This window comes from Cibotium barometz, chromosome 24 (genome assembly GCF_041138505.1).
Source record: "Cibotium barometz isolate CiBa-2024 chromosome 24, ASM4113850v1, whole genome shotgun sequence".
In the NCBI taxonomy this organism is placed as follows: domain Eukaryota; kingdom Viridiplantae; phylum Streptophyta; class Polypodiopsida; order Cyatheales; family Cibotiaceae; genus Cibotium; species Cibotium barometz.
In genome coordinates this window covers 10,250,292-10,394,470 of record NC_141069.1, presented here as the reverse complement: position 1 = coordinate 10,394,470, position 144,179 = coordinate 10,250,292, and the positions used below count along the sequence as shown (strand labels likewise).

The window sequence follows — 144,179 nt, the reverse complement described above, 5'->3', positions numbered from 1 at the left end:
ATGTTTATAAAACCGTTTCTCTCATATCATTACTCAAAACATTTTCTTTGAAATTATCCCTCAAAGTCTTTCAAGCCATTGCTCAAATATTAGAAGGGAATGGGACATCCTCGAACTCTATACATTTTGGAGAGAAAGCACATCAATAAATTGATCCCCCATCCTATTCTCATGTATGGACCAGAAAACATTTAGGATCACATCCCATTACGATCTTCTCGTTATTAATCCAATTTTATTAAACACTCTTCCTGAAGTTAGTAAATCAAGTACAGCATGCACTAGTAGATTTTGCTTGTGGTTGTGTGAATGTACAACATGATGACATGGAGAAGTTATGTGCTTGTTGTTAGTCACGCTAGTCAAAAGTTATGTGCATGAACTGGATCAAAGGAGCTTAAACAAGGAGGAAGTAGCATCATGCTCATTAGGAAGTTGAACTCTACATGTACCTCAAATACAACTTTTGCATTATTTCCTGTAATTGGCTTGATCCAACTACTCCAATCGCTAACTGCCGATTCGTGATCTGAGCGCACGATTTTCTACAACAATCCCCGACTGCATCTATTGCCAATTTTTGCTTTTAAATCAGCCGATTCCACTTCTGCAATCATCTGTGTGATGATTGTCGTCATCATCGATTTGCCGATTGTTGATCGTCCTATTGCAATCCCAATCGTCCCGATTGCACCTACCGAATGTTCTTTTTTCATATTTTTTTTTTTTTGGGTAGAATGGGATTTTTGGGCTTATTTGCATTTTGTAAATCTTTAATCATGCTCATAAATCGTAGTTACAAGGGCAAGACACTGGTCTTTTAAAAGGCTAAGACCCCCTTCATAATTTCTACATTATCATTTAAAAGGGATGGGCATACATTCAAGACAAAGAGGACCAAGGTTTACATCGACATGAAGGTGAATGAAGAAGAAGAAGCTAATGTGAAGACCAAGTGAAGACGGACTCTGCTGAGGCCAACACTTTTGAAGATGAGTAGACCTTATAGATCAACAAAGGCCAGCCCCTACTTGTTGGCTTTCCCTCTTTTCTAAGTCTAACTCCTACAAACATCCAGCCATTTAAAAGTACAACTAAACCATCAAAAATACAACCCATTTAAAAGTACAACTAAACCATCAAAAATACAATCCCATTTTTGAAAATACTAAAATATCTCAAAAAAACACTATTTTTTAAACCAAAAAGAGTACGAGCTCCTAAAAAGCTCAAAAAAACTATTAAAAAGTGCAAGTTTTACACTTCAATACTTTGAAAGATGATAGAGTTGCTCATAAAATCACACATTTTTTGAGAAAAAAATACTCAATTTGTAATAAAATAATAATGTCCACAAAATTGGTTACAATGAGAGGTCTTATGCCTCTCGTGTTAAATCTTTGACTTTCTCCAGAAGAATTTTTTTGGTTTGTTCTCGTAGATGATCCGACTTTTTCAAGGTAAAACCATAAAGAAGAACTTCCACATCCTCCATGCTTAGGCTATCCACGCGACATTGACTATGATTTGCTTTCTTTCCCTTTTTATTTACTCAAATCATCTCTGGATAATATTTTCCTGATAATGCATCATCTCCATTGACTTTGTACCAGTGGACCTCAATTGAGCTTACTTTTCTATTTTCCTCAAGGACTTTAAGTACCTTTGCCAACCAAAAAGGACATCCGCTTTCATCATCTGTTGCTAACACTGCAATCATTGCACCTACAGTGAGCTCCTCAATATTTCCTTCCCACATTTCCTTCTCTCGCAGCCGTCGTTGACTAGTCCTTCTAGCACCAACATATACTTCGCGAGTGTCCCATGCACCAATGTTTGCAATTCTTCAGGCAATTCTGTTTGTTGATTTGGCATTTGAATATTATCATCACAGTCTTCAAGTTCTTGTACCCTCCAAAGAAAGGGCTCCAGATTCATCAGTGATCTTGAATTGCTTTGAACTTCCTCAATCAAGATTTCTTGCTCATGAAAAAATGTATTTCACCATCCAAGTGAGCAAGCTGGAAAATACACATGTGCTGATTGTATGGTCTCTTTAATTTCTATCAAACATTGCTGATAATTGATGGCTCGCATTTCTTTTTGAGCTTTTGCTGCTTCAATGCTTGATGCCAAAAGCATTTTTGCTGCCTGAAGAATTTGTCGTTCTGGGACATTGAGTAAAAACTTCAAACCATCCTGAGGATGCCATGCCTTTGAGTTAGAGTACTTCTTACACCACAAACATGTTTCAGCTTCTTTTTCTTTTATTTTGAATTGATGTTGGAAACTATAGTCATTAAGCTGAGCGAATGCAGGGCTTGCAAAATCTCCACCTGTTGCAAATTCTCTAAAATCATAGGTGCCTTTCAAAACATGAATTTCTGGCGCAGGATCATAAGCTTCTTTAGAAGGTCAAATGCACACCTCTAGAAGGTCAAATGCACTTTTCTTAGCAAGTTTGACTGAAAACCTGCTAAACATCTGATCAATTTGATCATGAGTGTGACCCACCAACAAAAATCCAAGTTTGACCTTTTTGAAAACTTTCTGCTGCACCAACATACTCAAATAAGCAAGCATTATTTGATTTTTGTTTTCTCTTGCTGTATTATCTAGCTGCACATAAAGTGTGCCAGGTAATTCTCCTTGCCATTCACTTACTATTTTCTGAATTATGGTGATGGTCAAGTTAGGATCGTTGTGTAAATTTGGAAAGTTTATAAAAACTTTCGACGTCATGATGCCGTTAAAGATGAGGGCTCCAACAACGTGTAGTTGTATGAAATTCTCTTCCTTCAAATTCTTTGGAGCACGCATAAAATGGGGGTATCAACATCTTCTTTTGATCCATTCCATCTATAACTAATCCCAAATACATATCTTTCTGCTCAAGGCACTTCTTTCGATGCTTTGCTAGCTTTTGACGCTCTGTACTTTGTTGTTCTCGATGAGCTTTAAGTGCTTGTAGAATAGGACCTGAAAACTCAAAACAATGTTAAGCTAGTTTAAATTATACCACTTGGAATTCTCATTCATAAATTAAAACGTACAAAAAACACAAATCAAACATACCTTTTTCTTCAAATGTCTTTGCAACATCTCTTTTGGCTTTGAGCTCTGCACAAATTTGACAAACCCCCATTCTAGTTTTCTCGGGAATTTTCACATTAGCAAAATATTATCTCCAAACTCTAAGAAATGAAGTTAATGAAAGAAATGACATGTTCCTTCCTTTCAATGTTTCCACATAGAGGTTGTTAACTTCTCCCTTTGTAAAATTATCAGGCAAATGGGTGAATTTTGAATTTGGCATGCGCTCACCATTGTAAGTGACAAATCATTCCATCCAACTCTTGAGAAAACACATCTGAGGAGTGTCACGTGTACTAAATGAATACCGTGAATCTTCTTCCACCCGTTGCAACCGCTTTAAGATCTTTTGCATCCGCTAATTGTTTAAACAAAACACTTGAAGAAAACACTTTCGACACACAATCGTGCCGAAAACTGTATATTTTATCTTCTCTCCAGACCTTAATAAAAAACCATGTAATGCTGTATTCTGTTGAGCATGTTTTAAAGCAAAGAAGTTTTCACTTTGAATACAAAATTATTGCTATCGTTATTAGAAAGCAAAATATAACTACTTTTACCACATAACTTCAATGTCATGATTAAATTAATCTTCATTGATTAAAAAAACAAGTCTAATTACGAGACAATTCCTATAAATGCTTCAATAGTGACAACATTTGACCAACTTTTTGAACCAATCATCAGCAATGGCTAAAGTAAAACGTTGTGCAGTCACAAACGATTCCATGTTCTCTACTTTGCTCATGAACAAAATATTGAACTGGTTCTACAGACACATCATCAGAAATGAAAATATTTGCCTCTTGAATGGTCTCCAAAGTTTCTGCCTCTTCTAATCTCTTCTGCTCTGCCCTTGCGTGACTCAAATGTTGCTCAAACTCTTGAGTAATGCTCTTTATAGGAGCACGAGGTGCTCGAGACTTGTTAAAATAAAAATAAGTAAACATTAAATGTATTCTAGAATACACATTGACTAGATTACAAAAATCAAAATCAATTTTTTGAAATATTTGATCTAAATTTTTACAAAACCTTCAAAACACTCAAATAAAAAAAAACTATTCAAATATGTAGTTTACTTACCGCATTTTTGGAAAGATAAATGAAACGCTCTAAGGAGCTTTGCGGACTAGTGATGGGATGAAACATTTGAACCTCATTCCAATCCTTGTAATTAAGTTTTTCAATCATGATTCTTTGCACAAGAAAGTCTTTTGTCTATTTCAAAAAAACACAAAATTAAAAAACAACTTTAGATGAAATAAAATAAGTAGATTTAAAAAGAAGAATTAGCAACGTACTGTTCTAATTCATTTGCCATTTCATCGAGTGTCAAAGAACCTCCTTTCACTCGTGCCAAGATGGGTATGATAATATTTTTCTCGCGTATTCCTTGCATTGCTCGCCAATTTGTGATACGCATTTCTTCACGAATTGGCTTCAAAGTGTCCTCATTCCCTGTTCCTTTGCCCTTTTGACTTCCAGGTGGAAGCTTTACTTTTTGCCCTTTGATTTTACCTTTCTCTCCCAAAGCTTGAAAATGTCTTCTTGTAGATCCCATATCTCTCCATCACGAAAGGCCAACCGAAAGAAATTGTCATGACTTCGAACATTTGTTTTTCCAGAGCATTCTACTTATTTTTTCTGAATCCAAGTGTCCTCAAGCAGTTTTTTTTACAACAATACACCACATGCCTCTCTCAATGCATTGCGGTGCAAAAACTTGTCTTTTCTTCTCAAGGGAGCGGTTGTCTCCACATGAATAGGCTGAACTAATGATGGAGAAACTGGAACATCGGTATCAGAATTTGATAAATTAGCAAATAGTGGGCTTGTAACATCATCATCACTGATAGATTGGCTCAGACTTTTAGGAGTGAGTACGGATACACGCACTTGAAAAGAGCAAAACGAGCTTGAGAGAGAATTTTGTTGCCCTGCCATGACTAGGAACTTCAAACCTCTAAGTTTCTCTAAAAAACAATGGTTTAAGCTACAAAGTGGAGTGTAATCTCAAATCCAAATAACTTACTTTTAATGGTTGGATTCAAAAATAATATTATTAATTTAAATATTAAAAATTATTAATTATTGTAAAAAATGGGACTTAAAAGATAAGAGGAAGTCCTTTTTAGACACACATTCCAAGGGTCTCTCCGCTAAGAGAGCCACAAGAGCATTTTTTTGAATTTGGAGCATTTTTCTTGAGTTTAATTCTGTAAGGTATGCATTTTCTTGATTACTTTGTTATTTGCTACAATTTTGAATTTTTCTTTCATTGTCATTTGGTTCAAAGTTTGCTACAAGGAAATTATGGCTAGGAAGAAAAACAAAAACATTATCTAAGGAGGTAAGTGATTTCAAAAATAGACTTTTTTTTAAAAGATATTTTTTTAAAGAATTGTTTGTCTTTTAAATACACAGAAATACCAAAAAGAAGATTTCATATGTAAATTAAGAAAAAAAGAGATTAAAAAAATAATATTTTATAAAATAAAGATTTAATCAATAATTTTTAAAAATTATAATGACTTCATTTTTTTAAAAGCTAATTCTTGTGTTGTATTCTGGAATACAACACAAAAATCGATAAGTTGCCATGTTTCTTGTGTATTAAGTAGTTTGTATTCTAGAATACAAAGCTTGAAGTCACATTTTTAAAAATTTAACACTTATGCACTTTGAGGTTGTATTCCAGAATCCATTGCTTGTACAAGTTGTATTTTGGAATACAACTTCTCTCAACACTTGAGTTGTATTCCATAATATGAAGCTTTAACAAGCTGTATTCAAAAATACAATTTTTCTCTATACTTGAGATTGTATTCCAGAATACACAGCTTCAACAAGCTATATTCTAGATTACAACTTCTCTCTGTGCACTTGAGTTGTATTCCAGAATACACAGCTTCAGCAAGCTATATACTAGAATACAACTTCTCTCTACACTTGAGTTGTATTCTAGAATACAGAGCTTTAATAAGCTATATTCTGGAATACAACTTCTTTCTACACTTGAATTGTATTCTAGAATACACAGCTTCATCAAGTTGTATTCTGGAGTACAACTTCTCTCTACACTTGAGTTGTATTCCAGAATGCATGGCTTCGGCAAGTTGTGTTCTACAATAATCCAAACTCAATGTAAACCATTAGAATAGACCTTCATGCAAAAAGGATTTGCTTTTTATCTAATTTTAGAAGACATGCAAAGAAAGCAAAAGCTCACGAGTTCGTGCGCACGCGACTAAAAAATAGCAAACTATAGTTTTAACATAAAAAACGGAGGAGGAATGACCCAGGATTATTTGGAGCAGGTGTCCTGCAATTTTACCCCCCTTTTGAATCCAACGGAGCAGTCAGAATCTCCATCAGAGCAACGTAGCAGAAGATAGATTTTGGGAGTAAATTTTTCTCAAATTGTGTTCAAGAAAGAGGTTTTGTAAGTACTTTGGTGATAAAAAGGGTCCTAATTGTTTTGGGTTTGATCTATTCATCTCTTAGTGCTTTCTCCTCTCTTTTATATCTCTGTATTGTGTTTTGAAGCTTCTCGTGAGTTGTATTCTGGAATACACAGCTCTAGAAAGTCATTTGTTGAAATTCAATTACAAAACACATCTTTGGAGGAAAACAACCTGTTGTATTCTAGAATACATCTCTCTCTCCCTCTTTATCTCTAGTGTACTGAGGAGCTCTCTCTCTTACATTCCTATCTCATGTTTTCTTACACATCTAGGTCCGTTCTTGCATGGACGTTAACACTCTCTCGCTCTCTCTCTTTCTCTCTATGTCTATTTGTTCTCTTTCACTTTTTGTCTTTCTCGTTTGTTTGCTCTACATACACGTTTGCTAATCTTAAATGTTGTTTCACTTAACAAATCATATTTTTTCATGAGAAATATGATTTTGTCTCTCTTTGTTTATCTTAGCAATGAGATAATGATTTTTTATTGTCTTGTTTAGGATTAAGATGGCCTCACCAATACGTGATGCTCGAACTTCTAAGAAGCAAAAGAAAAGTAATCAAGCAACTGCATCGTTTATGATGCTAGTGCTCTCTCCGGTCTTGCTTGACTTCTTTGTGACAAGGCCAACTTGCTCACAAAGCTTGATTTTGAAAGCTTTATCAACTTTATGACCTTGATGAATATGATTTTGAAAGCTTCATCAACTTGCTCACAAAGCTTGATTTTGAAAGCTTCATCAACTTTATGACCTTGATGAATATGATTGATCCACTCATTTTTGCGAAAAAATCTTATCTTTTGTAAGAAAGACATGGATAGTCATATCTCGGAATCAATGTTGTGATCAAGGGCAAGTAGCTTTGCATCATCATCACTTAACCCAGCATAGACCCATGCTAGGACTGTCTTATAGCTCTCTACATGAGGATACTCACCACATAACTCTTTTTTAGCAATGAGAGAGTGAGTTCCCCCCAAGACAAAGTATTTGTATATATTGATTTTTGATCTCTCAAAACTCTCTTTGTTAACACAAGAAGACTTATCCACAAGAACAAGAAGGGGTAAAACATTTGTTGTTGGTTTCTCCATCTCATTACTTTAAGATTACTCACATGTCCAGGGACAATGGTTCGAACTTCTAGTGGTCTCTTATTTGAAGCAGGATCCAATAGAGGACGTTCTATGTTAGACACTAGTAAAATTAAGGGTCTCTCATCAACCATATGAAACCTTTTGGCTTTATTTCTTATGGTATTAAGACCAAAAGATTCTGAAGGATCGGACTTTGGAGCTCCAGGTCCAGAAAGCAAAGTATCACTCACATCTTGAGACTTTGACCCAGAAGTCTCTTCAAGAACTTCAACATCTTCCTCTGAGTCATCTATGTCTGCACCTTCATTCTCTTCATAATCAGAATCATCAGTGGAGTGGTTGGTATTGTACAAATTGTCATGATGCTCTTGAAATGCTTTAGAAAAAAGACTACATAAAAAAAAAGAAAAATCATTCTAAGTAGAAGAGGATTTGAAGACTTGATAGAGTGAACTTAAAAGTAAGAACCAAAGCGTAACTTATGCAAAAGTAAGAACACTATAACCATCTCTCTGTATACTAGAATACATGGTAAACTCATTAAACCAAACATAAAAAGTAAGCAAAACTTCCTACTTGCTAAAATTCATTCAAACTAAATAAGACAAACTTCTTGTATACTAGAACGCATTCTAGCATATGCTAGAGCAGACAAACTTCTTGTATACTAGAATACATGCAAACTAGACTTGACTAGACCTCTAAGTATTTCAAGATATGAGCTAGAAAGACAAGAATTAAATAGACTAAAAAACAAAGAATAGTTCTCAACGTATTCTAGAATACACAAAGACAAGAAGTTTTATGAACTACGCTACGCGTACACTAGAATACATACAAACTAGACTAGACAAACTTCATGTATATTAGAATACATGCAAACTAGAGTTGACTAGACCTCTACATATTCCAATATATGAGCTGGAAAGACATGACTCAAACAAACTTGAAAAAGAATAACAGTTCTCTACATATTCCAAAATACACAAAGAAAAGAAATTTTTTTAACACTAATGAAAAAAAGGTCAAGAGAAAGACATCCATACCCGTTTGCGTGTAATCATTGCATCTTTAAACTCTTGTTGGGTAGAAACAGGATTCATCTCTTCAAGTTGAAAATCTGCAGAGAAAACTCTAACTGCAAGAAACTTCCCTTTGTTGTTGTCTACCAGATGATGAATGATCCCACGAGATATACTTTCTTTGACTTCAACAATGCGACTATAAGTTAAATACTTTGTATTTTCAGAGTAGTCTCCTTTTTCTTCAGCAATAGAAAGGAAAGGTGTGTTTGGCTCAACGATTGTCTTATGCTTACCTACCATGCCAAAGTGAATTGTCTAAGCAAATCCTTCTCGTGCTTTACCTCTTGCACTACTCCAAAGAGTTGTAGCTTCGATGCTTGAAGACTTTTTCTGCTGATGTTGAGTTAAAGGTGTGCTTCCTTGAGATGATGGAGGAAGTCCATGAGTAGCTAAAACCATTCTGCTTGATGGAGGAAGTCCATGAGTAGCTAAAACCATTCTGCTTGATGGTGGTTGATCTTGTAACTCTAGAAATTGGTGAGCTGCTCAAAGTTATCTTCTTGGCTCACTTGGACACCTATCAGGGTTTGGAAGAGTCACAATCACTCGATGTGCCTGAAAGTGAGGACTAATTGGAGCAGGTAGAGATCAGGAAGGTGTCAAGACTCCTGAACGTCCTAAGCCACCCACAGGGACTCGAAGTAACATTGCCAACATAACAAGAGCATGTTCATAAATATTTTGCTGAGGGAGGGTGTTAAAATATTATAGAGAACAGGAGTCAAGAGAAAGATTAGAGCAATAATACGAGAGGATAAATTCTATTGGTTCTGACATGTAAACCCTTATCTTGGTCAGTACTCTAATTGAACATAATACCATGCTAATTGTTTAAAAATTTACTAAAACTTGATAATTCTTATATAGTTTCGAGGAACTAATAGAGCAAACTTTGACACTACTCGAGAGACATGAACAATCCAATAGAACTAGTTAATTAAGAGGATAGGAGAAGAGTAAAATGCTATCTAAAAAAAACATCACAACTTAGAATCAACAGATGACTGAATACATACATGAAGTGCTCTCTAATAATATAGTGTCTCTCACCAGAAATAGAAGCATCTATATCTCAAACAAACTCAATATAATAATATATGGTCTTGATTAGGCCTTATTCAGAATTATTTTACAATAAGTTTTTTTTCAAAATGAAAAACTATTGCTCAAAGTTTTTACTTGAAGATTTCTATTAATGCAACTTTTTTTGGGGGGTTTTTTTTAGGGATTTTCCAAAGAAATTAACCCTTGTCTTTTTTGAAGATGAAGAAGTAGAGGGGATTCCTTTTCTTATCGTGGGTGTTCTATTTATATCTGGTTTATATTGTTCACCTTGGTCCAATGCTATAGAGCGACAACTACCATTTTTTGAATTGATGATTCGAGTTAGCCACATTTTTTGAATTGATGATTCGAGTTAGCCACATGTAGTCATTTGAATAAAGATCCTTAAAAATTTGAGTTAAGAAAAAAAGAAAAAACTTTAAGGGCCTTGTTCTTTACATAACTACCAAGAAGAAAGATAAAAACATTGCTCACCTTCACATCATTCATTTCATTTAAAAAAATTATGCTTTATAAATTTAATTGCATTAACAATTACTCTCCACCCACATGTGTGAGCATCAGTCTGGATAGGGACCTGCTAAGACGAAAGGTTTAATATCATAAGTTAACTAAAAATTATTAAAATAAAGGCCTACAAGTTTGTTGAAATATTTCATTGATCTATACAAATCTTCTGCTAATGTCATACACTCTATTATTGTGTTTATATGCTTTGTAGATCTATATATTGTGAATTAAAAATGAGCAAACATTAGTCATATAGAAAGACATTATGAAAGATACCATAGTTTCTCCATGGTGTGATGGAAAAGGGGTTGTACTTGCTCTCGGGCTTCAATTATTGCATGGTGAGGTATCTCAAAATAAATACTTATAGTTTTGCATCTCCGTGAAGACTAAGAATTGAATTCATGAAATATGATGCTTTTCATTAAATATCAATTGCTATTAAGCTCTAGTGTCTCCTAAAATAAAAGATAATGAATAAGGAACATTTTCATTAGGAAATACTTTTTCATAGAGAAAGAGAGAGAGAGAGAGAGAGAGGAATCACCTTTTATAGTAGGGGAATAAGCAATCTTTGACAATGTTTAAGGGGACATAATTGAACCAATGTATTAATTCATCTTCTATTTTGTTTGCATCTCTGATATAAGCTGAGAACGTGGGATATCCACTATCTAAACTTGTCTTTGATGTCATCTCTTTGTCATAAAGGAACCATCTCTTTTCTAAAGCTTGAGGGAAATAATGTTCAGGAGATTGGAACCTCTAGGCATCCATTCTTGCAGTTAGTAAAAACCTCCAAACTACCAAAAGGCTCAAAATGCAATAAACTATTTATGTCGTCCAAATAAACCTAATAGACAAAGAGATTGGAACCTCTAGTAGGTATCCATCCTTACAGTTAGTAAAAACCTCCAAAATACTGAAAAGTCTCAAAAAGAGGTAAACTATTTATGTCATCAAAATGAACCCAATAGACAAAGAGTCAGGATACAAGGAAGCAAAGTGGTTACATAAATATGTTGATGTATTCCTAGAAGAGTTGACTAAGATGCCTCCATTTAAGAAGTAGAAAATGAGAGAAAATTAAATCTTGGAGCCTAAGCCAAGCGTGCATACAAAATGCCAATTTCATAGATGTGATTTTATTATATCTTAAAACCAAAACTTACAGTATTCTATTAGGTTTCTCCGTCATGAGCAATAGATGGTGAGAACTTATCCATCTAGAGTCCTTGGGTTAACTTTAGAGGGTGACATAATACCCTGGAGCACCTTCTTTCCTTAGCTCGTTGTGCAGATCAAGTCACCTTGCCCTTACACTTTGAGAGCCTGTACTTTATGACCATATTGCTGATTAGAGATATAGATGGTACTCAAGGCAGTGGGGATCATGTGCCATGCAGCCATAATGAAAGGTTGGCGATCTTTATTTGGCTCGATGTTGTGAGAGGGATAGTTCTCTATGGTCCTCTTTAGTGAGACCTTAGAGTTCATAGGTTGATGTATAGAACTCTTAGGAGTTATAATAGGATCTTGACTGCTAGATTAGCCTCTGGTTGAGTTTATTATTGCATGTCCATTTATATGTATCATTGCTTAATGAGAGCAAGGGCAAGTTTCTTGGTGGCCTCATTTGTTATACTTAAATAAAACTTTTGAAATAAAATATATTGCCTTGTCTTTTGTTTGTAAGAATTATTGAAAAACATAGCACTCCAAGCTGGCTATGGAGGCTATGATCTACGGAGTTCATGAAAAACCCTAAGCTAAGGTGGATGATGCCTAAGTGCACTCATAATAATGAGAAGATAAACTAATTAAGCATAAGACTCAAGTTCAGTTAAGTTACAAGATTGATACTTGTACTCATAGAAAGACTTGAGATCTTGCTTGTTTTAATTGCTTGAAAGTGACCCCTTTTATTTGAGGTATTTTTAGGATGCCTTATGCCATGTAGAAGCCTTAGTTAGAAGGTCTTGGCTCAATTTTATGTAGGTGAGAAGAATGAGCTTCGGGTACGGCCTAATAGAGGGAAAATCGACGTAAATCGTGCGAATTTGGTAGACTCCTTAGCTGTAGGGATATGCCTTGAAGTGGGAAATCTTCTACTGAAATGTCTTGGGTAATGGTTAAGAAAGTTGAGAGAACCAACTCTTTAAATCTCATCCTCTCTCTTGGGTGGAAGATAAGGTTGGGGTTAAGTGCGTGATTAGTGACTAATGAGAAGATTAATGCAATGTGAGTTGAGAAGTGAAGTAGACTTGCAATTAAAACCTTAAATGATGCAATGATGAGGGAATCAAGTAATGGCAAGCTCCGAGTTTGTGAATGGAGTTGAGATTAGTGAGTTTAATGATGGGATTAGTGATAATGTGATTGGGATTTGGCTAATGAGAGCTAAGAGCTAGACTATGGAGGAATTTGGAGAAGCTCAAAAGGAGAAAGGCAGAGCTCTAATACCATGTTGAAAAACACAACACCCCAAGCTATGGCTATGGAAGCTATGATCTAAAAGGAGTCAATGCAAAACCCTAAGGTAAGGTGTATGATGCCTAAGTCCATTCATAATGATGAGAAGATGAACTAATTAAGCTTTAGACTCAAGTTCAACTAGGTTACAAGATTGAGACTTGTACTCATAGAAAGACTTTAGATCATACTTGATTTGATTGCCTGAAAGTGACCTCTTTTATATGAGGTGGGAGATGGGTACATCTTGCCTGAAAGTGACCTCTTTTATATGAGGTGGGAGATGGGTGCATCTTGCTTTGTTAGTTCATGTGGGATAATTCAGTTTGCTCATGTGGCAGCTTGCCCTTACACTCACTCCCTACCTTCCTTGTGCTCCATGACACCATATTACTCAACAACAAGAATCTTGTCTTTTTTAGTAATATAGTAGTAAGGGGCCACTAGGCTTGGTCGCCTCTAGTGGCCTTGTTATACTTAAATAAAAAATTTAGAATAAAACGTACATTTCCTTGTCTTTATTTATTAGAATCTTACCTTTTTTTAGTAATATTGTGTAAAGCTGAATTTGCAATATGGCCTAAAACATGTCTTCTTTCCTCGAACGACAAACAATCAGGATATTGAAATCTTTCCCTTGCAATGTAAAAAAAATCTTGAGGAAATAAAATAAATATTTTTCTTGTAATATTATCGTTGGTGGCAATTGCAAAATGTTATACCTAAAATTAAGCCATTAAATAAGGGGGAGTGATGACATGTAACCCGGGTGTTGTGAGAAATGTGGTGCCAAAGAGCACAAGGAAAATATGGAGTGAGTGTGAGAAGCCACATCACCTAGTAAGAATTATCCCACATGCAAGAGAAAGAACCATTGTACTTTTCACCCCTCTTGTCTCTACAAAAAGTATGATGTAATAAGCCTTTGAGGCCATATGATGCACTCAAGCTGAAATTTGTAGCCAAAGTAGCTATAATGCCAAAGTAGCATAAAGGCCAAAGTAGCCTAGCACAAGGGGGGAGAGAGAAAGAGTGAAAGCCTAAAAATTGTACTCAATCTAGCATCAAGGGGGGGTGTTGAAATGAGTGATGCTAGAGTGCTAACTCACCTAGCCAATTTATCCCACATGAGCTATCATGGATTGGTTGTACTCTCCTCATATAAAAGGGGCCATTTTCAAGCAATGAAAACAAGCACAACATCTCAAGTCTTTTTATGAGTACAAGTTTCTATCTTGTAACCTAACTAAAGTTGAGTCTAAACTTAGCACACACTTATTACAATAAGTCTCTTTCATTTTTATCCACCTTAGATTAGAAATATCATTAGAGTACATTAGTGTAGGATTAGTTTATCATTAAGTAGATGTTATGTCTTTAGGAGAGCTTGATCCATGATTCTCAACAATCTCCTTTAGTGAGGTTGGTCGTTCAAGATGTGTTGGCTCCAGGGCTTTTCCCTTGAGTTCCTTTTTAGAGATAGATGGTTGTGCTTGGGGAACTTCTTTAGGAATAGCTGTTGATTCTTGAGAGGTTTTGGCATTGGACTTTGTTTGTGAGGATGGAGTTGAAGAGATAGATGCTTTATCAGAGTCGGTAATGGATGCAGATGGTAGGTCATGTAGAGGGACTTCTGAGGAAGAGACTTGTAGATTTTTGCATGCAACATCATAGAAATCCATTAGAGTTGGATCCTCTTCCGTGCAGTATGGTATTATCAACTTTGTGTCATTGAATTTCAAGATGACCTTATCGCTAGCAAAGCACAGTGGTGCTTGGGCAGCAATAGTCCATTTATGCCCCAAGATCAAATCTACTTCCAGCACATACTCAACCACAAAAAACTTGCAAGTAAGTGGGTTAGTTTCAATATACATTGTATGTTCAAAGTAACCCAAACTTGGCATGTTCAAGTCTTGTGTAAATGGAATTCTATCAAGATGAGCCGTGAGTATTGGTTGACCTAACAAATCCCATAACTCGAGGGTCATGAGATTGTGCTCTCGTTTGTGGATAAGGCTATGCTTGGATTGTGGTGATTTTATTGGAAAGTTCTAATCTAACCATAATTCTTGGGATATTCTGAGTAAGATAGGTTGGAAGTTCCAACTCCTCCATGGTCTCTCCCTCCCATAGTAGCAATGTCACAATGCCTACAGGAGTGTTCAAGATTACTATTTGCATGGATTCATCAATTGAATACAACGAGTCACATACCCAAGTTCCACCAAGGATGACATCATACTCAAGGGAATATGGGGTAACATGGAATCTAAATTCCACATTTCCACCGATTGTTTGAGTAGCATAGTTAAAGAAACCTGGAACTTCAATGTTTTTTCCATTGGCACCTCTTACAAGATCATTGTATTTAGGGATGATTTTAGGTTGTTCCAATGACACCCAAGTGTCTATTGTCATTATGTTATGACTAGTTCGAGAGCTAATCAATGCGCGTTTGCGTTTGCGTTTATTATCATTGCCCAAAGGAAAATCTAACCATACCATGATAGAATCTTCAAGGGGGACCATGGATGTTTTAGTTCTTGTTTCAGCTTCAGATCCCATTTCGGTTTCATATTCCCATTCACTTTCATTCTCTTTTTGACTCTCAGCTTTTTCAATAGTACCCACTGTGTACAATGGCACACTCTTTGACAACTTTAAGTGAGGTCTGTTTGGAAACTTACGAATCCTTATAGTCCTATTCTATGTAGCTCTTGATGTCTTGGTATAACTCATGTTTAGCCTTTAAAGGTGCAAGGGCTGAAGCTATGCTACCTTCACCACAAGAGAAGATCACTCCTCCAAATTAGGATTTGAGCTTTCATTTCATAAGGGATTCATCAAATTCTTGACATGCTTTTTCAACTGCATCATTGGAGCAATCTGCCTCTAATGAATCTTCTCTAAAAAGGATCTTCCGTGGCCTCCCAACATACTTGCCATTTCATACATGTGTGTTTTACTTTGGTTGATGTGTGGCCTCATCATCAATATCAATGACCACAATGGTTGGTGTCTTGTGGTGTGCACTTTCTTTGTCACCAGTGAGAGGGGTAGACACCTTATACATGGGTGTTCCTTTAGTTGCCTAATTAGTTGTTCAGACCACTTGGGCTAGGCTTGTAGACAACAACTCTTTTAGTTTCTCCAAGCTTGGTCCTCTCTCTATGTGCTTGCCTTGAGAGTAAGAGACTGCCTTAGTGCTTTGCAAAATTGCATTTGCCATATCGATAGTACATGCATTGTAAAGAGAAAGCTTGCATCTATATCCTTCCCCTGCAAGCTAACTTCCATGCTTGCTTTCTTTCAAGTTTGTTCTTGGGGTATTTGGACCATCATTACTTCTCTCTATTGTTGTCATGCTGAACCCCAATGTGCTATGTGCACCTCCCACCAGCTCAACCAAGAGTCCATTTCTGATATATTTCTATCCATCACATGACCATTGCACCACCATTGACATCTCAATCAAGCCTCCCCACTGATACAGCTTCACTGGTAGGAGTCATGCGCGCCACTTCTCGCATATTACACACACATACTTTTTTGTGTGGGAAACCATGCTTTGATCTGTTATGGTTTACCCAAACCCCCCTTGAAACACATCCAATAAGATATTACCTCGTAAACCGCAACTGTCGAGAATCTTTCCAATTTTCAAGCTTGTAATCCTTGAGGTATCCAAGCTCTACAACTCCTTGAGAAGCAATTCCACTGCAGCATTGTCACACCACCACGTTGCACTACATGTACTCATCCCTCCTCTCACCTCACTTTACTCACACACACTCACTAGCATGCATTAGAGAGAGAGATTAGCAAGAGCAAGACTCTATTGCACAATGGGAGAGTCTTTGTATTATGAGAGATATTCACTTGTATACATGGCCATAAGTGTTCACACCCACTTAAACTGTGGTCGATCGGGCACTTTAGGCTCATAAGAGACCTAATGCTATTAAAATGACTCATCTCATAATATATCCATGAAGTACATCACTTGTGAATTCATCCTAACTTACTACGACATGCTCTTGAAGTGGAAATCACCATAAGTATTCCATAGGACCATTACGGGTGCCCGTCCAAGTTGTAGATTTGGAAATCATTGCTTCATATCTTGAATGTATGACCTTTTGGTGTATCTACCTTGACTTCTTAATATAAGATAATGGTAGTAGCTCTTGTTAACCCTAGGAATGGGTTAACATTCTCCCCTTCATGATGCCGATCGTGTCCCCGTGATCGCATTGTGACGTTCAATGGTCATTGTTCCTCTAGAAGGAATAAGAAAGGCTAGTTAGTAAATAAAAAGGTTAGAGATTAGTGGGAATTCGTAACTGGTGGGGGTGGTGGGACTTTTGAAAATGATTGCATTTTTATATTTTTATGAGATTTAAGAAAAAATTATGCTCACTTTGTTTCTTTGGCTATCATAAGCAGAGTTACATGGGATTTGTCTTAATTGAAAAACTAAGAGATGTTAATAATGCGGGAGAAGAGACCGAAGAATCTAGAGAAACGTAGACATAATCATCAGAACGAGATTGTGTTTCTCAATTCCTCATCTAATTCATTGAAGCGACATTCATCATTTAAAGAGATTGGCCTTCGATGATGTCCCTTTTTGTGGCAGGATTCTTGTCAAATGTTGTTGAGTAGGACCTGCTCCTGTATGCTTCTTCCCATGTGCTTTTTATGCTTTTATGTATATTTAGGTGCTCTATGAAGAAGATAAACATGAACTACATCAAAGGAGTCAATTAGACTCTTATTGAGCTGCTACTTGTTGAAGTAGCCACTTATTGACGAGGCATTAAAGAAGTACATCTACTTGTGAGGCTAATTTAGATATCTTCACTAAGGATTAGAGATCAACATGTTGTGAAGATTCTAGCTTCATTTGGAGAGGTTTGCAATTTGAAGGGAAATTCTATGTGATGGGTTGTACCATTTAACCAGGCGTTCACCCACCATGACTCCCCCATACAAAGATATACATGGAAGGTTGTTCGATGATGAGGCTCTGGTGCATATGTCCTCTAGTGCATGAGTTGTACTCATAGAGCAGCTGCTACATTAACTTAGTAAGCTATAAGCTTAACAAAAATGTATTGGCTAGTGAAGAGAGTTTCTTGTGATTTTTTTACCATTTTGAGGTAGGCAATACTATGACTCCCTTTTTTGGGTTACCACCTTACGAGCAATAGGTTCTTGTGTCTACTCTCCTTTTTGAGAGCATAGGTTCTTATGTCTGTAGTGTAGCTTCTGCACTCATGCTTCTCATCCAGAGGGATGAGAAGAGCATTGTGAGTTTGTCTTTAATGCGCTCATAAGTCTCCATGCAGACGTGGGTATTGATTCTTGAATTTGTGGCTCAATTGTTGTCGAGGTGGTAGGTAAGGCTTCTGGTTGGTTGCCATTGGGGTTGACTGAACACACAAACTCTTGTGTAGGTGATGTATGCACGAGATGGGTTGAGTGGTTTGCTTTGTGTTGCTTGGTTCTCCATTCTTGTCAAACTTTAGGTGAAGTTGTTAGAGTTGAAGTTAGTGGTGAGGCTGTCTTCACTTTGTTTGATTTTGGCAACCATATGAAGGTATTACCATCATAATACCCTTGTTCTTTAAGCACGTGCACATGCATCCATCTTTGATGAACATTATGACTTGGTGTGGCTGATGCTTCTGGTGCTGAGGTTTCTTTCTTTGTGCAAGCTTAGGGGACTTTTTGATGCGTTTGGGAATCCAAGCTTTGGTATTACCTTGGTATTACCCTTGAGCTTGTAGTAACCTTTTTGGTACCCCCACTTGTTGAATTGTTGTTCTTTGAGGAACTCGCATAGGCTTTTGTGGACGATATTACGGAGTACTTTTATTCTTTGAGGAACTCGCATAGGCTTTTGTGGACGATATTATGGAGTACTTTTATTCTTCCTTGGCCCACTGAGTTTTGCATTGAGGAAGAGGCTTCGATTGTTGAGGCACCCAGATTGGATTGGCAACTTCGTAGTAGCCTTGAGCTACAAGTAGTTGCTTTTCCACCCACATTTTGATACCATTAAGATACCTTGATTTTGGTTGTCTTGGTGGGGTGTCTTTTGGATGAAGTGGAAGGTTTTGGGCCTATCTTCACATTGGTTTGTGCTGAGGTTATGGGTTTGAGACTCATGGGCATTGTTGACGATGAGACTCGAGTCTCTTATGGAGTGCTGTCGATGATGAGGCTTTTGAGCATGCAGTCATCTCCTTTGGTGAGGTTGGTCGATGAAGAGGCGTTGGCTTCAGGGCTTTTCCTTTAAGTTCCTTTTTAGAGATAGATAGTTGCGCTTGGGGAATTTTTTCAAGAATAGTTGATGATTGCGAGGTTTTGGTATTGGACTTTGTTGGTGAGGATGGGGTTGATGGAGTAGATGCTTTATCAGAGTCGGTCATAGATGTAGATGGTAGGTCATGGTGTAGAGGGGCTTCCCCCTGAAAGAGGCTTGTAACTTTTTGCATTCAACATCATAGACATCCATTAGGGTTGGATCCTCTTCTTGGTAGTATGGTATTATCAACTTTGTGTCGTTGACCATCATGATGATCCTATCACTAGCAAAGCACAATGGCGCTTGGGCAGCAATAGTCCATTTATACCCCAAGATGAAATCTTCTTCTAACACATACTCAACTACAAAAAACTTGCAAGTAAGGGGGTTAGTTTCAATATACATTCTATGTTCAAAGTACCCCAAACATGGCATGTTCAAGTCTTGTGTAAATGGAATTCTTTCAAGATGAGCCATGTGTGTCGGTTGACCTAACAAATTCCATAACTCAAGGGTCATGAGATTGTGCTCTCGTTGTGGGATAAAGTTGTGCTTAGATTGTATTGTAAAGTTCTAATCTAACCATAATTCTTGGGATATTTTGAGTAAGATAGGTTAGAATTTCCAGCTCCTCCAAGGGCCCTCCCTCCCGTAAATAGCAATTGCACAATGCCTACAGGAGTGTTCAAGGTGAGTATTTGCATGGATTCATATATTGAATACAACTTAAGGGGATCTGGGGTAACATGGAATCTAAATTCCACATTTCCACCAATTGAGTAGCATAGCTAAAGTAACTTGGAACTTTAATGTTTTGGCCATCAGCACCTCTTGCAAGGCCATTGTCTTTAGGGATGATTTTAGGTTGTCCCAATGAAACCCAAGTGTCTATTGTTCATGATGTTAGGACTAGATCGAGGGCTAATCAATGCATGTTTGCACGTAACATCATTTCTCGTAGGAAAAGCTAACCATACCATGATAGAATCTTCAAGAGGAACCATGGATATTCACTTTTATCCTCTGCTTAGCTTTTAGCTTCTTCAATAGCACACTTGGTCCTTTGACAACCTTAAGTGAGGTCTGTTTGGAAACTTGCAAATCCTTACAGTCCTGTTCTATGTAGCTCTTGATGTCTTGGTACAACTCATGTTTAGCCTTTAAAGGTGCAAGGGCTGAAGCTATGCTAGCTTCACCCCATGAGAGAAGAGTACTCCTCCAAATGAAGATCTGAGAGACTGCTTTAATTTTGTCAGGGATTCATCGAATTCCTCACGTGTTTTTTAACTGCATCATTCGTGCAATCTGCCTCTAATGACTCTTCTATAGAGAGTACACCTTCCTCTGGGAAGGGGAAGTGATACTCCTTTGATTCTTGTATTTTGGTTGCTTTTTTAGGTTTGATATTATGAGGTTCAATCACAACCCAAGTTCCTGTATGACACTCAACAATGCTAAGCAAGCTCTCCTGAGCTTGCTTTTTGCGTTCTGCATATGTCATGTGATTATGATTTTCAGTTTGGGAGGACTAGGTGGGTTCTAGTTTCGTCTATGAGGTGCACTAAGTGACAAATCAGAACTTGTTCCATTCTCACTAAATGATGTACTAGAACTTGTATCATCTTTTGACTTTCCTTAGATCGTTAGGTTTTCATTATGTTTGCCCATGTGATGAGAATGAACTTTCTTTTTGAATTTTTGTTCTCTGTCTGACGGGTAGGTTTTGTGATTTGAGTGGTAGCCTTTGAGGTGGATGCTTCTGCATCATGTGTAGCTTTTGGCTCTATTGGGGTTAGGTCTTCTACAGGCTCCTTTCCTCTATTCTTTATTTCAACTTTGGTGTTGATAGTTTGTTGTTCCTTATTTTTCTTGGGTTTAGAAGGTTTTGTTTCCTCTTTTGGTTTCTGCTTTAAAACATGCTCTTCTGCCCAATTCGAAGTGTTTTCTTTTGCATTCTTTTTTACTATTTCTCATGTCATGGCTTGTAAGCGTATAAGCACATTCAAGGGTGCTGTGAATAATTTCTCATTTTGCATACTCGGGGTGTTAAGAGTTGTATTCTATGTGAGACAGATTGTATTCTGTGAGACAGACTGCATTGAAGTAACTCGCCTTGGGCAATCTTGGAATATGTGATCGATGCCACATCGTTCACATATGGGTTGCAAAGTGTTAGTGACTATGGGAATGGAAGTATTCCAAACTATCCATTTTGCCACTTTGTGTGGTCCACGATAATAGAAGCACTGAAGTGTGCATTGAACTGTTTCTTGAGCAGTTTCAACCCTTTGAACTGTGATTGGTTGGGGCACGGGAAATTCAGGTTTTAATGTAATTGTAGGTGCATTGGGACATTGCAGTATGTCATGACCAATGGTTTTGTAATATATGTAATATAGAGCAATCAGCGCATTGTATGCACAATGGGGGTTGGGATGAACATAGCGATGTGGCAATAAACACAAGGCATTTGTCCCATCACTTTGAGAGGCATTAAGGATGTTTGGTTTTGAGGAGGGTCATTCTTGCTTGGAGATTGTGGTTCAAAGCGTTTAAGCAAGGCTACGCAGAATTCAAGGAATGACAATTCTGAAGTCAATATTTCTTTAGCCATTCCTTCAATTGGTTTAGATGAGGAACATCTCGTATCGTGTTCAACCTCCATCATGTTGTCATCTGAACGTATTGCTTCTTTACAACATTGATCGAATGTTTCTGGATTGGATACAATGATAAGGTTGTGTAAGCCGTTATTCTTTATGCCTATCATGAAACATCTCTTCAATAATTGAGCGCATCATTTAGTTTCTCCCATGGCTCACATTGTAAGTCTGAGATTTTTAGCCAAAGGATAAAACCTCTAATGGTTTCATTTTGTTTCCGCTAAATGGAATAGACTTCTTTCGCTGCACTCCACCAATCACCCTGTCTTGAAAAGCCATGGATAAAGATTATTTTCAAGGTCTTGAAGTTTGTCTTGATTGTCGACATCAATGTAATAAACCATCAACTAGTCTTTCCCACTAAGCAAAGGTTTAACGCATGTACCTTGGTGGGGCAGTTTGGATTTCCAAAGGCTTCGCATCTTTGTTCAAATATTTGTATGAATTGAATAGAATCAGTCCATCGTATTTGCCCATGATTTTGGAAATCTGTACGGCCGTGTTTTTATATGTCACTGAGGCCGTGTGTGGGTGCTAATGTGGTTAGGGACTCACTTAGTCCTTTGGCAACCCCCCTTCCTAGACTAGTCAATACGTCCAAGGTGTGGGCATCTAGGAGTTGCAAAGGATTGGTACCTAGTATGTCTAAAGGCTTAGGACTTGTGATAGTGCTAGGCAAGGGGCCAAATCCTGATGTGACAGGGGGTGTAAAACTCGATGACATGCTTGTTGTAGGCATGGCAAATGGTATTGGGAGATACATTTGGGGCATGGATCTCAATGGCTCGAAGATATCAACCATTGGGTTTAGTCTGGGTGTGAGCCCACGTAATCCCTCTATCATTGCCATATCTTGACATTGTTAATAGCTCCTTATAGGTTTTCTTACAGCCCGTTACCACCTCAGGAGATATGTCATACCCTTCGCTAGGTCAAAAGGGTGTCCATTTGCCCTAATTAGCTTAGGCGCTATACGCACGTGAATGACCCTAGATATATTTTTTCAAAAAAAGTGTATGCCAGTAGCATCCTACATGGAAGAGGAGGTCTCAAAACCTATTTTCCATCATTGTCTCAAGATGATATTTTTTTCAGAAAGATTTTTCCTATTTTGCAGCCCATTTTTTAATGTGTTCTAAAAGGAATTTGAAAAAACTCTATATGAGAGACTTGTAGTATTATTGGAGTACTACAACTTTGTCTCTCTGAGTTTTTCATGATTTTGTCGTTTAGATGCTCAAAAAGTAGCCCGAATATGGTTCACCATTGTTTTTGGGCTGTTTTGGGTGATTTTTAGTGCTTTAAGGACCGTTTTGCCTCAATTTTTGGGTTGAATTTTGAGGCTACTGGTCGAGAAGCCAAAATAATTGATTTTTTCCTCGGGCGCTCAAAATCAATTTCCAAGAGCTGGATGACGACTTTTCAATGAGCACTAGAGTGAGTTCACATCGGACTCCCGGTCTAAGAGATACAGGCCTCCAAATAGGGCTATTTTTTTTCCCCGATAGACCCCCCTTTCACGACGTGAACCAATAAGGTGCGGTTCACGACGTGAAGTGGACCTCAAGGATTTTATTAAATTTGATTTTTTTTTGGCATGAAACGCTTAAGGCGTGAGACCTTAACGCGTGAAACATTCGATTTTATTTATTTATTGGGCGAGTTTGTTTCACGTCGTGAAACAGACACAGTTCACGGCATGAACTGGGTGGTTCACGATTTTTTTTTTTGGTTAAGCCTATTTTACGTCGTGAAACAGGTATGGTTCACGGCGTGAACTGGGTGGTTCACAGAGATTTTTTTTGGGGCGAGCCTGAAACAGGTATGGTTCACAGTGTGAACTAGGTGTTTCACGGAGTGTTTTTTTTTGTCATACTTGTTTCATGTCATGAAATAGGTACGTACAGTTCATAGCATGAACTTGGTGGTTCACGGAGATTTTTTTTAAAAGACGTAAGATACTTTTTTTTTGGAGTCGGGGGAAATTCAAATTTCCTTGTTTGGGGAGTTTTTTTTAATTTTAAATTGGGGAGATATAGGCATTTTCCCAAAAAGGCAAGTGGGAATCAAAAAAGTCAACCCTTTTATAACACCCCTTACACTCTTCATAAATGACCACCAAAATGGACAATTTGACAACTCATTGGCATCTTTTCATTCAATGCTTATTAGCCTTAATGAGATAGAAAAAAGTTCTTAGGAATTAATTAAAGATTAATCCTTCCACTAATCTTTTTTTCCTTTTGAACTAACTAAGAGCTCTAGTTATCCTAATTAATTTTCAACATTGAGCACATCATTGGATAGAGGATGGAATTGCTAAGCTATGTGATACTAATGTTTAAATTAATCTATAATCGGAGATTAATTAAATGCTTAATTTTAGTCTTCTCTTTATGTAAAATTAAGCAAAAGAGAGGAAAATTCATCCAATTGATGAAAAAATTGATGCAATTAGGTGTTTTGATGCATCTAGATGCTTTCAAAACACTCAAAAACAATAATTTCGACCTCTTACATGATCAATTTTGACTCCAAAAAATACATTTTCTAATCTTTTTGCCTCTTGAATTGGATTAATCACCCTTAATAACAAAAACCAATCAATTAAGGAAGATTAGTTGATTTCAAGGATTTTTAAGAGTTTTTGGAAAAAAATTTACAAGATTAAGCTACTCCTAATGCAAAAGAGAGGAAAATTCATCCAATTGATGAAAAAATTGATGCAATTAGGTGTTTTGATGCATCTAGATACTTTTAAAACACTCAAAAACAATAATTTCGACCTCTTACATGATCAATTTTGACTCCAAAAAATATATTTTCTAATCTTTTTGCCTCTTGAATTGGATTAATCACCTTTAATAACAAAAACCAATCAATTAAGGAAGATTAGTTGATTTCAAGGATTTTTAAGAGTTTTTGGAAAAAAAATTACAAGATTAAGCTACTCCTAATGCTTTCTAACACTCATGCATACCAATCAAACAAAAAACATATAAATCAAACAAAAATTAATGATTTTAGCTCTATGTTTAACTCTAAAGAGAGCTAAAAATCACCAAAATTTGCATTCTATTGCATTTTTTAATGCAATGGAAGAAAATTAAGCCTAATACACTCTATGTGCAAGCCTTAGGAACATTAAAAACCACATTAACAACAATAAAAACAATGATTTAAGCTAAAAATTAAGCAAAAGGGCATTCTTTATAAAACAAAAAAGAGAGCTGTTCTACACCAAATCACATACAAGTCACCATCAAAACCACCTCTTTTTCATGGGAAACCATTAATCAAGACAATGGCCAATGGTAATGCGTAAATTTGAGAAAAACGAAGGAAAAAGCCAAGTGATGATTCCCCAGCAACGGCACCAAAAATGTTATGGTTCACCCAAACCCCCCTTGAAACACATCTAACAAGAGATTACTTGGTGAAACGCAACTGTCGTGTGAGGATCTTTCCAATGGGCCGAGCTCGTAACCCTTGAGGTCTCTAAGCTCTACAACTCCTTGAGAAGTAATTCCACTGCGCCTCTCACGACTGTTATCACACCACCGCGTTGCACTACGTGTACCATTAGGAAAAAAGGGAGCTCATTTTGGGGCCCTGTAAGAAATTCACTATTTTTTGATTTATTTCTCTCCTAAAAGATCTCAAAAATAATAAAATATGGAAACGTGGCTCAGAACTATCAGTAAGGACTACTAAACTGTCAGTTCAGAAAAGAATAAGATAATCTTTTGTCTAACTAACACGATTTTGCATTAAATATCTCCTTAATTTTTTTTTGTTTCTCGAAGATTCCGCATCTCTTTTGACGACGTGTGCAGGCCTCTCATAAAGAATCCATCACTGAACTTAATGATTGTATGGATACCGCCACACTTCCACAATTCATGTTACAAAAAGACTATGAGATTGACAAGCCAACTTTGCAACCTCAGAAGCACAAAAAATGGCCGATACTAGTGAGTTACAATCTCAGAAGAAGCGATTATACCATCTTCACATCGACTTAGAAGAACAATATGCTCCAGCACAAAAAAGACGAAAGGATACGGTGCTGAATGCTCAACAACGGGAAAATATGAGAAGAGAAGGGCTCCAACATATTGACTTATGGTGTGATGGAAGTATATATCCAAAATGTCTAGTAAAAAACGCTACACCTCCATTTGTTAATCCAACCACACTACTGAGGTTTGCGGGCGATGGACAAAATGGACTTCTTGGTTATATTTCAGCACAGTCTGCATTTGCAGAAACATATAAAACAATGTACCTACAAGAAAAGGGGGCCAGGATTCAAGAGATAGCTATTCGTGCAAAATTGGAGCAGCAGTTTTGCAGAATGAAATTGAGGAGCATTCAAAGAGTAAAAAAGAGTTGACAAGATCAAGAAGGAAGAGAACCGTGCTTGGAGACAGACAACGAAGCAGGAAGATTAAAAACATTGCAAATTTGAAGGCTGGTACTGGTGGATGCAAGCGAAGAATTCAAGAAGCAAGGTTAGTTTGTAATTTTTTATTTTTTATACTCAAAAATGCTCTCAAATGACTATATCTATTTTGTCCATTAACGCAAAACAGGATTGGAAATGTTGAATAATGTAGGCATATTGTGTTGTTACTATAGGAAACTATTGGAGCCTGCAAAAGAAAATATGGATCCCAACCTTCTTCCAGTTAAACAAATGAAAGGATTGCTTTCTTGTGGTGTAGCAAAAGGTTTGATTGAAGAAAAAAAATACAAAACAATCAAACGCAATGTTGTAGAGGAATTTTCTTTTATTCTTTTGGATTTATCTCATCCCAACACTTGGATTAATCCAATTGGCCCATTGGAACCTTAATTGGATCATAATCCAAAAATTTCTAAAAATGTAAACCCTTAGGCTAAGGTCCCTTATACGTATTTTCAATTAATTCCTAATGCACCTTGGAAAGTTCATTTGGAACTTCTATTACAGGGGAATCCATTTTAGACACTAGGAAGATTTTTATATCCAAAGATATCTCAATTTCGGAATATCTCTCTCTAGATATTTTCTCTCTCTAGGCCAAAACAGGATAAAACAAGATCTTTCTTCTATTTCAGAGGTAGGAATAATTTCAAGAGCAGAAGGGGAGGTTCTTACACCTTTACACATCAAAAGCTGGAGGGAGGAATCTTACAGTGATAGTATTTTTTTCCACTCATGTGCTCTCAAGTAAAGCTTAGATAGCGATCTAGACAGACTCTAGATGGAGGATGTACTAAGTGTAGAGGATGTGGATACAAGCATTGTGATAACTATGTCCACATATATAGTGATGCAGGTGGTGTGGTAGTAGGTGTGTATGCAACACGTATAGTTACGTGTATGCAACACATATAGTTATTTGGCATAGACATGGCCACACCGCCCTCAAAATACTACCAACAAACCACTTCCCACTAATAATGAATGCATGCCATTGGGTTAGGGGCTTCCACCCCTAAACCCCTAGGACCCCCAACCAGGGCAAGGCACCACTGCGAGTGTCCCGAATGCTCAAACCCTTGACCATCACCTAACCATCAATGGTCATAATAATGACCCCATCGATGTCTATGCTAAGGTTCTTACCAAAGACACGTGCATCAATGGATTCTCCTCATAATGGGGGCCTTTGCAAATGTGCACCAAACATAGACGTGAGATACATGCTAAGAGGCAAGGGCATTACGTGTATACTAGAACACCCCTCAATGAATGTTTTCCCAAAGAAAAATCAACACTAAGCTGATGAAGATGCCAATTGAGCTGGTCCTTCCTAAGAGCCTTAGTGAAGATGTCAACATGGTTTTGGTCCGTAAAGAATAGTTCTCTAGCTCCACTATCTCATCCTTAAAGAATAGTTTTGGTCCGTAAAGAATAGTTCTCTAGCTCCACTATCTCATCCTTAATCAGCTCTTGTACATAATGATATTGAATCTTAATCTGCTTCATTCGAGCATGAAACACAGGATTCTTGGCAATAACCATGCAACTCTAGTTGTCACATTGCAAGGCTATAGTCCCACTGATCTGAACTCCCATGTCCAATAAAACTCTCCTCAACCACACTGCTTCACAAGCAGCAAAACAAGCAGCAAAACAAGCTACCTTGTACTCAATTCTTTTAGAAGAAAGTGCCATTGTAAGGATACTTCTTGCTGGTCTAAGAGAGAGCAGTGGAACCAAGCAAAAAACAATATCCAAAAACTGATTTGTCGGAATCACAATCTCCTACCCAATCTAAATCACAATAACCCAAAAGAGTGTCACCTATACTATAAGTGATGCCGAACAATACCTCTGATGTACCTAAGTACTTGCCTCCCTTGCTTCTAATGACTCTCTAGTGGCTTGTTAGAAAACCTGCTCAAAACACCAACTGTGAAGCTATCAAGTCTAGCGCGAAAGTGAGAAAAATTAAACTCCCTACCAACAGCTTCCTGCACCTCCTGATTTCTACTAATGTTGAAGAATCTTCTGTAGAAAGCTTCATGTTCACCTCCATAGGTATTCAAATAGTTTTTTAGTTGATCATCCCAAATGCGAATCTCCCAAGCATACTTTTGCTATGATATGAAGATCTTTCTTGACTCCTGCCAGACCTCAATCCCCCTTTAAAAAAATGCATAAGACCCAAGTTTGTTATCTCAAACTCATGGCTCAACATATCCATTATCTATTGGATCTCAAAACCTAGTGTGGCTGAGCTACATATATCTCCTCCTTGAGATGTCTATTTGAAAATTCTAATTTGACATCCATGTGAAAAACCAGCCACTTTTTATGAGCAGCTAAGGCAAGTACTATCCTAGTAGTTATCATGAAAGCTATGGGAGCAAAGGTTTTAGCAAAGGTGAAACCCCCCACTTTTGAAGATCCATGTGTAACCAACCTAGCTTTGTAGTTTTCAAGTGAGCCATCTGCATTATACTTAGCTTTCCAAACCCATTTGGTACCAGTTACCTTTCTGTTTGGTACCAGTTACCTTTCTGTTTGGTGGTCAGTCAACTCAAACTACATTGCAGCTTTCCACTTTGGATGTGCTAAGGCTTCATCTAAGGTGGTTGGATTCTTCATTGTTAACTGATGGTCCATCCGCTAAAGATTCTGGCATCTTAGGTATTGGGTTACAAAAGAGCTGTTGTGCCCAATTTGGAAGTGCATTCCATGTGGTGTAACAGTAGGTGGTGTGTGAGAGTCTCTGTCCTCTAAAAACTCCTTCCCCTTAAGAGGAAATCTGGCTAGTGGGTTGGGCTCATGGTGGATTATTTCTCTGGCTGATGATAGAGTGGATGAACCTACTCCATAAACACCACATTTTGGCTGGTGATTATCTTATTCACCTCTGGATCATAGAGTTCATAAGCCTTTGATAATTCAATGATTGTGTCCAAGAAAGATACACTTCTTGCTTTTGGCACCAAGCTTCTTCTTGTGCATCTGATATATACACATAACATTCACAGCCAAATATTCTAAAATGAGACACTGAATGTTTCTTACCAGAGTAGGACTCTTGCAAAGTGGTGTGATACCCTTGAGTGCCTTTATGTAGTAGCTTTGATTAAGGATGTAAATTGTCGTTCTCACTGCTTTAGCCTAGAAAGTGTCTAGTAACCTTTTCACTTTTACCATGCATCGAGCCATCTCCACAATAATTCGATTTTGCGACATTCTACAACACCGTTTTGCTGAGGTGTGTAAGAACTAGTGAGTTGGTGGTTCATGCCATTCTCCTTGTAGTAGCTATCAAATTCCATTGAAAGGAATTCTCCTCCTCGATATGTACAAAATTTTCACCTTCTTTCCTGCCTCATTCAAGCTTATGCCGCTGTTTAAACTTACCAAAAGCTTCATCCTTAAACTTACCCCAAAGGAAATAAACCCACATCTTTCTATTTTTATCGTCAAACTAATAGCATAAAGTAAGAAGATCTTCCCAATGTAGTAGTAGACATCTTACCATAGAGATTAGCATGTACTAGCTCTACAGGAGTCTTTGCCCTATTGCTACTCTCCTATGGAAATTTCTTTTTGTGGAAATGCCTTGCGTTGTTGCTTGCCCATCATGCAAGCCTCACATGGTTCCTACAATTCTGAAATGGCAAGTAAATTAGCTACCATTCCTTTTTTCTACGTCTCCTTCAGCACCCAACAACAACACTGATGGGTTCTTGTACAGGCTTCCAGGAACTATACTAGCCCTTCTTACTGGTCATGTGTCAAGATGCTCCACTATCCAAAATCTATGAATCATTAACTAGAGCATGAGTAGATAAGTATAACTCTTCAATGGTGACCCAAAGTTCAAGCTCAATCTCAACATTGTTAACTGACTCCTTTCCCTTCCATGAAGACTTCAAGGTGCCATTCTTTTCATTAGCCTGCTTCTTTCTACAGCCTTTGATAGTATGACCCTTCTTGTCATAGTAATAGCATATCCCTTGAAACTTCTTCTTATGTGGCTAAAGATTCGGTGCCTTTACCTTTAGCATTGACCCAAAGTTCAATCTCAACATTGTTAACTGACTCCTTTCCCTTCCATGAAGACTTCAAGGTGCCATTCTTTTCATTAGCCTGCTTCTTTCTACAGCCTTTGATAGTATGACCCTTCTTGTCATAGTAATAGCATATCCCTTGAAACTTCTTCTTATGTGGCTAAAGATTCGGTGCCTTTACCTTTAGCATTGGCCTAAAATGTAGCATCACTACCACCATCGTGGGTCTTCAACCGCATCTCCTCCTCAAGCAACATAGCACTAAATTCTTCAAATGATAGGGGTGGTACTCTAACTTGAGTGTTTGGTGCCATAACCAAGCCATCATACTTTTGTAGAAGAATTTGGATGCACCTCTAGGCGAGTTCCTACTGGTCTTTATAATCCCCATGGCAGCCATTTGATCCCATAGATTTTTAATCTGCTTGATAAATGCTTCAACTTTAGCAAACTTCTTAGCAAGTTAGGTTCTAAATTCTGAGTCTCGTACTCAAAGAAGCAGCTGGAGGACTCGAGAGTAAGAATAGAGGAGTTGAACCTTCTCTTGCTCCAGAAACAAATTGAAGAGAAAGAAGAGCTATCCAACCAGGCGCCCCCCTAAGGCTCCCTTTGCTACTACATTAGGTAATCCTCCTTCCAATACCCCTCTGGTCAACTTGCCCCTAGACATGGTGCTTGCATTGGAAATAGATTACTCAGCCAGGTGCCTAGTAGGTCTCCTTTTTGGCCCTCATCCCCTTATTGAATTTTTAAGGAGCTGGGTAAGGGATAACTGGGTTAGAATTGGAATTGATGTTGAGATCATCGAAGCCCTCCCCAATGGGTCCTACATTTTCCACTTCAAGGACTTTGAAATGGCTCTCAGGGTAATGGGCTCTGGCTAATGGATGTATAGGAACCTCCCCTTTTGCTTTTTTAGATGGACTAAAGAATTCAACCCTAATGGCCCTAAGCCTTCTGCCTGCCCAGTTTGGGTGGAACTTCCCAATCTCCTCTTTTACCTCTACCCATGGATTAAGAAGATGGTATTCCCTCTAGAAAAAACCCTTGGCCTTAGACCCAAGAACTATAATCCAGCCTGGCATACCCAAATCCTTGTTGAAGTTGACCTGGATAAACCTCTAATTGAAGAAATCAAAATCAACTGTGGGGAATACACCCTTCATCAGAAGGTCCTCTACAAAAGCACCTTATGATGCTTGCTTCCACTATGAGGAATACACCCTTCATTAGAAGTTCCTCTACAAGCACCTTCCCAATGCTTGCTTCCACTAGGAACTTCCCCATCAAGAGCCCAAATCTTGGACCTCCTAGTCTCCCTCCTTGATAATAGCAGAAGCCAACACTTTGGCAGCATTGCACTTTAATATGGTTAAGTCTAGAGAGAATAGATTTAGAAGTGGTGTGGATAGATTCTCAAAGGTGTTGAGCTGCAATCTTGGCATAGTAACTTAGATTTCTTTGAACTAAGTGACCTTGGGAACTTGGGGGTCTTCACCTAGCAGAATTATGTTGTGGGGGAACTAGCCAGAAAGACCAGACTGGACAGAGGTTATGTTAGCAGAAGTCTATGCAACACATTTGTGAGGACTGAATGTAGAACTAACTTTTCCACATGCCTATCTAATCACTACCCCATTACCTTACTACTGGACAACTATGATAAAAAGGTCCTTAATCACTGCTTTGTTCAACTTGCCCATAGTTTAGGAAGAGGTTTAAAAATTTGGGAAGACTTCTTTGGAAGGGGTCTCTCTCACCCTAGCCAGGGCCTAGAGCCTTGCCACCAAATCTACCTAGTTGTTATGGCGGCTTACCCTAACCCTCCTTGAAACACATCCAAAAAGAGATTACCTGGTGAACCGCGACTATCGTTAGGATCTTTCCAATGGTCGAGCTCATAACCCTTGAGGTCTCCAAGCTCTACAACTCCTTGAGAAGCAATTCCACCGCGCCTCCCACGAGCGTTGTCACACCGCCGGCATTGCACACGGGTCCTCGTCCCTCCTCTCACCTCACTTCACTCACACACACTCACTAGCATGCATTAGGTAGAGAGATTAGCAAGAGCAAGACTCAATTGCACAATGGGAGAGTATGTTGTATTATGAGAGAAATTCACTTATATACATGGCTATAAGTGTTCACACTCACTTAAACTATGGTCGACCGGGCACTTTAGGCTCATAAGAGGCCTAATTTCTATTACAATGACTACTGTCATAATATATCCATGAAGTACATCACTTAGGACTTCATCCGATCTTGCTGCCACATGCTCTTGAAGCGGAAATCGCCATAAATACTCCATCACACCATTACGGGCACCCATCCAAGTTGTAGCTTTGGACACTATGGCTTCATTTCTTGAATGTATGACCCTTTGGTGTATCTACCGTGACTCCTTGATGTAAAATAATGGCGGTAGCTCTTGTTAACCCTAGAATTGGGTTAACATTTTTCCCTTCCCGATGGCGATCGTGTCTGTGTGATCGCATTGAAGACCTTTGTGTGGGGAGAATGAACAAGTGTGTCGATGGCTTTGATGTTGAGTGACATTCAATGGTCTTTGTTCCTCCAAAAGAAATAAGAAAAGCTAGTTAATAAATGAATAGGTTAGTGGTTTATTGGGAAGTCCTAACGGGGTGGGAGGTGGGGTTTTTTGCCAATGATTGCATTTTTATATGTATGTGAGCATGTTTTTTTTTTGGAATGTCTGCTCACTTTGTTTTTGGAAATCATAAGCAATGTTACATTTGATTTATGTTAGTGGGGATGCTAAGAGATGTTAATAATGGGAGAGAAGATAGTCAAGGATCCGAAGGAACGTAGACTGGCGATTCTCAGTTTCTCATTTGATTCATTGAAGCGACATTTATCATTTGAAGAAATTGGCCTTCGATGATGTCCCTTTGTGTGGCAGGATTCTTGTCAAATGTTGTTGAGTAGGACCTGTTCCTACTTTCTTCTGTCCATGTGCTTTTTATTTTTTATGTATATTTAAGTGCTCTTATGAAGTAGAGTTACATGAAGTACAATAATTGAGTCATATAGACTCTTATTGAACTGCTCTATGTTGAAGTAGCCACTTGTTGGTGAGGATTGAAATAATTACGTCGACTTGCGAGGCTAATATGGATATCTTCACTAAGGATTGAAGATCATTGATTTGTGAAGATGGTGGCATTGTTTGGAGAGGTTTGTAATTTGAAGGAAAATTCCAAGCGATGGGTGGTACCATTGACCAGGCTTTCGCCCACCATGGCTCCCCCATCGAGGGATGTACTTGGAAGTTGTCGATAGTGAGGCTTTGGTGTAAATGTTCTCCACAGTATATGATGGATGGAGTAGCTACTACATTAATTTAGCCAAAAGAATAGTAAGCAATAAGCTTAACAAATATATAATGGCTAATGAAGATCGTTGGAAATGTGGTAATGCGTGATATGGCTCAATCCGGTATGAGGCTTAAATCGTGATGAAAGTGCAGGTTCTTAAGCCGTGAGACTGTATTTCTTGAGAAACGAACTCGTGAGATTGCAGGTCTTGACCCCATGAAGTTGCAGGTTTTTACCTTGATGGGTTTTTTAAAATTATTATATTTTTATATTTTTAATTTTATATTGATTTTATGGGACAACTAGGTCCTAACTTGCGAGCAACAAGTTCTTGTGCACTCATTTCTCACTTCCAAAGGGGTGAGAAGAGCATTGTTATTTTGTTCTTGATGCGCTCATAAGTCTCCGTTTGTAGACGTGGGTATTGATTCTTGAATTTGTTGCTCAAATGTTGTCGAGGCAGTAGGGAAGACTGCTGATTGGTTGCTTGAACAGACAAGCTCTTGTGTTGGTGCTGAATGCATGAAAGTGGCTGAGTGATTTTCTTGATGTTGCTTGGGCCTCCATTCTTGTTGAACTTTAGGTGAATTTGTTGGGATTGAAGTTGGTGGTGAGGCTTTCTTCACATTGTTCGATTTTGACAACCATATGATGGAATTACCATTATAGTATCCTTGTTGTTGAATCACATGCATAGGTACCCATCTTTGATGTACATTGTAAACTGGCCGATGTGCTTCGTGCTGAGGCTTTCTTCTTTGTGCAAGCTTAGGAGAGTTTGTGATACGCTTGGAGACCCAAGCTTCGGTATTTCTTTGGTAGTACCCTTGTACGTGCAGCAGTAGTGTTTTTGGTACCCACACTTGATGACTTGGTGGAGTTTTTTGAGGAACTCGCATAGGCTTTGGTGAACTGTGTTGGGGAGTACTTTTCTTTTTCCTTGGCCTCTCAGTGTTACATTGGGGAAGTGTCTTTGACTGTCCAGGCACCCAAATTTGATTGGCACCTTCATAGTAGCCTTGAGCTACAAGTAGCTGCTTTTCTACCCACATTTTGACACTATTAAGATACCTTGATTGTGGTTGTCATGGTGGAGTTTTGTTTTGGGTTGATGTGGAAGGTTTTGGGCCCCCCTTGACTTTGGTTGACACTGAGGCTGCAAGTTTGAGACTCATGGGCATTGTTGATGATGATGAGGCTAGATTCTCTTGTGGAGTGGCTATCGATGACGAGGCCTTTGAGCATGTGGTTGTCTCCTTTGGTGAGGTTTGTCAGTGAAGATGCATAGGCTCCGGGGTCTTTCCTTTGAGTTCCTTGTTAGAGATAGATGGTTTGGTTATGGGAACTTCTTCATCAGGAATAGCTGTTGATGCAAGGTATTGGCATCGAAATTCGTAGGTGAGGATAGGGTTGAAGGAGTAGATGCTTTATCAAAGTCGGTCATTGATGCAAATGGTAGGTCATTGTGTAGGGAGGCTTTTGTGGAAGAGGCCTATATCCTTTTGTGTTCAGCATCATAGATATCCATTAAAGGTGGATCCTCTTCCTCGTAGTACGGTATTGTCAAATTTTTATTGTTGACCATCATGATGACTCTATTGCTAGCAAAGCACAGTGGTGCTTGGGCAACAAAAGTCCATTTATGCCCCAAGATCAAATCTGCTTCCAACACATAACCACAAAAAAAATTACAACTGAGGGGGTTAGTTTTAATATACATTGTATGTTCAAAGTATCCCAAACATGGCATGTTCAAGTCTTGTGTAAAGGTAATCCTTTCAGGATGTGCCGTGAGAGTTGGTTGACCTAACAAATCCCATAGCTCGAGGGTCATGAGATTGTGTTCTCATGTTGGATAAAGCTATGCTTGAACTATGGTGATTTTATTTGAAATTTCCAATCCCACCAAAATCCTAGGAATCTTTTCAGTAAGATATATTGGAAGTTCCAGCTCTTGCAAGGTCTCTTCCTCCCATAATAGCAATTTTACATTGCTTGAAGGAGTATTCAAGGTGACTGTTTGCATGGATTCATCTATAGAATACAACGATTTACCTATCCAAGTTTCGCTAAGGACGACATCATACTCAAGGGAATCTAAGGTAACATGGAATGTAAATTCCGTATTGCCATTAATTGTTTTAGTGTATCTAAAGTAACCTGGAACTTCAATGTTTTGTCTATTGGTTCCTTTTGCTGCAAGACTATTGCTTGTAGGGATGAGTTTAGATTGTCCCAATGACACAAGTGTCTATTGTCACAATGTTATGACTAGCTCGAGGGCTAATTAATGTGCGTTTACGCTTAATATCATTGCCTATAGGGAAATCCAACCATACCATGATAGAATCTTCTAAAGGAACCATGGGTGTTTCGATTATTGTTTCATCTTCAGATCTCGTTTCTATTTCATACTCCCATTCACTTTCATTCTCATTTTGGCTTTCAACTTTTTCAAGAGTACCCACCAATGCGTACACTGGCACACTTGGCCCTCTGACAAATCTTAATGAGGTCTGTTTGGAAACTAGCGAATCCTCACAGTCCTGTTTTATGGAGTTCTTTATGTCTTGGTATAACTCAGGTTGAGCCCCCTGAAAGGTGCAAGTGCTGTCATGATGCTGGCTTTATCACATGAGAGAAGAGCATTCCTCTAAATGAGGTTTTGAGAGACTGTTTTAATCTTGTAAGGGAATTATCGAATTTCTCACATGCTTTCTCAATCATATAGTTCGTACAATATGTTCCAAATAACTTTTCTATAGAGAGTATGTCTTCCTCTTGAAAGGGGAAGCGGTACTCCTCTAGACTTTGTATTTTGGTTGCTGTTTTAGGATTGGCATTATGAGGCTCAATCACAATCGGTGACCCTGTAAGACATTCAACCAAGCTAAGCATGCTATCCTACGTTCCACATATGTCATGCGATCATTATTATCCATTTGGGGTGGTTGGGTGGGTTCTAGTTTCTTGATTGGCCTATTATGTGGTGCACTGAGCGAAGAGTAAGAACTTGTTTCATCCTCACTTAGAGATATACTAGAACTTGTTTCATTTTTTGAATTTCTTTGGATTGTCAGTTTTTCATTATGTTTACCCATGCGACGAGATCAAATTTTCTTTTGGGCTTTTGTATCTTGTGTCACACAAATGGGTTTGATGTGGATGCTTCTACATCGTTGTGTATCTTTTGGCTCTTTTGGATTTATGTCCCCTTTTGGGTTTATGTCCTACAGGCTCCTTTTCCCTGTCTTTTAATTCGACCTTGGTTTCGAAAGTTTGTTGTCCTTTGTTTTTCTTGGTTTTAAAAGGTTTTTCTTTTTCTTTTGGGTTCTGCTTTAAGGCATGTTCTTCTACCCATGTTAAGGTATTGTATTTTGCATTCTTTTTTTACTGTTTCTCATGCCTTGGCTTGTAAGCGTGTAAGTACATTCAAGGGTACCGTGGCCAATTGCTTGTTTTGTACACTTAAGATGTTAAGAGTTGTATTTTGTGAGATGAGTTGCATTGACGCAACTCGTCTTGGGAAATCTTGGAACATGTGATCAATGCCACATCGTTCACACATGGGTCGCAAGGTGTTAGTGACTATGGGCATGGAAGTATTCCAAACTGTGAAGTCTGCCATCTTATGAGGTCCATGCAACAATAGAAACACTGAAGTGTTCGATTAACTGCTTCTTCCTGAACCGTTTCTACCCTTTGAATTGTTTCTGTTTGGTACACGAGAGATGGAGAATGAGGATTGGGATGGTCGTAGTGATTACACTCGACACAAGGCATTTCATTCCTCACTTTTAGAGGCATTAAGGATGTCTGGTTTTGAAGGTTTTCATTCCCTCTTAAAGATGTTGGCTAAGGTTTTAAGCAAGGCTGCATAAAATTCTAGGAATGTCAATTCCGAGATCGATCTTTCTTTTGCCATTGCTTCACTTAGTTTAGATGAGGAACACCTCGTAGCATGATCATCTTCTAGCATGTTGTCATCTAAACGTATTTCTTCTTTACAACATTGATCGAATGTTTTCGAATTGGATACAATGATCAAGTTGTGTAAGCTGTTATTCTTCAAGCCCATCATGAAACATCTCTTCAATTGAACATCGTTTAATTTTTCCCATGACTCATGTGAGTCCAAGAGTTTTATCCTAAGGATAAAATCTCTAATGGATTCATTTGGTTGACATTCAATTGAATGGAGTTTTATTACTGCACTCCACTGATAACCTTGTCTGGGAAAAGCCATGTATAAAGGCTGATTTCAAGGTTTTGAAGTTGGTCATGATCGCCGGCATCAATGTGATAAACCATCGATTAGCTTTTTCCTCTAAGCATAAGTTTGACGCATGTACCTTAGTGGGGCAGTTGGGATTTTCAAAGGCTTCACATCTTTGTTCATCAAACATTTGAATGAATTCAACAGGGTCTATTGTTCCGTCGTATTTGCCCATAATTTTAGAAATTTATACGGCGGTATTTCTGTATGAATCACTGAGGACGTATGTGAGTGCTCTTGTTGGAAGAGACTCACTGAGTCCTTGGGCCACCCCCCTTCCTAGACTAGTCAGTATGTCCAAGGTGTGGGCATCCACGAAAGGGTTGGTACTTATAGGATTTGCGAAAATGTTAGGTAAGGAACCAAAGCCCGGTGGGATCGAAGTGATAGGGGGTATAAAACCTGATGACACACTTATTATAGGCATGGCCAATGGTATTGGGAGGTGAATTTGTGGCATAGATCTCAATGATTCGAAGATGTCAGCCATTGAGTTCAGTCCTTGTGGGATCCCTGGCAATCCCTCTATCGCGTGGCCATGTTAGAGTGCCTAAATGCTCCTTATATTTATTTATTTATTTATTTGCTTTTTATATTCGAGTCGAATTTTGAGGCTGCTAGTCGAAGGCCAAAATGGTCGACTTTTGACTTCGGACGGCCGAGTCCAAAGTCGAAGAGCTTGATGCCAGCTTTCTGATGAGCCCTAGAGCGCCTTCATCGGATATACGGTTTAGGAGATACGGGCCTCTAAACAGGGGTGTTTTCTAGAGTCTTTTTTTTTTGTCGACGGACTTCAAGGGTTTTATAAATTTTGATTTTTTTGCATGAACTCTAGTTCCATGAAATTGTAGAAAATGGTTCACGCCATGAACCGAACTTCACAGATTTTTTTATTTATTTTTTGCACGTGGTTCCCGAAAACTTAAACCTTTTGGGCGTGAAAAAATGGTTCACACCATAAACTTTTGGGCGTGAAAATGGTTCACGTCATGAACTTTTTTTTTTGCATGCACGTGGTTCCCGAAAATGTGAATCTTTTGGACATGAAAAAATGGTTCGCACTGTGAACTTTTGGGCGTGAAAAATGGTTCACGTTATGAACCTTTTTTTTTGCGCGCGCGGTTCCCGAAAACGTGAACCTTTTTGGGAGTGAAAAAATGATTCATGTTGTGATTTTTTTTTTAAAGTCTAGTGGGAAATACGAATTTTCCTTTTTGGGAGGAGAAATATTTTTTGAATTTAAAATGAAAGGGATATGAGCATTTTCCAAAAAGGTAAGTGAGAATCAAAAAAGTCAACCTTTTAATGACACCCCTTACACCCTTCACATAAATGATCCCCAAAATGGATAAATTGATAACTCATGAGCATCTACTCATTAGCTTTAATGAGTTATGTAAAAAAGTGATTAAGAATTAATCCAAGATTAATCCTTTTCTTAATCTTTCTCTCTTTTACACTAATCAAGGGCTCTAATTAACCACTAATCTCTAATCAATTCACACAATTGAGCACATCATTAGATAGAGCAAGGAAATGCTAATCTTTGTGCATCAACAATTGTATAAATTAATCTAAAATAGGAGATTAATTAGACTCTTAATTATGGTCTCCTCTTTTAAGGCAAAATTAAGCAGAGAGTCAAATTTCTCCAATTGATGAAAAATTTGATGTGATTAGGTGTTTTGATGCATCTAGATGTTCTCAAAACACTCAAAAATGCCGATTTCCACTACTCATATGATCAATTTAGACCCCAATTAACATATTTTCTAAATTTTTTAAACCTCTTGAGCAAGATTAATCACCCTTAATGACAAAAACCAGTCCGTTAAGGAACATTAGTCAAATTCAAGGATTTTTTTCTGGTTTTAAGAAATTTTTTAAAAAATTAAGCTACTCCTAATGCTTGTAACACTCTAATCCAAACAATTTCAACAACAAGCACATAATTAAACTAAAATTAATGATCTTAGTTCTATGTTTAACACTAAAGAGAGCTAATATTTACTAAAATTTGCATTCTATTGCATTGTTTGATGTAATAGATACAAAATAAGCCTAATAAAACTATGTGCAAGCCTTAAGAACATGAAAAACCACAAAAATAACAAATTAATCTAAAAATTAAGCAAAAATCATTCTTTTCAAAAACAAAAAAGAGAGCTATTCTACACCAAATCTCACACAAATCACCATCAAATCCACATCTTTTTCATCGAAAACTATTAATCACGATAATGGGTAATGGGTTATGCTTAGATTAGAGGCAAAACAATGAAAAAAGCCAAGGGATGGCTCCCCGGCGTAGCGACGCCAAAAATGTTATGGCTCACCCTAACTCTCCTTGAAACACATCCAAAAATGTTATGGCTCACCCTAACCCTCCTTGAAACATATCTAAAAAGAGATTAACTGGTAAACCACAACTCTCGTGAGAATCTTTCCAATGGCCGAGCTCGTAACCCTTGAGATCTCCAAGCTCTACAACTCCTTGAGAAGAAATTCCACCGCGCCTCCCGTGAGCGTTGTCACACCGTCATGTTGCACTACGGGTCCTCTGCCTTCCTCTCACCTCACTTTACTCATACACACTCACCACTAGCATGCATTAGAGAGAGATTAGCAAGAGCAAGACTCAATTGCACAATGGAAGAGTATTATGAGAGAAATTCACTTATATACATGGCCATAAGTGTTCACACTCACTTAAACTGTGGCCGACCGGGCACTTTATGCTCATAAGAGGCCTAATTGCTATTACAATGACTACTCTCATAATATATCCATGCAGTACATCACTTAGGACTTCATCCTATCTTGCTGCCACACGCCCTTGAAACGGGAATCGCCATAAATACTTTGTCATACCATTACGGGCGCCCGTCCAAGTTGTAGCTTTGGACATTATGGCTTCATTTCTTGAATGTATGACCCTTTGGTGTATCTGTCATGACCCCTTGATGTAAGATAATGGCGGTAGCTCTTGTTAACCCTAGAATTGAGTTAACACCAGTCCTTTCTGATTTGCATCAGGAAGGAAATGACCAGAATCAGAAAGTTAAGGAAAGATTAGCTCTTCTGGAAGTTAAAGAACATGGAGGAACTGGCCAATAAGAAAGACCCCTTAGTGCAGGATGAGGTGTGTAGAACTAGAGAACAGATCAAAAAGGAGGAAGAGATCTCCCTACAATATGCCAATCTTTTCTTTAGAGACTGGTAGGCAGGCAAAAGTGACCTTCCCATCCCTGAAATGTTCAAAATGTTGAAGCTAAAACAAAGTAAGGATAAACTTCCCTTCCTCAAAGATAATAATGGAATTAGCTGTGGTTCTGAGGAAGACAATAGAAAGGTGGTCTTCCAACACTTCAACAATATATTCAATAAGGGGAGTGAGCTCACAAAGGATCAAATACAATGCATAGCTGTGATAGGAGAAGCCAGAAAACCCACCATCCTAGAAGGCATCTCAAAAACTATGGAATACAATCTGTCCAAAGGAAGAAATCAATAGGGAAATATACAACCTCAAGGGGAAAAAAAGCCTAGGGGTGGATGGCTTGCCCTCAGAATTCTTCAAAACCTTCAAAGAAACCTTGGTGGGACCCCTACTAGATGTTTGGCAGGAGGCTTTGTCATATGGAGCTGTCCCCCTCTCAATCAATGAAGGATGGATCAAACTTATTCACGAGAAGGGTGGGAAAGATAACCTGGGTAACTGGAGACCCATCACTATGCTCACAAGTGCTTATAAAATCTATGCAAAATCCCTTGCTATAAGGCTCTCCTGCCACATGAAAAGCTGGATTAGACAGGAACAAAAGGGCTTCATAAAGGGTCGATACATCCTGGATGCTATTATTACTCTCTGGGAGGGCATGGAATTTGCTAAAAGAAACTAATCAGGATTATATCTTTTTCAAAATAGATTTTGACAAAGCCTGTGATAGACTAAGCTAGCATTATGTTTTGGAGTCTCTCAGACACATGGGGGCAAGCAAGCACTTTATCCAGATGGTGGGGGCCCTTTTTGGTAATGCCACAACAAGGGTTAATGTGAATGGGGTGCTCTCTGAGGCCCTCCCTCTAACCAAGTCCATTAGGCAGGGTTGCCCCTCTGGCTCCCCTGCTTTATGCCATTGATGCTAATGGACTGAACTGGCTGATTAAACACAGGATGGAGAAAGGGGAGATGCAGGGAATTTCCCTCCCCAGTGGCAAACAACTCTGTACACAAATGTTTGCAGATGACACAAATGCAATGGTAGCCAACAATGAGCAGAGTATGAGATTCTTTTGCATATGCCTAGACATATACTCTAGAGCATCAGGATCAGTGATAAACCATCAAAAAATTGGGATCAGAACTCTGATTGAGAAGCCTCTAGAGTCGTTGATTCATGCATGATGCAAAACATTGGAAGATGGGGTGATATTTAGACTATTGGGTATCCCAATAGGCTTCAAAGTCACTATGAAACATAGGTGGCAATGGGTTCTAAACAAAGTAGAAGGCAAACTCACTAGGTGGCAAAGAAAACTTAACCTAGCAGGTAGGAAAATGATCATCAACCACTTTATCATTCCCTCTATTATCTATTTTCTAAGCTGTTGGAGACCCCCAGATGATGACCTAAGCAAATTCACAAGGTTGTGCAAGAACTTTCTGTGGGGGGGGAGGGGGGGACCCATGGGTAAAGTCAATACCAAAGGTCAAATGGGACTGGTGCTATTTGGACACTGGGAAAGGGGGACTTGGTCTCCTAGATGTATCTAACCGGGCTGACAGAATGGCTGCTAAGTGGGTGCTGAGGAGCATCCTAAAGCCTTCAGAAGCTAGGCCTAGCTGATCAATAGTAGGAACACTGATTAGTTCAAGCTAAAAAAATTCCCCAAGTGGAAGAACCTGATGTCTCTCACAATATTGGTGAGCAAATATCATATCAAACCTGTGGGAATCCCTCTAGTCATCTCTTTATGTGGACAGCATGGAACTCTGTCAAAGGAGACCTAATCCTTTCTGACAAGCCTAGCCATACTTGGGGGATCCATGGTAGAGACTCTATCTGGTGGCCTGTGCTGCCCAACCCCCCAGTGGAGGAGGACAAGGTTGATTCTACTCTCAAACTACACAAATTAGGCATTAAAAGCTAGTGGGATGTATGGGACAATGCTTGCAACACCTGGCTTTCCAAAGCTGACTTGATTAGCATGTACAATGTATCAAATGTAGAGCTTGAGCTCATTGGTGCCAGAATCAGTCTATGGTGCCACTCTGACTATTGGTTACTATCTGTCAGAGACTTGCCTCTACCCAAAGCCTTCCAGTGGAGCTCTCAATCCTACTTCATGCCCATCCATGTTAAGAAAAGATCCCTCTTGTACACTGCACACTCAACAGAAGGTGGAGTCTCTTGTGGGATAGAAAACATTGGTATTTCCTCTTCGGCAAACTGTGGAACAAATATGTTGAGCCAAAGAAGGCATGTCTAGCCTAGCTAATTATATACAGAGCCATTTGGACCCAGCAGAAAGCACACAGATGTAACATAGGGGATGGCAAATGCCACAGATGCCAAGAGATGGAGGATGATTTACACATCTTCATCCGCTGTCCTCTAGCCAAAAGATAGTTTGACTCTCTAGTGCATTAGGACATGGAATGGCCTGTCTTTGGGATGGAAAAATCTGATTTTGGGAGAGTATAAGATATTCTATAGAATTGTGGTTTGTGCTGAAGTCTGAAATGTTGTGGGTACTATGGTTAAGCAGGTTGGACTTTGTCTTTAACAATTCTCCTACTCAGCACATATGACTGAAAGATCAACTGATACATGCAGGTGAAAGGTTCATCCAGAGAAGACTAAGGGATTTGGATGCCAAGATATATCAACTGCACAAGAAGGCAAAGAAAGGAAGACTCACAGTGTGATCATGGCATTGAGGACCTCATAATGTTGAGAGAGATAGTGGTTACCAAGGACACTTGTTTTGGTGAAAGCTCTCTATCTATCTTATGTAACTCTTTTCTAAGTTCTTAAAATAAAAAGGCCCATTTCCTTGGAAAAAAAATGACCGTTGTCCAAGCGCGCGCACAGTGCACACTAGTTACAAGCAGTCATGCTCTCGTTTAGCCACTGGAGTACCTCTATTGCCCAAGTATCGAGCAAGTATCTTCTAGCGAGAGCGACAGAAAAGTCGAGCGGAGGCCGTTGCGATGAAGGGGAGACCGCGTCCAACGCAAGGGCCGGATCCGGCCTGCCAGAGGGATGAGCAGGCCAAGATGACCAACCTCTAGTGTCTTCTCTTGAACAGGTTCTGCGAAACCATCCAGCGGCAGTAAGAATTCTCTCTAAAATAATTTCTACGTGTAAGTAGCGGTGTTCAAGGACAGATCCGACGAATTAATCTTGTATTTCTTTATGCCCGCGAGCAGAACGCCAGATCAAACGCTGACGTTTACACAGCTTGCAACTACCGGAAGTTGGCTGTGACACATCTGTTGGACTCACAGTAGCCGGATGATTCGGCTCCCAAATCTGTTCTGCTTTACTTATTTTCTAATCTAGTTTGTAGAGAAAGATTAGATGAGTTCCACGAGCTGGCTGGCATTGGAGGAGGGAAGCACGGGCTCTCAGTAGAAGTGGGGATTATAGAAGAGCCGACCGTCCAGAAAAGTGAAGAAGGCGCCTGTGAGGAGGGGGGCAGGCAGAAGGACTAGGAGAGCGCGGAAGGGGGCATGTTGGGCAATAGGGGATCCTGGGAGATGGCCTTGAGGTGGTCGCCTCTAGGGCGGTTCACGGGTGCCCACTGCATTTTTGTTACCGGATATATTACAAAGCTCTAAAAACAATTTGTTGAAACAAACTTGAGATTACAACACTAAACTCAATTATATAATTCGGTCCCTTTGCATTTCTTGTTGCTTTTATTATGAAAGAAGGCAGTCTTTAACAGGCACCACATTTTTCAAAGGCCTGGCTCGGTAAGGATGCTTACATTTCTCCTACTAGGCATGTGCCTCTACATATGTGCTAAGGTGGCTGATAATTTTGTTTGCCTTCTTTAATTGATTTTCTATGTGGCTTATATTTTGAAGGTGTTTGAGAGGGTCAAGGAGCTATAATAGAGGAGAGCAAGGGTCTTGGAGCGGACTTTTCTGGAGGAGCTTCATGGGGACTTTTCTGGTCTTTGCAGATGTGGTGCCTACATTGCAACCGTGGAAGTCTCTGAGTTGGATCTTGACATTACTTACTTGCATGCCTAGATGAAGGTTCCCACTAGAACATTTTCTAGCTAGAGCAATTAAAGAATACAAGTTTGAGATCTAGTTTCTTCAAGGCAGGGTTTTTGATTTGTGAAGGGTGATTACATAGTTCTCAATTACAACAATACTGTAGAATTGACACTATAATATGACCTTCCTAATCAATGTGGATTACACAGGTGCGCCCATAGATATTGCCACTATATTGAATTTACAAGCCTCACAAGTGACTAAGATGTTGGTGAGACCTCTAGTTTATTAGTGAAAAAGTATTTGCCACTAAAGTGTCTCAATACATAAGATATAAGCGAGATTTTGGCCACCACATGGAATCTAGTGTTTTTCAGCCATGTTATATCTCATGGACAGTCCTCTTAGCGTTCTAATTGAGGATGGTTTACATGGATCCTTTTCTCACTCCACTTTAAGAACTCGACTCGATGAAATTTTAATTAAGATTCTCTCTCTCTCTCTCTCTCTCTCTCGGGTAAGTGCGGCGTTGGGTGTTGGCTGTTGGCTGTTCGGTGTTCTATGTAAATGCACAGCTAAGAAACAAAAGCACTGTATGCATTTTGAAACACACTCTAAAAGGTTGGGCATTTACTTTGCATAGACTGCAACCTTAGTATTCGTCATACTTCTTGAATATTTTGAGTGCAATATTCCATCTTGTATTGCAATCTTACAATAGATGTTATCTACTGTACTTTTAAAATACGTGCATCAATCCATGAGCACTTGCAAACAGGAGGGACATGCATCGTAAAGTCGATAATACACTCATAACATCATTGTCAAAAGTCTTGGACTTTTGTATTGCCAAAAATTGAACTCAAAATATAACATGCCATTGTACGTTTGTAACTCCAACTTGCAAGCTATATAAGATTGCAACAAGAAGAGCATGCATGCATCCCATCTACAACTCAATACACTCGTGCCATGGTTAACAATTCTTTGACTTAATGCACCACTCAATATAATATGGTAGCATACCTTTACAACAACAACTATCAAACTGTACCAACAATGAATTTCCAAGGAAAAGCAAACCAAATTGGTTTTTGCCAAGAACAACCTCAAGGCCAACCCAACTAGTGTTGCAAGCTAGACATCCTCACACATTTCCACGGAGAGATATGGTTTGGTGTGCAATTTATCACCAAAATCATACAAGTGTGGAATGTTCGTTGCTAGGACCTAGACGACAACAATTTGTGCTCATTGCAAGCACTACAAGAACCACAACAAAACTTATTGTTGGTACCAACAACCTAGCAAGGTGAACTTCGGCACCACAACAGATGATCCCCATGCCAAGGCAACACTTAGCCGTATGAGCCCCACCGGCTACCAGCACAAGATCCAGTGTCTTAACAACCAAAACCCCTTACCAAGAGGTATGTATAGACCACCCCAGTTGCCATACCCACCTCCAGTACTACCACCTCAATCCATCCCTCCAAGAACTACACCATAGACTATGCCTCCTTGTTCGAAGTCGCATAGTGCAGAAAAGAGCAAGAGGCCTCAACAATATGCTATGTAGGCCACCAATGCAATGCTTCCAATGCAAAACCCACATTGTTTGCAAAGTGTCTCCATACAAGAATCCAGTACCAAGTTTGCGTAGTGCTCCAAGCACTATAAATCTCGTACCTAACCCCAATGACATTCCTTACACTGGCACATGTTACAAGTGGATTAGAACATGCTTATAAGGATTGTCCCATTGAGTGACAATCACTCCAATGGCAAAAGCACCACCCACTACTTCTATGAGCATCAACTAGGTGAGTGCAAGGAGAACTTATTCATACAATCCCACTTAATGCCATCACAAGGCAAGCCAAGACGAGGACAGTAGCCAAGGAAACATCCAAGGTTGCTAATAAGCAGAAAGCTCAAGCTTCATCCCCAAAGCAAGCTGGAGGCACAAGCCCCCAAAGGCCATAGTAACCCCTGAAAAGGCTAGTGGATCGCTAACACATCCATCAACCTCCGACACAATATTCAATATTTATGGTGAAGCCTTGGTTGCTTGTTATACCAAAACACATTTCAACTGTTAGTGTACAAAAATATCAGAGGGGAAAGGTGGTGCTAAACAAATTTAGGTGGAAGCTCCTACGGAGTCGTGTTTTGTTAAAAAAAAAAACAGAATTCGGTTCCAAAGTCGTACAATATGCAGAAATAACTGGAGGACTACCCACATGTTTACAAGTCACCAACTTACACTCTTCGAGCCTGACAAGAGACTACTACCCTCACAAACATCCAATGAAAGTGTATTCACATCAAATAAGGTTTACAGAAGGTTGTTCGACTGAGAAGACAAAAAGATGGAAGCTTCATTGATAGATCCCCATGCTACCTTACTTGAATTTAAAATGTAGAAGGTAGGAGGTGGACACCTTCACAGAGAGCCTAGATTTGTAGTCCCCTACACAATAGAGGAAATGTCACAGCCATCACCTCACACCCTAAGAATTTGCAATTTTGAGGAGAAAGCTATGGCCACCCAATCAGGCTGAGTTGACGACCACTGAAGCTGGTTGATCTCGGCACCTGCTGTATAGGCAAGTATAGGATCGAGGCCACCGTCAACCGGTTGTTGGCTCATTGATGAAAGGTCCCAAATCAAAGCCTGCAAATCATCTCCTGCAGTGCATATGTGACACGAACTGTGAGGTGCCCAAGCAATAGCATTAACACTTGCTTGATGTCGCTGAAGCTCTGCTACCGGTATGGTAGGATACCTAATATCCAATACTACCACCTTGGAGCTGTCCATGAGAATGGTGGCCATATACCGGGGATCCTGCTTGTTCCAGCCCAATCTCAGAAGGGGTGTGTCTGGTTGAGGACTCTCGTAGATAATGGTAGAATGCTCTTTGTCCCGCAGATCGAACACTCGTACAGAGCCATCTGCAGACACTGATGCAAAGACTCCCACTCCACCCCAAGCAATGTCATAAACCTCCTTGTCATGTGCGATTAGCTGCGTATCCACTGCCTCCTTTTCTATATCCCAAATGGTGCAAGTCGTATCAATGCTGGAGGTTCCTATCCTCTTTGGCTCCGCTTCGTTCCAATCAAATGATGTAAGGGGGGCACAATATTCACTGTTCCTATTGTTATTCATTACGCTCTTGAGCTCCACTTTATCATCATGCACCTGCCATATTCTGAGGAAGTCCCCAGTTGTGGCTAATAAATCTGGCTTCTGGCACTCCTTATCAGGAACAAACATGATCTTTGTTGGAGGGTAAGGATGCTCAAAAGATAGCTGGGGATCTGACTTGAAATCCCCCGTCTTCTCATCAAGCTGCACGATCTCGACTTTGTTATTGAGATCCTCAAGGAAGCTTCCTATCCCCAACCGGAACCTCTTGTCCTTCCTGACACTCCAATTCATTCCATAAATCTGCCATGAAGCTTCATAAGTATAGATTTCAGACCTTTTCTGTGGCTCCTGAGAGTATGCATCCTGATCATTTGCCATGTCAACAAATCCCTAGAATGCTGGAACAACAAAGGTGTTAGTGATCAGATTGCCACTACAAATTTGCACCATATGCGAGCATAAAATAGAACATAAATATTATAATTAAGATCAGTTCTGTGAACCTACTGAATCTCTACGTATAGACAGCCCACACTAATACATACCCCATCCACTCTTATTCCCATGAACATTTCAGCTACAACCTAGACTCTTGACTCTTGCCTGATATTGAGACCCTACCCAGCCTTGTATACTGAAGCCCATCACCTCAATTCATCTCTCAACGAGGCTGCCCATTGGTACTTATCCAGACACAATAAAGACCACCTAAACGCTCCACTCCGCAATATGCATGGTTTGATGATAAGTGCAAGACACTGCAAAGTCGTGTCCAACAAGGACATCCTCGTGCTTGTCAAGAGGCGTGTGCTATGTTGACAAACAAAGCTTTTTCTAGCACATCCTTATGTACATGGAAGCATACACATACTTCAGAAAGAATCTCAGGAATGGGATTTACACTGAGAACAGTGACCACATCAAAAGCTGGCAACAGCGTTTTCAAGCTCACTGTCAACCCATCCAAACCAGGGCACTTCTTTTTATTCCCTTGTGTGTCCGAGAGCAATGTATGGTGTACCCTTTTCGGGCCTGGGCTGTGAACCTTCCTCAGCTAGAGCGGAGAGACTACTAGTTATAATGTCCCACCTCATCCCTGCAAATAGGGAACAAGAGAGTTCACACATCTCTCACAAAATCACACACATGTATCTTAGCCTAGTTGGCTGCTCATATAATGCACATCAATGCTTGACTGTGCACACTCAATGGTCTATCCCATGGGAGAGACAACTGAGAGAAAACAAAGATAGCATGACTCAACTTCGCTTCCTCTATGCAATCTGCTGACTGTGACACCGCAGTGCACACTTCTGGGCTATGGACCTCCCTTGGTTAGAGTTTCATACCTCAACATAGGTAAACAGCTGCCACACCAAGTTCAATCAGGAATGCTGTGTGGCCAACAGACCAAGATGAGTGGATGATAGAAAGTGTATCTTAGGCATGGAATATTGTGACAATGTGAACGCTACATACACATGATCAATCAAATATCAAAAGCCGAACCTAACTAATGATCATGATTTGGGCAATAAACTATAACCAGGAGTGCGGATCTCAGACCACTTAGCCATTAACTCCTTTAAAACAACCACAAAATTTACCACGCTTAAACATGTCCATAAGCCAATCAACACGGTAATAGAACGTGCCAAGGTAAACCAAGGCCATCAACACCATACTTGGGGCTGAACATAGACCAAAACACACACACACACACCCCCCCTCCTTCTCCCTTGGATAATTTACATTACCAAGGAGACTTAGTACAAGCTTGTGGGTGGTCCACGATCAACGAGTTTCCAATTACAATGTGCAAATGAAAACAATTGAAGGCAGAATCAAAACCAATAATGATGCTGATGAATATGAGCCAAGATATCCCAAATCTGCCTACGGGGGCACCCTTGCACCAAGCCTACAATCTGGGAAATAGCTTCCGATCCTGCTCCAGGCAGTCAGAGAGCCGCTCAACCAAGCAAGAATAGTTTTCAAGCAGCTACACACTGGCCGCAGCTTTCAGTCAGCAATGCACACTCTAGACATTAGCCTCAAGAACTTACAAATAATAAATTGGGCCTACGGGTAATACTTACCACATACAAAACCCTGTTTGAGGCTTAAGATTTGTACCACAGGGTTCCCAGGCGCCCCTAGCCCTGTAGAAACTCACAAGCATTGAATCCATGCACTGTTCACGCGTGCAAGTCGTGTGTCAAACAAACATGCTTAATGCATAACACACCATTGCATTGATCCAAGCTCTCATCTTCCAAGCTTGTACTCCGATACGATAAATTTAGAACCAAGGGGTGAACTTGTGACCCTTGCACCAAGCCTACAAATAGCTTCCGGTCTTGCTGAAGACCTCCGGGCAGTGAGAGAACAGTTTGACCAACAAGAAGTGTTTTCAAGCAGCTACAAACTGGCCGCACAGCTCTCAGGCAGCTTTCAAGCAGCACTGCACCAAGCTTACAAATAGCTTCCGATCTTGCTGAAGACCTCCGGGCAGTCAGAGAGCAGGTTGACCAAGCAAGAAGTGTTTTCAAGAAGCTACAAACTGACAGCACAGCTCCCGGGCAGCTTTCAGGCAGCACTGCACACACTGTGGACTAACATTAGCCTTAAAACCTTACCAATAATAAATTAGGTCTAGGGGTAATACTTACCACATACAAAAACCCATAAGACACACGCGTTAAGCCTCAAACAGGGTCATGCACATGCACCCACGGGGTTCCTAGGCATCCCTAGCTCCATAGACACTCACAAGTATTGAATCCATGCACTGTCCAGGCCAGAAAAACAACTTCACGCATGCAAAGCATGCGTCAAACAAACATTCTTAATGCATAATGCACCATTGTATTGACCCAAGCTCCCATCTTCCAAGCTTGTACTCTGATAATTTAGAAGCAAGGGGTGAAGCTGGTGACCCCTTGGCTTCTACACAATCGTCCTTAACTGAATCCTTCTTGTTTTTCAATAAATGTCTCTACCCCCACTTAGGAGCAAGTCTTCTCTTGTCCCAACTTAGGAACAAGTCGCATACCTGCAAAAAGACAAACCACTCTTGATCTCATCACAAACCGTGAAGATGAAACTCACGGGTGCCCGGGGGACTAGGGCCTTTGACACACTTGTTGATACCATCAATGCATATTAAAACATTTAAACATGGCCACAACCTTAACACATATCCATCATCACTTTGCATAAAACATAAAAGCTATACAAAACATCCACAAATGTTGAAAATGGAGCTTGCACATGTGACACTGCATAGAGGCCGGAATGGGCAGACACACCCCCCCCCCCCCCTCCCTCTTGGAGTATTTTATTACCCAAGGAGAATAATATCATGTACAAGCTTTGAGGGCCTTACTCTCCTCACAGGAGACGCCGGATTATCCATATACAAATGCTAAAACACAGCCCAACATGAGGCAACCAAGCTGAAACACAGGCTGTAGAAATGCCGAGCTAACAATATAATCCATATACCTCCGTGTGGGTACTGATTCTTTCCCAAAAACCACGGGTCTTCATACAATAGAGCTGGTATAGCAAGTACAACTCTCCATTCAGCTGGTACAACAAGTACAATGGTTGGTACAATAGGTGGTACAGCTCGTACAATGGCTGGTACAGTGGATACAAATGCTGATACAGTAGGTACAATGGTTGGTACAACAAGTATAGTGGCAAGTATGACAAGAACAAATGCTGGTACAACAAGTACAATGGCTGGTACAGCCAGTACAATGGCTGATATAACAGGTCCAGCAAGTACAAGGATTGGTACAAACAAGTATGGTGGCTAGAAATCATAATAAAATGATTAAATACCCTTGCCTTCAATATTTCTTCACGATGGAGGCCTCCAAAACAGCCCCCAACAGCCGGTATTCTTCATGGGCAGTCTTCAAGAAAGAGAGAAAGAGAGTAGCCTTCATTAGGGCAGCCTGTAACGGTGGTAGAGGCTAGTCTGCAACAAGAGAGCCTTCTCCAAATGAAGAGAGAGGACTCCAATTTATAGATTTGGGCCTCCCATGAGCTAAATGTTGGGTAGGAGGGAAGCTAGCCTACACACACACACACACAACCTCAAGCACAGAGAAACGTGAGAGTGCTGGAAAAGATGTACTCAATAATGATATAAAATGAAAGTACAAGTGAGTACTAAAAAAGGCCTAGGGCAAAGTGTCCAACACACGTAAGTGTGTTCACACGGGGAAAAAACCTATGTCCAATCACAGGGAAAAAGCGCCCATGAGTAAGCTCGGTTCACGCCTGAACTAGCCGAGAGTGGACATGACCAACAAACCCCCCTCAAGTGAATGGTGTGAACGGGTAGCAGCAGGGTGATAAAGCTGTGAATGCTGCCCTGCACTATGCTCCACAATAAGAGTAAACTGCAGTGCCAATGGAAAAGGCAAGCACTATATGACGGGGAAAAGGAGAATCCTCAATGTCATAGCACTAATGCTAGCGCATAGTAGTACAAAAATGCATCACCAGAAATGCATGGCAAAGATCATGTGGATATCAACTGCATCAAACCAAGAGGCATCGCATAATACCCCCCCTGAAGGCAAGTACCAAATGCCAAGCTGAACTGCGTGTAATCCATATCAATGCTCTATAACTGCACCAGTCATAAGAAGAGGTAGCAGATATACGCATGTGTAAAGGCAACAGGATCCAGAAGTCATGCCTGTGAGACATGCAATGTAAGTTGCAAAAGTGAAACTCATCAATGGAGGATCCGATGAGGAAAAATCAGCAATGGAAAAAGCTGAAAATGGGGAGAGAAAGTGGGGGCTCGAGGCGGGCATCAGCCAATGCTATGAGAAGGTAGGTAAACTCTCAGCGATGCCATGATCAGTGGCATGTATGGCAAATGTAAAGATGCATAATCCCACAATGAAGAATATACATGTGACATGTCAAAACCATGAGAGCAAGCCAACACTGGCCAAGTGAGTAAAAGGCACTCCCAGTAAACATCACATGTGAGAAAGTGACAATGTCAACACTGTAGAAACAATCCCGCTGCAAGGGAAAACAGCATAAAAGGCATCTCCAGTAGACATCACATAAGAGAAAGCGTCTAGCATAGACCAACATAAGGGTCAACAAGCATAAGTGACCATGAGGCATCACCAACTGCATGTGGGCAAGTAGAATCCCCCCCTGAAATGCATCTACCAGACAATGCATACCATGGAGTACAGACTATAGAGCATAGTCATCAAAAGCAATGGCATCAGAAGACATCTCTGCAGGCAATGAAGATGTAAGTGTCAAGGCTGACACATGTGTAGCCAAATTGGCCTGATCTGCACCTGTGGAAGAAGATGCCAACTTCTTCTTTTTTTCACTCTCAATACGCTTCCTGCATTCCTCTATGGTGTGCCCTGTTTTCCTGCAATAGTTACAGCACTTTTTCTTTTCAGGTTTGTCCTCTGTCTTGGGAGGATTCGATGGGCTAGGTTTAGGCCCAGATCTATTCCCACGAAAAGGAGCTGTTGGAATTAGGGTTGCAGGAAAGCACACAAAGCTTGGAGAAGAAGAAGCAAGAATGCACACAACACAAAAGTGTATTAGATTGTGTCAATGTACAAAAGATAAGTTAGCCCTAGAAGGATGGGCGTATATACAAGCCGGGGGAAAAAACCTCCTAAAGAAGGAAAAATTGCCCCGGCGGTCCTAAGTGTGTTCACACACATCACTGCCTATATATATATATGGCAAGGAAAGCACACAAAGCTTGGAGAAGAAGAAGCAAGAATGCACACAACACAAAAGTGTATTAGATTGTGTCAATGTACAAAAGATAAGTTAGCCCTAGAAGGATGGGCGTATATACAAGCCGGGGGAAAAAACCTCCTAAAGAGGAAAAAAGTGCCCCGGCGGTCCTAAGTGTGTTCACACACATCATTGCCTATATATATATGGCAACAAATCCCCCCTGGGAGTGATGGTGTGAACGAGAGCTGGCACTCATGTATAGGGGAGTGCCATGCCCGAAGTAGATCAGTCCACAAAGGGGAGCAAGCCCAAAGCTTTGCGGAAAGCTTCGAACTTCTCACGAGGAAGCGCCTTTGTGAAAAGATCGGCGAGGTTGTCCTGTGTTGGCACATAGACCAAGCTGATCTTTCCTGCTGAGAGTCTCTCCCTGACATAGTGATAATGCACCTCAATGTGCTTTGTGCGAGCATGAAAAACTGGGTTTCTCGCAACTGCCAATGCGCTCTGACTCTCAGTGAAGATAGAGGTGGCAGACTCCTGTCCAACACCCAAGTCAGCCATAAGCCGTCTGAGCCACACACACTCAACCGTAGCTGTGAAAGCTGCCCTGTACTCAGCTTCACAACTAGAAGTGGCCACAGTAGGTTGCTTCTTGCTCAACCAAGATATGCATGAGCTACCGAGCATGAAACAAAAACCACTTGTGGACACTCTTGTGTCATAGCAACCAGCCCAATCTGAGTCCGAAAAAGCATGTAAATCTGGCGGCAACGATCCCCCCTTGGGATAAAACAACCCAAGATGTATGGTGCCACTCAAGTAGCGAAAGATGCGTTTAACTGCCTTCCAATGCTGAGACCCTGGGCTATGCATAAACCTACTGACCTGTGAGACTGCAAACTGAATGTCCGGCCTCGTAATGCATACATAAATGAGGCAACCAACAGCTGTCTGATAGAGTGTGACATCAAAGTGATCTCCAGTATCATGAAGACTCAACTTCAAACTTGTCTCCATTGGAGTAGCAATAGGCTCGCAGTCTTCAAGGCCAAATCTCCGCAACAATGTCTCAATATACTTTGTCTGACACAAAGCAATACCTCCATCACACTGCTTAAATTATATCCCCAAATAATGATGCAAATGCCGCAAATCTGACATCTCAAAAGAGGCATTCAAATCAGCCTTAAAATCATCAATATGACTCTCATTTGGTCCTGTGAGCAGCATGTCATCGACATAGAGAGCAATGATTAGATGTACACCATCCACACGTTTAACATACAAAGTGCTTTCTGTTGGACTATTCTGAAACCCATGTGCAGTCAAATATGCATGTATCTTTTCATACCAAGCTCGTGGAGCTTGCTTTAAACCATATAAAGCCTTTTTCAACCTGCACACTTTGTTTTCCTGCCCTCTTTGAACAAAACCATGAGGCTGCAATACATACACCTCCTCATGCAAATCTCCATTCAAGAACGCAGTCTTTATGTCCAACTGATGTACATTCCAACCATTATGAACTGCCAATGCACAAATGCTACGAATGGTAGTCATACGACAAGTGGGAGCAAAGGTCTCATCAAAATCAATGCCCTTTTCTTGAGCATAACCCTTTGCAACAAGTCTAGCCTTATAGCGATCAACACTGCCATCTGGCTTTCGTTTTAATTTAAAAACCCACTTACATCCAATGGCCTTTTTACCAATAGGCAAATCACACAAAGACCATGTACCATTCTTCATTATAGCATCATATTCACTTTGCATTGCAGCCAACCAATTTTCTGAACTTTGTGCCTCATCAAATGAAAGAGGTTCTTCCTCTTCACAAATACTAGACACAGCCACAGCATAACAATCTGATGCATAAGCATGCTAAAAACCTGAACGAGTACGACTAGACATAGGTGCATCAATTTTACTATCACGCAAGGTTTGCACCAGCCATTTAGGCATACCTCTAGCCTGCTCATTTTCAGCCCTATCCTCATGAATTACATCCTGTAAATCTGCATCAGAGATAGGCTGATCTATGATGTCGTTTGAAATCTGCATAGGCTGAATATTTGCCTCATTAGGACTTACATTTGAATTCCCACCAGTAAATAGAGGCAATAACGTATCAAATACATCCCGTGAGCTCACACCTGTCTCTTTGGTACATGATAACAAAGGCTGCACAGCATCTTCCACAAAAACAACATCTCGACTAATCAAGATACGCTTTGACTGTGGATGATACAATCTGTAACCCTTGCTCTCAGCACTATAACCAACAAAAATGCATTTGACAGCCTTACCATCCAATTTTCTGCGTTGTTGCACAGGCACTAAAGCATAGACCAAGCAACCAAAGACACGCAAGTGACCAATAGAAGGCTTCCTGCCATGCTAAGCTTCGTATGGAGTAATAGACTGCAAGGCCTTAGTGGGACACCTGTTGAGTACATATGCAGCACACATGACAGCCTCAAGCCAAAACGCATGTGGCAAAGCTTGGCTCTTGACCATACATCGTGCCATCTCCGTAAGTGACCTGTTTTTCCTCTCAGCAACACCATTTTGCTGAGGGGTATACGACACTGTACATTGGTGTTTTATTCCACGACTAGCCAGAAATGCATCAAACTCTTCAGACATGTACTCCCCCCCTCGATCAGAACGGAGGGTGCCCACAGTACAATTGGATACATTTTCAACATAAGAAAAAACTGTTTGAAGCACAAAAACACTTCGGACTTTGCCTTCAATGGATATACCCATGCATGCCTTGAGTAATCATCAATGAAAGTCACGAAGTACAAGTGTTTACCAAATGACGGAGTTTGCATAGGCCCACATACATCACTATGTACAAGTTGCAATTTGCGAGTGGCCCGCACAGAACCATCCTTTGGAAACGCAAAACGCTGCATTTTGCCCAAAATACAGCCTTCACAAACATGTTTCAATGGTGCCTCAAGAGAGGGCAATGAAGCAACCATATCAAATTTCTGCAAACGCAGCAAACTAGCAAAGTTCAGATGACCAAAACGAGCATGCCATAGTTTTGCATCTGAAATTGTCTTTTCATCAGAAACTGCATTTACTGAATCTTCCACACACTTGTCATAAGAATTAAGCCTATACAGCCCACGAAACAAGGTGCCAGATACAATAATCGTATCACCAGAAGTCAAATCATGAACAATACATCTGTCATCCACAAATTTGACTACAAGTCCAAGTCTAGCAAGCGCAGAGACAGACAATAGATTCTTATTTATCCCTGGCACATACAAAGCATCTGAAAGTGTGAAAGCGCTGCCATTTGCAGCAGTAAGCATAATTTTACCAATGCCCTTCACTGGGTAAGAAGCATTATTGGCACATGTGACAGTATTCCCATTAGGGATAGCCTCAAGAGAAGTGAACATATCACGATGCGAGGTAATGTGCTTTGTAGCACCACTGTCAAAATACCATACATGAGAGTCAACAGAAACTGCCAAACATGCATCATGTACAGATGGGTCATACTGGCAATACACGCTAAACGCCCATTCTGTATCCTGCACAACATTTGCAGAATCTGCATTTGTAGAAGCATCCGCTATTGTGGCTGCATTTGACTCTTTCTTCTTTGCCTCTTTAGCCTTTAGCTTAGGGCAATTCTTAATGACATGATCATTTGCCTTACAATAGTTGCACCTGGTCTTTTTCTTGCCTTTATCAAGAGCCTTCTCAGACTTATTGTTGCTACCTGTGGAAGGAGAAGAAGTTGCAGACCTACTAATAGGAGAAGAAACAGTGGAAGGGACTGCCTTACCACTTCTTCTCTGCTGTTGGGCAGCAATAAATGCTTGATCAACTGCACGCTGCCTGGCCCTGTTTTGCCTGGACTGCGCTTCTTGCAAGAGCTTGTTGACTAAAGTATCATACTTGACAGTATCAGGTCTGTCCTCATTAAGAAGTCTCCACGTGGAAGCAAAAGTCTGATATGTCTCAGGTAAAGCATCGACAACAGTCCGCACAAGAGAATGATCAGGAATAATCTCACCTGCAGAAATCAACTGTTCTTTGAGATCTTTAATCTCAGCAAGAAAAACATTCATGTCATCATCTTCTTGCATAATCTTCAATTCTAGCTCTTTACGCAGGTAAGCGATTTTTGCCTCGTTACGACCTGCATACAAACCAGCTAGAATATCCCAAGCCTGTTTTGCTGTTTTAGCTGAACGAATATGTGGGGTGATGTTACGTTTGACAGAAAGTGCAATCAAGGCATGAGCCTGCGCATCTTTACCATCCCAACGAGCTTGTTCAGCAGTGGGTAAAACAGCAGCAACAGTAGAGCTGCTAGAACCTGCAACATCCTCAACAAATCCTACATCCACAGAACCTGGACGTACATCCATACCCTGCATAATGTTCCACACTCCTTTTGCAACCAAAACATGCTGCATCATGTATGCCCAAAGTGGGTAGTTGTTGTCTCCATCCAATTTGTCATCAGCAGATAACATGCGAAATACATCATTGTTGTTATCAGCCATGGCCACCACTGACTGAAACTGATGCAAAAGCTACCTATAATGAAGCAAAGACTGAACAGAAAACAACTCGTGCTATGTAGCACGGTCCACAATAGAGTACGTATGCCTGTTTTGCAGAGAACTTGAAATGCAAAAACGGAGCCCGAAACGACCTCAGATGCGATTTCTGAGAACGCTAAGCCCTGCGGGCTTATTTACAGAGTATAGGGACCTGGAAGCGCTCGTGAAAGCTCACCTCAATCGGAGAATGTGAGTCAGAGGGTGCTGGCGGCGTAGCCCTGGGAGCCGATGCCTGCTCTGATACCAGGAGTAGCCATTGCTGACTCAACAGACATCATGTTGTTCCTGTTGGAACGAGATTGCTCTTCACTGAGCAAGAGAGTCACAAGGTTGTCAAAAGTGACCACATTAGGTGCATTGCCAGCACCCAACCGCAAAGTGGTGCCAAATGTCTGATAAGAGTCAGACAAGTTGCGCAAAACTGTCGGAACAAGATAGCTATCTGTCAAAACCTCATCAATGTTAATGAGCTGCTCTCGTAGGTCCTTCACATGCGTAAGATACTGATCGATAGAGTCACCTTCAAGCATGCGGTCAGTTTCAAGCTTGCCCCAAAGGTGAGCCTCATTGCGACCTGAATACAATGCCGCCAAGGTATCCCAAGCACCCTTTGCAGTGGTGCAAGATCGAATGTGCGGAATGATATGCCTGCGGCACGAGAGAGCAATCAATGCATGAGCCTGAGCATCCCTAGCATCCCATGTACGCTGCTGCTAAGTAGGAGGAAGACGAGGAGGTGGACCTGCAGGAGGATGAGCGGAAACCACTGGAGCAGGTGCAAGAGGACGCTCCTCGGTGCCATCCACATACAACCATACATTTTTGGCAACCAAAACATGACGCATCATATAAGCCCACATAGGGTAGTTGTCCCCATTGAGCTTGTCCTCTTGAGATAGCATTCCAAAGAGGTCATTATTACTGTTGGCCATGATAGGACAGCAAATCTGTCACAAGTCACCACGAGTATGCAATGTCCAGCAAAACCGTAAGAATGCAATAGATAAGTAGCAGGATAACCAATGGACTGAAAGGGAACTCCTTCACTACGAGAAATACATATGCATGTCCCAAATCTGCAAGTGTACTACACGATGACGCAAATCTGTCAGAGTGTCCACAATGGGCATACATATATTGCACCAAACCACAAATGTATACATGTGCCGTGAAAAACACAATCAGCTGACACTTGTAAGAGCTGCAAGTGCTCAAATCCTGGCAGATCAAATGTAAATTGGTCGAATGCTCCAAAAATGGGCTCAATGTAGAAAAGCCCTAATTTTTAGGCAGCCAATTAGACCACATCTCAACCGGATGTGCACCTGTAAATCTGCTAATGCGATTGTCACCTGTACCAAGTGCTGCAATGCCCAAAAATTGGGGGAAATGCTCCAATGCCAACCAAATGTGCCTGTAATACCCAAAAAATTGGGAGAAATGCTCCAATGCCAACCAAATGTGCCTGTAATACCGAAAAATTTGGGAGAAATACTCCAATGCCAACCAAATGTGCCTGCAATACCCAAAAAATTAGGGGAAATGATCCAATGCCAACCAAATGTGCCTGCAATACCCAAAATTGCCTGCAAATAGTGTCAATTTCTTCAAAATCGAGTCAATTTATACAAAATAGTGCCAATTTATACAAAATAGTGTCAATTTATACAAAATAGTGCCAATTTCTGCAAAATCTCCAAATCTCTAGTGCAATTATGCACCAAATCTGCTGATATCAATGCCAATGTGTGCCAATGTTGCAATTGCAAGCTCAATGGTGAAAAGCCCCAAATTTCAACATGTAGAATGTGCAATTTCAGGTCAGAAATTTGCAGATCCCACTAACCTTATCTGAAGGTAAACCTTGCATTTGGGCAGATCTGAAGGTGAAGGTGAAGTCGGCGTAGATATGACGGGTGCAGATCTGACAGGCTTCGTACGGTGGCGGTACAAGGTGGCAAAGTGCAGGCGGCTGCAGATATGGGTTGGATCAGCACCGTGAAGGCGGCGGCGCCAGGCAGACGGCGGCAGCAACGGCGAGCAGGCGTCGGATGCGACGGCGGTGCAGGGGCGACGGGCGGTGACGGCGATGCAGGGGCGACGGGCGGCGTACGATGCAGGGGCCAGAGGGTATACCCAAATAAAAGGCATTGACTATGATGAGACTTTCGCACCTACTTCTCGTATGGCCACAATTAGATGTGTTGTTGCATTGGCTGCCCATCATGGATGGAAAGTGCATCAATTGGACATAAAATCCGCTTTTCTCAATGGGGATTCGCAAGAAGAAGTGTATGTAAATCAGCCCATTGGTTTTGTGATGCATGGTCATGAATACAAAGTATGCAAGCTATGGTCTCAAACAAGCTCCTCGAGCTTGGTATGAGAAGATACATACTTATTTGACCACGCACGGATTTCGCAATAGTCCAACAGAGAGCACCCTCTATGTGAAAGAAGATTATGGCACTTTGATTATGCTCATTCTTTATGTGGATGACATGTTGCTAACTCGGAATGATATGGATAAAATTTCAGCATTCAAAGCTGAATTGCAAACGTCATTTGAGATGACAGATTTGGGATTGTTGCATTATTATTTGGGCATACAATTTGTGCTGACAGATGTTGGGATTTATGTACCCCAATCAAAGTACATTCAAAAGTTGTTGCACAAATTTGGATTCCAAGATTGTAAGCCCATTTCTACTCCGATGGAGCCAGAACTGAAATTGAGCATGTATGATGTTGGAGAGCCTTTTAATATAAGTGTTTACAGCCAAGCAATGGTCTGTGCCACATATATTTATGCAACACACGCCCAGATATTCAGTTTGGGGTTTCCCAGTGTAGCAAATTTATGCACAACCCAGGTACAAAGCATTGGCAAGCAGTGAAGCGAATCTCCGCTATCTTCAGGGCTCCCTGGATCTTGCATTGGTATATCCCGGGAAGAGGGGGGGGAGGGGGGGAAGGGCTTGCAGTTACATGCTTACAGTGATTCGAAATGGGCTAGTGACTATGATACATGGCAATCCACCAGTGGGAATTGTTTCTTTTTGGGACATTCATGCATATCATGGACTGAGCAAAAACCAACCCGCTGTCGCCACATCTACTTGTGAGATTGAGTACAGGGCAGCCTTTACAGCCACAGTAAATTGTGCATGGCTAAGGAGATTGATGACTGATCTTCGTGAGTGTTAGCCGACATCCACCACCATACTCACCGACAGTCAAAGTGCTATAGCCGTGGCACGAAACCCAGTGTTTCATGCACGTACTCAGCACACAGAGATTCATTATCAATATGTCAGGGAGGGGATTCATGCAGGGGAGATCTCATTATCTTACTGCTCTACATAGGACAATGTAATTGTTGCCTCGAGAAAAGTTCAAAGCTTTCCGCAAAGCTTTAGGCTTACTCTCCTACAGAGAGTGATCTGCTACCGACCTTGTACAAGTTCACATTGCCACTACAGGGAGGATTTATTGGCATATATGCTATGAGTTATGCCACATATGCTATGAGTACTGCCACATGTGAACATGGGCTAACCAAGGGAACTTTTCTCCCTTTGGGTTTTTCTTCTTGGATATCAAGTGTGAAAGGACACCACATTTATTGTATTTTGATATTGTGGAGTCAACCCCCAAGCTCCACACACATTGTATCCTATCTTCTTTGTGTGAGCATCAATCACCATCACTCTTGAGAGTGCTTGCTGTGTTCATTCTATGTGTCTGTGTTTCTGTGCAGCCCTAACCCTAAGAAAAAAGCTGTCCTATGTGTGTTGATTACATAGAATGTCCACGTGGCACCCTCATACAACAAGTGCAGGTGACATCCCCTCCTGCTTATCTTGTTGATGAGGCTATCATTGCTTCCGGACAAGCTATCAACAATGTTGGATCTTTCTTGTAGAACTTTTCATCAGCGCTTGGGAGGGTTCTCTGCACCAGTGTCACATGCACACCCTATGGGTTGCACAAGTAACATGGCATCCATAACCATTTAGCAGGCAGTAATCCATTTATTCAGGCATTCAAGCATTTATCACAGCATGTATGGGACTGTTTCAGCTCCTATATCAGTACATAAAGCATTTAATAGCATATAGAGCATTTACTACATCAGGTCGGGGCCTATTATAACCAGCCGACAACAGTATCAGCAGCTGACAGCATTAATATGGCATTTATTGCAGTCGTAAGGTCTCATACACCTTGCCGACAGCAGCATACCTGCCCGACCAGCATCACTAGAGCATATATAAGCAGGGAATCATACATTCAGTTGATCATCTCCATTATCTCATCACCTTTTGTGGTCTTCAGCCCCAAGACCCTAGGTGAGTGAGGAGTTCAACATTCAGACAGCATTCAGCATCTCATATCTCAGGCCTCTTCTCAGCATTTCCTATCTAGGGAGCAAGGAGAGACCACAGTTCAGCATACAGCAGATCAGCATCTTCATTCAGCAACATACAATTTCTAAGGGTAGACCTCAGCATTGGAGAAAGGATCAATCATTCGTCATCAGCATTCAGCATACCTCTCTCATCCCGACAAGGATATTCATTAGGACAGCATCATAGATCTGTTTAGATCTCATTGTAAACACATCCATTTAATATAGCTGCATTGACACCATTGTCTATTTCTTAAGTATCATTAAGTGAAGTTTAGTATTAGCCTAAGGTTGTTTTACTACGATCAATCCTCGGACTAGTGGTAAGCACTGTACACTTTCTCCATTAGCCTCTCCCTCCCTTACTTCATCCTGCATCGGGTTGGCTACCGTCTTCACCCGTATGCATTGATCTCCGGAAGGAGTACACTTCTACATCTTTCTTTTACCTTACCTACTGTCTAGGGAGGAGTGGGCAGCCCCCGGGTACCTACTTGTAGCCTTTCCGTTGTAGATTCAAGAGGAGGATTCCATGGCTTCTACACCGACTGTCATCTCTTCATCTATTCCCCAACTTCCCAAGGAATACATCCTAGATGGGACCAACTACCTGTATTGGTCTTTGTTACCAGGGCCGACGCCGAGCCAACTTCGACCTCTTCTCAGGCTAAGATTGATACTTGGCTTGATAAGGATGCTCGGGGACATGCGCTCATCATCTTCAACATTAAACCATTTGTTGCTCGTCAATTTGATGACAATGATAATGAGACCACAAAAGAATTGTGGGATGCCATTCAAAGGAGGTATCATAGAGACAACTCTACTCAAAAGATTGCCTTGGAGAATCAGCTTGCCAACCTGAAGATCTCCGATACTGCCAACATCATGGATTCCATCACGGAGTCTGTTACCATCCAGAAGCAGTTGGTCTCTTTGAAGAGCAAGGCTACCAATAAAGACTTTGTTCATCGGATCCTCGCCACGCATCCAAGAGTTGGAATGTCAACAGAATGAAGTCAATGACAAGAACCCACAAATAAGATGCGCCTACTCCTTGACCAAGCCTCGGAGAAAGGTCAATTGTTGCCAGTAACTCCTCGGGCACCTCCTCAAACTCTTACTCTCTTTTTGTCTACAATAACCCTCTCATTGCTTCAATATGATATAAACCTGTCTGAAGACCTAAGCCTAGGAGAACTAACACTCATTCAACAAAATACTTAACGTGATGTTGATCCCACTATCATCATGGAAATTTTTTGGGGGACGTATTACTAACTGATCCTTAGGATATTTACTTTTATCCCTTGTACCCAATTGTGCTCAACCTTCATAGTTGGTGTCAGGTGCTCCAGAACTCCAAAATCCTGGACAAGAGCATCAATAAATTAGATCTGTTTATTCTTGATGATATTCCTGACACATCGGCCAACTACAAGGTTGTAGCCCAAAGTTATCAATGGATCATAAGCCATGGGTGGCTCTCTAGAGGTATACAATACTCACCACCACTTAAACCTATGTCAATCATCTTTGTATCATCCTTTTGGTATTCAAAAACTATATCATAATATCTACAAGCATCTAGAAGCAGTGTTAACCAATGGATAAATCCTAAGGATATAACTGAGCTCCAAGATTTTATGAAGATTGCCCAAAACTTTCTCATCTTTCTGTGATACTATTTCACTTCTTCCCTCTACTCCTTATCTGCATACTGTTGTTGGCATGCTTCAGGAAAAAAGCCAGGGTGCTTCCGAGACCCTTCTTTAGGTCAAGGGCAAAGACAAATGGCAATCTAAGGGTGTTCCACCAGCACCAAAGTTGACTCTAAACCTGCTAACAATCCTGCTCATAAGGATCTTACTTGCCATTATTGTGGTCACAAAGGTCACATTCAGCCTAACTGTCGCAAGAAGAAAGTTCTGAAAGGAAGCCCATCAAACCTCTCCATCTACTAACCAATCCCAAAGATCCTCTTCCACCAAGGAGACTCTCTTCATTGGCATTGAGGAGCTTCCCGCAGACTCACATGTTCCTGCCACCTCACGTCTTACAGATTGGGTTGTTGACAAAAGGTGCACTACTCACATGGCTCATGACAGGTCCATTCTGCATGATATTCCGCCAAGCTCTTCGAAGGTGTCCATTGGCAATGCTTCCAACCTTGAGGCCTCTTGTGTGGGTAACATGCAACTTAACTATTCTCCTGGACAGCCTTCTACCATTGGAGATGTGCTTTATGTTCCCAAGATCTCTAGCAATCTGCTCTCAGTGTTTCGGATTGCAGAGAAAGGCTACGACATGTGCTTTGACAGTTCAGTTCTTGAACTCATTGACACCAACACCTTGCAGATTGTTGCCATAGGTGTACAGGAAGGCAGTCTTTACAGGTTGAAGGACTTTGGTGGCTCTTTGAATGAGTCATGATCTCATTCTACAACTTCTTCAAAGCTATCATGCCTTGGTAGCTCAGGTGGATACAATGTTGTGGCATGCTCGCTATAGGCACTTGAACTATGCTTCTCTTCAGCAGCTGTCTTCTCAATAGATGGTCGAGGGTCTTCCGTAGCCCAAACCCTCCCACTCCACTTGTGTGGCTTGTTTGCATCACAAGCAACACAGACAGCCTTTCCCTCACAATGCTACTCATCGAGCTTCTCACATCTAGAGCTTATACATGTCGACTTGTGCAATCCCAAACAGACTACTACCCAAGGTGGTGCCATGTACTTCATGCTTATTATTGATGATTTCTCATGTAAAGTTTGGGTGTCTTGGAGGAAAAATCTCAGGCTTTCTCTTGCTTTCAAGAGTGAGTGGCTCCGGTCAAGAATGCAACTACATAGAAGGTTCAACAAGTTTGCTCGGACAAAGGAGAAGAATTCATCTCCAAAGCCTTCCAAAACTTTTGTTCCTAGAAAGGTATTGGCCATCAGTTCTCCACACCTGTTACTCCATAGTAGAATGGTGTGGTTGAACGCAAAAACAGGACTGTTCAAGAGATGGCCCATACCATGCTTGCTTCTTCCGATCTTCCTCCCTCTTTTTGGGGAGAAGCTATAACCATTGTTGTCTACATCATCAACCGTTCTTCCACAAAGGCGGCTACTAATCTGACACAGGAGGAAGCTTTTACACAACAGCCCTTCAGTTTCACATCTCAGGGTTTTCGATTGTGACGCCTATGCTCATAACCTTGATTCTACCAGGTCCAAATTTGATCCCAAATTCAAGAAGTGCAAATTCCTTAGTTATAGCTCTCAATCCAAAGCTTAGAGATTATGGGATCCGTAGAAGAAGTTCTTAGTGATTTCCCACAATGTTCACTTTGTTAAACCCTCCTTGGATGATTCCCGGTCTCACCCCGAGCTTACCACATCCTCCTACTTCTTCCTCTTCTTCCACGTCACCCCCACTCCCCTCAGCTTCTCCACCCCCAAGCTTCTCCACCCCAAGTTTCTCCGCCCTCAACTTCTCCTGCTTCTGAGTGACATAGGATTCCCCCTAAGCTTCCCCCATGGCTGAAAGCCACTGTTCGTGATTCTCATCTCTCAGATGTTGATCTACATCAACTTTCTGACTCGCAGCACCTTTGACACGGGCACGGAGATTACAACAACTTCATCATTCCTGTAACCTCACCTTGATGAGTAAAGTGGTCCAGTCATATGAGCCTATTACAGCTAAAGAGACTCTTGCTCTTCCCTGAGTGGCAAGCCACCATGGAGGCCGAGATTGATTCCATTGAAAGCAATGGTACATAGGAGCTTGCGGACCAACCTTTGCATAGGAAGGTCATTGGGGTCAAGTGGGTCTTTAAGACCAAGTTTCATACCATTGGTTCTCTAGACAAACACAAAGCCAAATTCGTTGCAAAGAGGTATTCTCAGATTGAGGGTATTGATTATGAGGAAACTTTTTCCCTAAAGCAAGATACACCACTATCCAGACAGTTCTTGCTCTGCCTGATCATCCTCACTGGCCGGTTTCTCATATGGATGTCAAGTCTACCTTTCTCAATGGCGACTTGCATATGCAGGTCTATCAGAATCCTGATGGAGTTTTCTTGAGCCAGCACAAATATCTACAGCAGCTCCTAGAGACATTTGGGATGACAGTCTCTTCCTCTTTCCTGTCCGATGGATCCTAACTCGAAGCTTTCCCAAGAAGATTCGACTCCCATCTTTGAGGACAGTACACATTACCGAAGGCTTGCGGGTTCTCTTATTCCCTTGACTTCTACCACGCCATTATTTCTTACAGTGTCAATGTTCTCAATCAGTTCTCTTCCACTCCTCGACATTCTCATTGGCAGGTTGCTCTCAGAGTTCATCAATACTTATGTGGTACCTTAGAATGTGGTCTCTCTTTCAAAGGAGGCACTTAGCTTGTTGGATACTCTGATGCTACTTGGGCACGTGACCAGGATACCAGGCGGTCCACTTCTGGTTATTGCTTCACTTTAAGTTCTGACCTCATTTCCTAGCAATCCAAGAAGCAGGATACAGTCTCAATTTCTTCTACTGGGGCTATGTACCAAGCCCATTTGGATACTTGTTGTGTGCTGTTATGGTTGATGCAGATACTGAGTAATCTTGATGTTCTTTCAGACTCCTCTATTCGCATTCTTACACACGGCCAAAGTGCCTTGGCATCATTTTCACAAGAAACATTTCGTCGTTTCGACACATTTCGTTTTGTTTCGTCTTTATGGACAAAACCAAGAGGTTTCGAATTCACACTAGTAAAACTCACACTGGGGAAAAGTGAGAATTTAAGAAAAAGTAGGAAATTTCAACAATTGGGTATGAAATTAGATGCAATTGAGGTTGAAAGGGATTCATAATGTCAAATCCCCAAAGGATCTCCTCGTAGAACGCTCCAGGTACGAGACTCGAAACCTGCAAACAAACAAACAAACAAGAAGGGGGTGCAGGCCTGACTCACCTCCCAACCACAACAGCCGTGGGCAAGCCCACAAACTTGGCTGTCCCCACCGAGCCACGAGCTGAGCCAACTAGATGGACGTACCGACCAATCTCTACCTCGCGACGTCACATACCGCCACGAAGTTACCCTCGCGGGCCTAGAGACTGCTGTCGGCCTCGGCTGCATGAAGCAGGTGCACGTCTGCACTAGATCCAGGCTCCAGACCATAGAGCTCTCACAAGTCACGCGAGACTCTATAGGACTAATGACTAACCTTGGCCACCCTTTTATAGGCTCTTGGCCGGTCATCAGGCGTCCACACTTGGGCACCCGCCCGTCCATACTTGGGTGCCCGCCCGTTAGTCTATCCCTAACTCAGCTCGCCAATCAGCCTGCCTAGCTCCAAGCTTCCCCAAACCTCGAAGCTAGTCTTGCGTGCATGTAGCACTCGGTAGATACACATTGTGCACATGACATACTCCCCTTCCTCTAAGAGCTCACTCCTGAGCTCACTAAAAAGCCAAGGTAATCTCTCTAAAGAGTAGTCAATGTCTCCCATGTAGAGTCCTCCTTTACACGATCCTTCCACTTGATCTTGTATTCCGTGATAAGCGTATTACCCAATCTTCTTTCACAAATTCCAAGAATCTTTTCAGGTTCGTGTGGAACAAATGCCATGTCCTCGACATCTATAATTTCTTGAGGAGTAACTAACTGGTCTGTTCCACCCAGTACTTCCTTAAATCTACTGACATGAAATACAGGATGAACTTTAACATGAGAAGGCAAATCCAATTCATATGCAATTGAACCAATCCGTCGTGTAATACGAAATGGTCCACAATATCTAGGGGATAATTTCGGAGATCGACTTGTTCGTAAAGTCTCGGAATCTTTCGGAACTCGCAAATACACCATCGTTCCTTCAGAGAACTCTCTGGGTAAACGATATCTATTAGAATAAAATCTGTCTCGATCTTATATATATATATATATATATATATATATATATATATATATATATATATATATATATATTCTGGTTTCTTTATAAAAAAACACCTTTAACACTAAGTGGGATTTTAAATACTTTTTTTTTTAAGGTTTAATTCATAAAATTAAAAAAACAAAAGCTAGATTCGACGCTTGAATGCTTTCATTGTTTTTTTTCCACCCACCTGGATTCGGCGCTGCTTGACGCCTGCGTGGCCTGAAATTTTTGCCGCCTGCACCTTGCTTTACTGCCTGCGAAAAACTGTAACCGCCTGCGCATAGATGTTGCCGCATGCGCATGGCTGCCTTCCTGCGTAGGCCTGGTCGCCTGCTTGCCTAGGCTTGGCCACCCACCTTTCTAGGCTTAGGCGCCTGCCTATACGCATGCGCCCACAACAGTCGGCAGCACCAACCTGTACCCGGCCAGCAGCACCCGGCCAGCATCCGACTGCGCATACACAGCCAGCGAACTTCTCTCTCTTCCTCTCTCTCTCTCTTACCAACAAAAGCAACCATGCTTTTTTCTTTTTTCTCTCTCAACAGTTCATACGCCTGCAAAACACATCTAACCTTCTTCATGTTAAACAAATCGACCCTTCCTAGACCACCATCTCCATCATCACGGGTTTCTTTGATGAAAAAAGCACATACTAATCTGAAAAAACAGCAATATGCATAAAAAAAACAGCAAGCTTCTTAAACACATACCTATCTTCGACCTCATTTTCTCTACCTACCGACTTGCTCGTTCACGAGGCATGCTCTGATACCACTCTCAAATCCCCAAAGGATCTCCTTGTGGAACGCTCCAGGTACGAGACTCAAAACCTGCAAACAAACAAACAAACAAGAAGGGGTTCCAGGCCTGACTCACCTCCGAACCACGACAACCGTGGGCAAGCCCACAAACTTGGCTGTCCCCACCGAGCCACGAGCTGAGCTAACTAGATGGACGTACCGACCAATCTCTACCTCGCGACGTTCCATACCACCACGAAGTTACCCTCGCGGGCCTCAAGACTGTTGCTGGCCTCGGCTGCATGAAGCAGGTGCACGTCTGCACTAGATCCAGGCTCCAGACCATAGAGCTCTCACAAGTCACGCGAGACTCTATATGACTAATGACTAACCTTGGCCACCCTTTTATAGACTCTTGGCCGGTCATCCGGCGTCCACACTTGGACGCCTGCCCGTCCATACTTGGGTGCCCACCCGTTAGTCTATCCCTAACTCAGCTCGCCAATCAGCATGCCTAGCTCCAAGCTTCCCCAAACCTCGAAGCTAGTCTTGCGTGCGTGTAGCACACGGTAGATACACACTGTGCACATGACACACAAATTGAGGAAAAGAGAGAAATTGAAGAGATTGTAGAAAATTTCAACAATTGGGTGTGAAATTACATGCGATTGAGGTTGAAAGGGATTCATAAATTAAGAGAAAGTGAGAAATTGGAGAGATTGTAGGAAATTTCAACAAATGGATGTGAACTTAGGTGAAATTGACAAAGAAGTCAAATTTGGGTAAAAAGATGTTTGCACCATTGAGATTGAAAGTATGAAATTGGGGGAAAGTGAGAAATAGAAGAGCTAGTGGGATACTTGTGAGGAATGCAATTGGGTGTGAAATTAGGTGAAATTGACCAAGAAGTCAAATTTGGGGATTGTTACACATAGTCACAAGAAAATTTTCATATATTTCATCGTTTTCTCTTTACGGGTTTTTTTAAGAAAATTAAGATGAAGAGGAGAAGAAAGTGAAGACGACGAGAAAGAAGAGGAGAAGAATAAGGTTCCCTTCTTAAATCAAATTTGGGCGAAATGACGTTTCAATTGGAAGTGTTTCGTTTCATTTCGAAATGTTTCATCGGTTTCGTCCGTTTCATGTTTCATAGGAGCAAAACGGGTTTTCATGTGACTATGCTTGGCGTTGGCTCAAACTTCATGCCCAAACACATTGAGGTCCATTTTCACTTTGTTTGTGAGCTAGTCGCTGACGGCATTATTTCTCTAGAGTATTGTCCCTCTCAGGACAACCTAGTTGTTCTCTTCACTAAAGCTCTTCCTCGAGATTCTATTGATCAACTCCTGACCCGTATGGGAGTCGGTCCACCGTGCAGGGGAGCTGAGAGAAGGTGTTGGATTGTGTTCATCTCCAACATTTATCCCATTTATGCAGCATATTTATATGATGTATTTTACTCATTCGTGGGTGTTTTTCCCCACTTTTTTTGGCACTTTTTCCCAGTCGTAGGTATTTTTCACCAATCGTGGGTTTCTTCTACTAGCTGACTTGGCTGTTTGTGTTGTATATAAGAACAGGCTTTTGCCATTTAATTCATTCATCATTTTGCTCTAGTGTTGGATCATTGTTGGCTACTCCTAGTCTCTCCTCTGCTTCTACTTGCTGCCTTCAACCATTATCTCATATTCATCTAAGGCATGATCTGTGGGCTGTAAAATGGGCTGAATCTCAGCCAAAGCGGGCTGATTTGCAGCTATTGGGGGCTGAATTTCAGCACCCTATTGAGCACTAGAATGCTCCACGTGTGATGTCCCATATTGTACAAGGGACGAATGGTATCAAAGAGATCCTATGAGCATACAACCTGTTGTTTTTGCATGAAAGCACGGGCTGAACTAAGTTTTCCACAAAAACCACAGCTCTACTAACCAAAATCCGCTGAGAAGCAAGATGGTAAAGACGGTACCCTTTACTCTTTGCACGATAGCCCACAAAATATATTTCACTGCCTTGTCATCAAGCTTGGTACAGTGTTACTCAGGCACAAGAGCATAAGCCAAGCAACCGAAGACACACATATCATCCGCAGATGGCTTTCATGCCAAGCTTCACAAGGAGTGATAGTCTTTAAGGCTTTAGTTGGACACATGTTAAGTACATACATTGCACACATAACAACTTCCATCCAAAACCTGTGAGGCAAACTTTGCCCTTGACCATACATCGTGACATCTCCATGAGAGACCTATTCTCCCTCTCCAATACACCATTTTGTTGTGGTGTATAAGGCACGGTACATCAGTGTTGAATGCCCCTTTCTGGCAAGTATGTATTAAACTCTTTCGACATGTACTCCCCCCCTCTATATGTATAAAGGGTCTGCACTTTGCAACCTAACACATTTTCAGACATGTGCTGAAAGTGCCTAAAGCACATAAACACCTCTGATTGTGCCTTCATAGCATAGACCCAGTTGAATCTAGAAAGGTCATCAATGAACATGACAGAGTAGAGGCATCCTCCAATAGATGGTATTCGCATCGGAATACAGCCCTCACTGAACAATCTTTGGGGAATGATACACAATGCATTTTGCCCGATATGCAACCCTTGGCAAAGCTGAACAAAGTTTAGGTGACCAAGCCGAGCACGCCATAGTTCAACATCAGTCATCTTGGATGTGGCAGCAATTGCAAGTGCATCATGTGAAGCTCTGTCATATACATCAAGCCTGTAGAGACCATGACAAAGTGTCGGATGCAACCAATGATATCTCCATCACTGCAATCATGTACAGTGCATCTGCCATCAACAAAACGGACAACTACGCCGGACCCAACGATGCCCGAGACTGACAAAAGATTCTTCTTGATCCCTGGCACATACAATACATTTGAGAGCGTGGTTGTCCCACCATTGGCGGCAGTGAGCACGATCTTCCCAACTCCTTTGACATCATAAGAGGAGTTGTTACCACATGTAACAATACCCCCCTTGGCTGCATCCCGCAATGAGGCAAATAAATGGTGTCGTGACGTAATGTGCTTGCTAGCACCACTGTCAAAGTACCATACATGAGAATCTGCCCCACCAATAAGCATGCATCATATAAAGAAGGATCATAACTACATTGAACCTAGAATGCCCAATCGTCCTTGAGCAGATATAGTTGTTTCCTTCTTTTAAACACTAGGTGTTGACCCATCGGCCACAAACATACCTGAGTCCTTCTCTTTTTCTTTTTCAAACCTCTTCCTACATTCATTAATGTAGTGACCTAGTTTCCGACGGTAATTACATTTGTCCTTCTTCTTGGGCTTCTCATTGTCACTCTTATTAGCATCTTTGCCAGAAGAGGCAGCCAGTCCACTTTTTGGCTTGTAGCCACTGGCACTAGATGCTTTGCCTTTGCCTTTGTCTTTGCCATCGGCAACAAAAGCCTCATCACCAACCCTCGTACCAGACCTGTTCGTCATAGATCGTTCCTCTTGCAAAAGCAAAGAAACAAGCTAATGAGACGAAAAAGCATTTGCATTGCCTTTCATGAGCAATCAGAGAGTAGTAGCAAATCCCTGATACGGGTCAGGTAATGCATTGAGAATAGAAGTGACAAGAGAGCTGTCCGGAATGATCTCATCAATGTTAGCAAGCTACTTTGGAAGGTCTTTAACCTTCGTCAAGTACTCATCCATTGAGTCACCCTCATCCATATGCAACATATCCGACTGCTTCTTTAAATAGGCCACTCGTGCCTCATTGCACACTTGATAGAGTGCAGCAAGTGCATCCCAAGCCAACTTAGCATTGACACGAACGGATATGAGGACTAATGCTCCTCTTCATTGAGAGAGCAATGAGCGCATCTACTTCTGCATCCCTGGCATCCCAACGTACATTAGGGGGTGCAAATACCTGTATAATAGAGGATCCAGATGTAGCTGTGCTTTGGCGTCCTGCGTGAGCACCTGACTGCTGCACAACTGACGACAGAGGACGCACCTCATCACCAGAAATCATACCCCATAGGCCCTTCGCAACCAGCAGGTGCTTCATCATATATGCCCACAATGGGTAATTTGTTCCATAAAATTTATCCTCAGCTCTAAGCATTCCAAACACGTCATCAACAGCCATAATAACCTGCAAAAGACTTTCTGTCCCACACCAAATGCACCTGACCAATACACTGCAAGTACAATGCTACTTAATGCACCCTGATGGCTGCAAGTAGCTCATTGATCTGATATACCTGCAAATGTGTGAAAATGGTAAGCGTAGGGATAGCGCTTACTGATCAAATGTCGAAAATCAAGGCGCCTGAAGCCGATTTTGTGAAAAGCCCCAAAAAATATGCACCAATTGCAATCCAATTTGCTGATTTTTGCCAAAAATCAGAAAATCCCCAAAACGTGTTTGATGCTCAATGGCCAAATTCAATGCAGAAAGCCTCAGACTTGAAAAGCCCCAAATTTATTTGATGCAGGTGCTCCATTTTTTCAGCAGGAGTTGCCAAAGCCCCAAATTTTCTTGACTGCAGATGCTCCAAGTTTTAGCAAAACAATTCAGATCAAAAAATCCCCAATTTTTGATGCCATAAACTGGCATGGAGGGTAGTCAGTAGATAGTCGAGCTGTTTGCTGATAGCGAGGAGGTGGTTGCTGTCAGAGGTCTACGAAGCTGACGGAGACTTGGCAGGTACAGCAGTAGAGCTGCAAGGCGGCACAAAGGCTGGGCTGCAGGAGTTGGGCACCAAGTGAAATAACATAGTAGAATGTATACGAAGCAGCAAATAGACAGCACGACAGCAAGCAAAAAGATGTACAGAAGGCTGAGGCGGCAGCATGACTGTGTGAGAAGAAAAACAAAACAAGTTGTAGCTGATTTTAAAAATCAAGAGAGAGCTTGATGTTAGAACTTGAAGAAACCCTCGAGAGCAGAAAGTAACCTGCTCTGATACCAAATGTTGGAGCACCTGTGGATTAGGGTTAGGGTTTGCAACAGCAAAGCACACACACAAGCACACAACACAATTTTGATTGAATGGTGGGGAAAGGTGCACAAGTACAAAGATAAAATACCCCTCATAAGTGGATAACCAGGCTACATTTGTATGGTTTCTGCATTTTTTATCTCCCTACTCTACAGCACCAGCAGCCTTGCTGTGCATTTTTTATGCCTCTTCTACCTTCATAAATAGCTGCGTTTTTTGCTACATAAACTGCCCTTTTTTCTTTGCTACATGAGCTGGGTTTTTTTCCCTTCATCTACTGCAGCCCACCATGCCTACACTTGGCTGCAACCAACACAAGCAAGCGAAGGCTATTAACCCAAGCAAGAAGAGAAGTTGCAGATAAGCAAAACGCAAGATCTGCATCTACAATGGCCAATCAGCAAAACACAATCATCTACATCATCATCACGTGTGATGATTCTCTGGTGAGAACTTAAATAGATCAAAAGTTCTTTCCACGTTTATCTTCCTTCAAAGCGGAGGCACAAGCTGCACAAACACGTGCTTCAACCAATGTTGTGGAGACAACCACATGTGCTACATCTTATTGGTTTGGAAACGACGACACAAAAGGATTTTCATCAGCATCGAGGGGAGACTCTTCTTCCTCAACTTCTAGTCCTTTTCTATTTGAGTGAAGGGTTCTCTACCCCGGATGTCCCCCGAAATCTGAATATTTTGTAGCCATGGGTTCTTTGCCCAGATTGTCTCCCAAACTCTATTTAATATGTTGTAAAGCCTTAATGCTATAAAAGGCAAAGATGTATTCTTGTGGAGTCGCATCTTGGGGGGGGGGGGGGGGGGGGGGGGGGGGGGGACTAAGCAATAATCTCAACTTTGGTCATAAGTTGATTGAGGGAATATCATGACATGGGAGGTGTGCATGGCTAGGTCCCCTCAACCCAATGATGTGATGGAGTATGAAGTTGGTTGCTTCTTTTACGTGCAGGTCTCACCATCTTCACTCTAACTATTCCAACTATTTGTTCATAACAAAGTGCACATGCACACATGTTTGCATGTTTGAAATTGTTTTTATGTGAACTATTTTCGTGTGACTGCCTACTATGAATGTCTAGTTAACAGGCCTCGGACACCTACCCGTGAACCATGCAAGTGCCTAGTATTCTAACGTGTTTTGTGGCATGTGAACACGTGATAACTGCACTCTAAACCTTAATTTTAATCTATTAAATGCTTTGTAAGGTTTATAACCTTTGCATGTTCACATGCATTAAAATTTCAGTGGACAATTTATTAGAGTGCCTGGGGCCTAACTTGGTGGGCACCCCTCCTGGCCATAGTGTGTGGGCTGAGCACCCCATAAGTGAGGGGTGGCCACCCATGTGGCAAGAGTTGGTGTAGACAACCAAAAAATTCATGCACGATTCATTCTCCCTCTCTACAACGCTTCATCGTCACTTTCCTGCACTCCATCTCTCCATCGTTTTTGCTCATAGAGGAGGCTCCACCCGTACATTTGCAAAAACAAGCACATAGTTGTGATCCTCATCAAAAGAGCACCCCACTACACCCCTCCTTATCAGTTTTTCGGCTACTTCACCTGGGCGCTATGTACAGGTGCCACGTCCTCAGCAGGCGTCTGAGTTGCTGCCGTAGTTCCAATGAAATGCCTTTCATTCAGTTTGAATGAAACGAAACGTTTCATACAAATGAAACGTGTTTCAATCAAGTCTACCTGGAACCATAGTGGTTGAGTACTTTAGGTACGGTGCGGTATGGTACTGTATGGTACGAGTACGTAAAGTATGCATCAAGATAAGTACTTTAAGTACGTTCACGTTTTTTAGTATGTATGTACGACGTACATAAAATAAGAAATATCTAGCATCCATACAAAAATAGCATGAAAGACAATGGTGATACTGAAATGAAAACTAATCGATTAACTACTAAGCAATGACCACTGACTAAAATAGTTAAAAAACGGGTCAAATAAGTGTTGTACATTGAACCTCATATTTGGTACGAAGACCTTATCCGTACGAGGTACGGTACATATGGAGTGGTACGGAAAGTACTGAAGGTACACATCAGATGAGTACAGGTACGGAATGCAACTATGCCTGGAGCTGTACAAAGTACGATTTAAGCGTTTTTAATCCAGAGAGCTTGTTTTTCGAAAAACGCCTACCTATGCCTATGAAAAGGTTCGAAGGAGATCCTGTGTTGCAAAAATCAGCCCCTTCCAACTCCTCCCGCACTTCTCAGGTTCCATGCCCGCCATCTCTCAGGTTGGTTGTGCGGATTTGTGCCTTTTTTCTTCAATTTTGCCAAAATAAAAAATGATTTTGAAATTTGGGGGTTTTCATGCCAGGATGCCAATCTTGCCCTACTGTTTGTCAAGATGCCTCGCACTAGGGATGCCATGTGGGCCCATGTCACTCCTGTATCAAGATACGGTGGTTCAACCCATAGTCACACGAAACGGGGGGAAACGGCGCCCCGAAACGGGGAAACATCGTTTCCCCACATCGAACCCAACGAAACGGCAAGAAACGGGGCAGGTGGTAGACGTTGCCCCTTTTAATTAAGAAAACGATGGCAAAACGTAGATCGCTGCCCACGTGGCATAAAATAATTTTAAAAAAAACGTTGGCTGTGCGATGCCGTTGAGACACGATGGCTGGCCCAAAAAATAACGTAAGGCTCCGCCTTTGATGATGGCAGCCCATGTGGCATAAAATAATAATAAAAAGGCGTTGGCTGGCCCGCCCTGCAATGCCCGTTGAGAAGAAACGATCACCGTCGCCTCTTGCCTGTTGCTTCCTTCCTGTTGCTCTCCTTGCAACTTGTCTCAATTCTCAACACCACACCATATAATCTATAGTACGAAGCTTGTTTTGTGCAGTGTACTTGTCTTGTACACAAGACTTGTTTCCTGTGACTGTGACACAAGTTCCTAGAGAGATTCAAATCCCAAAGCTCTAGCACGGTCCTCTCTCCCCCCCTTTCTCTCTTTCCCTCCCTCTCTCCCCTTCTAGAGCAAGGCTCAAGTCGGAGCAAGGCACTTCTCAACTTGGTCCTCCACAATCAATAACTTTTAATCAGTAAGTGTTTTGTTTTTTAAATTTGTAAATGAACCTTGTTTTTTTTAAATGATCATTGACTATTAAAAAATAGATGGGAAGCTTCTTAATTAAATTGCACCTTTTTTTATTAATATAACAAGTCCTTTTTCAATTAATCCCTCTCTTCTTCTTATTGTGGTGCATTCAATAGTTTGCACTAATGGCATTCTATGAGCAGCGTTGTGGTTGTCGTTCATGTGTGGCTGAGCGACAATACATCGAGACAGCTCATTGTCGATGCCCTTTGCCTCTTCGAGAGAGCCTGACATTGCAAGAGGCAATCTCTAAGAGGGCTCAACGATGTCATTGCCCTCCCATGTGGTTTTGGAATGATGAAGATTGCTTGCTATTGCAAATGGTCCCAAGACACACTTGAAGACAAGCCCCCATATGGCGAAACCTACAGCTTGTAGAACCTGTTGTGGTCCTAGTTGATGCTGAGGCAACTACCAGTCACTCATGAGGATCAAGACAATAAAGCCCATGTAGAAAGTCACTTGTTGTAACTATTGCTAATATTGAATGAATAAAGAATTTTATTTTTCTCCGAACTTTGTCGGCTCTATTGTGCACTTTCTTTTTTTAGAATCTCCTGGCACCTTGTCCTTATTGTCCATTGCAATGACCCTTGTTCCTCGGTCCTTCTTTGCGGTCTTTGCATCGATGGCCTCCATGGATCATTCCACCTCAAAGAAGTCTAAATCTACGGAGTGGTCTTGGTAGGATGAGATCTTGGCGGAGGGTGCCTACAAAACAGGAGGCGCGAAAAAGTGGACATGCAAATATAGTCTCCTTACAAAGTCAAGTAGTGCAACTCGTATTCGAGTACACCTGCTTCATCAGCATGAACAAGACATTGCATTCTATACCAACATCACTAGTGAAGCACAAGAGGAGCTTCGTCAGAAAGACGAAGCAACGCGGACATCTTCATCGGCTCGAAGAGCAGGGGTGGGAGTAGATCCTTCCACATATGTGGGCACTTCAGGACAAACCTCTGGAACCACTAGGTCTTCGTATGGTGGAATGCCTTCATTTTTTGGACCCACTGCAAGTCCATTTGGTGCACCACCACCAGCTGGGGGCACGAGGGATACAGTTCGACCAGGCAGAGTACACTTCAGAGTAGATGAGACCCAAAGAAGAAGGAGGAGGTGGATGGTAGTGTTGCGCGCTTCTTCTACCATGATGCCATTGCCTTTCAGGCTGCTCGTAGCTTCTACTTCAAGGACATGGTGCGCAAGATTGCACAGTATGGATCCACCTACACTCCATCATCACAGGCATTGAGAACCACCTTACTAGCGAAGGAGAAGGGCACAATTGCTGCAGCAACAAAGATTGTTAGGTCCTCTTGGGACAGGAATGGCATCACACTTATTGCATATGGCTGGAGCGACACTCGGTCCAGATCCATTCATGGTGTCATTGCCTATTCTAGAGAGCAATCTTACTTTATCTCATCGCATGATGCATCCGAGATAGGAAAAAGTGCAAAAGCACTCTTCCTAGAGTGGTCAGCAGCCGTACAAGCAGTGAGTGTAGAGAAAGTGATCCACTTTGTAGCTGATGGAGAGAATGCGAACAAGGCAACCGGCAGATTGTTGTGTGACAGGTTTCCTCATATCACATTTTCTGTATGCGTGGCGCACTGCCTCAACAATCTTCTCAAGGACATCGGGAAGTTGGATTGGGTTGCTCCCATCATAGAGCAAGCGACCCAGATTGTATCCTTCATTGACAGGCACACTTTCTTGCTGGCTGAGTTCAGGAAGAAGTCATCTAGAGATTTGCGCAAGTATTCAGACACTCGCTTCGGATACAACTTCCTCATGTTGGGGTCCCTTAACAAGTGTTCTAGTGCCCTAAAGCAGTTAATGGTGAGTGATGAGTATGAAAGGCATGCATTGTCTAGAACCGTTGTAGGGAAGGCATGTGCGTCAAATATTGGGAACCCTCTTTGGTGGGAGCAGGTGAGACGCATCATAGCTTTGGGGAAGCCGATCATCCACTTGTTGAGCATGACAGATTCACTTCAGCCATGCATTGGAAAGACTTACGAGGGGATGGACAAGGTGGTGGAAAAGTTGGAGCACATTGAGCAAGATGAATAGAAATACCAGGTTTTAAGGAAGCTATGTCAAGATAGATGGGATATGTACCATTCACCTATGCATGTAGCAGGTTTCATGGTTGATCCCCAGTTTCAAGCACGCAATCAATACACAGATTCAGAGGTGGCAAATGGATGGGACATGATTTTGGAGAGACTTGAGCCTAACATTGCAAAGCAGAGAACTATCAAGGATCAACTGGCAGATTACAAGGCTTGCAAGAGGAGGTTTGGAAGAGCCAATGCTTTGGCAGATCGCTTCACCACTGATCCATGTGTTTGATGGGAGGACTATGGGGCAGACACTCCAGAGTTGCAACAATTGGCCATCAAGATTCTGAGCCACGCGGTCAGTTCGTCTTGTTTGGAGCAACTATGGAGCTCATTTAGCCATATCGCTTCAAAGAAGCGAAATTGGCTTAACACTCAAAAGACCAATGATCTAATTTTTGTGAGTGCCAATTTGCGTCTTCTTGAGCGAAATGAGAACCCCCAATCTCGGAAGCATTGGTCAAAGGAGGATGAGAAGGGTTTAGAGACAGAGGAGCATGCCAGTTTACCGCCTACGCCGATAGCTACTTTGGGTGAAGCAGGGGATAGCGGCTCCAACATTATGATGATTTGGGCTCAGACGGACGATGTGCATCTCTCGCAAGTTTGAGTCTACTCATGAGTTCCAAACTTGGCTGATGTATTTGCATTGTACTTTCTATTCTTAATTCAACAAGAAATTGACTTCATCTTGAGGTGTCCTTTATGCAAATTTGAGAAAGTCTTGTTGTTGAGTTTGTAATTACTAGTTTTTGGTTCTATAGTTTAATTTATCAAGTATATGTGCTGTTTCCTAGCCGTTCCCGTTTCCTGCGAGTGCCGTTTCTGTTTCCGAGGGGGGTGCCGTTTCTCGTTTCTGGTGACTATGGTTCAACCACCCAAAAGTGGAAATGTAATTTTTGTGGGGTTTGCTCAAGAGGGTCCATAATCCGTGTTAAGGCCCATTTCACAAGTTTAACCTGGGAAGCCATTGGTGACAGCAATTGGTAGGATGCGGTTGCGGGCCTCTACCTGAGGATATTGAGGCTAGTGAGGATACAAATGATGCATCAAAGAGAACACGGTTGGGTTCATAGCAAGATGCACACAGCCAAGCAAGATTCGGGGATGCTGGTAGTTCCACTCCCACAACAACACGAAGCTCTCTGCCCACAAGACCTAGAGCCTCTCTAAAGAGAGCAAGCATGCAGAAGTAGGCAATTAATGATGCAACTAGGGAACTCACTAGGCTTTTCATCCAATGTGCTTTGTCTTTTCACATTGTGCGCACCCCACGATGGAAAAAGGCCATGAGGGCGATCAGCCGCATTGGATGTGAGTGGAAGGCACCCTCCTATGAGACCTTCCGCACTAAAGAGCTCAAAAGAGAGCAACAAGCAATGGAGGTGGAGATGGTGTCATTAAAAGCCACTTGAACCAAGTATGGTTGCACATTGTTATGTGATGGGTGGTCAGATATACGCAAGAGAAATGTGTACAATGTTTTGGTGTCCTCTTGCAAGGGCACTATGTTTTTGTGTGCCATTGATGCATCTGTGCCTAGGACAGTGGTGATAGGAGAGTTTATATGGTCACACCTCCGAGAGGCTATCATGGAGATAGGCCCACAAAACATAGTGGAGATAGGCCATACAAGTATCAACACCAGCATTATTAGGAGGTGTTAGTACCAGTGCATCAGCTAAGACGAGTGCAGCAGCTGAGGCAGAATCGTCCTCTTTTGAGAGTGATGCTGAGTCAACCGAGGAGGCTACTGATGAGGACATCGAGGATGTTGAGAATTGAGTGCCCAGACTCCAGATTGAGGACTCTAGTCTTTGGGGCTATCAGGCTCCTCTAGTTTGTCATGCATGATTGCATCTATCAACATGCTTTACTTTGTGTATTTCAGACTTCACTTTTCTTTTTTTGTCTAAGCTCAGGATTCAAACTTTTTGTGATCACTTTGAAGTTTGAGTGCTTAGTGGACTATGTCACTCTTGCCTACAGGCTACTTTATATATTATTTATTGAGTTTTGAGCAATTGCCAATATTGATGATGGGATCTTGATTCTTGACATTGCTAGCAGCCAGTTTATTTAGGCCAATTGGTCAGTTGGGTGCCCACTGTAACTGTAACTGGTTCACCCAGATTCTTTAGTTTTAACTTTTAAATATGTTTGAATGTGTAAATGATGCATGTTTAATACTGTTTTGCAGGGAAGGCAACATATTTTTTACACATTATAAGCTTATATATATTTTTTGGGGCCTGTACACCCCCCCCCCTTTTGTATGAAACGTTTTTGAAGCATCTGGGATTTGAAAGAAACGTTTATGAGATGCGTTTCATGAAACACCTGGCAACTATGGTTGTTGTACGGCCACCGTGTGCTACCCCTGATCAGCCCATGCTGCTGGACAGCCTATTTTGAGCTGGTCAAATCCATCCGGGGGCTGGTCGTGCTGATTTAGGGTTGTTCCAAGCATCCATAGTGCCTGTTTGGACATGTGGGCGGCACCCATGACTAATCCATATATATTTACGCATCAGCAATGCGCCTGCAACTCCATTGCTACTTGGTTTTGTGCCTGGGAGTGACCATTAGTGCCAGTTCTTTATTTTCAGCATTCCCATCATCATGAGGCTGCAATCCAGGTGCTAGTACGGGCACACCAATGCGTGTGAACCCGGAACACCAGTGACACGTGTGGACCCGAAACACCAGTTTCAAGATTGCTTCATTCCACTGAGAGGTGGGGAGTTGCTGGGAAAGCTCATCACACACCGCACCCCGAATGAGAGATGTGTATCCACGTAGTGCGGGAGTATGATGAAGCTCTCCTCCATCATGTGAAGAAGATGGTCTCTATAGCAAGCCATCTTCGTCCCTGGGGGTTGGAGGGGTGGATGCCAGATCCTCCGAGTATCCAATCTTACAATGTCCTTCCTAATCATCCTGTTCAATTCTGTGCGGCTGAGAGCAAAGGAAGGGGTCTCTATACTGTACTGAAACGACGGGAGAGAAGTCGAACAACAAAGACAAGGTACAACCAATTGGAAGGCAGTCGGCATGTTTATATTTGCTCCACGACCTGTTTTATTCAGCCTTGAATATGCACTTTTTCCAATGTGGTCATTTAGGTGCTGCCTGCCTTGCTATGCTGGCTGTCGTAGTATGGCTGCTCATGGGCTGGCCGACAGCTGTGCAGACCCTCTTAAGGGCTGGCCGACTGAGCTACAGCGCTTGGAGGCTGGCCACCTTGCTGCCCAGGCCCTCCAGGCTTGGCCGACAACATGCCCAGCCCTTCATGGGCTGTTGGGCTTGGCCATGGGGCCTCTTTGGCCATAGGGTGGCCCTAAAAGCTATCCTATAACTAGGCAAGGCCAATGAGCCTTGTTGGGGTGGCCCTAAAGGCTATTCTATAAGTAGGCAAGGCCAATGAGCCTTGTTGGGGTGGCCCACAAGGCTGCCCCTACTGGCCCACATACCCAAATAGGTATACCGGTTGACATCTAATCCTACAACTGGTGTCCCAAGCAAAGCCCGATACACCTCTACATCGTTCCAAAGGGTGACTCACAATACTGACCAGCACTGCTCTATGTGCGGGACTTGCACACATGACCAAGACCATGTACGGGACTTGTACGCCTCACCCTGGATGCTTAGAGTGGAACCCTGGCTGACTTATCCCTGACTGGGGCTGACAAAGGACTAGTTACCACTCCAGGTCTTGCACCTGCTATACAGATATATCCACGTGGCATCCCAATGCGGGGTGTACGTGACATCTCCTTCTGCTTAACTTGACGAAAGCTGCAAAGCCTCCAAATACTCCGTCAATAATGCCAGATAATCTTCAAAGAAATTCTTGTCAAGCCACACCGCTTCATGTGTCCCTCGGTCTTGTGCCAGATGCACGTGACATCTCCTTCTGTTTAACTTGACGGAGGCTGCAAAGCCTCCAAATAGTCTGTCAATAATGCCAGATAATCTTCAAATAAATTCTTGTCAGGCCACAACGCTTATGTGTCCCTTGGTCTTGAAACTTTGTGAGGAATTGTCTTTCTTTTCGGCCAGAGCCATGCTTGAAATGATGCAAGAGGATCTATTCTGGAACCATAACTCCAGCTTCGTCCACTATGTCTAGTTCATGTTCATCGTGGACATCCGAGCATGGACATTGGAGAGAGGAGGTCCAATATAAGGCTTCAACCAACTGACATGGAACACATCATGCATGGTTCAATCGGGAGGTAGCTTTAGCTTCATAGAAACCTCGTTGATCTTCTTTAGAATGGGAAAAGGTCCAAAGCTCCAAAACAATAACTTTGGGCATATAGCGACTGAATGCCCATTCTGTTGTAAGACCGCTCCGACAGCAATGTTACTCGTACCGGTGATCACCTAGAATGGGTCATCCCAGGAGACTAACACTAAACAAGGCGCCTCGGATAATGCAACCTTAAGGTCCCTAAAGCCTGTAAACCTCGAGGGGTCATTTGAATCCGTTGCCTCCAAATCTTGACACCTTTAGGCAGATCAGTGATGAGAGTTACTAAGACATCAAAAAACTTGTCGATGTGGGTGGAATATGGATGGCAAATGCCCACAAACGACCGAATGTCATGCAATTTTTGAAATCTCCCAATTAAGGATTTCTGCCACCGGATGCCTTTGAGCACTGCTTATATATCCGAGGTAATGAATCTCATATAGATAAAACTCTATTTTTTTCTCATTGACATAAAGCTCTACGTCAATGGCGTGCTACTCTTCTGTAGCTCAAAAAATCAATATGTCATCCAAAAAGATAAAGACACACTTGTTTATTAAGTCCCTAAAACCCGCCTCATCATGCAGTTAAATGTAGCTAGGACATTTGTTAAACCAAAGGGCATGACTACGAACTCGTAGTGGACCCACTCAGTTCGGAGTGCGGTTTTGGGAAGTTCCCGTCCACAATTTGTACATGATGGTACCCACTTTTTAGGTCAATCTTTGAAAACACATTTTCTCCATTCAACCTCTCTAAGATGAAATCAATCGGAGGCATAAGGAGCTTGCTCTTGATCATCAGGTTGTTGAGCGCCAAATAATCTACGCAAAGCTGAGAGGATCCATCCTTCTTTTTCACAAGAGGATCGAGGCTGCGAATGGAGACACACTAGAGCATATGAAACTAGATTGCAACAGTTCGTGGAGTCGACGGTTCAACTCTATCTCCATGGCCTTGCTTAGGTGATATGGAAACTTATTCGGGGATTCGGAACCTGGGAGGAGTTCAATTTTGTGGTACTCCGCTTTAGATGGGGGAGAAGCTTAGAAGGCACGTTATCCCGAAGAAAGATCTTCTAGAACCGATCATGCACGGCCTTGTACTTCTCCAAAGCACTCCTAACTATCTGGGTGGTCTAAACATAGATCACCGCACACTGTGCACCTTTCCGAAACTCTTGTTTAGCCTGTATATGACTAATGACCAGAAAGTTAGATATCCCTGGTTCACACAGGAGCCTTTGACAAATTTCAGGTAATCCGAAACTTGTGTTGGTCCCAATCAACGTCTGGGGTGAACTTCCCTAAGACGATGTCTGCACCTACAAGAGGGGCAACCATGAAATCGCGCACGAATTCTATACCCTAGATAACTAATTTAGCACGATCACCTTCAAACTTGATACTTGTTGTTGTCATGCTTGTGCTAAAAACCCCTCCACTTTCTTATCTCCCAAGGTCAACAAGCAACAGGCTCGCTGAGCGGCTTGTTCCATGACCACATCCTCTGTTCTGCCCCCGCTGTCAAACAGGACGACGACTCTATGGCCACTTATGTAGCCAAATGTCTTGAGTAATTCCATTTCTTGGTCAATTTCACCTAATTTAACATCCATATGTTGAAATTTCCAATGAGTGTTCCACTAGCTCTTCAATTTATAAATTCCAATTTCATATGTTAGTCTCAATTGCACCTAATTTCACACACAATCGTTGAAATTTCCTACAATTTCTCACTTTTTCCCAATTTATGAATCCGCTTTCTTACTTTCAATCTCAGTCACATCTAATTTCACAACCAATTGTTAAAATTTCCTACGTTAGCTCGGTTAGGCAGGGCTATCCTCTGGCACCTTACCTCTTCCTATTCGTCGTCGAGGCCATCTCTCCAGGGCTTGAGGGATTGCGTTTTCCCCTCCACACGCAGGAGGAGCTACTGGACTCCGAGTTTGCAAACGACACAGCAGCTTTCCTGGCAGATGTGGGGAATCTACATAGATTTACAGAGGCAATTGAGGTTTTCTATCGCGCATCAGGAGCACATATCAACTAGCACAAGTCGTGTGGTTTTTGGGTAGGCTCAGCACCCACCCGACTTGGCGACTAGTTGAGGATTTCCAGTGGATCCCGAGGGAAACTCCAGTTCGATATCTCGACTGCTGCTAGGTTCGCATGGATATCTCTCCCGAGTAGCAGCTCGTCCCGCTTCTTCTGAGTATTCGGAAGAAGCTTCTTTATTGGAGCTCGGTGAGGCTATCCCTAGCAGGCAAGGTGGTGGTGGCAAACCAAGTACTTCTGGCCACCATGTGGTGCATCACTTCATGCTGGGCCTTTTCTCGGTCTTGTATTGGCCAGGTACAGCAATTGATCCAGAATTTCTTATGGGCCGGAAGTGATGGGAGGCTAGCCAAGGCCAAGGTGGCATGGAGAGTGATTATTCAACCTCGTCACAGAGAGGGGCTAGGCCTCATTCGCACATACTGCGCGGCTAGGCCGCAAGATCCAGATGCCTGAGATTGATGGCACACCGGCAGTAACAACACATTGGCAATCTCAGGTCCTCTCACTGCGTTTCCTTTCCGATTTTTGGAAGAGACTATGGGACAATTTTCGGCCAAGAAAGATCACCCTCTTTCTTTGGTTGATGGCACATAGGAGTTTAGCAGTCGGTACTTGGTTGGCAGTTGGTGGTCGACCAGCGACTTGCCTGCGGTGCGAGCGGCCACCCCCGGGAGACTCATAGACATTGCCTTTGGGGTTGCCCGAAGGCTAAACAGATTTGGCAGAGGATTCTCCGCATCTTTGCTATGGAAAGGGCATCAACCCAGATCATCACATGGAGCACTGTCGCTTGGGACACAAAGGCTAAAGTGGTCAGGGTTTATGAGGAGGATGGGGGAGGGCTAGGCCTTCAGATCTCTCACCATCATGTTGTAGCAGTACCAGTTACAGCCCCACCTACAAGCGATTGGCGACTAGGCTCATGCCAAAGATGGGAGATTTGTAGTAGCATAGCAACCTAGCACATTTGGCATGCTAGATGCAGCAAGGCCATTGAGGGTACCCACACTCCGCCGGTGGAGACCATCAGAAGCATATGGCTTGATATCATTCACACCCTCCGCGGTCAGTGGGGGAAGTTACAGGGAGGTACAAACCGCATGGGGAAGCGACGAGAAGCTTTCTTGCGACTTTGGAGGCCCAGCCCTTTGCTCACATATAGAGGAGGAGACCCTACTTGGCACTACAGACCACCTGTGTGGTTGTTCCCACCCCCTCCCCCTGTATGAGATAGCCTTCTCCTCACAGAGCGGCCAGCCGGAGGAGAAGCGTCTCTTCCCCTCATGATCATTTGACTCTCGCCCTTAAATGCGGCGAGTTTGTATGTAGCCCATGGTGGTATCTAGCCCTTTGTGGTTGTTTTCCTTTAACTAATCGAAGGATCTTTTTTCCCCAAAAAAAAACAAAAAAAAAATCCTACATTATTCTTAAGTTCTCACATTTTCCCAATTTGGTCTGACAAGTGTCACTTCGAAACCTCTCCGTTTTGTCCATAGAGACGAAACGAAACCAAACATGTTGAAATGACGAAACGACCGAAACGTTTCTTGTGACTATGCGCATGGGACCTCTACAAGGGAGATAGCCGAAGCAGGGATCTGAGAGGGGTCTGGGAAGGGATCTCGGTGATGACAATCGAAGAAGAGCAAAGGAAAGATGTTTCTTGAAGAGGTATCCTTTTCTCCAAGGCCTATATAGAAGCTGTACACGCCCGCATCTGTTCCCCTTGTTGCGCTATGCTGCGCATAAACTCCAAGAACATGTCATTTGAGTCACCATTGAGGACTTGGCTTCCGGACGCAATCGCTGTCGAAGAAACAGTTTTTGCAGGGGTTTCGTATTCTCTCTCGTCTCGTCCGAATTTGCCATAGCAAGAGTGGCGGCCCAAGTTTTTCCATAACTGCAATAATACCATCCACTGTGTGTGTGGGAGCGCTTCCGGAGGCTATAAACCAACCATCCTTCAAGGGACAGGAGTCACACCGGAATAGGAGTGCAACTGGCATCTAAAAAAACCACACAAGCGGAAAAAAAAAAATCTTCTTTTTTTTATTGGTTGAATTTTTTTACCAAAAGGCAACGCTCTGATACCACTGTAACATGCGGAGGATTACAGATAGGATTATACTTTGATAATGAATATTCAACACCTAATAAATATTCAACACCTTGGTTTCTGATGATTGCACAATGTAGCAAAGATAAGAGTGCGAGAGAGAGAGAGAGAGAGAGAGAGAGAGAGAAGAAAAACAACAAAGACAAGGTACACCCGATTGGGTACCAAATACCCTCTAAAGCGCCCCCACCAAGGATTGGTGTATTTGCTTTGTTGAATGATGAGAAAAAGATGGATTTCTGTAGGTCCACCTTGGCTGTAAATCTGATGCAGCCTGTAATACTTGACTCTTGACCTTCAAGTTCACCGTTTGCTTTGGCTTCCCTTGGCTGTTCTGGCCCTTGAATACCTTTAGCACTTTCTGAATATCAGATGGTCAAAACCCTTGGTTAGCCCATGCTTATATACCTCTCCTATATGCTGGTCGGTGGACTAAAAAGGCAGTCGGCCTGTTTATATTTGCTCCCCAACCTGTTTTATTCATCATTAAATATGTGCTTCTTCCAATGTGGCCATTTAGGTGTTCGCCGCCTTACTGTGCTGGCTGCCGATAGTATGGCTTTCCATGGGCTGGCCGATTGCTGTGTGCTGGCCGCCTTGCTGCCTAGGCCCTCCAGGCCTGGCCAACAACACACCCAGCCCTTCATGGGCTGTTGGGCTTGTCCATGAGGCCTCTTTAGCCCCTAGGGTGGCCCTAAAGGCTACCCTACAAGTAGGCAAGGCCAATGAGCTTTGCCATAGGGCTGCCCCTTTGCCTAATGGCCCACATACCCAAATATGTATGCAAGCTGACATCTAATCCTATGACCGGTGTCCCAAGCAAAGCCGGTACACCTCTACATCATTCTAGAGGGTGACTCACAGTACGGACTGGCACTGCTCCATGTGTGGAACTTGCACACCTGACCAAGACCATGTACAGGACTTGTACACCTAACCCTGGACGCTTAGAGTGGAACCCTGATAGACTAATGCCGGACTGGGGCTCACAAGGGACCAATTACCACTCCAAGTCCTACACATGATCTCCCCTGCATGAATCCTCTCCCTGACATAGTGATAATGAATCTCTATTTGCTTAGTACGTGCATGAAACACTGGGTTTCGTACCACGGCTATAGCACTCTGACTGTCAATGAGTATGGTGGTGGGTGTCTGCTGACACTCACAAAGATCAGCCATCAATCTCCTCAACCATACACAATCTACTGTGGCTGTAAAGGCTGCCCTGTACTCAACCTCACAAGTAGATGTGGCAACAGTGGGCTACTTTTTGCTCAGCCATGATATGCATGAATGCCCCAAAAAGAAACAATTCCCACTGGTGGATTTGCCGTGTATCATAGTCACCAGCCCAGTCCGAATCACTGTAAGCACGTAACTGCAAGCCACCCCCCCCCCCCGCCCCCCTGGGCGGGATATACCAACGCAAGATCCAGGGCGCCCTGAAGATAGCTGAGATCCGCTTCACTGCTTGCCAATGCTTTGTACCTGGGCTGTGTATAAATTTGCTACACTGGGAAACCCCAAACTGAATATCTGGGCGTGTGTTGCATAAATATATGTGGCAGCCCACTGCTTGGCTGTAAACACTCATATCAAAAGGCTCTCCAACATTATACATGCTCAATTTCAGCCCTGGCTCCATCGGAGTAGAGCTGGGCTTACAATCTTGGAACCAAAATTTGTGCAACAGCTTTTGAATGTACTTTGATTGGTGTACATAAATCCCAACATCTGTCTGCACAAATTGTATGCCCAAATAATAATGCCAAATCTGTCATCTCAAATGACGTTTGCAATTCAGCTTTGAATGCTGAAATTTTATCCATATCAAGAATGAGCATAATCAAAGTGCCATGATCTTCTTTCACATACAGGGTGCTCACTGTTGGACTATTGCGAAATCCGTGCGTGGTCCAATAAGTATGTATCTTCTCATACCAAGCTCGAGGAGTATATGAGACAGCCCACTGCTTGGATGTAAACACTCATATCCAAAGGCTCTCCAACATTATACATGCTCAATTTCAGCCCTAGCTCCATCGAAGTAGAGATAGGCTTACAATCTTGAAACCCAAATTTGTGCAACAGCTTTCGAATGTACTTCGATTGGTGTACATAAATCCCAACATCTGTTAGCACAAATTGTATGCCCAAATAATAATGCAACAATCCCAAATCTGTCATCTCAAATGACGTTTACAATTCAGCTTTGAATGCTGAAATTTTCTCCATATCATTCCCAATTAGCAACATGTCATCCACATAAAGAATGAGCATAATCAAAGTGCCATGATCCTCTTTCACATAGAGGGTGCTTTCTGTTGGACTCTTGTGAAATCCGTGCGTGGTCAAATAAGTATGTATCTTCTCATACCAAGCTCCAGGAGCTTGTTTAAGACCATAGCTTGCATACTTTGTATTCATGACCATGCATCACAAAACCAATGGACTGATTTACATACACTTCTTCTTGCAAATCCCCATTGAGAAAAGCTGATTTTATGTCCAACTGATGCACTTTCCATCCATGATGGACAGCTTGTTTTTATGGATAGAATCTATCTCATTTTGCATGGCTTGCATTCAATGTTCATCCTCGTGAGCCTCTTCAAATGAATCTGGCTCATATGCATCACAAAGTGTACTCATGCAAGCAACATCTGCCTGTTCTCTTGCATTACGTGAACCAACCCATGGCCTGCTACCAAGTGGAGCTGAAAGTTTGCTCTCCTATAAAGCACAGAGCAGCCAACGAGGCACAACTCTAGCCTCTTCCGTTGTTGTCTGCTCTTGCTCCACTGCTGCCTCCACATTTTGAGGTGTAATGAGCTCATTCATAAGCTGATTTTGAGTACCCAAATGCTTTCCATTAGGCAAAGTTGATGGTTGATCTGTCGATCCGTCAATTCCCAACGGGAGAAGTCCTTGAAACATGTTAAGTGGGCCCGAAGGTGGCTGTCCAAAAAATTCAGCCAATGGCTGGTCTAAATTTTCAGCAAACACAAAATCTCTGCTGTCCAAAATCCTTTGTGTGGAAGGATTAAAGAGACGGTAGCCTTTACTGCCACTGTTGTAACCCACAAATATGCACTTAGCTGCTTTGTCATTAAGCTTACCTCTCATTTGCTGAGGTACATGTGCGTAAGCTATACATCCAAAAACTCTAAAGTGATCAACTTTAGGTTTCCTTGCCAGGCCTCATATGACATTATGGTTTTCAATGCTTTGGTAGGGTATCTATTCAACAGGTGTAGCACACATTATTGCCTCTATCCGGAATTTGTGAGGCAAGCCTTTGCCTTTAACCATGCATTCTAGCCGTTTTCATCAAAGACATGTTCTTTCTCTCAGCAACACCATTTTGCTAAGGAGAATATGGCATCATGCATTGATGCTTTATGCCTTTTTCTACCATAAAAACTTTGAAAGCAATGGACACGTATTCCCTCCCTTGAACTGTACGGAGGGTATGCACTTTGCAACTTGTTTGATTTTCAGCTTGTGCCACAAAATGCTGAAAACATGCAAACACATCAGATTTTTCAGGGATAAACCCAAGCAAATCTGGAGTAGTCATAGATAAAGGTTACAAAGTATAGATGCTTTTTAATAGATGGTGTCCGCATAGGACCACACACATCACTGTGCACAAGCTGTGATTCTCGGACAGCCCTTGTTGATCCATCTATTCGGAATGAACTTATGTGCATCTTACCCAATATGCACCTTTCACATACATGTTTTGGTGGCAGCTCAACATGAGACATATCCTGTACCATTTCATGCCTTTGCAATAGCATCAAACTACCATATTTCACATGCCCAAACCTAGCATGCCACAATTCTGCCTCTTGCATGGCAGGTGTAAGAGTGGTAACCACATGAGCATCATGCTCTCTCCTGTCAAACCTGTCAAGCTGATATAACCCATGGTACAATGTGCCGGAAGTGACCAATGCATAGCCACCTTCACGGTCTTTGACTGTGCATCTGTCATCCTCTAAGTTCACTACATATCCTCTTTTAGCAAAAGAGGAGATGGACAACAAGTTCTTAATCCTTGGCACATACAATACATCTGGAAGACATAAGTCTACACCATCTGCCGTTTTTATTAGGATCACCTCACCAACACCCTCAACTAGATAAGAAGAATTGTTTGCACATGTTACCCGCTTGCCTTCAAGGGCAACCATAAGCTTCTTAAACAAATTCCTCTGTGAGGTAATGTGTTTAGAGGCACCAATGTCAAAGTACCATGTGTCATGTCTTTCATTGACACTGAGAGACATACGCTCCAATGATGCATCATAACTGCAAGTAAGGAAAGTCCACTCATCTTGCATAAGATTTACTGATGCATCATCTTTCCCTGCAAGTGATGAAGAAGAATCTACAGCCATGCCACTTTCCTTTTTCTTCTCCTTTGCAAGCCTTTTTTTACACTCATTCAAGTAGTGACCTGGCTTTTTGCAGTAGTGACATTTGCCCTTTTTCTTGGGCTTGCCTGCATCATTTTTAGCCTTTTGCGAAGGCTGTCCTGAATCAACCTTTGGCTCAAAATTGTGTTTGGCTTTTCCCTTGCCCTTGTTTTGGCAACAAAAACCCCATCATTGCCACGCATGCTAGAAGATTTGTTCTTCCAATTCTGCTCCTCCTGTAGTAATAAGCCAACCAACTCTTCAAACAAGATAGGTTCCAGGTTTCCCCGCATAGATAGAGTGAGCAATGTTTGGAAGTTCAAGTAGGTTTCTAGCAGAGATGATAGTGTCCTCGAAACCAGCTTAGCTCATCACTACTGAGGAGCTACTCCCGAAGATCCTGGATCTTCGTAAGATGATCAGCCATACTATCACCATCATTCATGTCTAAGTTCTCAAGCTCTTTCTTGAGAAATGCAACCTTGGCCTCATTCTTTTCCTAATACATGGTTTCAAGTACATCCCAAGCTCACCATGAGGTCCTGCAAGACCAGATATACGATATGATTGATCGCTTTACAGGCAAAGCAATCAAAGCCATCACTTGGGCATCACGAGTATCCCATCTCTTCTGCTCCTGTGAGGGAGGAGGTAGTATTGCAGCTTGTTAATTACCATGGCCAGGCGTGTTAGGTGCTATTGCAACAGAGCATACTTCTTCACCGAACACATAACCCCATAATCCTTCAGCCACGAAGAAGATTTCGGACCATGAAACTCCAAAGGGAGTAATTACAGCCATCCAATTTGTCCTCTTGGGACAAAACCCCAATATATCGGTCGTATTTCCAACCATTTGCTGAAATCTCTTTACCAAGAGATATGCAAACACGTGCAACCAAATATGCTATAAAAAGCACCTGCAGGCAAAATCCCAAACACACCAGAGTGCAATGCCATGCAACCACAAAGTCTGTGCAAATGTTTTGCCTCGAATACAAGGTTGCAGATAATTGCAATGCTGAAAATCCCCAAATTTCTAAGCACCAATGGGCTGATTTATGTGTCAATTGCACATAATTCACAAAAGCCCGAAAAATCTGTGTACCAATGAGCTTTAATTGTGTAATTAAGCATTGATTATAGAATGGCAACGAGCTGCCGGCCGGACAAAGTCGCCGACAGAATGCGCTTGCTACTTGCACTGGCGACAGACACCCTGGCGACAGACACCGGACGGAACGGCCCCAAGAATTTAGAGATTTCTGCTGAGTGCCACATCAGCCACAAGTGTGGTGGAGCTCAGCCAGGAGTCGCCCATCGTGGTGAGAACGCTGCTAAGGGGCTGGGCAATGGTGGAGCCCTCGGCACTAGTGCCGCCCGAAATGGGCAACAGGAAGCTAAGTGGGTGACGAAAGACGGGGGCCAAGCGGCGGAAGACAAGGGCCGGATGAAGTGGCTCGCATAGGCCACCGATGGATCACAGTGTCGACGGACGGGGATCGCCGGACAGAAACTAAGCGTGCAGGAGAGGGCAACCTTGCTCTGATACCACTGTTAGGGTTAGGGTTCCACAAGCAGAGACACACACACAGAATCGACAGCAACAAGAATACACAGAGAAGATGGTGATTGATGCTCACACCATAAAGGATTGCTTGGAATGTGTGGAGCTTGAGGGTTGACTCCATAATGTCAAAATACAATAATAGTGGTGTCCTTTCACACCAAATGCCCAAGGGGAAAAACCCAAAGATAGAAAAGTGCCCTTGGTTAGCCCATGTTCACATGTAGCACTACTCATAGCATAGATGCCAATATGCAGGACATGGAACTTTGCCTATTGAATTGGCTCGTGGAGAGACTACATGTGGGCTGAAATTTTCTTGTTCTGCAGGTGATGTACAAGATGAACATGCATCCCCTGATACTCATGCCTTAGAGTATTCTCATGAACAAGAAGATGCAAGAAGGGGATGTACCCATGCATGCATGAAGGCCACCATTGCCAAGGCCACCTATTCGGAGAGCTCATGCTCATACCATACCAATGACGAGCACTATGTCCAAAGTGCTACTTTATTGGAAACGGGAAAACAGAAACATGAAGGGGAGGAGCATCATGCCGAGAAGCAAAAGGAATTCAAGGCCTGGCAACAAGTTGATCAAATTTGAAATAAATACTTTCAACCCTTTGTTCTTGACGATGAATAGCAAAATGTAAAGAAGATAAGAGTGCAAAGAGAGAGGGAAGCCAAATACACAATATTGGGTCCCAAATACCCTCTAAGGGGCCCCCACCAGGTATGTTGTATTTGCTTTATTGAATGAGTAGAATGACAGTATCTTGGCTGTAAATAGCCTAGAGTGAACTGACTTGACTTGGACAGCTTCCTTGGCTGAGATACCTTTCAGCCTGACGTCCATCTGTTGATCTACAACTTTCCACCTTGCTTTGGCCCTTCTCTTGGCTTGTCTACAGCCCTAGACTTTCAGCACTTGTAGAGAATGAGATGATTTATGTCTCTTGCTGCCTATTGCTTATATATGACCAATACATGCTAGTCGGTTTGCAACATAGGCTGTCGGCCTATTTCCAGTCACCCCATAACCTGAATATTTCAGCAATAAAGAGGCAAATTTTCAAACGTGTGGTTAGAGGGCTGGCTGACAGGCATAGTTGCAAACATTCGCATTTGCATAGGTTTGCAAACGTTTGCTGCATTCTCAAGTTTGCAACACCTTGCAAACTTGACTTTTTTTGCAACGGGCGGTCGGCCATGTGTTCGGTTTTTTTTTTGAGGTAGCATGTAAATACTAAACATTGGGTAGCATGGCTCATCAAAGCATATGAAATTAAATCGTTGCTAAATGTTGGGAATCGTGCTCAAGAATACTATTGTGCAGAGAGTAGAATCCCCATTCAACTTTCAACATTGTGAAGAAGCTTGAAGGTGTGTGTTGTACCCCACAACTGTACCCGCTACAACCTTCAGGTAGTGTTGATATTTTTTAAATTTGAAACTCTCCCGGAAAAGCCCCAAATTTCACATGTTAGTCTTTAGAGATGGTTTTCTTTTGGAAATTAGCCATCTAGTATCAATATTTAAAAATTACCTCTACACAAATTAGCAATTTCAAAAAAAAAAAGGCCAAAATTTCACATAGAGTTGCTCTCTATCAAATTTGGGGCTTTTTTAAGAAATTGAAAATTTGCTTGAAAGCTGAAAATTATTAATCATAGCCACAAAAAATCCCCAAATTTCTTAGGGACCTACACCATGTACAGATTCTTGTCAAAATTGGGGATTTTGGTTGAAAATAGAAATAAGCAAAAGCTGAAATTTTTACCTGATTGCAAAAAAAAAAAAAAACCGGAGTTTCACAGGGACCTACACAATGTACATTGTGCAAAGCCTCTCAGCCTCGTCAAATTTGGGGCTTTTTTCTTGAAATAACTTATAAGTGGAGGGCTGCAGCTGAATTTTTTGACTAATAGAAAAAAAAACCCAAATTAAACATACTCCACATAGATCTACACAATGTATAGATCCCTGTCAAATTTGGGCCTTTTTTAATTCTCATCTTATTTCGTCATACTTCAATTTTCAGGCATGATGAGACCCAAAGGCCCCGAGTGGGAGCATGTGACCACTCTCGAAAAAAAGGGGAGAGGTATCTATTATTGTAGATGCAAATAGTGCCCCCACCAATGGATTGGGGGGCCTTTGCATATACGAGCCCGCATCTTATGCATTGTTGGGCATGGTGTTGATAAATGCCCTAGTGCTCCGCAAAGTGTGAAAGATGTATGCAATGTGGGTGGAATGCGTGCAGATGGGGGTAATGACATTGATGCTCAAGTGGCTGATTTGGGAGAAGCAAGAGGTGCCTTTCCAAATGCAGGTTTCTCTTCAAATGTATGTGCCTCTTCAAATGCAATTAATGTTACAAATGTATTAAACAAGAGACAGAAAGTCTCTAAAGCTAGTCAATTTTAAGGAAAGCTTGCATATGCATGGCAGTTACAAGCAAGAAAGAATGCTACAATTGTTGTCAAGTGTTTCTTTTATGCAGAGGATATTCCTCATTGCAAGGTGTGAAGTCCTTATTTCATGGATATGGCCAAAGCCATTGGTGAAGTGGGACCAACATACAAGCCACCTACGTATGAAACTCTACGTGTTAAGGAGCTCAAAGACGAAGTTGAATGCATTGACAAAGAGTCACTTGGTGTCGGGGAAAAATGGAAGAAATATGGATGCACAATTGTGTGTGATGGCTGGTCTGATACCAAAAAAAGGCCGATTATTAATGTGTGTTTTTGAAAGCTGTGGACACGAGTGGACACTATAAGTCAAAAGAATACATATTTGGTATTCTTAAAGATATTCTTGATGTTGGGGACAGCAAATGTTGTCCAAGTGTGCATGGATAACGCCTCTAACTGTGTGCGTGCTCGAGAGCCCATAGACGAAGAATGGCCCACATCTTCCATAATCGTTGCACTTGTCATTGCTTGGGCTTGCTATTCGAAGATATTGGCAACTTGAGTTGGGTTCTTTTCGTGCTAAGTACAAGGAAGAAGATCGTAAAGTTTATTACGAGAAAGCCAACACTTTGGCCATGTTTCGAACCTACAGCAAGAAGGAGCTTCTTAAGCCGGTAGATACACGACTTGCTTACACATTCATTGTGCTTGCAAATCTACTCGATGAGAGGGTGTATAATGGCTTAAGAAAGATGGCAGTGAGTGATGAGTGGATGAATGCAAGGCCTGTTAAAAACATTGTTAGAGGCCTGGAGATCACTAACAAGATATTGGAGACCACTTTTTGGCAAGATGCAGAGCTCATTGTGAAGCGGATGGCTCCCATATTGAAGATTCTTCGCATGGCTGATAGGGAGGGGGCAATCATGGGGCTGATTTATAAGCTCAGAGACCGACCGCATGGTGGAGAAGATACAGAGTATGGTGGCATTGATGTAAACAAGTTGCAAGAGGTAAAAGACCTTTGTGTTGGTATGATGCACTCTCCTTTACATGTTGTCAGCTATGTGTTGCATCCTATTTGGAGAGAGAAGGGGCAAGAGTCAGATGCAGAGGTTCAAAATGATTGGACGACTATCATGACGCGTTATATAGGTAGAAATGTAGATAAGCAAGGAGTATTGACAAACGAGCTGGATGATTACAGATCAAAAAAGGATACTTTTGTGCAGCCTCTTGCACTAGATGAGAACAAAATGCATGGAGGAGTAAAGTGGTAGGAGTCGTTCTGTAACTATTTGGCCCTCCTAGCTTTTTCACATGATGGAACACATGCCCGAACACTGGACAGGTTGATGCAAGCATGGGATGAAGTTGGCCTAGGAAAGAGCACCAGTTTTGGTCAAAAAGTAGGGAAAAGCAAAAAAAAAAAAACTAACTAAGTTTACTGCAAGCCAAGGGCACGATTGGAAAGTGGAGACTGAGCCGGATCAAAAAGCTCAAAGCCGCTTTTCCAAAAAGCAAGGCCCTGAAACTAGAAACGCAATAATTCAAGAACTTTGGCAAAAGATGAGTAATATTTTATTATTATTAAAATACTAAAGTAAAAAGAGAGAGCAAAGCAAAAAGTATTGCTTTTGGCAAAAAGCAAGGCCCTCCAAAATTATAAAAGAAGCTAGAGCCCTCTTGTTTGGGTATCAAGTTCGTGGAGAGCAAGGAGATCATCACCAACATCATTGTCATCATCTTCAATCACTTCTTCCCACCGCCGCCGGACAGCCCGTCCGCGCCAAACCTGCCGTCGTCGTCAGTGCTGCCATTGATATGCTGCCTCACCTCTACCTGCTCCACCTGAAGCTCCGCCAGCAACGCCGCCTTGCGCCGCTTCCCAACCGGTTTTGCCTGCAGCACCGCCAGTCAACGCCACCTTCTGATTCCCGACAGAAGGTTTGGCAAACAAGCCCATATATCCCTCATACGGGATAAGAGTTCCACCGCCATCTGTGGATTCATCTTGGTGTTCGCTTTTTCAAGGAGTTTTTTTTGAGGTTTTACTACAGCTTGGATATTGAGCTTATTACTAGTCTTCATTGAGACTTGGGATTTGATTCAGATTCTAGATATTGGTACTAGCCCGATGAGAGATTCCTCTGGGTCATCCTTGTGGTGTGCTCGGCATCAGAGTGATTCAAAGATCTTGTGCCTCAACATCGACCTCGACCCAGATTTCCACATCAACATATTTATTTGATTTTGTATTCACTGATTGTATTGGTCCTAGCTTGAAAAGGGGCGGGGGGGGGCCTGTTCCCCGCTCAGTGTGGTGTACTGTGCACTTCCCCTATTACCTTCTCTCTCTCCCCTCTCTCTCTCTATATATATATCTTTATATATATATATATATATATATATATATATATATATATATATATATATATACACACACACACACACACACACACACACCTAGATGAATCCAGGAACATGCCCAAATTCACCTTTTAGGAACGTGCATGTTATATACTCATGGTAGTCAACCCACAAGACTATATAACTATCAACTCCATTATGCATAGTATGGACTAGATACTACGACATCCCCACTAACGTCATTAGTGCCCAATAGTGGATGTAGAACTCTGTATCAAGATATGCTCTCACACACGCACTCCACACACACACACATAAGAGCATATATTCACACAAAGCCCTTCGTACTGAGTTTCTGACATCTATCAAACCTCCGGAGATGCAGAGCAGACTCAGCCATAATGAAGCCTAGCACTAAGGGAAGTAGCAAATAGAAAGAATTAGTATAGCAAATAAGTAGTTGATAGGGCAATTGCACCGCTAAAGACAGAAAGAATAAGCACAAAATCAACTAGCCGCAACTCGGATGAAAACTTCACAATGTGAAATCTGCATGTCCGCTAATACGACTGAATTATATACCTAGATAAATCCAAGAACATGCCCAAATTCACCTTTTAGGAACGTGCATGTTATATACTCATGGTAGTCAACCCACAAGACTATATAACTATCAACTCCATTATGCATAGTATGGACTAGATACTACGACATCCCCACTAACATCATTAGTGCCCAATAGTGGGTGTAGAACTCTGTATCAAGATATGCTCTCACACACGCACTCCACACACACACACATAAGAGCATATGTTCACACAAATCCCTTTGTACTGAGTTTCTATCAAACCTCCGGAGATGCAGGGTAGACTCAGCCATCACCGCTAAAGATAGAAAGAATAAGCACAATATCAACTGGCCGCAACTCGGACGAAAACTTCACAATGTGAAATCTGCATGTCCGCTAATACGATTGAATTAACATGTGGTTGAATCTATCACGGCACGCCCCATTGGGCTTACAGTGGTATCAAAGCAAGGATTTCTCTTGAAGAAATCTTTCTTGAGGTGACAGAGCCATGTCAAGAGCAGAGGGAGACCAAGGGTCTAATGAAGGGAACAACTATGAGGTCGCTACAGGACTTCAAGATGGGAACCAAGGCCGTCGATCTATTTCCCATAAAACCGCGGCCATGGCATCAGCAAAGCACCAAGATTTTCAGCAATTTAACAGTTTCAAGACGAAGAATTCCTTGCTTGGATAGCCAAGAAGGAACAGGACCATAGAAGGACTCGGATGTTTGAAGATTTCATCAAGGATCAAGCCACTGAAGCCAAAGGAGTAGAAGTTGCCAAAGCTTATCTTCGGGCCAAAGAGGTCACTATTGCAGAAGGATCTAGAGTTACCCATTCCGCTTCTCGTGGAGAAAACAAGGAGGCTATCCCTAGGCCCATTCTCTCAGATGCAGCATCATCGGGCCCAGTAAGGGAAAAGAAGGCAAAGGAGCCTTCAACAACCGTCAAAGTGGACTTCAAGCCGAGAGAGAACAGCGTTAAGTTCGATGCTTTTTATAGAAAGCAGGACACCCAAAAAGCCTTATCCTTCACAAAGCAGTTTGATGCCACTTTTTGGAGGCCATGACTTCTCCAAAAAGTCCAAGCTTCATATGGTTCGTATGCATTTGAAGGAGCCTTGAATTGGTGGCTAAAGGTGGTACAAGACACGACCGACTCAAAGTTATGGACCGATTTCAAGACCATGTTCAACAAGAAGTTCCTACCCGCAATCTGTGAAGCGGATGTGCAGAAAGAATGGGATGAGGTAAAGCAAAAAGTTGGTGAGAATGTGGCAACTTACCTTAATAACTTTTCAGCCGTCTCACTAAAGTTTACTTCTGATACTCCCATTCCATCACTAATGGAAATGCGTAAGTTTGTGGATGGATTGCAACCTAAGCTCATGCAAGTAGTGTACACGGCTGGACCAAAAACCTTGGAGGAAGCACAAGATAAAGCTCTACAAGCCGAGGCCTTGCACATGCCTAGGATGGTAGGCAAAACGAAGAACAACAATCGAGATCCATCCCGAAAGAAGAGGTTTAAAGCGGGATCTCAATCAAGGAACGAGCCACAAGTGAAGAAGGATAGGAGTGGAGACAAACCTTCACTTTTCCAAAAGAAGCTATCCCGCAAGCAACTTGAAGAGTATGTCAAGGAAGGAAAGTGTTTTCAATGTGCAAAGAAGGGACACATGGCTGTAAAATGTCCAAGCAAGCCAAACCAAGCCTCCCCAAACTAAAGTATTGCCAAAGGAACTTCAACACCAGGACGATACACCGCCAGAGAGAAGGCAACTTTTCAAGGCTTGGGGCAAAGTGGCTAACCAATCCGTGCTTATCCATTTTGATAAGTGGTGCTATCCACCGCTACATCCATCCCCGAGAGGTTGAAGCTATGAGCCTCCCTCCATATAGGTTCGGAGCTCCTATTTCTGTAGGTGCCGCCTTCAAGGAAATGTCAGCAGAAGTGACCCCTATCTTGGGAAAGCTTCGTTTACAGATTGGGGATTGTGTGGACCATGAGAACTTTGTTGTTGGTAAAGTTGGACATTGTGATGTAATTTTGGGTATGCCCTGGCATAAGAAGATAGATCCGGCCATTGATTGGGCTGGAAACAAGATTAGGTTTCCTTTTAGAGGCAAGAATGTAACTTTCGATGTGAGAGTTGAGCGGAATTCTATTCCATTCATCAGTCATGTACAGGTTCGTAAAGCAATAAAGCAATATATTTCTTCGTACTTGGTATATGTCAGAGATCCAAAGGAATATGAGAGTGATGAATCACTCCCACCTCTTGATCAAGACGGGAAAGACTTCCTAAAGAAATATGAAGATTGTTTTGCAGATACTCTTCCACTCATTGTATTCAAAAGAAAATCAAAAAATAGTCCTAGAAGAGCTCTCAAATCAGCCTTGAAAACAGTCCATAAACACAGCCAAAAATAGCCCTTTGTTGTGGAAACCTATATCGCCTTATGTACAGCTACTGCAGCACCACTGTATGGCTGTTGTACCATTCGTACAGTCAGCGTAGAGAGAAGAGGAGGTGCTGTACAAGAGAGCTACCTCCAGAGAGGCCGGAAGATCATTAGATTGACATCATGCCAGGAAGTTCACCTCCTAACCGACCTCCTTATCGTGTGAGTCAAGCACAACAGGAGGAGATTATGAAGCAAGTGAATGAGTTATTGGAGAAGGATTTGATTAGACCCAGTTCATCACCCTTTTGTTCCCTAGTTTTATTGGTTCAGAAAAAGAATGGTTCTTGGCGTGTGTATTGATTACATGGCTCTTAATAAGACCACTGTGAAGAACACGTTTCCTATTCCTAGGATTGACGACATCCTAGATAGATTGGATGGAGCCACTATCTTTAGCAGGATTCATTTGAAGAGTGGTTACCATCAAGTCAGGATTGTTCCAGAGAACATTCACAAGACCGCATTTAAGACCACATTTGGATATTTAGTGATGCCTTTTGGTCTTACCAATGCCCTTGCTACTTTCAACTGAATGATGGAAAGAATATTTCGACCACATAGAAAGTTTGCAGCTACTTTCTTTGATGATATTATTGTCCATTCTAAGAATGAGAAAGAGCATCGAAAGCACTTGGATATCATGTTTCAGGAACTACAAAAGCACAAGTTATATGTGAACGGCAAGAAAAGTGAGTTCTGTTTGTCAAAAATTCATTACTTGGGAGCCACATAGTGTCCAAGGATGGGGTCAGGATGGATCCAGACAAGGTCAAGGCTATTATGGAATGGCTAGAGTTGACTAGTGTGCATGCAGTTCAAAGTTTCCTTGGCTTAAGCTCTTATGAAAGATCTTTATGCTATAGATGAGGATTTCAAAGATCCTTGGAACAGATTGCAGAATGGAGACTTGGTGACCTCCTATGTCACCAAGGAAGGGTTCCTAATGATGCAAACCCGGTTATGTGTGACTAAAGAGTTGAGGCCAAAAGTATGTCATGCTCCACCTTTGATGGGACATAGAGACATCTTGACGACAGCTCAGGCTTTGGAGAGCTATTTTTATTGGCCTAGCATGAGAAAGAACATTGAGCAATATGTTCGAGAATGTTTGGTTTGTCAGAAGGTCAAGTTTGATCGACAAAAACTCGCAAGATTATTGCAACCTTTGCCAATTCCCAATGTTCCATGGGAGAGTATTGCTATGGATTTTATCTTTGGATTGCCAAAGTCAAGATTTGGGAATGATGGAATATGGACTATTATTGATAGATTCAGTAAGCAAGCCCACTTTATTCCAGTAAAGAAGACTATCCACACACAGCATATGGCAAGATTGTTTATTCAGCAGATTTTCAAGCACCATGGACTGCCTAAATCCATCGTGAGGGATAGAGATCCTCGAACTACTGGCTTCTTTTGGAGAGCTCTTTTCGACAATATGGGGACAAAGCTGAATTTCTCTTCGGCTTATCATCCTCAAACAGATGGACAAAGTGAGATTCCAAACCTCACTATCGTGCATATGTTAAAGTGTTATGCTCTCGAAGCGAAGGATCAATGGGAGAAGTATTTGCCTTTGGTTGAGTATGCTCACAACAACACCGTTCATTCCTCAACAGGCAAAGCATTGATTATCTATGGCAAACCATTGTTGTTGCCTGTTCTAAGGACCAAGGAAGAGATCTTCGAGTTTGTTCGAGATTTGGATGCAGCTTTGGCACAGGTTCGAGGGCTATTGAGACATCTGAAGCCAAGGAAAAGAAAGCTGATAAGCAGAGAAGGAATGTCGCTTTTGAACAAGGACAGTGGGTCTTGTTGAGATTCCAGAAAGCAAGACTCCGAAAGTCCAAAGCTAAGGAGCACAAGGACCCCAAGCTTGCTCCTGGATATTATGGACCTTTTCAGGTTATAGAGAAGATCAACGATGTATGCTATCGTTTGGACCTTCCATATCATTGAAGAATACATATGCCTTCCATGACAGCTTATTGAAACCATGTACGGGACTACCCCCAGAGGAGCCTGTATTGGGGGATCCACCATAGGTGGAAGAACAAGCATAAATCTTGCAACCGGAACAGATTGTATTCCACTCCGTGAGAAAAAGAGGAAAGACAATAGTCAGAAAGTTCCTTTTGAAGTTCAAGAATTATTCGCCTTTGGATACGAAATGGATGCCAAAGGAGTACTTCAAGGACTATCCAGAGATACTTCGAGCTTATGAGGAAGCGGGTTGGTCCAAATGTTTTTGAAGTACACGCATAGCCGTCTTGAAATGGTTAATTGGACATGCTCTAGTTTGGGTGGCAACGATGCCAGATAACCCAAGGAGCAAGATTTATATTTGGACAACAACGATGCCAAATGACCCATTGGATGGCCTTTTCTGCCAAATATCTTGGATTTCACAGTCGGGTGGTCATTGCGACCAGATGGCCCAGATGACTATATGAGCTTTCATAGTCGAGCGGTCAATGCGACTAGATGGCTCAGATGACTACTGATGAACTCTCAGACGGTCCTAGTGACAAAATGGCCTTGAGAATAGTCTGAGCGGTTTCCCTCCGGAGCCACATAGCTCAGCACCAGTTTCCGATGAGACCAGACAGGACAATCCATGAACAAGAGGATCATTACTTGTGCATTGCATACTGATATATGTTTGAATTTCTTTGACTTTGTGTGCTGTTTTGATGTGTGGACAATGCTTGGATGTATGGCATGTGATAGTCCAATAGGCTCCAGACTACCTGAAATACCCAATAAACGCGAATGATGCATACCTGTTTGTTGACTAGCTTGTGTCTAGTTTTTGCAAAAGGTAAGTATGCATTATAAATTTATCTAACACGTGTTTCAGGCCTTAAAGAAGAACCATCAAGAACAAAGCCATTGGTCAAAGATAAGACAGAGAGATGTTGCCAGATGAGCAAACGACCACATATATGAGGAAAGTCCAGATGCACAAGATCACCAGGTAGGGCTAGTACCTGGAACATATGGAACAATCGTATTCCGCAATTGAGGACAACTACGATATATAAGAGAGAGTGAATGTAACTATTTGGCCCTCCTAGCTCTTTTCACCTAATGGAACACATGCCCGGACATTGGACAGGTTGATGCAAGCATCAGGAAAAAGCACCAGTTTTGGTCAAAAAGCAGGGAAAAGCAAAAAAAAGTCAAACTAAGTTGACCGCGAGCCAAGGGCACCATTGGAAAGAGGAGACTGAGCCAGATCAAAAAGCTCAAAGCCGCTTTTCCAAAAAGCAGCTCTAGGGCCAAAAAGCAAGGCCCTGAAGCTAGAAAAGCAACAATTCAAGAACTTTGGCAAAAGATGAGTAATATTTTATTATAATTAAAATACTAAAGCAAAAAGAGAAAGCAAAGCAAAAGGTATTGCTTTTGGCAAAAAGCAAGGCTCTCCCCAAGTATAAAAGAAGCTAGAGCCCTCTTGTTTGGGTATCAACTTTGCAGAGAGCTCACCAACATCATCATCGTCATCTTTGACCACTTCTTCCCGCCGCCGCCGGACAGCCCTTTTGCGCCAGCCCCTGCCGTCGATGCTGTCGTTGCTCTGCCGCCTCTGCTCTGCCTGCTCCGCCAACAGCGCTGCCCTGTTCAACTGCCCTGCTTCTCTACTTAGCCGATTCTGCTTGTAGCACCGCCACCAGTGCCAGCGCCACCTACCGCCAACAGCAGCATCGCCTTCAGCTAACAGCGCTGCCAGTGCCTTTTCCTAATTCCCAATAGAAGTTTCGCAAACAAGCCCATATATTGGTCATCCGAGATAAGAGTTCCATCGCCATATGTGGATTCATCTTGGTGTTCGCTTTTTCGAGGAGTTTTTTTGAGGTTTTACGTGCAACATTGTCCTATTTGTCAAAAGGTGAAAGTGTCGCATGGGAAGAAAGCGGGTTTGTTACAACCACTGGCCATTCTTGATGGCCCTTTCCAAGATATCTCTCTAGATTGTGACAAATCTGCCTTTGATGGTCGTGGATCATTTTAGCAAATTGGTTATGCTTATTCCTTGTAGGGTTAATGTGACTGCCAAAAATGTTGCAAAACTGTTTTTCCGGCATTGGTACCCAATTGGTCACATATACCAAGTTTACTAGTCATTTTTGAAGGGCATTGTTTGATAGTTTTGGGACTAAGTTGAATTTTCCCAGTGCATTCCACCCATAGACGGACACCTAGATAGAGATTTATAGTCAATTGGCGTTGGACGTACTGAAGTACTATGCCCATAATTAGCAAGGTAAGGGGAACAATTTTTGCCTATTCTGAATGACTCTTTTTCTTCAGGTATGGTCAGCACTCCACAGGGAAGACTGTTCCAGTCTTTACTGACCATGACATCGTCTTTGGTGCCCAACGCTAACCACGTGATAGAGACTTATCATGAGATTTTGGAGTCTGCTGGTGAAAGACATGTTGGCTAAAGCGTAAGAGGCCTATTCTCGGCAGGCCAACCAAGAAAGAAAGGATGTGAAATTCTCGAAAGGGGATTAGGTTTATCTCAAGATTATGAAACAAAGATTGAAACGTGTGGGCAAGCAATGCCCAAAGTTATCATTTCGAAGTTTCAGATCTTTTCCCATTCTGAAGATGATCAACGAGGTGTCCACAAAGTTGAAGTTACCTTCCAGTTGGATCATGCATGATGTGTTTCATGTTGCTTGGTTGAAACACTATGCCAGACCTCCTCTCACAGATGTCCAAGATGAACCGAAATCTGATATCATCAATGAAGCGGAAGTGATGGTTCAAGAACATATTCTTTTGCACCGCTTCAAGCATGGCTCAAGCCCCGCCCCCTTTCAGGAATTTATTCAGGAACAATCCACGGGCTTTTCAAGCCAGGACCAATACAATCAGTGAATACAAAATCAAACAAATATGTTAATGTAGAAATCCAAGTCGAGGTCGATGTCGAGGCACAAGATCTGTGATGCCAAGCTCACCACAAGGATGACCCACAAGAATCTCTCACTGGGCTAGTACCAATATCCAAAATCTAAATCAAATCCCAAGTCTCAATGAAGAGCAGTAGAGTCTTAGAGTACACTATAGAGAGAGAGAGAGAGAGAGAGAGAGAGAGAGAGAGAGAGAGAGAGAGAGTTATATTAACGTCCACGGGAGGCCGAATCCGACCTATGGGACAGATCAGGTACATCCATTTCCATTCCACTCTGGGTATCGATGCCAAAGACGCATAAAACTGAAAAAAAATAACTCAAAATGAACTCTTAAGACTCTTAAGAGTTTAAATTACAATGGGTTCTATTGCATCTAGTTCGAAATTGAGATTCAAAATAAAAATAGCTATATTTCATCCATGGATGGATTTGCTCTTGAGGGAGGTGGGGTACGGAATTCTTTAATGATTGCTTGTCCTCCTCTGTATATTGCCCATTTGCCATTCTTTCTTGCTTCTTTAACTTTATTCAGCTCTGCCGATCTGTTCTTGAGTTGTAGCGGGGTGAGTTCATCAGCTATCCATACCTTTGTCCCTTGGAGAGACCTTGTTTGCTTCATCACTGCTTAGTCCCACCGCATAACATAGATCCGATCTGTCATGACCACCTTCCTGTACATAGTTACATCATCTTTCTCATTGTTGTCCATATAGGAGACTTTTGTCCATATAGGAGAGAGAGAGAGACTTGCAAGAGTCAATGATGTGATTGTTGTGTGTATTACTTCAAACAAGTACACTGCTTTTATAGCTTTAGAAGCATAGGATGTGGCATCACTGCGTAAATCAACACCCCCGTCAAGCGTTATCCTAGTACAAACTTCATCTGGATAAATATATGCCTATGGGATAGTTTCTCTCAAAGTTGTGTCTAGTTCCTATGACATAGTTCCTCTCGAAGTTGTGTCTAGTTCGGGGTATGGTTGCTGCTATTATAGCCATTTTGTTGTAGACCTCTTTAAAAGGCCAAAGAGTCCACGGCAAGATTTACTTCTTCCTTGGAGTTTTCTTCTTCCTGTGTGATATTTGTGTCTGCTTTTCTGTGAAAGCAGTTCTTCTCATTGTGGTTATTTTTACCACAAAGTTTACAAGGGTTCTTCCTGTAACAATCCTTCTCTGCATGGTTATTTCTACCACATATAGAATACTTTTTACTTAAGAAGTTCTTCTTTGTGAAGAAGGAGTTGTCCCCTTCCGCTTTGTTCATCATCTTCTCCTCCTCTAAAGAAGGTTATGACCCCTTCTAAGGTAAGACTGGGCAGGTTCTTCAATGTGGTGATGAGGTTTCCGTAGAGGTCATCTGGCATTGATTTGATCAGAATGGCTACAGCCACATCTTCCTCCACTTTAGCTTTGACAGCGACAACCTGGTTCATGAGGAACTTCATTTTGTTCACATGAGCGTCGAAGCTCTCATGTGGTTGCAGAATAAGTCCATGGAACTCTATCCAACAGTGAAACTTTAGAGTTCTTACATTGAGCTTCAAAGAGCTTATCAAGCGCTTCATAGGCCTCTTTGGATGTCGGGAGATTCGCTACATGATGGCTAAAATTGTCAAAGAGGCCAAGGGCTATTAGGCCAAAGGCTCTTTAAACTTTCAGTTTCCAAGCCTTTTGGGTTGCATCTTATCTTCACCCTCAATAAAAGGCCAAAGACCACCTCTCATGACGCTGAATTTCAGTTTTGTATGGCACGTGTGAAAGTTTTCTCCATCAAACTTCTCAATAAGCATATGGGAAGCCATATTTGGCAAAGTGACAGGAAGGTCTTGTCATGTGCATGCCACATGGACATGCTAATCCAGATTTGCAGCCAAGATTTAGGACGTTGTTAGGACTTGATTAGGCTCAGTAGATGACTCAGAAGGCAGTCGGCAGCAAAGGACTCAGCCGGCTGGTCATCCAGGTTCACACTTGTGAAAATCGCCTGCATTAAATGCTGGATTATGGCAGACAGAACTGACCAAGAGCAGTATAGCTGACTGACTGGCAAATTTTGGACCTATATAAGCCAAGGCACTTTATTGTGTCGATCATCTCATTCCTTTTGGGATAGATCATAGAATAGGACATATGTAGGACTATTTAATAGTCAAGATTCCTTTTTGAGTGTGCGAAGGCCACCAAGAATTTGTATAGACAAATATACTCTTTTGATATTATTAATATACTGTACGTTTAGGTGAAAACTTTGTGTTTCTCTCTCTCTTCTCTCCATTGCTTCTATATGGCTGCATCTATGTGTTCCAAGGAAAGGTGTTTAGGGCTGAAAGAAGACACAAAGCTTCCACGCATGTAACATTGGTATCAAAGGTTCACGCTGATTTTCAGATATTGTTGCTGTCCAAGCCCCACGCTCCCACCCTTCCCTTACTGCATCGCACATGGATGAAACCATCACCCATGTCTTGATCTTTTGGTGATGTGGTGACCAGGCAACTCCTTTACCAATGCTAATGCACAATGCTTGCTCCTGTGTCCCTGTACTTTGCATGATGAACATGGACAACTAGGACATTTGGGCTTTGTCCCTCTCCCCAAAATGAGCACGGTTTTTGCTTTTTCTTCCCCGTCAAAAATCAACAATATTTACATGGCATCATAAGAAAAAGCATGGTGTTGGTGGACTCATGTGAACATCAGCTACTAGAGAAAGCAATAATGATATAATTAAGGGCATAAAAACCTCGTAAACTTCTTGCAAACTTTGGAAGGTGGTCATCATGGTGATAGAAGCACTCTTAGTGGCGCTACGATAGGAAAGCCCACTACTTCCTACTTGTGCTACTATGGACAGTAAACAACACCTTGCCCTCCAGAAGCACTGGACTTTGGATGGTGGTAGGCCTAGAGAAATGCTACATGCCAGAGGTTGGAGGATTGCTGGTGTCGTTGGTGACACCGGATCATCATCTAGGTCAAGAGGCCAATGGAAGATCCGAAGATGTTAGGTTGATGCCGGATTGCCAAATTATTGTAAGATAGCAAGAATGGACAAGATCACTAATGGAATGCTAGCACTTTTGTTGACGATGGCTACACGCATCTCAATCTTGCAAATGATGTCACCAAACACTGGACACATGATAGCTTGCGGCGGATGTGAGGCCTCCAGAATTGACGTCATCCAAACTTGTTGATACGCGTAACGCACCTCAAGTCTTGCTTTCACATCAATGCTCCGACGGGCCTCATCCCTACAATCTGATGACGTTGAATTTGCCACCTTCTACCAATGCTATTACACCTTTTGTCTGCAATCATCATCTTCTCAACCACCACTCTCCACATCTTCACAGGCCATGTCATGACCCTGTGAAAATGGAACAGCACAAGTGTGGGCATGGTGGTTGCTGGGCAAAAATATTAAATGATTCACATTTGGGGTGCCCGGACAAAGAGAATGATGTGTGGACATCTTCAGGTGTGAAGGGGGACCAGAACATTAATGAATTTTAATGTTTTATTCATGGGTGGCCCCTAGGCCTTAGTGGCCCCTAGGGAAACTTTAATAAACATTAAAGTTAAGCCCTAGGATATTTTTGGAGAGAGAGAACTCCACTTTTGGAGTTACACGTTTCTCTCTCTCTCTCTCTCTCTCTCTCTAGTTTTTTGGGGAAACGTGCAAGTTTTCAAGCGTGGAGAAGAGGAGAAGTGGGTCGACTACTGCATAGAGGTGTGGTTGCTGCTTTTGCATAGAGTTTGAAGAGCAGACCTTACAGCCAGGCCGTACAGCTCTGTGAAGACTACCCGTACAGACCTGTACAAGAGCAGGTACAGTGTACGACTGCTGCAAGTACGGGCGGCTCTGGTACAGGCGGCTGCTGCCCTATTGCTGGCTGGTGCAGGTGAAGTAGACGGGATACCGTACAACAGGTACAGTCAATTGTACGACAGCTCATTCAGGCGACTGATTGCAGGCGCAGAACTGTACAGCTGGTACAGTCGGGTACAGTAGGCGGATTCAAGCAACTGCAGTACAGTCCGTACAGTTCTGTACGCACAGGTTCAGTCAAGTGTTGCTGACCTGTACGGACAAGTACAAACCGGTGTTGACCTGTTAGTTCTGAACAGTAAGGCGGCGCATCTCCAGCTGCATGTGGAATTTTATCAGAGCATATTTGGTCCATCAGTCGAGTGGTTGCAGGGAGGAAAGTACAGACAGTTTCTTGCAAGTAGAAACTGGTACGATTGGCCTCACGAGTGCAGAACCACGTGCTGATTTGGTAAGCTCTGAACTTGTCCATCTTTCTTTCTTTCCATTGGCTTATGTCTGCTGCAGAGCTGTGCTATCTGGCCCCTTATGAGAGGAGGGGTATGGCAGATTGAAAGGGTGGAAACAGAGATTGGACAGTGGATGTATGTTTGTGCTGAGTTGTGGAACCATGTACTTGGGATATGCTAGATGTGTGCTCAAGGCTACCCTGCTGAATGGTCTTGGCTGATTAGAGGGAAACACAGAGTATTGCTTTTGTGGGACACAGATCTGTGTGTGAATCCTCTGTGCTAAGAGGTCCTGTGGGCTGCCAGATTGGACATACAGGTGTATTCCCTTGGCTGGTTTTGTTGTACTCAGCTTTACATCTTTTTGAATTTGAATAAAGAAATACCGAAAGGGGCGCCAAGCTTTAGGGCCAACAGGTGTCTTTCTCATCTCAGATTTGGGGCACTCTAGCTCCAATTAAATTTGTTTTTATATCTGGACTACAAGTGGAAGGGTGACTGCTAGTCTACCGCACTTTGGTTTCTACCAGAGGCCGGTTTCAAGGTTCCGTTGCCGGGACCAATCATCAACTTTCTTAAGGGGGTGAGCTCGTGGTGGTTGACTCGAGGAAAGTCATCACTGAAAAATTCAGCGACATGTCTAATACAGAAGAAGAATATTTTTATCATGAAGAGGAAGAGCAAGAGACCTCTCCTGAGAGAAATGAATCCGGGGATATTCTTGCAGGAGAACAGGCTGCACATGATGAGCAATATGAGGATGTAACACAGCCAGAAGATGTGCCTAGTAAAGAGGAAGATGATGCTCAGTTTAAAAATCGTTTGACCGGTGTTATGGATGTGTTTATGCAGCTCACACAAAGTGAGAAGTTTGCTGAATTTATGAGATCCCGTACTGAGCCTGAAAAGAAGAAGAAGAAGGTGCGTTCTAAGAACCTTCCTCACGGTCATAGTGGTGCCTTCCCACAGGATCCATCTTTTGGACAGTTTCCGAACATGCAACATGCTTTTGGTGCTAACTCTCAGAGTTCTTTCTTCGGACAGCGATCTATTCCTCAGCAGACTATGCATCCAGGTTATTTTGGTGGTGGCTCTGTGTTCCAATCTATGACTGGGGGTTATCCTCAGGGAGGCATGGATATGCCAAGGACTTTTGGAGCTAATTTTCAGCCTGGTATGCAGGGGAATATGTATGGTGGTATGCAGTCTGGAATGCAAGGAAACATGTTTGGGAGCATGCAACCTAGAATGCAAGCAAATATGTATGGTGGCATGCAGCCCGGTATGCATAATGGTATGTTTGGAAACATGGCTGGAATGTATGGCATGCCAGGTGTGGGAATTGGTAATGTTGACCCTATGATGGGCATGAATGCTGGGGGTAGCAATCTTGTGAAGCCACTTCCTTACGATAATCTAATGCCTATGGGTAAGGCGAAGGATTATAAGGAAGGGGGAGCTGCTGTGAAATTTGATACATTTAGTGGAGCCAAAGATAAATTAAAAGCACTTACCTTCTTACAGCAGTTTGATGCTGCTTTTTCTGGTGGTAATTACACGGAGTCCTCTAAAGTGAGAAAAGCTGCGACTTTTCTCAAAGGCAATGCATTACAGTGGTGGTCTACTCTTCTTCTGCAGGGCATAGCACCAACTACTTGGGTACAATTTAAACAGGTGTTCTCTTCCGTATGGCTCACATCTACTTTTGAGGTGGATGTAATGACAGCATGGCACAAGCTGGATGCATCAAAGTGTGACAATCTTGAAGATTATAACAAGAAGTTTTGGGAAGCTTACTCCCAGTTACTTCTTACCGTGCAGTGCCTTTGTCTGAGCAGGTAGAGAAATATTGTTGTGGGCTGCCCAAGGAGGTGCGTGACTATTGTATCAAGACTCGAGTAACGAACATGTCACAGATGATAGAGAATGCTATGACAGCTAATGCGTTACTCACTGGAGTCTCATCTGGATTTAAACGCAGTAAGAACTCGAGCAAGAAATCTGAAAAGTCAGGGCATGCTTCGCGTGATGCAAAAGGGTCTACAGAGACGCGGTATAAGAAGTTGCCAATGCCCAAGAGAACTTCTGAGGAGAGACAGGCTTTGAGGGATGCTCGGAAATGTTTTTTCTGTACTGAAGAGGAACATATGTCTTTTAATTGTCCCAAGAGAAAGTCCCAAAAGGACTCTGACAATAAAGGAGAGCCCAAGTCAAAGAAACCAAAACCTTCTGCAGGAACAGCCAGGTGGTGAAGAGATAGAGTTGTGCAGGGCATCGGGCAAAGTGAGAGATCAAAATGCCTTGATATTCTTTGACACAAGTGCTAGAGTCAACTTTATTTCACCGGATTTGGCTGGCCGATTGGAGATTCGTGCAGAAGAGATGGGGCCGTTATATGAGGCTAACATGGCTTGTCCAGGGTATGCAGAACCCGTCACTCCTATCATTGGGAAGCTTAGGCTTCATTTGCAGGGTTATGTGGACAGCGAAGAGTTTTTCATCATGCCACTTGATGGATGTGATGTTTTGTTGGGTATGCCATGGTGCCACAGAGTACATGCGGTGGTGGATACATACAATAGGAAGATCACTTTGACTCATAGAGGGAAAGAACATGTTTTGGATGTAAAACTTAAAGGGGAATCTATTCCTATTGTATCAGCTTCGGCAATTTCATCAGTAATGAAAAAGCATCTTTCCGCGTACTTGATTTATGTAAAGGATGCAAAAGATGATGAGTCTAAGTCTAATTTGTCTATGTTAGATAAGGACAGGACTGATTTCTTATGTGGGTTCCAAGATTGTTTTTTCGAGTCATTGCCAGGGGAACTTCCTCCGGAAAGGCCAGAAGATCATGCCATTGATCTAATTCCTGGTAGTACTCCACCAAATAGACCGCCGTATCGTGTTAGTGCAGCCCAACAAGAAGAAATTATGAGTCAGGTACAGGAGCTGTTGAATAAAGGGTTGATACAGCCTAGCTCATCACCCTTTTGCTCACCTGTACTCTTAGTGCAAAAGAAGGATGGTTCTTGTAGCATGTGTATTGACTACAGGGCGCTGAACAAGAATACCATCAAGAATCGATTCCCCATTCCGAGGATCGATGACATTTTGGACCGCTTACAGGGCTCCACAGTTTTTAGTCGGATTGACTTGAAAAGCAGGTATCATCAGATACGTATTAGACCCGAGGATGTGCATAAGAAAGCATTTCGAACCACGTTTGGGTTGTATGAGTTTTTGGTTATGCCCTTTGGTTTGACAAATGCACCTGCCACATTTAACAGAATGATGGACAGGATTTTCCGGCCTCATAGAGCGTTTGTGGACACATTCTTTGATGATATGATTGTGCATTCACAAACTGAGGAAGGCAGTTATCGATGCATCTATATTCTTGTTCTTTTGTATTATCATAGCCCTAATATCGAAAAAGCTCCGAATATTCATCTTTATCAACATAAACATAAGTAAACTTTACAATGATTAATAATGAGATTCACATCACACATGAAATAACAAATTTATAACATTATTCCATAGGACAATAAAGAGGTCCTCAACATCCTCTTAGATCATATAAGTCCAAGAGCTTGTTGATACATGCCATCCTCTTTCATACCTGCAACATGCTAAATGGTCTCCTTCATGGTTCCTTATTGACCCATTTTCTCTTCTTAACTTTCAGACCTTGGCGAATATTTCCCATGTGCTATCCCCATGATGATTAAGACATAAATGAAGCCTCTAGTGCCTAATTATGAATATTCATTTCCAATCTAAATTTGATTAAACCATATATTTTCCTTTGATTCATAGTAGGATAGCATTAGTCTATCAATCTTGTTATACCACACATTTATACATGGGAGTCGGGACATAATACACTCACACATATATTAAGATCTTGTCAATGGTCCCACACATCTTGTCCAATTATTTATAACTTTAACTTCTCAAGCCTTATACTATGTGAATGTACCCAAGTCCACATGATGTATTATAAACTCCAAATCTTGGTCAATTCTAGTCAACTAGTAATTTTTGTCATAACCAAAGATTCATATATATAATCAATTCCTTAAAAATGCACGCTTAATAAACTATGATTGCTTAGTAAGGTACAATGCAAAATAAGATGTAATTTCTCTAGTTTTTTGTATTTTACTCGGCGCAGTTTACTTGTCCGAGTTTTCTTTATGTGACGGTCCAAAAAAGGTGTCGCAATTTTGATCATTGATTAGGCCATTGTGTTTGCAAAACTCAAGAACCATAGGCTGGTTATTAATGGCAAGAAGAGTGAGTTTTTCTTGCAAGAGATACACTTCTTGGGGCATATTGTGTCTAAGCATGGAGTCCATATGGATCCATCGAAGGTGGAAGCAATTCTTAATTGGCCAGATTTGAAGACCGTGCATGATGTACGTAGCTTTTTGGGATTGTGTTTCCTATTACAGGCGGTACATACGGTATTTTGCTGAAATTGCTTCGCCCCTTCATGCCTTAACAAAGAAGGCAACTTCGTTTAGATGGGCTGATCCGGAAATTACAGCCTTCAAAAAGCTTAAAGAAAAGCTTACTTCGGATCCAGTATTGGTGTTACCGGACCTCCGAAAGGCTTTTGTTGTCCAGTGTGATGCATACGGAAGTAGCATTGGGACAGTTCTCATGCAAGAAGGACATGTGATAGCCTATGAGAGTAGAATATTGCAAGATGCCGAGAAGCATTTATAGGTTTATGAGAAAGAGATGTTGGCTGTAATTCATGCTCTTTCTACATGGAAACATTATTTGCTTGGGGCTGATTTCACTGTGCAGACAGATCATCAGACCTTGCGTTATTTCCTCACGCAAACTAAGCTTTCAGAGAAGCATATGCGATGGGCAAACTTTTTGTCTATGTTTCACTTCCAGATTATGCATGTGGAAGGCAAAAAGAATGTTGTGGCAAATGCTTTGTCACGCAAGCCACAGGTCTCAGCAGTTTCACTTGCTTATCATCATGAGCTTGATGAAATGAAAGAGCAGTATGCCCATGATGAGGACTTTGACAGGTTGTATGATCAGATATCTGAGGGTCAGCGGCATGAGCACTATACTCTCAGAGATGGGTTTTTATTGATGCATGGTAGACTGTGTGTTACCAGGCCATTGCGACTCAAGGTTATGATTGAAAGTCATGCTCCACCGTATGCAGGTCATAGAGGTATTGACGCCACGATAAAAGCAGTGGAGACTTTCTTTTACTGGCCAACCTTGAGAAGAGATGTTAATGCCTTTATTAGGCAATGTATCGTATGTCAGAAGGTAAAGTTTGACCGTCAAAAGACACCAAGGTTACTACAGCCTTTACCTATTCCAGATAGACCTTGGGAGAGCATTGCCATGGATTTTATATTTGATCTTCCACGTACACAAACGGGCAATGATGGCATTTGGACTATCATATGCAGGTTCAGTAAGCAGGCTCATTTCATTCCCGTGCGAAAGACGATCAAAGTTGATCATATGGTGAAGTTGTTCATGGCGAACATCTTCAAGTATCATGGCTTGCCTACGTCTATCATTAGTGACCGTGATCCACGGATGACGAGTTTATTCTGGAGAGGGTTGTTTGACAACATGGGTACAACTCTCAAGTTTTCATCTTCATTTCATCCACAAATAGATGGTCAATCGGAAGAAGCTAACTCTACATTGTTAGATCTTCTTAAGTGTGTTATGTGTCAAAGCACAAGCAACAATGGGAAAAGTATCTTCCTTTGGTGGAGTTTGCATATATCAACACTGTTCATACCTCGACGGGCAAGGCGCCTTTTGAGATTGTGGAAGGAGGGAAGAAGGTACCACCCATTTTGCATACAAAGGATAAGATCTTTGAGGCTGATCAGTATGTGGAAAACATGGATGAAGCTTATCGGAGAGTTAAGTTGGCACTCCAGAAAACTCAGCAGAAGCAAAAGAAAGCTGCAGACCATCATAGACGTGCATTAGAGTTTGCATTGGGTGATTGGGTTCTTTTGCGATTTGAAAAGGCTAGACTCAAGAAGATGAAGGGTAAAGAGCGCTTATTCCCTAAGTTGAGCATGCGTTATTATGGGCCTTTTCAGGTATTGGAAAAGATTGGTGAGGTGGCCTATCGCTTGAAGCTACCAGATCACTGGAGGATTCACAATGCATTTCACGTGAGTCTACTTAGACCTTTCCGTGGGGATGTGCCTAAGGATGTATCAGATGAGGCTCAGCCGGAAGTTGAGGAACTTGATGAGGTTCTTATTCCAGAGCAGATACTGGCACATAAGGAAAGAAAGGTACGAGGTAAAGTTTCCCGTCGCTATCTTGTGAAGTTCAAGAACTATTCACCGATGGATGCGAAGTGGATGGAGGAAGGTGACTTAACAGATTCACCTCAGGTTTTGCAGCTTTATCTCAATGCCTTTGAGTTGGAGCCGACTCTTGTTATGGCTCATTCAGGTTCAGCAGAGCATGGGTCTGGAGCATTGCCTGATGCTCAAGAGGGGGGTAGCACCTCCACTCCCTTGATACAGACAGGCTCAGATGACATCTAGAGGTCGCTTGGTGCAGTTGTTGTCTCAACCGAAGGAGCTGATGGCTGACAGTACATCTGTTTATGGGACTTCTATGATATATGTGTACTAGTCACATTGGATGTTGTGGTCGTGTATGGTTCACAATGGTATACAACTTGGACTACTACTACGCCATTGGTTTGCAGTGAATGATGTTACATGTGCATGGCTTAGAGAGATTGGGACGCTGATCTTGCCATATTGTATATTTCACTTTGGATATTTTGCTGTATCACCAGAATGGAATCGAGGACGCTTGCCATTTTTCAAGAGGGGGGTATGTCATGACCCTGTGAAAATGGAACAGCACAAGTGTGGGCATGGTGGTTGCTGAGCAAAAATATTAAATGATTCACATTTGGGGTGCCCGGACAAAGAGAATGATGTGTGGACATCTTCAGGTGTGAAGGGGGACCAGAACATTAATGAATTTTAATGTTTTATTCATGGGTGGCCCCTAGGCCTTAGTGGCCCCTAGGGAAACTTTAATAAACATTAAAAGAGCCCTAGGATATTTTTGGAGAGAGAGAACTCCACTTTTGGAGTTACACATTTCTCTCTCTCTCTCTCTCTCTCTCTCTCTCTCTCTCTCTCTCTCTAGTTTTTTGGGAAAACGTGGAAGTTTTCAAGCGTGGAGAAGAGGAGAAGTGGGTCAACTGCTGCATAGAGGTGTGGTTGCTGTTTTTGCATAGAGTTTGAAGAGCAGACCGTACAGCCAGGCCGTCCAGCTCTGTGAAGACTGCCCGTAGAGACCTATACGAGAGCAGGTACAGTGTACAACTGCTGCAGGTACGGGCGGCTCTGGTACAGGTGGCTGCTGCCCTATTGCTGGCTGGTGCAGGTGAAGTAGACGGGATACCGTACAGCAGGTACAGTCGACTGTACGACAACTGATTCAAGCGACTGATTGCAGGCGCAGAACTGTACAGCTGGTACTGTCGGGTACAGCAGGCGGATTCAAGCAACTGCAGTACAGTCCGTACAGTTCTGTACGCACAGGTTCAGTCAAGTGTTGCTGACCTGTACGGACAAGTACAGGCCGGTGTTGACCTGTTAGTTCTGAACAGTAAGGCGGCGCATCTCCAGCTGCATGTGGAATTTTATCAGAGCATATTTGGTCCATCAGTCGAGTGGTTGCAGGGAGGAAAGTACAGACAGTTTCTTGCAAGTAGAAACTGGTACGATTGGCCTCACGAGTGCAGAACCACGTGCTGATTTGGTAAGCTCTGAACTTGTCCATCTTTCTTTCTTTCCATTGGCTTATGTCTGCTGCAGAGCTGTGCTATCTGGCCCCTTGTGAGAGGAGGGGTATGGCAGATTGAAAGGGTGGAAACAGAGATTGGACAGTGGATGTATGTTTGTGCTGAGTTGTGGAACCATGTACTTGGGATATGCCAGATGTGTGCCCAAGGCTACCCTGCTGAATGGTCTTGGCTGATCAGAGGGAAACACAGAGTGTTGCTTTTGTGGGACACAGATCTGTGTGTGAATCCTCTGTGCTAAGAGGTCCTGTGGGCTGCCAGATTGGACATACAGGTGTATTCCCCTGGCTGGTTTTGTTGTACTCAGCTTTACATCTTTTTGAATTTGAATAAAGAAATACCGAAAGGGGCGCCAAGCTTTGGGGCCAACAGGTGTCGTTCTCATTTCAGATTTGGGGCACTCTAGCTCCAATTAAATTTGTTTTTATATCTGGACTACAAGTGGAAGGGTGACTGCTAGTCTACAGCACTTTGGTTTCTACCAGAGGCCGGTTTCAGGCCATATACCGCCAGGCACCATCAAGGAAGCCGTCATGCTAAGTGTTGCGGGTAAGAGAGTCTAGGACTCTAAAAACCGTTATCACCAAGTGTTAATGGAAAAATATTAACAGAGAATTAATTGCAAACAGTGATTTCCATTGAAGCTTCTTCATTCTCAATTCATTGCTTGTCAAAAATACATGAGAGATAGTGGTAGTTATTGCTTCATGCACGTGAAGAGATATGAAGAGGTATGGGAGGTGGAAAGGTGGAATATGAAAGGTGCATATGAATGGATATATTTGCCTAATGGTCTAATCACCATATAATAATGCAAATGTCCATGCTAATGCCTAAGCTAACGTATGAGTAATGTGTCCACTAACATGGTCTAGGCAAGGGATTTCTTAGGGCATGCCCTAGAAGTATGGCCTATCGTATGACAATAAAAGCATTGCCACTCATCTTGGCTGAGCCTACCATGTATCTTGCATGCTACACTTTCTGGTCAGCAGTAAGTTTTGGCGCATTAGTCGAGCTTGGCTTCCTGACACATTCGCCATGGAAGTAACTGTATCTTCAGCGGTCTAGTGTTCTCTCTCAAATAGTAGGAGTGGTCAAGTTTTTCCCTAACCGTAAATAAACCATCCACTATGTGTGTGGGAGACGTTTCTAGTCACGTCTGTAAACTATAAACGAGCAACCCTTTGAGGGACAAGAGTCACACCGGAATGGGGAGTGCTACACACGTCTATAAACCAACCACACAAGCGAAAAAAAGAATTGGCTGAATTTCTTCACCAAAAGGCAAAGCTCTGATACCACACTCTAACATGCGGAAGCTTGTTGGCCCAAGAGGAGAGCTACAGCTACATAGTTAGGGTTAGCACAACGCGCACACACAACGAAGCAAGAACCCAATACACTCAAGATGGTGATAGATCAAAGAATAGAATTGCATTGGAATGTGTGGAACTTGTAGGTCAACTACATAATATCATAATAAAAATAAAGTGGATGGTGTCCTTTCATACCAGATCTCCAAGGGGAAAAACCCAAAGGGAAAAAGTGCCCTTGGTTAGCCCATGTTCACATGTGGCACTACTCATATCATATATGCCAATAAATCCCCCTTGTAGCGGTAATATGAACCTGTATAAGGTCGGTAGGGGATCACTTTCTGCAAGAGAGTAAGCCCAAAGCTTTGTGAAAAGCTTCAAACTTCTCTCGAGGCAATGCCTTCATGAACAAATCTGCAACATTGTCCTGTGTAGAGCAATAAGATAATGTGATCTCCCCTGCATGTATTCACTCCCTCACACAATGATAATGCATCTCGATGTGCTTAGTACGTGCATGAAACACTCAGTTTCCAGCCAACCACGGCTACAGCACTCTGACTATCAGTGAAGAGTATGGTAGTGGGTGTTCGTTGATACTCACGAAGACTCCTCAACCATACACAGTCTACTGTGGCTGTAAAGATTGCCCTGTACTCAACCTCACAAGTAGATTTGGCACCAATGGGTTGCTTTTTGCTCAACCATGATATGCATGAATGCCCCAAAAAGAAACAATTCCCACTGGTGGATTGTCGTGTATCAGAGTCACCAACCTAGTCCGAATCATTGTAAGCATGTAATTGCAAGCTGCCCCCGCGATATACCAAAGGAAGATTCAGGGTGCCATGAAGATAGCAAAAGATCCACTTCACTGCTTGCCAATGCTTTGTACCTAGGCTGTGCATAAATTTGCTACACGTGTTGCATAAGTATATGACACATCACTGCAGGAGATGAAGAAGAATCTACAACCATGCCGCTTTCCTTTTTCTTCTCCTTTGCAAACCACTTTCTGCACTCATTTAAATAGTGACCCGGCTTTTTGCAGTAGTGACACTTGCCCTTTTTCTTGGGCTTGCTTGTATCATTCTTAGCCTTTTATGAAGGTTGTCCCAAATCAGACTTTGGCTGAAAATTGCTTTTGGCTTTTCCTTTGCCCTCGTCTTGGGAACGAAAGCCCCATCAGTACCACACTTGACGGAAGATTTGTTCTTCCGATTCTGCTCCTCCTGTAGCAACAAACCAACCAGCTCTTCAAACAAGATTGGTTTCAGGTTTCCCCGCATAGATAGAGTGAGCGATGTGTGGAAATTCAAGTAAGTTTCTGGCAGTGATGATAGTGTCCTAGAGACCAACTCCTTTTCAAGAATGATCTCATCAATGTTAAGCAACTGCTCCCGAAGATCTTGGATCTTAATAAGATGATCAGCCATGCCGTCCCCATCTTCCATGGACACATTTTCCAACTCCCTTTTAAGAAAGGTAACTCTGGCCTCGTTCTTAGCCTGATACATGGTCTCCAATACATCCCAAGCTCGTTGTGAGGTCCTCCAAGACCTGATATGTGGTATTATTGATCGCTTTACTGACAAAGCAATCAAAGCCATCGCTTGGTCATCACGAGTATCCCATCTCTTCTGCTCTAAGAGGGGAGAGCAGGTGCCGCAGCTTGATGGGCACCACGGCCAAGTAAGTTAGGCGCTATCTATAGGGCGTACATCTTCACCTGATACATAACCCCATAAACCTTTGACCACAAGAAGGTTTCGGACCATGAAACTCCACAGGCAGTAATTACTGCCATCCAGTTTGTCCTCTTGGGACAAAACCCCGAATATATCGGTTGTATTCCCAACCGTAATGCTAAAATCTCTCTGCTAAGAGATATGCAAACACTTGCAACCAAGTATGCTGTAAAAGACACTTGCACGTAAAAACCCAATGCACCAGAGTGCTATGCCACGCAATCACAAGTTCCTGATCAAACTTTATGCCCCAAATACAAGGCTGCAAAAAAAGTTTGTAGTGTCTTGACGACACAAGTAATGCAAATCTCTGCACAATCAATGCATACATATGCAAATAAAGGCTCTAGTGTGAAAAGCCCCAAATTTCTGTGCAAATAAAGGCTCTAGTGTGAAAAGCCCCAAATTTCTGTGCACCAATGGGCTGTATTATGTCCCAATTGCACATAAATCACAGAAGCCCCCAAAATCTGTGTACCCTATAGCTGCAATTGTGCAATTAAGCACAAATTTCAAAAAAACCCCAATTTTTACTGAACCTTGCACTCAGAATTTGAGTGGCAGTAGACTGGCGAACAATCGCTTGGAGGCTAGAGGCGAGCACGAATGGCAGTCGGCCGGCGAACATTCGCCTGGAAGCCGGACGACAAGCACAACAGCCAGCTAGCGAACAGTCTCCTAGAAGCTGGACGGCGAGCACGAATGGCAGTCGGCTGGCGAACATTCGCCTAGAAGCCGGACGACGAGCATGACAGCCAGCTAGCGAACAATCTCCTAGAAGCTGGACGGCGAGCACGACAGCCGCCTGGCGAACAGTTGCCTGGAAGCTAGATGGCAAGCACAACGAAACAACGATGGAACCAAGGACGAAACTAGAGTCGAGCGATGAAATCATCGAACGGAAGACTCCCAAACATGTGAAAATCTGCTCTATGCCACATCAGGCATAAAGTGGGCAGAGCTCCGCCCACTGTGCATCGCAAGCGAGCGCCGCCTATGGGCCGGGCGGAGGCAAACCTCCCCACACTAGTGCCACGGGGCTGGCCGGCCAGAATGGACATTGGGCGGCGGCGAGCAAAGCAGGGGCGCTAATGGCCGAAAACAACACTGGACAAAATGATCAAGGACCACCTGCCGCATGCGAATTTGCAGCCTGGGTGACAGCAAGCTACAATGCTCTAATACCACTACTGGCCCAAGAGGAGAGCTGCAACTACCTAGTTAGGGTTAGCACAACACCACACTCACACACAGCGAAGCAAGTACATAGTACAGTCAAGATGGTGATAGATGCAAAGAATAGAATTGCATTGGAATGTGTGGAGCTTGTAGGTCAACTCCATAATATCATAATACAAATATCATGGATGGTGTCCTTTCACACCAAATCTCCAAGGGGACAAACCCAAAGGGAAAAAGTGCCCTTAGTTAGCTCATGTTCACATGTGGCACTACTCATACAATATATGCCAATAAAGCTTACATACGAGGATTATACTTTGATAAATACTTTCAGCCCTTGGTTCTTGACGATGAATAGCACAATGTAGAGAAGATAAGAGTGCAGAGAGAGAAATGAAATGAAATGTTATATTAACGTCTTCAAAAGGCCATAATGACCTATGAGACCAAAAAGTTACATCATGGTGGATTTGATACAATGTCTGGATAAAAAACTAGAAAATGAAAGATAAAGATGATACTACTGGCACCTAGAAAATGAAACTGGAACTGGAAGGTAAACAGAAACCCTTATAGGGTGCGAATATAGTGAGGGGGGGGGGGGGGGTACGCTATGGAGGTGAGTAGAGTACAGTGAGGGGATACAATATCATGTGGGACGAGGGGGTACACTATGGAGGTGCCTCCATCTCATGATATGTGCCGCATCGGACGCTGGCGGATCTCCTCAATATCCTCTGTGGTCAGCACCCTGACTGAGTGTCCCGCATGTCTCGCAAGAATAATCCGAATCCGCCATTGCAACCTCCGTCTATGCTGGGATGCCCTCCTCCGTAGTCGTGGGCGTCTGGACCACCCAAGCTCAATCGCACGATCAATCAGTGTACCGCTGGTGTGGGCAGTATCCATGTCCTGCTGTTGTGGTCCATCTGGCGCAGTAATGGCTGGACTAAAGAAGTCTGTAATGTGCCTCTGAGTCCGGCTCTCTGTGCGCCTACGCAGGCTATCTCTATATCTCCGCAACTCAAGCAAGAACAATCCCAAACACCTCTGGTCCTGGTACACCATGACTCTAGAAAGTGGTCCAAAACCCTCTCTGAATAAACAGTGGAAACAACCACGTATCTCATAGTATGCAGTACAATGGCATATATAATGCAGCTCTGTCTCTGGCTCCCCATGGCATGCTCAACATATCCTGGCCTCAGCTGGTATACCTCTATATCGGCCAATCTCAATCTCAAGCTGGTGTGAGGATGTGTGAATCTGACCAATAGCACATCGTACTGCATGAGACAAGTGTACATCCATGTAACTGGGTCTAATCACAAAACCATCTGCTGTGAGCTGAAGACAATGCTCTCTGTAGAAAGCCATCTTCGTGCCCAACTCCTCAGTCGGCTGTATCCATGTCCTCCTAATGTCCAGCTGAACTAAATCCTGACGGATGAGTCTAGTAATCTCTGTCCCTGTGAGAGTGAGAGAGGGTGCCTCCAGAGAATACTGGAAGGGAGGCAATCTGTCCATGCTAAAACCATGTGCCTGGAACCAAGATGTCATCTGTCCATACCAACAAGCCGTGTCTCCCTGTAAAGCTAACTGTCGGGAGGACTCAAGGGCGAGGCGTGCATATCTGTCTCGGGGGAGATCCCACAAGCCATGTATTTAGGAGGCTGATCTCGTAAGAGCCTCAATCACCAGAGGGGCAGCCGCCAGCTCTGCTCGAATAATCTCATGAGGTACCAAGGCCTTGGCTCTAATAATCCTAGCAATCCTAGATACCAAAGGCCTCTCCATACCTCTCCACCCGCCTGCGCTGTGATGGCCCACTGAAGGTCCCCATATCTGCACTCCATAAAGCATAGCTAATGTCACTAGAGTGTCAAAAAGCCAAAGTTTCGTTCGAGGTTCCTGAAACTGAACCTGCGAACACATCCTCTCCAAACCACCCAAGGCTGCATGTGCTCTAGTCAATCTAGGCTCTGCTGCTCTCCTCATCGAAAACACTGGCCCACTGAATACTACCCCGAGAGAGAGAGAGCGAGAGAGAGTTTAATGATATGATCAATTAATACCTTGCTGACACATGAGAACTGTTGCAAAGGAAGGTGAGAGAGAGAGAGTGTCTGATAGCCAACAATGGAAAGAGATTGCACAACTCAAATGATATTCACTACAGTAATGAAACCACCCAAATACATGCTTTTATAGGCATCAAGCCTCATCTTCTAACCTAGACCTAAGAGGGATGTTCACACCTAAAAAGTGTTCACACCACTAAAATCCAAAATATCCAACACTATGGGACAGCTAAAGACCAAGGAAGATTGAAGGTACACGCTACCCAAGCCTAGGGTTAGGACAAGACAGCTATGGAGGGTGGTACTCATCTCAATTGTGAATAGAGAGAGAGAGAGAGAGAGACAGAGAGAGACAGAGAGAGAGCAATAGATTGCACGACTCAATGATGTTGATTGTTGCAGATCTAAACAGGGATAGACCAAGATAGTGGATACTTCATTACAAACATAAAAAACTAACAGACATGACGAACACTTATTACAAACCTATTTCGGGGATGACCCAAGCAAAGGACCCATGACACTCACGCCGGAAAACACACAAGAGATCATTACATCTTGTTTTGGGAGACATCTCGGGCAAAGAACCCTAGACACTCACACACGCATAAAAGTAAGGGTAGAATCCCACCTTGATGTTAGTGATGTCAGCCTTTTTGCGGCGTCGTTTCCATGATTCCATGGCTCCGAGGGAGCTTGTGTCACAGGAGGGGCTTCAATTTGAAAAGCCCCAAAGTGTGAGCATTTAATGAAGCCCCAAAGTCAAATTTTGTAAAACCCCCAAATTTTTATGAGTGCCAAGAAGCTTCAATTAGCCAATTTTGGTCAAAATTTGAAAAACCCCCAAATTGACTTCTGCAAGCAGCCCAGTTTTGCAGAAATCCCCAAAATTATTGAATGCAAGAGTGTTTAATTAGAAAATTTTCACCTTCTTTTTCAGAAGCCCCAAAATCTTGATGTTGTGGATCTCAAGACATGAAGCCTGAGGTGTAAACAGGCTGCTAATGATGATGTTGCAGAGAGTGCCTGAGTTGGGGCAACCGGCGGGAGCACGAGGGCTCAATGTAGCAACAGGCGTGTGCCATACTACAAAGGTGACATGGCTGATTAAGGTTATTAAAACCTTTAAAAAACGGTTTTTGATATGTGCACATCTGCTTGTGCTGACATGGTAATACAACCATGCAGTGGAGATTCTACGCACGCGACGATGGACTCTAGCAATCGGCACGGCAAATAGCAACAGGGAGGCACAGTCGGCAACAGTGCCTAAGATGACAAAAGGCCTCGGACAAATTACATGAGCTGCTATGCTGCTTCTTGAGATGGCCTAAGCATTCCCTTCAGCTTTGATACCATTTGAAGGTATAGGCTACCCAGGCCTAGGGTTAGGACAAACTCAGCAATGACATCTCGAGTGTGGAGAGAGAAAGAGAGAGAGAAAGAAAGATATATTAACGTCTTCAAAAGGCCAAAGTGACCTATGAGACCAAAATAATTACATCAAGTCCATGTGATACAATGTCTAAGTTCTATAAAAAATGGAAATGCTAGGAACTAAAAATGAAAAGCTAAAGCTGGTACTAGAACTGAGAGCGTATACCCTCATCTTAATATATCCCTCATCGGGAGCTACTGCATGGTGCTCAAGGTGGTGGGACTTAGTTGGCAAGAGAAGGTCCTCCAATGGTGGGAGATGATGGCTGCTGTGCTGGCTCTTCTTTGGTGTCCTGCTTGAGCCCCTAGGGCTGACCATGTTAGCATGAGGGGCTGGTCACCCCTCACACCTTTTTCCCCCCATGTTTTGGAGTCGTGGACTATTTACACCTAGTCTTGAAGCTAGTCGGCAGCCCCTATTTGGGCATATATATTGCCTGGCCTGGCCCCCCTCAAATACACATTGTATTCACCTCTTGCATGCCTCCTTGGCCTCTGCGTTTCTAGCTTGTGCAGTCCCTCACTTATGAGGTGTACCTTCCCCTCCTCCTCAGGACTTCCGCCATCTTCATCATCTTCTTGCTTGATATTGAGAGCAGGTATATACTCCTGCGTTTTCTCCATCTCTCTCTCTCTCTCTCTCTCTCTCTCTCTCTCTCTCTCTCTCTTGCGTTTCCACTTTCCCATCTTCCACTGTGCATTCTTTCATGGTATCGGAGCGCCGGTGACTTGCAGCATTAATTACTCTCTCTTCTTCAGCGGTTTTCAGCCCACATCACATTCAGTGCTGTCCCCAAGTCTGGTGATTTGCGTTTTTGAGATCCACGACCTCTAGTGGCTTCAACTTGCAGTTGGAGCTGATATGCATCAGCGTTCTCATCGCACGGCAGTTTCGTGGCTGGATTTGCTGATTTGAGTCAGCATTTTGCTGATTTTGGAGCATCTACACCTATGTTTTGGTCCTGGCCTACACAGTACCCGGTTTCTACCTGTTCCTTGCCTTCTGTTGAAGGTGGAGTGCAGATTTTTTGCTGGACGGCAGCATTTTAGGCTGCGTTTCCCATCTCTAGCCGTGCGGCTAGCACTCAGAGGGGATCCGGTGAATGCACCAGTGCTTCAGGAGCGGTTCAGGAGCTGTTCTATACCTGTGGAGACTTTCTTCTACAATTGGAGGTTGTAGATTCTGGAGGAGAGTAGTTCTTTCTTGCCAAGAGAAGTAATCTTTTCAAGGATCCTGAGTAGAGTTTATTTAGTCCGAGCCTGTGTTCTTTGCAGTATTTGCAAAGAAAGAAGGGTGTTTTGCCTGTTAGGTGTGATCCTTACACAGGGATCACTTGTTTGTTGTTGATTCCATTTATGGAAGAGTCTTCTGCTCTCAGTGATGCTTATGAGGACTTTGATACCACTACAGTTTATATTCATGCTTCCCTTCCTCATTGTGAGGAGTCTACCTCTACCTCTCTTTGTGAGGCTTTTGAGGATGCCCTTCCACCTACTAGTTCTGCATTTGGTTTGATGTGGCGTGCAGGGTTGTCTTGGAGGATGGGCTTTCGGACCCGATGGGATGCTTTGGATTTGTGGTCGTTGGCCGTGCCTAGGGCACAATGGTACTTCCAGAGACTTCTGGATTTGGATCAGATTCAGGTTGGGCTTGTACCAACCCGACGACGTCATTTTTCAAAGGGGGATGTGGAGTCCTTACATCTGGCGATGCCCACCTTAATGGAGGGTGCTTGTGTACAACATTGGGCAACTCATGGTATGGAGTTTGGGCAGATGGACCCCATTTTTCCTACAGAGTCCTTACATCTAGCGATGCCGACCTTTCCGGAGGATGCTACTTTACAACGTTTGGTAACTCTTCTTACAAAGTTATAGCAGATGGACTCAGAGGGTTCCAGGGAGCAGCCTGCTTCTCCCATGATTGATTATCTACAAGATTTGATCTTGATTGGGGAGCCCCTAGGGCTGACCATGTTAGCATAAGCCTTGAGGGGCTGGTCAACCCTCACACCTTTTTTCCCTCATTTTATAGAGTCGTGGGCTATTTATGCCCAGTCATGGAGCTGGTTCCTTGGCCTGCCCCCCTCACATACACATTGTATTCGTCTCTTGCATGCCTCCTTGACGTCTGCGTTTCTAGCTTGTGCGGTCCCTCACTTATGAGGTGTACCTTCCCCTCCTGCTCGGGACTTCCACCATCTTCATCATCTTCTTGATTGGTATTAAGAGCAGGTATACTCCTGCGTTTTCTCCATCTCTCTCTCTCTCTCTCTCTCTCTCTCTCTCTCTCTCTCTCTCTCGCATTTCCACTTTCCCATCTTCCGCTGTGCATTCTTTCACCCTGCCCTCCCTCCCTTCCCAGAAAGAATGGCAAACAATTTGACATGGATGAACAGTTGGTGGTGGCCTAAATTTGAGGTATTCCGGCATATACTTGCCCCTTGTCTAACTATCTAAATAACTCTGTCAGTATTCCAAGTGTGTCAAAATGCAGGTCACCTCACAATCTTCCTTGGTGGAGATCTCCTTGAACTGCCGCCACAGCAACTGCCTTGCCCAAAAGATAATGTGTAGCGTTCCCCCCCTCCCCTTGCTAAGAAACTACATCAAGCTACTGAGTGCAAGCTTGAGAGATAGACCCTCACATCGCCCCTCAAAGAAATCCTAGAAAGTAAGAGGAATTCAATGTGCTGAAATCTTTTTAACTTTACAAATTACAAGGAATTCAATGTGCTGAAATCATTTAACCTTACTATGCTCTGAAGCCTCACACAAAGTTTGCTGCAATTTTGACAAGTCTATCTGGCTAGAAACATGGACATAAATACGTGACAAGTTGACACAGCTCAACTGTGTCTCCAGTCCAGAACCCTGTGGCCATACAGGTTTCTTCAAACATGTGACATGTTGAGAGGGGTCCTCTGTTCTCTCAATCATATGGCCAGTTTTCCTTCACTTCATCCCCAACAATGTGTTGTCTTATCACTCAAGGTCCATTATTTCTTGCAGGTACTTATCATAGATAGTGATACTTGTGGCATGCTTGCAAGCTCCCCTCGCGCATTACAATAATATTAAAGGTCTAGACTGGGGTTTTTATAAGGATCCTTAGTAAGATATGCTATGATAGTATTTAATCAAGTACCAAGAAGAGTCAAAATATTTTCGAGAAGCTTGAACACATACTTTTTTTTTTTTGTGGAATTGAACACATACACTAAATGGTGCACTAGTGTGTAGCACCATAGCTACTAATGTTATCCTTGTTGTAATAGTAGCATCATCATCCTCATCATAACCACCACCATCACCATCACCATCACCATCATTACCACCACCATCTTCATCTTCATCATCGTCACCATCATCAAGGTCACCATCACCATCACCATCACTATCATCATCATCATCAGAGTTATATCTAGCAATAATAATAACAGCAGTAGTCACCATGGTTCTTAACCATTAAAAATGTCATCATAATCATCAAGGTCAAGGCCAGACAAACCCTAACAATCACTGCAATTTTGGGGGTTCCACGACATCAAGAAACTTACTCAAGACATTTCGAAAAACAGTAAAGTACGAAAGAATCTGTGCCTAACTATAAATCACATAAAGCTTCCTGTCGCTTTACAGGCCCCAGGAGAAATATGAAAACCCTAAAGCACGCCAGATCTTTGGTATTCACCAAACAATCCATAAATAAACTGTGTTTAAGCGAAAAAGTTGAAGAGACACCAACCTGAGAGCTTCAGTAAGCTTGACCCAGAAGCCTGCACCCAGTGCTGCTGCGGATGAAATTCCTCTGTGGGTTCTTAGGGATTCTACTCTCTGCTGAGACGCTTCAATAATTCTGTTTCGAATAGCTTGATGTTGGAAGTTCACGGTAGCACCCGTATAATATTCGTATCTTTTTCACGCTGGTAAAAATGATCTACTTTGTAGTTTACTAGTATTGCACCCGCGGCCAACCAAGGTTCCAGAAAATAACTATTCCTTTTCTACAATCATCTCTCTCTTTTTCACACACACACATGCACATGCACATGACCCTCTCCCTCTCTCCCTCTTTTTCACGCACACACACATACACATGCACATGACCCTCTCCCTCTCTCTACACGCACTCTCAAATGTTGAAACTCTCTCTCTCTCACACCCGCTCTCTCTCTCTCTCTCTCTCTCTCTCACACACACACACATGCACACACTCCCCCTCTCTTCTTACACTCTCCCACACATGGAAGCGCTCTCTCTCTCTCTCTCTCACACACACACACACGTAAGTATGCACACATACACACACACACTCTCTCTCTCTCACGCACACATACACATATGTAAATATATAGTATATACAATATTATGTTTTAGATACATATACCTATACGTAGACACATATACTTATACATATATACATGTATTTAAAAATATAAATATAAACATCGACATAATTTAATTAATTTTGATTAAATTTTAATGTACAGAGATGGGTGATAAGTTGTGGTCACTTTTAAATATATAGATAGATATATCATACACACATCGAAACACACACACATATATATATATGTATATGTATATACATACATATATACATACATATGTGTATGTATGTATGTATATACATATACATACATACATATATACATACATACATACACATATGTATGTATGTATGTATGTATATGTATATACATATATATATGTGTGTGTGTGTGTTTCGATGTGTGTATGATATATCTATCTATATGTATGTATGTATGTGTATATGTATGTATGTGTATATACACATATGTATGTATGTATGTATATGTATATACACATACATATGTGTATATGTATGCATATAGAAGCTCTCTCTCTCTCTCTCTCTCTCACACACATGTAAATATTAGTATATACAATATTATGTTTTAGATACATATAGCTATACATGATACATATACTTATACATACATATATAGGTGAATTTAAAAATATAAATACACACATACATAATTTTAAATAAATTTTAATGTATGGAGATGGGTGGTAAGGTGTGCTCACTTTTAAATATATAGATAGATATATTACACACACAGACACACACACATAAATGCACAGAAATATATATTTCTATATATGTGTGTGTGTGTATACATTTACATATATATATGTGCACACACACACACACACACACACATAAACATCTGTATATACACACACATATATATATTTGTATGTATGTATAAATGTATGTATGTATATATCTGTATGTATGTATGTATAAATGTAAATAAAAACACACATACATGTATACACACATATACATATATATTTTTAATTTAATTTTATTTTATTTATATTTTATTAAAAGCTTCTTCTTATTCTCTATGTCTCGCTCTCTTTCACCCTCTCCCTCTTTGCACCTCTCTCTCTCTCTCTCTCTCTCTCTTTCCAAGCCTACCCCATCTCACTCTCTCTCAAGCACACACACATAGATGCAGATGTACACACACGCATGCACTCTCTCTCTCTCACACATACACACACACACACACACACACACACACATGTAAACATCTGCACATGCACTAATGCAAACACACACTCTCTCCTCCCACACAAACTATCTCACACATAGAAATTCTCTCTCTCTCACTCGGTTCCTTCATACCCAACATTTTTCTGAAGGCATAAACTTACCGCAAGTTGGTCTGTTTGGGGCCAAATCCTCCATGAAGCCTAATGTAACTCCCCATTCAAAGGATACTAGCACCCCTAGAACAATATGCTTCGAGCAGATCCGAACTAAGATGAGTCTCTCTCACTAAGTCGTTAGTCTTTGAAACACCTTCTTAGGCATATAACCTCACATCTCTAGAGTGGAGCAAGAGATTGCAAATTATGACGATGTCCAATCTCATCCGTAGAGCGAGTACTCCATCCCCCACACCACATTCTCCTTGATTTCCCACTCTTACAGATGGTTTATTTCAATTGATCGAATATCTACAAAAAGTGCAAACCATGGGATTCTCCTCTATGCAGCTTGCCTCTAAAGGAGTGGAGGTTTGTAGGTATGACATTGTATGGGATCCCCTTAGACACTCATCTCTAGAGTGGAGCAAGAGATTATGATGATGTCCGATCTCATCCGTAGCGAGTACTCCATCCCCCACACCACATTTTCCTTGGTTTCCCGCTCTTACAGATGGTTTATTTCAACCGATCGAATATCTACAAAAAGTGCAAACCATGGGATTCTCCTCCATGCAGCTTGCCTCTAAAGGAGTGGAGGTTTGTAGGTATGACATCCCCTTAGACACTCATCCATCTTTTCTATACACATCTACTTTGATTTGGCAAGAGAAAAATATAGTGATTGAACCCATTGAACATAGACGGTGCTCCCACCCATGATGAGCTTATACAACTATCACTTTCTGACATTAATAAGGGTGGCATTTAAAGAGATTTATAGAATCATAGGAATTTGGATGTCACATGCATTAAAACATCTCTAAGGCAAATACAAGACTCGTCACATTGATTGTGCACGTAGAAGCAAGCCGTGAGGTAAAGTTGACACAAGAGCACAATGCACTCTAGGAATGCAAAATTTGTAACATACATGAGGGGGAGATAGAGGAGCATGTTGTACTTTTCATTCTTGAGAAACTATGAGATCCAAAGGTATTGATTTGCACGACGGTGATGGGGCTAGAGATGTGTTGCCGCTTCACTCTTGTTTCTTTTTATTTAACCCATTTTTTAGAAAGATTCTAATCTATTACGAGCTAGAGCCTATCACTTTATTCAAACGTGTCACTCCCAATTGCAACAAGCGAGGGTCAAATTCACAACCTCCATATGGGAATTCGACCCCCTAATTACACATGCTATCTTACTGAACCCTCTAATTACACATGCTATCTTACTGAACCCTCTATTTTGTTGGTAGGATATTATGGGGATGATTTAGGCATCTCTCATCATAGGCTTCATTAATAATGTACTACATTTGGTCTAGTGAGCTCTTCACACACATTAATAAATCTCTCTCTCTCTCTCTCTGTCTCTCTCTCATCAGTTCTAGAATTTGGCACCATTGTTCACGGGAGAGCTCAATGGGGGGTGATCATCTCGATTCGAGATTGGGTGAGCTTCCTCAATATTTATTCCCCCAACAAGGTAGTAGCGTTGACAATTTTTTGAATTCAAGTGCGATAGGAGCTACCCCAAGTGCATGGGAGGGAACTTCAACATGCTAGAGGTTCCAATGACCATATGGAGGTACGTCATTAGCACCCCATCACACTCCTTGGTAGTGCCCCCAAAATCCTTGCCAAAGCCATTAGTTACCCCCTTGAGCCTCATCTTCTAGATTTGATTCATGGGAGGGAACTTCAACATGCTAGAGGTTCCAATGACCATATGGAGGTACGTCATTATTAGCACCCCATCACACTCCTTGGTAGTGCCCCCAAAATCCTTACCAAAGCCATTAGTCACCCCCTTGAGCCTCATCTTCTAGATTTGATTCATGGCACATAGATGGGTCCATCCAAGATAGGAGAATCCTAGATAACATCTTCTCTTTTTGGGGGGCAACCACTACAGCCCAGTTTTGATAGGAGGATATTCGAGGAGCTTCTAGACTCAAAGTTTGCAGATGATATATAGCCAGATACCTCTTAGGAGAGGAAGGGAAACTGTAGAGATTTGTGCACGATATTGAGGACTTCTCCTTGGCCTTAGGCACTTAAATCAACAGGCACAAGTTGTGTGGTTTTTGGGTCCTTCCAGCGGATACCTAGCAACACCCTAGTTAGATATTTGGGATGTCAGATGGGGATTGATATCCTTCCAAAGCAACAGCTTGCCTCTCTACTTCTAAGCATTCAGAAAGAAGCTCCTTTACTAGAGCACTGCCACGCTTTCCCTCACCAGCCGACTAGTTGCTCATGGCCACCATGTGGTACATTACTTCTTGCTAGGCGTTGGACAAGTGTAGCAGTTGATTCAAAACTTTTTTGGGGGGCATGGACAAATGGCCAGCCCACACGGGCCAAGGTGGCCTAGCGGGTCATTATCTAGCCTCATCTCATCATGGTGGTATGGGCATCATTGATCCATCTATTCAGAGCATAGCACTAGGCAAGTTGGTCATTTGAGGCCTTCAGCCAAGGGGTGAGCTCTAGAAGGCCTTCCTTTGCGTCGAATGGGTATTGACCAACACCTCATCTCGTAGAACCATGGACCACCAATGTGAGGTGAATTTTCATGGAGGCTCGTGCTTGAGGCCTCAACTCCTCCTTTGAGGACCATTTTGCGCTAGTTTAATCAAAGCTTGGGGACACCTCAAGCGAGCCCTCAAGTAGTTGCTCTCGACCTCTAATAAGGAAGACTCTGCCACCGCACCCCATTGATTTGGAACCCCCCCTTCACAATACTTAGTGGACACACCTTGGACACTCGCTCTCACATTGCATGGGGGCCCCTCGACATAGGATTCACTCAGTCTTTGGGAGAGTGGAATAGTTTCAGAGAGCTCCCACCCCCCAAGGCATAGGACAGATGCCTCATTGGGATCCAGGGCTGAGAGCAGATGATCCTCATCATCGACTTGACCACACCCCCACTCCCTGCCCCCAATTCATAGATTGGTTAGGCTCCTTCGCCCACCATTATATTCCCCTAGTAGTCCTTGATTCTAACAAGGGGCTTGAACTCATCTCATCTTTTTATTAGGACTTTGAGGATAACTCACCCTATATCCCCCCTTCCTCCCCCAAGACTTCAGAGAAGGATCTCTTTAGCATGTGAGTATTATTGGCTTTCACGATCACCATTGACCATCCTCTGCCCAAAGTGGCCCATGACAAATGTTGGCAACTTTGGCTCTAGGAGAGCCGACCTCTAATGAGTGTCTTGACATGTGTCCAATGGAACCCATGGGAGTGTAAGTGGTAGGAACCATGCAGCGTGAAGATACCCACCACCCCCTTTTTTCATTACTTGTTGAGAGGATGGGTCACAAGATCCAGATGCATGAGATTGATGGCAGCCCAACAACGGAACTGTCAAGTCTCAATTTATGGTATTAGTATAAAACAAAACTTCTTGGCCAACAACGATAGGACATATGGTCACCTTATCCTATTATCTCAAGGATGGTCTTGACTATAGGTTTGTAAAACTTATTATCTAGTTTATTAACCATATACACAATAATACTTTAATCATGAAAGTTTATTAACCATATACACAATAATACTTTAATCATGAAAGTTCACCAATAGTAATCTAAAATTTATAGTCCTTCTGTGATTATAGATCTTTTCTATAATGTAATCAATGTATCAAAGTAAAGAAAAAGGGAAAGGAAAAATCTTATCTAGCTCTTGAATTGTTTGGTGATTGAGAAATTTGGTTGACTTGTGTGTTTGTGATACCATACTCGAACCTTGTTAGTTTATCTTAGAATTTGATTGGTGATTGTGCCAGTGATGTGAAGTTTGGTTGTTTTGATAAGTTGGCATCTATTTATTGAAGCCCTTTTTGAGTCACCTTCATGACATAATTAATTGATTTCTTTAATTTAGTGTTGCCTGGTTTCCTTTGACTTATAGTCTCTGTTTGTAGGTTCAAAGTTCCTTGATGATCGAGATGTGGTTACCCCTTGGTTCCCCTCAAGATCAAAAGCGGTTGACCAAAGGTGTGGCTATGGCTTGGCAAGACTTTCCTGCTTCTCCGGGTACGTCATGCAGAGTGGTGCTCCTGAACGAAAAGGATGTCCACTAATCATCCTACAAATGACTCTTTGTAGCTCCTATAAAAGCACCCCTCTCCGACTATGAAAATGGGGCATGCCTATCCCATGAATGTATCTGCATGGCAACAGTCGGCGTGGGGAATGAGACCTACTCGCGGTGCACCCTCTGAACAGAGGATTTTTGGGGACGGTTTGGAGGGGGAGTAGTTGCTATCTTTACACAGCATCAGATGGCAAGCTAGGTGAGCCTTGATTCTACCTTCCATGAAGACCCGCTCTGCTTTTGCCTAGTTGTGTATGCATACTCAGGACTTTACCCAATCACAATGGAGATAGCAGCATGAGGGATACCGCTAGTGAAACATGCAAAAAGACAAACAAGACCATAAATAATAACTAGAAACACTTTAGAAACTTCATGAGTTACTACACATGAATATCCTTGTCAAGTATAAACTTAGAACGAACATAGTAACCTTGATAAAATATATATGCTCCAATATTATTATTTCCTAAATGTTAAAAAGCCTAACTTAGAGACTCAAGGAAAACACAAACTTAAACAATTATGGTAGTTTGAGTTCTAGTGGGTATCTTCTAAACGCAATGGAAGAACATACATGTTAGAGCATCATTCGCTATCAAGACACGAGACACCCAAACTTTGAAGAGTGTGATTATGCACATGTCTCACATGGCTAGCCACCACCGATGAGTATATGTTACTTATTATCCTTTCACATTAAAAGAAACTTTAGAATTTTGAACTTCATTGTTGTGTTTTTCCTTGATGTTATATGGGTATGGGACGGTATATATGTTTAAGGAATTTGATAGTAACAATCATGATATTCATATGCACCTACTCAACACTTGACCATCGTTGTCATCAATTCATTTCACCAAGACCATTTTGATATTTACCATTTAGAGTTAGTACTATTGAAAAGCCCTCCATCCATACATTCAATCGTATATTCACTCTAGAAATGATACTTGGTATGACTCTTAAGAACCATCCAATTGAAGATGATAGGTGGATGCCTAACGATTTTTATTGACAATATCGTTCTTATCCGCTTATATCAATAGACACGTAACTAAGGTCAGTCCAAGCAAGAGGGAATGTTACATGTGACATGTACTCTCTGTCTCTGTCTCTGTCTCTGTCTCTGTCTCTCTCGCTCGCTTGCTCGCTCTATGGTGCTGCGCACTGGGGACACCTAGAGTGTCATTATATTTAGCTCAATATTGTGGGTGATGCTATTTAATACTTGATGCTATCAACCTCTAATTGATGTATCTTAATATGGCTCTAAAGAGTCCACAAATGATTTGTATGACCTTATTTCCATCATATTCATGATTAAAATGACATAGTATAGGGTATGTTTCTTTGCATTACTCCTTTCCATACACTCTTTGTAATCCCCTCCCTAACCTACATGTTTCACATCGTGCATGGCTAAAGGCCTACCATTGTAACAAAAGATGGCCCATATAAGGCTTGACTTTGATGGCAACATGTTTTGGGCAACCGAGAAGCAAAGCCCAATTGTATATAAGTGACTTGTGGGAGTGTGTAAAGACACTTTTGCTAATATAGTTTATAATCGAGCTCAAGCTTGGGAGCTCCTTCATTCTTGCTTATCTTAATCTCTTCTTAATTCTTGCATGCTTTCATGTTTATGTTGTCATTACTATCGAGTCTTGTTGAGTTGCTTGCTTGTATATGTAAGTGCTTGAGTGTGTGTGTGCTTGAGGTGAGCTTGCTTAATTCTTGCTTGTGATTGACTAGGTGTGGAGCGTGATTGAGAGAGAGAGAGAGAGAGAGAGAGAGAGAGAGAGAGAGAGAGAGAGAGAGAGAGAGAGAGAGAGGAACTTGCTCATGAGTGATTAGATACGGAGGTCCAAACATTGGATTGGTAGAGCTTGCTAGCTTCTCCCTCATGAGTGATTAGATTACAAAGGTCCAAACATTAGATTGGTAGAGCTTGAGGGTTTGACACCCCTTGAGGTTTCCATTCCCACGTTCAAGGTGCTTTTTCACTCTAGATAGGTTGTACGGTACATCCTTGTTGTGAAGATAATGCTTGTTGTGAAGTTACAACTTCCCCGAACAAGAGGCACTATTGTCGGGGAAGAAAACTAGTGCTAGAGTAGAATAGTAGCATTCTATTCATCCATTATTTGTTTTAGTTTGCCCTGAGTTACAAAACTTGTGGTAGGTTGATTGAGTGTTGAGATTTGGAGTGATACATGTACAGTGAACGTGTGATTAGAGTAGGAGTATTGTGTGATTTTTGCTAACTCTAACCATCTTCTTTTTCTTTGTTTTCTTGATTTCGATCATAGTCTTAAATTATGTCCTTTATTTTGGGCCTGATTTGTCCCTAGAGAGACTTTGGATAGTTTGAGGCTCTACTTGATGGCACAATGCCATCAACAATTAAGCATCAATAATTTTTACAAAAATTAATAATTTCTAACTAGTCTAATTAAACTAAAATTGAAAGTTCCTAATTAGCCTAATTAAGCATCAAACACCAAAAAATTAAGAATTTCACTTAAGTGTTATCCAAATTGTTTCATAGGCTCAATACAAAAAATAATTATCACACAAAAATCATGTCCATGAGATAAGTTAAAATTACGATAATTAAAGTACAAGGTACAAATTTCATATAACAAAGTACTTAGTTGAAATCTGAGTACAAGGTACGAGAGAAACTAAATACCAAAAATTGCTAAAAAAGTAAGGAGTACAAATTGTGATTTAGTGTGCATAATGTTCCTCACACTAAAATATCTCCTAGCACCTACAGGTCCTCACATCATGTCACGGTTGAGATTGAAGGCATCACTATTGTTGGCGGATCCTATGAACCAATAGTAAATCCTTATCTTTGACGATGATACGCTTGGCATGGATAGCTACCAATTGTCCATCATGCAATAAATCAACCAGATAATGTTCAGCTGCTGTTTGAATTGCCATCAATGCTTGTGCTGACCAGCCGATCAACGGAGTTACTGTAATATTGTACATAGTACCACCTTGCAGATTTCTTTTGAAGATCTTGCATCACTTCCCTGACTAGCCTTGTGAAAGGGGCCTTTGGTGTATAAGCAAGTCTGTTGCCTTTTGATACTTCCTTATCTCTCAGAGGGCAACAGTGCCTGGTCTCCATCTTTGCTTTCTGTGAGGTGGCCATGGAGGACCCATTGGAGCTGGATGATCTCTTCCATTTGTAGAACGTAATGGTGGTGGAGCAACATCACCATTGTCGGATAGTGTATGTTCACTATCAGTTTCGTTGTTAGGATTAGGAGGCGGTTGTGATTGTACTCTAATTGAGGTTTTATGAGCAGACTTCTTTGTGTGTGCCATACTACTTCTTGAGAGTGAAGTGAAGTGAAGTGAGATGACTTTATCTTTCACACTTTATATTCACAACTTTGATATGAGATACTAAGGACACACACACACACACACACACACACACACACACACACACACAAGTACATTAAAATAAAAGCATCATTCTCACAATTTAATAGGACTACTAACATTAGCATTATTAAATTTTTATTCAATTGTCATTGCACCAACAAAGTTTTGCATTTACTAAAGACTACCATTATTAGATTGTTCTCTACATTTCCATTGACTACCAATCCTTTCTTGAGACCTCAACCAGTTTGCATGGTGTTCTCTCGCTGTTGAGTTCTCATAGTGTGCTTTTTTTATTAGACGTGTCGCTCTATAGACCGCTTCTAAATCATTAGGTATGGACTTTAACATCTTCTCCTCATACCTTATCTCTATCCTCCTATACCACCATTCGAGTAACTGTCTCATGGGATTAGCACCATGTATTCCACCTCCATGAGCTGTTGCCTTTTGAAATCCGCATTCGGCTTGCAAATGTGATCACTCCATGCCTTGTGTAGACCATATTTCCAAAATTCCCTCGTTAGCAAAGTATGGACCATGAACCTTCAAGATATGCTGCATTCCCAATCAACATATGCATACTCAAAACACTGAAAAACAAAATATATAAAATACTAGATTTAGAATGACTCTTACCATGTAATGTGTGTTGCTACTTGAAGTCCAAGCTTCTACCACTGAGTCATAAAATGTAGTAACAGTTGATGTAAGTTCTTCTGCATCATTCAGTGTGAAGGTCATCTTTTGCATCAAAGGTGCAATTTGTCGAGTGCAATCCACATATTAGTCTTTGCTAAAACTGCATCATTCCTCCATTACTTTGATCAGGAACAACCATATGCAACTTCTTCCATTCTTTAGTTGTCTCACTAACACTTTGCCGCTTTCATTCTTTGGTGCAAAAAGAAATTTTCTTGCCTTTGCTCCACCAAAACATGGTTTAGGCATGGTAAATTCCCATTTGCGCCAAACTTTTTCTCATCCTTCTTGATTTTTACTTGGCCGCGATGTAATCCAATCTCTGATAAAGCTTCTTCTACTTTACTACATACGCCTTGAGAACCTGAAGCAGGTTGCATCTTGTAAGCAAAACACACATACTGAAACACCAATCTCTAATAAAGCTTCTTCTACTTTACTACATACGCCTTGAGAACCTGAAGCAGGTTGCATCTTGTAAGCAAAACACACATACTGAAACACCAATTTCTCAATAATTCTCACCATGGCATGCAAAGTGCAAAAATGGACTCTGGTCAAGGGAATGTTAAAAATAGGATCCCACTTTGGATCTACTGGTACCATTATTCATCGACAAACAAGTTGGTCACGATTTAGGACACCATCTATGCATGTCTCTTCACTCCAATGTTTATTTCCATTATTGTATTTTTTTCTTGATCGCATACAATACAAACAAGGGAATTTGGCATTGGAACCATTTGACACACCAAACATGCACTTCAAAGTTTTTAGATCTCCTACAAGATGCCATTCTACTAAGTACTCACCAAAATCAACAACCTTTAAAAGTTCCTTGCCACTTTGACGTCTCACAACTTTTGGTATCTCTGTTAAATTGAAGAAAACCTTCAATATCTCATGATCTTCTTTTGGTACCTCAAATGCAACAAGTCACCATATTTCATTTTTGCTCTGCACACTAAAGTAATCTAAATGATCTGACAAGATATTACGATTCAACGCTCTATTCATGAGGGTCAAGCTTACTCGTTCTAGCTTCTAACCCTTTACAATTTCAGCTTCACGAAGCTTAATAACAAATTTTAGCACACCACCACATTCTTCAACCTTCATATTATAGAATCTAACCATTGTAGATTGTACCTTGTATACATCCAACACAAAGTTATTCTTTTCATGTAGCTTGAATATTACCTCCTTTGAGACTGCCACCTTTGAGCTGATCTCCTTTAAGCTTACCTTTGAGGGTGCCCTAGAGGGTGCCTTTGAGCTTATCCCTGCACTTTTCTGTGAGCGTGCCTTTGAGCTTAATTTACAAGTGTGTATGTGACAAAGATGTACAAGCTTACCAATGAGCTCCAAGATTTTATCATTCAACAAATTTCATGCCTGTACAATATAATAGGGCTTTGGAAGAGGTAAAACTATTTTTTTCTTTGACACATTCTTAAAACCTTTATCTAATTGCTTGTAAATCATAACATACGATTGTGAGCTAATCCCCACTTTATCACAAATACCTTGAGTATCAGAGTAAGAGGATCAAGTGGATATATTGATCCCTCTACCCAAAGATCATGTATTTTACATGCATCTCTCTGCTATTGCATCACTGTTTGTTGCACTATATCTTTGTCCTCTTATGTAAAGGTGCATACTCAACATCTAATTGAAATTGTATATCTCTTTTCCTATTCCTTCCTACATCTTGTATTGAAAATATACAAAAAATTAACCACAAAACTTATAATACAAAAATTTAACCATTGAATCTTAATAAAAAAACATGACATTAATTCTTAAATAACAAACCAAATAAATATAACATATTAAAAGTTAACTTAACATAGTAAACTATAACAGTAGTAATAACAACATATTAAATCATAATAGTAAGCACACCAATTAAAGCATAACATCAAGCTCAAGTATTAAAAATTTTAAGAAATTTAATATAACAATTTACATAACATTGAATCATGTCAGTAAAGTAGAATATAACATTAAACTTAAATATTGTACCATTACATTAAACATTAATTGAAAATGAAACTATATTAGAAAACCATAAGAAGATATAAAAACATAAAAAGGACCAAACCTCCATAGCTTTCTTCTCCTTTGAAGTTGCAACTTGCAACACAATGGCTATCTCTAAACAGAACGCTTAATGAAGGGAAAGCTGAGTTTTTGGTTTCTAACCAAATGGCACCAAAAAATCAACACACCCTTCATCATTAATCTTGATCTCTACATCATGTTTTCTAATCAGTCTCATGCTTGAGAAGATCAGTCCCATAAATGTGGGAATGGAGGGAAAGGAAGAGATGTTAAAAAAAATAGAGGCAAGCTACACAATTTGAAGGCCTTACACAAAGATTCAAATTTCTTCTCTACAAAGGAGGGAAACTCAAAACAATACCCTAATCCCTCATAGCCCTATAGAAAAGAACCTTAAAAACATAATGGTTAGCTAAAAACATATAGACTATGTCTCAAAGTAAAAAAAAAGACTTGTAAACTGAATAGAAATTGGGGAAAATGTACAGACACGCTCTTTAGGCCCTAATCTAGGCATGGATAAAAAATAATTCAAAAATTTGAAGTCTACATATAGATATATGAAATTTCTTAATTGAAATGTAAAAAGAGTTTAAATCTATCAAATTTGATGGAATCACTACAAGGGATCATTGTTTTTCGATGCTTAGTTTCCACGCCTAGTCGTGTCGTCGATATGTGTGTCGAAATATGTGTTGAAAAATGCATCGAAATAACAGTTGAAATATGCGTGGAAAAAGTCGTCAGAATAAGCGTCGAAATAATAGTCGAAATTTTTCTTTTAAAAAAAAATTAAATTTATATATAATATTTGCTAGTTCCTATCCTGGGGTGTGTTTTAGCCTTCTCTTTCTACCTCTTTGCAAGCATATGTGTCTATGAGAGAGAGAGAGAGAGAGAGAGAGAGAGAGAGAGAGAGATGATCAAAGAGAAAGAGATAGATAGATAGAGCGAGAGAGCTAGAGAGATAGATGATCAGAGAGAAAGAGATAGATAGATAGATAGAGAGAGAGAGAGAGAGAGAGAGAGAGAGAGAGAGAGAGAGAGAGAGAGAGAGAGAGAGAGAGAGAGAGAGAGAGAGAG

General features: G+C 42.0%; 1 pseudogene across 3 annotated transcripts; it reads right to left on the bottom strand.

Annotated features, from left to right (window-relative positions):
* Positions 1 to 47,288: 47,288 nt before the first annotated feature.
* Positions 47,289 to 131,060, bottom strand: LOC147624901 (WD repeat-containing protein LWD1 pseudogene; annotated as a pseudogene). Of its 3 annotated transcripts, XR_015268878.1 has the most exons (3): positions 130,856 to 131,060; positions 49,205 to 49,399; positions 47,289 to 48,701 (listed from the first exon to the last, which is right to left on the bottom strand). The product of XR_015268878.1 is annotated as a WD repeat-containing protein LWD1 pseudogene, transcript variant X2 (transcript). The 3 variants fall into 3 exon arrangements; XR_015268877.1 differs by lacking the exon at positions 49,205 to 49,399 and having other exon boundaries at positions 130,856 to 131,059; XR_015268879.1 differs by lacking the exons at positions 49,205 to 49,399; positions 130,856 to 131,060 and adding an exon at positions 76,908 to 76,929.
* Positions 131,061 to 144,179: the final 13,119 nt, after the last annotated feature.